General features: G+C 45.5%; 1 protein-coding gene across 1 annotated transcript; it reads right to left on the bottom strand.

The window, feature by feature from the left end:
* Positions 1-39,623: 39,623 nt before the first annotated feature.
* LOC138295315 (protein LEG1 homolog) lies at positions 39,624-113,407 on the bottom strand. The gene is made up of 6 exons (XM_069233534.1): positions 113,067-113,407; positions 106,222-106,308; positions 90,141-90,325; positions 73,320-73,438; positions 64,456-64,694; positions 39,624-39,951 (listed from the first exon to the last, which is right to left on the bottom strand). Exons 1-6 carry the CDS (start codon positions 113,374-113,376, stop codon positions 39,782-39,784), a joined length of 1,110 nt encoding a protein of 369 aa, XP_069089635.1. The 5' UTR covers positions 113,377-113,407; the 3' UTR covers positions 39,624-39,781.
* Between the last annotated feature and the right edge of the window lie 30,772 nt (positions 113,408-144,179).

Genomic DNA, 144,179 nt, shown 5'->3' with positions numbered 1-144,179 from the left:
TGGTCCCAGGGATTTAATTAGTAACCAGTGCAAATGTGGCAAACACCCACATGGTTATAACTTATTGAGTATTCACACTGTTTTCAGAAAATCTAAATGAAACTCATAAGAAATAAGTGCAATAACTGGAAACTTTCTGGAAGACACCAATGGAGGAGTCACTCTTGTATTTCATCAGATGTATGTGTTGTATATATCAGTTACAAAACTACATCTGATTGAGATTGAAAGAGCATAACTTGGCTCTGCCGGTATATAATACAGAGGTGACAAAAAAATGTAATCAATGGATATATAACATGTGTTTCAATATATTAATTTTAAAGTAGTGCATTGAAATTGTATGAATCAAGGTGCACTCACAAGTAGAAAAGTAGAAGAGTTATATATGTGTTACTGCAATGACATTTATTGACTGAAATGTAATACATGTATGCATTAATATTCAATGTATTGGGATTATGATATTATAGTTAAAAGTTCTATCACTACAGTTATTCATCATTTATTTCACTTATGAGGAGAATGGTATGTATAGCCGTGTATTTGACTGTGCATTGAAAAAATGATTAAAGTGACTTAAGTAAAGGCCTGGAATGTTTTCCTTTGCTTAACCTTCAACATAGAGTTTTGCTCGTATTGCATTTTTCTATATTTGCAGATGGGCTGGACAAGTCTACAGTTAATGAAAGGCACATTGTGTTTGGGAGATTGTAGGAGGCTGGCCTGGTTTGTAGTGGGTACCTTAGATACTTACACCTTATACCAGGTCCAGTTATCCCTTATTAGTGAATGTAGTGATGTTCTAGCAGCTTAGGCTGATAGAGGTAGCTATAGCAGAGCAGCATAGGCTGAACTAGGAGACATACAAAGCTCCTGCAATACCACTTAGAGTTACACAGTACGTATACACAAGTAAAGACAATACTCAGTGTTACCAAAAATAAAGGTAGTTTATTTGGGTGACACAGGCCAAAACTATCTTAGAGGCAATACTCCTTCTCGAGGTAAGTATTATACACAATATATACACCAGACACCAAAATAAGGAAAGTAATTAGTCACGGAATAGTGCATACAATAGGAAAATGCTATAGAATGCAATAGGAAAAAATAGGTCTAGGGGCAACACAAACCATATACTAAGAAAGTGGAATGTGAATCACAAATTGCCCCCTAGACAAGTGTAGTGGGTAGAGAATCGCTGTGAGTGTAAGAAACGCCGGAGAACAACTCAGCGAGTTTAGAATCGCAGGACGGAGTGCTGGGCACCTGGGCCACACTGTGCACAAAGGATTCCTGCAAATAGTGCACAGAGACCTCAGGAGGAAGAGATGACGCAGTGCACAGGGGTATTGTCGCAAACCGGGAAGACAAGCTCTTACCTCTGCCAAATTTGGACAGATGGACCTTAGGACAGTCTGTGTCAAAGGGGTCCACCGCCTGTGTTCCAAGGAGCATGCTTGTCAACGGGAGAGGAGTCCAAGAGAACCAGTCGCCGTCTTAGAAGGTGCCTGCTGGAGCAGGAAAGTGACTTTGTCACTTCACTTTAGAGTTCTTCGGTCCTACTGGTACAAGATGAAGACAAAGTGTCATCAGAGCATGCACACCGCGGAAACTGTTGCAGTAGCTGGTAGGAGCAGAAATTGCAGAGGAAAAGTATCCCTTCTGGATACTTTGTTGCTGTTACAGCAGTTCCTGGAGCAGACTGCAGTCGATCGGAGGTCAGAGGATGAAGCAGTGGTTGCAGAGGATTCCTGATGGAAACTTGCCAGCAGAATCTGCAGAGAAACCGGCAGGAGATACCCTAAATAGACCTGAGAGGGGGATTGGCTACCTTATCAGGTTTGCACCTATCAGGAAGGGTCTCTGAGTCACCTGCTGGCACTGTGTTGTATTTACGTGCGTACCCTCGCACACGGCCTCACGACTAGAACCCCGAAGGTGAAGGGGTTGCTAGGCGTTTGGACGGCGGCGCGAGGGAAACGCCGAGGAGAGGGATGACGGTGAGGACGGTTGGACGGAGCGACGGTATTTGGGGGCGCTTGGAGACTGTTGATTGGAGTTATTTTACTGTTGTAAAATAAAGAAGACTTGCGCTTACCGGCCTCCTTGATTACTTCATTTTGGCGACGAGGTGGTCCGGTTTCCAGGCACAGCGAGCCCACGCATCAGCTGTTTAACAGCTATTTTCAACTTTGCCCCCAACGCCTTATTCGTGTGCCAGCACGATCGTGGAGGATATACACGAAGACAGCAGGCTTATTTTGGATCTGGCTTACTCCACCCCGTGGGAGGAGTTTCTTCTTCCTGTGTTACGCCAACCAGATATAGAAATGGCCTTTTTGTGTCTTGATGTGGAGAGGTTACATAATTGAAGACGAACCTTTGATGAAGAAGGATTTGGGTCTGCAACGCCTCCATTGTACATTCAGAAACAAGTTTGCTAAAAAGTTAAAAAGGAAAGGAACACCTATACTCTCGGTATACGCATAATGGTCATTTAGAAGGTATTTGAGGAGTTATTTATTCATGATTCAACTAGCTAGGAAGCAATAAGGGGTGGTTGGATTATTTATTTATATTCAACATACAAAAACGTTTACAAGAAAAGGGGGTCACAATTTTTGTTCCTGTTTCTAGGAATATTTCTTTAGCAATTTATTTTTGGGTCCAACATGCAATCTGTTCTCCCTCCACCACCATTTCTAGAGAGCCCTAGCGAACCACATATAGGGGGTCATTCTGACCTCGGCGGTAAAATGCCCTTACCGCCGGTCATAAGACCGCCATAACACCGCCGCGGCCGCGGTCAACCGCCACGGTCATTCTGACCCACAACGGCCAAACCTCCAAAAATCCGTCCTCCACTGCAGCCCGCCACATCGGCGGGCAGCGTTAAACTGGAGATGACCAAACCTCCACCGTCACGCCAACAGAAATACGCCCATGCCATTACGACCCACGAATCCACACGGCGGTCATTCAAACGCGGTATTCCATTGGCGGTACACACCGCCGCGGTCAGAATACACACACATCACCAAAACACAGCCACATTGGACAATTTGAAATACACACATCTGATACACATACACACACCACTCCCACACAATCAACCAACTATAAAACACACACCCACATCACCCACAAACCCCTGCGACCCTAATTACTGAGAGAAGGAGAGAGAGACACAGCAGACAATCCATAGCAAGACACACTGAGGCACACTACACCATCACACACACCACATAGTAGCACAAAGCACCACTCACCAACACACTCCTCATCACATACACCACCCCACACCTCACCCACACCACCCCATGGCACCCCAAAGGCACCCACGCTTTTCGGACCAAGAACTCCGGGTCATGGTGGAGGAAATCCTAAGAGTGGAACCCCAGCTCTTCGGCTCGCAGGTGCAGCACACCAGTATAGCCAGGAAGGCGGAGCTATGGCAGCGGATCGTGGACAGGGTCAACGCGGTGGGACAGCATCCCAGGAATAGGGAGGACATCCGCAAAAGATGGAACGACCTACGGGGGAAGGTCCGATCGATGGTCTCCAGGCACAACATCGCGGTCCAGAAGACTGGCGGCGGACTCCCACCCACCCCTCCCGAATTTACATCGTGGGAACAAGAGGTCTTGACCATCCTGCATCCTCAGGGCCTCGCTGGAGTAGCCGGAGGAATGGACTCTGGTAAGTCCCATCTCAACTACTATATCCCCCCCACCCCACCAGCATGCCAACCCACACCCCCACCCTCACCCCCAACCCCCCAGCACACATCCTCCCTGACAATGTCTCACCAGCACAACCCACCCATCCCAACACCAACTCCTGCATGCCAACACAAATCATGGGCACCCATCACCTAAGCATGACCACTGCACTAACCCCTCCCCCCCACTAACTACCCTCACAACACCTCCCTCCAGGGAATGCCTGCACTGGGGGACAAGGGCACCCATAACACGCATGCTATTGCACACACAGAAACAATAACCAAACTCTCTTACCCCATGCAGGACCCGAACGACAACACACCAGCCAGGAGGGTCCAGAAGTGTCCATCCCACCACCGGAACAGGCCCACACTGAGGATAGCAGCTCTGTCGACAGTGAACCTGATGACCAGCCCGGACCATCGGGGACCTCTGGGCAGTCGGTTCCCCTCAGGCAGCCACAGGCCACACCAGACCCGACCCCCTCTGCCGACACCAGCACAGCTCCCACCCAGCGGGCCCATGCCTCTGTCTCTAGGACAGCTCAATCAGCGGTGTGTCTGCCACTACAGGGCACCCAGGCTAACCCAACACCCCAACAACAACAGGGACCTGGGGGCAGTGGTAGCGGGCACACCGTCCAGGGGACAGAGGCCGGGGGAAACCGGGCAGCTCGGAGGGCTGCTGTGCGACAGGGGGGGGAGGAGAGGCCCAGGGAACCCACTCTCCAAGAGGCCCTCACCACCATCATGGGGGCATACCACCACTCCCAAGAGACGATGGCGACGGTACTGGCCAGGTTCACGGAGATCCAGGCACAGCAGGAGGAACGCTACATGGGGTTCAGGGAGGAGCTGAGAATCATCGGGACCGCAATGGGGACCATCGTCCTGGCCCTCAACAGGATAGAAGAGGCGTTGCGGGACCATGTGGCACCACACAGGGCCCCTGTCACTAGCCCGGACCAGGAACAGCCTACCACCTCCGCCGGCGCTAGTGGACAGGAGGCCCCAACACCACGGCAGGCCACCAGAACCCCACCTCCTGCTGAAGAACAACCACCCCGTAAGAGGAGCCTGAGATACAAAAAAAAGACAGAGTAGGATGTCAAGACCCCCGCCAGCAGGACATACCCCCTGAACTCTTCCCACTGTTCCACATTGCCCCCCTGGCCAACCATGAACTGCCTCTGCTCCATCCTTCCACAGGCAAAAGGACAATGCACCTGTGAGACTGAGAACTGGACTCTGCCATGGACATTACTCCACCCCCCACCCATCACCCTTATAATCACATGTACCAATATCTAGCCCTGTAAATAAATCACATATTGCACACAAATCAGTTTGGAGTCATGCTGTATTATTAGCAAATGTATTACATATTACTGTTCAATATCTGTTCTGTCAATTAGTGATGACAACATACCAATGTCAATACGCTGTAGTTCATGGGCAAACCAAGCAGAAGTCAGGCACTGCGTCATACAGCACTGAGAAGGGAAGGGAAAATCAAAAATTACCCAAAAATTTCTGGTGGGATCTACAGAAAGTACAGATGCAGGAGGCTAGAAGCAATTGGGAAATGGCGTGGGTGATTCTTACCTGGCTGTTACTGGAAATACTGTTGTATCACTCTGTCCCTATTGTCTGTGTCGTCCTCTGAGTCTTCCTCCTCTTCACTCTCCACAGGCTCCACGGCTTCTACAACACCACCATCTGGACCATCCTCCTGCAGGAAAGGCACCTGGCGTCGCAAAGCCAGGTTGTGAAGCATACAGCACGCCACGATGATATGGCACACCTTCTTTGGTGAGTACATTAGGCATCCACCTGTCATATGCAGGCACCTAAACCTGGCCTTCAGGAGGCCAAAGGTTCGCTCAATCACCCTCCTAGTACGCCCATGGGCCTCATTGTAGCGTTCCTCTGCCCTTGTCCGCCGATTCCTTACTGGGGTCAGTAGCCACGGCAGGTTGGGGTAACCAGAGTCACCTATTAGCCACACACGTTGTCTCTGTAGCTGCTCCATCACATAGGGGATGCTGCTATTTCGCATCACATACGCGTCATGCACTGACCCTGGGAACTTGGCATTTACATGGGAGATGTACTAGTCAGCCAAACAGACCACCTGGACATTCATCGAATGATAATTTTTTCTGTTTCGGTACACCTGCTCATCGTCTTTTGGGGGTACCAAAGCCACATGGGTCCCATCAATGGCACCAATGATGTTGGGGATATGTCCAAGGGCATAGAAATTACCCTTCACTGTAGGCAAGTCACCCTCCTCGGGGAAAATTATGTAGCTCCGCATGAGTTTCATCAGGGCAGACAACACTCTGCTCAAAATCTTAGAAAACATAGGCTGAGACATTCCAGATGACATGGCCACTGTGGTCTGGAATGACCCACTGGCCAAAAAATGGAGGACTGACAAAACCTGCACCAGAGGGGGAATCCCTGTGGGTTGGCGGATGGGGGACATCAGGGCTGGCTCCAGCTGGGCACACAGTTCATGGATAGTGGCACGGTCAAGTCTGTATCGAAGTATTATATGGCGTTCTTCCATTGTCGACAGGTCCACCAGCGGTCGGTACACGCGAGAATTCCTCCTTCTCATCGCAAGTCCCAGCGGACGGTGCCTAGGAAGGACAACATGGAGCACAGAGTCAGCCAAACCACAGGTACGTACAGACAGCTTGCACAGTTAAAGAATGGCAATGGGTTGAAAGGCGTGTATTTGTGGCAATGCAAGGCCTAGGCCTGTGTGTCGCAGTCAAAATTAAGCCATGTAGGCCCTTGAAATGGCGGCTGCCTGACCTGTGAAGTGGGACAATGGGATGTGAGGTCAATGCGCTGGCGGGGCACACCGTGGCGGTAGGCGGTCGAAGACCGCGGCGCAAAGCCGCATTGGTTAACATTGAAGCCTATGGGTTTCAGGAGCCAATAACGAAGTGCGCCGGCGGTCGCGGTACGCACCGCCGCGGGCGTGACCGCCATTTTCTATCTGCTTAATCACTCGAGACCTGATCATCCACAGGAGAGGACCTATACTGCAAGTGCTGCTGTGACCTCGGTCTGGAAGATACAATGGCTGCTGCGACTGGGGAAAGGGCCCCTGCCTTCACGTCTGAAGAGTTGGACAAGCTCGTGGATGGGGTCCTCCCCCAGTATGCGCTACTCTACGGTCCTCCAGACCAACAAGTGAGTACACCGGGTGCACATGGAATGGGCTATGTCTGTGTGGATTGGGTTGGATGTAAGTTGGTGGGGTGGGGGGCGAATGAGGAGTGCAACGCCCGACAGATGAGAGCATGTGCCATATGGCAAAGGGGGTGGGGGGGGCCAATTACATCTAACATGCAGGTCATTGATGATTTCCTCCTTTCCACCCTGTACATGTCTAATAGGTCAGCGCCCATCAGAAGATCGAGATTTGGCGTGCCATCGCCAAGGAAGTCCGGACCTTGGGGGTCCACAACAGACGGGGCACCCACTGCCGCAAGAGGTGGGAGGACATCCGCCGCGGAACAAGGAAGACCGCAGAAACACTGCTGGGGATGGCCTCCCAACCTAGGAGGGGTGCCAGTCGCACCATGACCCCCCTGATGTCCCGGATCCTGGCGGTGGCCTACCCTGAATTGGATGGGCGCTTTAAGACATCACAGCAGACACAAGGGGGTGAGTATCAGCACATTCTCCTATCTTTCTGCGCAGTGGAGGCGTCTGGGTGGGGGAGGAGGGCTGTGGGTGACATTAGGCCAGGGCGCTTTCTGTAGTGTAGTCCTCTCCCTTAGTCATGGCCCTGTGCCCCCGGCCCCCACCTCTGTAGGGTGACAAGTACAGCCATTGAAGGTCCAGCATCTCCCATGTGCGCGTTTGACGTCTCTTGGACTGTTGTCTTAGTCAGTAGTACTGAGTAGTGTACCCCGAATGCGCGGCTTAGTGCATTAGGCACCTGTGTCTGTCCTCTCCGCCAACGGTGTTGACATTGCATGCACTCAACCTGGTCTTCTTTTTTCTCCCCCCACCCTTTCTCTTCATCTTCTTGTGCATGTGTGCATTAGCATCATCAGGCGGAGGAGATATGGCATCGGAGCACGAGGGAGCTGCAGGACACAAGGCCCCGGTGGGCCCAGGAACAGACACCGAGGGCACCAGTGATCCGGAGGGCGAGGGGAGCACCACGACGGGGACCGCTGGTGAGAGCAGCGAAAGTGACACGTCCTCGGATGGGAGCTCCCTAGGGGTGGCAGCAACATCTGTGCCCCCCGCCTCTACAGGTACAGCCGCCACCCAGCGCACCAGCCCCGCCCTCCCAGCAGCCCCTCAGTCTTCGCTCCGTGCCGGTTCGCCCAGGAAGGCGCGCGTCTCCTTCGCCCCAGGCACCTCAGCCCCTGCCCCTGTTGCCCCTGCTGCCCTCAGTGCGGAGCTCATTGACCTGGTAAGGACGCTCATTGTTGGGCAGACGACCCTTTTGAATGCCATCCAGGGTGTGCAAAGGGAGGTGCAACAGAGCAATGCGTACCTGGAGGGCATTCATTCGGGTCAGGCTGCCCATCAACGAGCGTTCACTGCTCTGGCCTCAGCACTGACGGCAGCCATTGTCCCTGTTTCCAGCCTCCCTCTTCTGACTGCCTCCAGCCTGTCTCTGTCTCCTGTTCCTCAGCCTATCCCATCCACACCATCAGACCAGCCTGCACACACCTCAACACCCAAGAGCAGCTCATCCAAACACAAGCACCACAGATCCCGCAAACACTCACCCGAGCAACACCCAGATGCAGACATGCCAACAGCCACTGCCACCCCTGTGTCCCCCTCCTCCTCGTCTCCCTCCTCCCTCCCTGTGACGTCTACACTCACACCTGCATGCACCCCAACATCAGCCAGTGCTTCCATCACCACCTCACCCTCCAGTACAGTCCACACTCGTGCAGTCACCACCCCCACTGCCATGTACACGTCCCCTGTGTCCTCTCCCACTGTGTCTGTCACCCCCTCTTCCAAGACACACAAACGCAGTCAGCCACCCACCCAACAGCCATCCACCTCACGACAGCCTACAGCACCAGCACCTTCACCCAATGACAGCACACCTGACTCTCCTACAACCACCTCCTCTACCTCCACTTCCATCTCCACTTCTCCTACCCTTTACCTTGGCCCTAAAAAACTTTTCCTGGCTAACCTTAACCTCTTTCCCCCCGATGACCTCCCCCATCCATCTTCAAAGAGTCCCAAGAGCACCGCAGCCACCACCAGCCCAGCTTCGGGTGTCACTGTTGTGCCTGGGTTCTGGAGCCCACCCTTTGCCAGCAGTGACACATCGATCAGCAGCAAGGACACGTCCAGCCCCCCCCCCCCGGCAAGAGGACCCGCAAAAACAAGGACCGCCGTGCGAGGACCGACAGGGCTGCACCCAAGGAGCAATGTGCGGCCACTTCACCACCCACACCATCTAGGGGAGGCAAGGGCCCGAGAGCCCCATCAAAGGAGCGGAAGGGCAGCAGGAGCGCGGAGAAGGTGGACCCCACATGCCACATCCCAGCTGGGAAGGAGGACACTAAGGAGGCCAGGAGTCCGTCCCCGAAGGGTCCAGAAACGTCACGGTCCAAGGGCGACTGAGCAGGGAGTCGAGGCCAGGTCTGGCTCCCTTGACCTGCTGGATGAGCACCGCTGAACAGGGCCCGCGGTGCAGAAGAGCACCGCTGAACAGGGCCCCGCCGTGGGGAAGAGCACCGCTGAACCGGGCCCCGCCGTGGAGAAGAGCACCGCTGAACAGGGCCCCGCCGTGGAGAAGAGCACCGCTGAACAGGGCCCGCGGTGCAGAAGAGCACCGCTGAACAGGGCCCGCCGTGGAGATAGGCACCGCTGAACCGGGCCCCGCCGTGGAGAAGAGCACCGCTGAACAGGGCCCCGCCGTGGAGAAGAGCACCGCTGAACAGGGCCCGCGGTGCAGAAGAGCACCGCTGAACAGGGCCCGCCGTGGAGATAGGCACTGCTGAACCGGGCCCCGCCGTGGAGAAGAGCACCGCTGAACAGGGCCCCGCCGTGGAGAAGAGCACCGCTGAACAGGGCCCGCGGTGCAGAAGAGCACCGCTGAACAGGGCCCGCCGTGGAGATAGGCACCGCTGAACAGGGCCCCGCCGTGGAGAAGAGCACCGCTGAACAGGGCCCGCGGTGCAGAAGAGCACCGCTGAACAGGGCCCCGCCGTGGAGAAGAGCACCGCTGAACAGGGCCCCGCCGTCTCAAGCACCGCTCCGCTGGGCCCTTCCTCTGAGGCACCGCTCCGCTGGGCCCTTCCTCTCAAGCACCGCTCCGCTGGGCCCTTCCTCTCAAGCACCGCTCCGCTGGGCCCTTCCTCTCAAGCACCGCTCCGCTGGGCACCGCCGTCTCAAGCACTGCTCCGCTGGGCCCTTCCTCTGAGGCACCGCTCCGCTGGGCCCTTCCTCTCAAGCACCGCTCCGCTGGGCACCGCCGTCTCAAGCACCGCTCCGCTGGGCACCGCCGTCTCAAGCACCGCTCCGCTGGGCCCTTCCTTTCAAGCACCGCTCCGCTGGGCCCTTCCTCTCAAGCACCGCTCCGCTGGGCCCTTCCTCTCAAGCACCGCTCCGCTGGGCACCGCCGTCTCAAGCACCGCTCCGCTGGGCCCTTCCTCTCAAGCACCGCACCGCTGGGCACCGCCGTCTCAAGCACCGCTCCGCTGGGCCCTTCCTCTCAAGCACCGCTCCGCTGGGCACCGCCGTCTCAAGCACCGCTCCGCTGGGCCCTTCCTCTCAAGCACCGCTCCGCTGGGCACCGCCGTCTCAAGCACCGCTCCGCTGGGCCCTTCCTCTGAGGCACCGCTCCGCTGGGCCCTTCCTCTCAAGCACCGCTCCGCTGGGCCCTTCCTCTCAAGCACCGCTCCGCTGGGCACCACCGTCTCAAGCACCGCTCCGCTGGGCCCTTCCTCTGAGGCACCGCTCCGCTGGGCCCTTCCTCTCAAGCACCGCTCCGCTGGGCCCTTCCTCTCAAGCACCGCTCCGCTGGGCACCGCCGTCTCAAGCACCGCTCCGCTGGGCCCTTCCTCTGAGGCACCGCTCCGCTGGGCCCTTCCTCTCAAGCACCGCTCCGCTGGGCACCGCCGTCTCAAGCACCGCTCCGCTGGGCCCTTCCTCTGAGGCACCGCTCCGCTGGGCCCTTCCTCTCAAGCACCGCTCCGCTGGGCACCGCCATCTCAAGCACCGCTCCGCTGGGCCCTTCCTCTCAAGCACCGCTCCGCTGGGCCCTTCCTCTCAAGCACCGCTCCGCTGGGCACCGCCGTCTCAAGCACCGTTTATGGTTCACTGTGCCCACCATGCCCCTCCTTGACCAGTGGAGACTGTCATCCACCTGATGGACTGTGGCTTTGCACTCCCCAGGATGGTCCAGTGGGCAGCCCACCCACTGTAGAGACATTGAGAGACTGTGGCTTTGCACTCCCCAGGATGGTCCAGTGGGCAGCCCACCCACTGTAGAGACATTGAGAGACTGTGGCTTTGCACTCCCCAGGATGGTCCAGTGGGCATGGTGGCTCCTCGTGGATCTGGCGTCGTGGACTCATGTGGCTGTGGTGCCCCCCCTTCCCTTCCCCCTGAGGTGCCTGTAGTTTTTACATCTGATGCCCCTGCAGTGTTCTCTCCAAAGGACTCAGGTCTCCTGTGTGGGCTTTGCCCTTGTTTCTCAAGACTTTGGCCCACGGACATGCTGAATTCGTAGGATGTGCAGGACTTGGTACTTCAGTTATACACTGATGTGTATGTCATTAGTTTTGTTGTGAATATCTTTCATGGTTGTACGCTAATTTTCTGGAGCTTTTTGGTACATAAATATTTATTCCAAATATGATTATGTCCTAGCATTTTTCAGGGGTGTTTGGGTGGTGTCACTGTGACTTGGTGCTCTGCATTGGTGAGTACATAGTTGGGGGGGGGGGGTCGCATATGTGTGTGCCCGTAACCTTTCGTCCTCCCCCTCCCGTGTGTCGTAGGTGCAGTACTCACCGTTGTCGTCTGCGCCGGACTTCGTACTCGTGGTAGATGAGAAGGTAGACGAGAGCAGGTAGGATGTTTAATTCGGGTTCCATGCTGTCCTCCTTCCTCCTGGAGTGCGTAGTGGTGAGCGTTTTCCCGTCCGTAGTCTGTTTCCGCCGTGTTTTTGTCGGCGGTGCTCCCGCCCCGGAAAAGGTGGCGTATTGGTGAGTTGTAATAGTGTGGGCGGTACATTGTCTGCCGCCTGTCTGTTGGCGGTGACCGCCGCGCTGTTTGTTTGTACCGCCGTGGCGGTCGGAGTGTTAAGGTGGCTGTCTGTGTTGGCGGTTCCTGCCAGGCTCAGAATCCCATTTTTTTTACCGCCAGACTGTTGGCGGGTTGGCCGCCGCTTTAACACCGACCGCCAGGGTTAGAATCACCCCCATAGTATGGAAGCAGTGGTACGATGCCTTCGAGACGTACTTAGGGGCGATAGGGGCATCACGGTACAGGCCTGAACGCAAAAAATGTCTTTTCCTGCATTCCATTGGTTTTGAAGGGAGGGCTATTTTTAAGTACCTACCGGACTTGCAATTGGCCGATGGTGAAATGGATGAGTACCAAATAGCTGAGAAGAAAATGAGCGTCAGGTTTGATGCTCCTCCTAGCTTGGTGGTGGCCAGGCACAAGTGTTTTAAGAGAGAACAACGTTCTGGCGAAGATGTTGACACTTACATTTCGGCGTTGCGTCTTCTGGCTGCGGAATGTCAGTTTGAAGCGCTGGGTGATCAACTCATCGGAGACCAATTTATTTGCCAAGGGACAGACAAGTCTATCAGACAGAAATTGTTATCATTGGACAATCCAACATTGACTGAAACCATAAAAATTGCAAAGAGCATCGAATCGGCGATCAAGTCGTCCAGAGAAATTGAACAGACAGCAGCTACCAGGATCAACGCCGTCACCAACAGAGAAGATAAAAAACCAGTAGTTAAAACAAGTGGACAGAAGAACATTAAGTTTGCTAATTCTAATGTTTTTTTCAAACAAATTTTTTTTTGCTTTAGATGTGGAAATATGCCTCATCAAAAAGGGTTTAAGGCTTGGAATATCCAATGCAGGAATTGTGGCAAGGTTGGGCATTTTGCTAAAGTGTGTCAAGGTGGCAAACGTGAATCTGTTGTGACAGTGATGGATGAGAATGAAGAAGCAGTTGAACACCTCATGGGAGAGGTTCAGGATATGGTTTTAGTTGTTGATAGTGGTGTGGTTAAGTCTGGGGATCCCGATAACTGTGTGGACCCGTATGTGTGTGTTAGAGTTGGAAACAAGTCCTTGCGTTTGCTGCTGGACTCAGGGGCTAGGATCACCATGATTACTCTCGACTTGTTCAACCAGAATTGGAAAGATCGAGCTCTGGAGCCACCAGACAGGGCTCCAGTGTCTTATGAAGGGAGGAAGATTGAGCTTCAAGGTTTTTTTGAGGATATACTTGAGTTTAGGGGGAGACGTATACATGGGAAAATGTATGTAGCGGCTAAAGGTTTGAACATCTTAGGTTGGTTCCATCAGGGTTTGTTTGGTATGGTGTTGCGACCAGGTACATTGGAACAGGTTGCAGTGATTAGAGAAACGGATGTGATTGAAGGTCTACTCAACGAGTTTCCCAAAGTTTTTTCAGGACAATTGAGAAAGCTGAAAGGTTTTAAACATAAGATAAAAGTAAAATTGCATGCTACCCCTGTCAAGCATAAGATTAGGTCGGTGCCTTTCAGTGTGAGAGAAGATCTGGAAAGAGAATTAGAAAGTTTACAGAACAAGGGGATCATAGAACCCATTGAATCCTCTTTGTGGCTTTCTCCACTGGTCGTAGCGAAGAAAAAGAATGGAGAGTTGAGGATTTGTGTGGACCTGAGAGCGTTAAACAGGGAGATATGGGTGGACTCTCATCCCTTACCTAATATAACGGAAATGTTGTCTACCATTAAAGGCGCGAAGGTGTTTACGAAGTTAGATTTGGCCAGTGCATATCATCAGGTGGAGCTGGATCCCGATTCCAGGTATTTGACAGCATTTGTATCGCCTTGTGGTGTTTTCCAGTTTTGCCGCATGCCTTTCGGGTTGGCTTCTGCAGCCTCAGTGTTTCAAAGGATCATGTGCACATTGTTGAAAGGTATTTCCAATGTAATGGTGTTTCAGGTCGATGTCTTAATTCACGCCCCTGATCTACAGACACATAACAAGACCCTCAGACAGGTGTTGCAGAAATTCAAGGATCATGGCATTGTTCTTAGAAGGGAAAAGTGCCAATTCATGAAATCCTCTGTGGAATATTTGAGTCATGTGATTAGTCAGGAGGGTGTTAGCCCGAAACCTGGTCTAATTGATGCTATTAAGGCAGTACCTCCGCCTACTGACAAAGCTGGGGTGAAAGCGTTTTTAGGCATGTGTGAGTTTTACTCCCGGTTCATACCGGAGTATGCTAGTCGGGTTAGAGTCTTGTCAAATCTATTGAAGGATAAGACCAGTTTTGAGTGGAGTGTTGAGTGTGAACGAGCGTTTGAAGATATCAAAGTCCACTTAACTCAAGCCAAAGTGTTAAAACCGTATGACCAAAGGTTTCAATGTTGCCTAATAGTTGATGCCAGCAATATTGGATTGGGGGCTGTGTTGACTCAAACTGTTGGGGGTGATGAAAACACCATTGGTTTCACGTCCAGAGTTTTAAGGGCGCCAGAGGTGCATTACTCCGTAATTGAAAAGGAGTTGCTGGCCTGTGTCTGGGCCATCGAAAAATTCAGAAGCTATGTGTGGGGGAGGCATTTTGAATTAAAGACGGATCACAAGCCTTTGGTTTCAATTTTAAAAGGAACTAATGATAAGACAGGCACACCTAGAATTGCTAGATTAGTAGCTAGGCTCATGCAATATGATTTTGAGGTCATGCATATTCCTGGCGGAAGGAATATAAGAGCAGACTATTTGTCGAGATATCCCAGGCTGTTGAGCTCAACGACGGATGAGATGGTGGACGATGAATGTTGTATGATTGCAACGGTTGAGGTTGACCAAGTCTGTGTTTGCTCTGAGACAGAGTGGAAGGAAAAGTTGGCTGGAGATAATGAGTTGTGTGCTGTAATGAGGTTCATTGCTGAAGGATGGCCTTATGAGAAAGACTTGACGTTGGCGAGCCAGCCATTCTGGAAAATTTCAGATGAACTTACAAATGAGGAGGGCATTCTCTTGAGAAATGATAAACTCATTCCTCCGGAGGAATTGAGGAGTTTATTAGTGAAGAAGGCGCATGAAGGTCATTTGGGCACCACTATGACCAAAAGACGAATACGTGACAACTTTTGGTGGCCACGTATGGACAGTGAAATTGAGCATTTGGTAAAAAATTGTGCGATATGTTCAAATTTTGACAAGAGTCTGAAAACTGCCACGCCCCCCCTTATGCCTATTCCGTGTCCTGGAGGTCCGTGGCGGAAGTTGGGGGTGGATATGGTGGGACCCTTTCACTTACTTAATTCCAGACTACGGTATGCATATGTAGTAGTGGATTATTTCTCGAAGTGGCCTTATGTCAAATTTGTACAGGAGCCTAATGCTAGATCTTTAGTCACCTTTTTAAGAGAAGTGTTTATGAATGAGGGATTTCCAGAAGAAATTATTTCGGACAATGGTGTTCAGTTCGTGTCTGATGAGTTTAAAGCATTTCTGAACCAAGGTTCAGTCAAACACCTGAGATGTTCCCTCTATCAACCTCAAACAAACGGTTTGGTGGAGAGATTCAATCGTGTGGTGGGGGACTGTATCAGGTGGGCTCTGAAGAATGGGTGTGATGTGTTGGCATCTGTACAAGCTATGCTTTGGTTTTATAGAACAACTCCTCATTCTACCACTGGGGTATCTCCTTTTGATGCTTTGAAAGGGAGAAAGGCCAATACCCAAATCAAACCTGGGTGGATGTCTAAGTTTTTTGAACAAATGCTAGTTGGAGAGCGTGCTGATGTTATCAAGGCCAATGTGGAAGACAAGCAGTTTACACAAAAGAGATATTTTGACAATAAGAAAGGGGCTAAAGAGTCATTGTTGGTGGAAGGTGATTGGGTAGTGATAAAACTGCCAACGTTTGTCAAGAAAGGTAAAGCAAAATTTTCCGAACCGGTGTGTGTTGAACGTGTTTTGGGCAATGCAGTGAGGGTCCAAGGCAACAAGTGGTGGAACAAATCCAAGGTGGTAAAACTGAAAAGAAACTGGGATCCTCAGGCTGTCACCAAGCGAGAGTCAATGTTAAGATCGGACATGAATAAGAGTGGAGATGAGGATCCTGTGTTACGCAGGAGTGTTAGAGTACGTAAGTTACCTTGGAAACTGTGTCATTGACGGAACGTGTTATAACTCTGCATACTGCATGATTTTTCTGCAAACTGAATCAATGTTAATGTTTTTTTTATGTCTTAGTTCTTTTGTTTTTGTTTTAGGGGGAGGTTTGTTAATATTGTAAAAAAAAAAAAGAAGAAAAACTCAATGTTGTATTTACGTGAGTACCCTCGCGCACGGCCTCACGACTAGAACCCCGAAGGTGAAGGGGTTGCTAGGCGTTTGGACGGCGGCGCGAGGGAAACGACGAGGAGAGGGACGACGGTGAGGACGGTTGGACGGAGCGGCGGTATTTGGGGGCGCTTGGAGACTGTTGGTTGGAGTTATTTTACTGTTGTAAAATAAAGAAGACTTCGCTTACCGGCCTCCTTGATTACTTCACACTGGCCTCTCAGAGGCCTCCAGAGTGCCCCCACACCTTGGAGAACAAGATGGGTGAAGTCTGGAACACACTGGAGGAGCTCTGGGCACCACCCCTAGGGGTGGTGATGGACAGAGGAGTGGTCTCTCCCCTTTCCTTTGTCCAGTTTCATGCCAGAGCAGGGACTGGGGGTTCCCTGAACGGGTGTAGACTGGCTTATGCAAGGAGGGCACCATCTGTGCCCTTCAAAGCATTTCCAGAGGCTGGGGGAGGCTACCCCTCCGAAGCCTGTAACACCTATTTCTAAAGGGAGAGGGTGTAACACCTCTTTTCCAAAGGAAATAATTTGTTCTGCCTTCCTGGGCTTGAGCTGCTCAAGGAACAGTGTGGAAGAAACCTGTCTGAGAGGTGGCAGCCCTGGGGCTGCCTGGAAAACCTCAGAAGGCTGGAATGGCAATAATGGGGTCCTCTAATGAGCCCCCAGAGTGCATGAAATCATACAAACAATGCTTGCAGAAGCGTTGCAGTATTATTCCAACATGTTTGATACCAAATATGCCTTTGTTCAGAGTTACCATTATGTAGCTGGACATAGGTAGTGACCTATGTCCAGTACACGCGTAAAATGGCGTCCCCGCACTCACGAAGTCTGGGAAAATGGTCCTGGAGGTCCTGGGAGCACCTCTGCTAGTGCAGGGGAGGCCTCACACTCAGGTACTCTGCACCCTGCCCTCAGGGCTGGAGGGCCTGCTATAGGGGTGACTTAAAAGTGACCTAGTGCAGTGTAAATGGCAGTTAAAGGTTGCATGCACATTTTCACGCAGGCTTTTTCAGTAAAACTTTAATTTGTAAATCACTGCACACAGACGTGCAAAGATTAAGTCCAGGAATAACATGGGCACATCCCGAAATGTATCACAAGAAATTGCTTTGTCTTTCTATTTTGAGCAATATGCTCATAGTAGCAAAAAATAAACAACATGATGTCATAGGGTATGTGGGACCAGGCCATACTTAAAGCTTCTGATTGGCTCGATCTTAACCTCTATCCACTATCTTTCATCAAAATATCAGCACAAATGGAAGAAATGTAAGCAATTAAAAAAAACACATGAGCATTACAACTTGGTTAAATGAGCTCTGGATGCGGAAGCCAGCTGCTAAATCAGTGCATTTTCCGAAACCACTAAAGAAATCTGATCTTTTTGTGAAGATTCTTTTTTTTTTTAAATACTGCTATTGTCAATGGTTTGCTTATGCAGAATCATTGTCTCCACGTTAGTGAACAATTGCCGAAAAATTACACCAAATGCGGCAAAGTATAATTGAGGCTGCCAGTAATTTTCGTCTGTTTTCTGATGTCTCCTTATTACTTTCAGTGACAAGAAACCTCAAGGTTTAAGTCTGAGCTTTAAAAACATTTAATATTATCGATCATAATATATCTTGGGACACTTAACATTTTCCCATTACAAAGTACTAAACTGACTGAATCCCTGCAAAGCTGAGTGTGCTGTAAAGGAACAGATGTTGCGACTGACAGAACTGTGTCAATTGATCTAGTATTATAGTCATATTCTAACATAACTAGTTAATGAAAGGACCTCCATACCAACACAGAGGTTGTATACTGGAGCTGTGTGACTGAAAGTGACAGGGGTGCGTGGCTTAACTGCCAAACATGGCAGACACTATTTAGAGGAGATCTGTGTCCATGCTCCATCTGATGACATGCTGCTGGAGTCGGGGCAGTTTATTGGACTGCTGCCCCAAGAAGACTCCACCTCTAAACCTGGGAGAACCTGGGGCTGCGATCACTGGCCAGGGGACCATATTTGTGACACTGGTGGGTTCAGCGGATGCTGCATGTCTTCCATGCTCCGGCAGACAATGTACAGGGAACCTTACCCAGCCGGTCCAGCCCCTCTTAGGCTGAGACTGAAGTTTTTCTTGGCCTAAAGCTACGGGAGTGCCAAAATGTGGTGCCTCATAATTCAGAGCAGCTAGGTATGCCAGTCGTGAACTTGGTGACCCTCTAGGAGAGACGACCGGGGCTTGCTGCCTGGGATTCACTGCAGGCAGTGATGGTGGGAACAACAGAGGGGCCCCACTGAGGCAGCAGACTATGAGGTTTGCTGAGCAGGTTCATGGCAGCCCCCATGGGGGCAACCTGAGCCCTTCTCCAACTCTGCCTAGTGTGCCCCCCCAAAAAAACACACACAACTATCGTCGGACATCAGAAATATAGGGGGTCAAGTTAGTCTGCATGGCCTGAGGGGTTGTGTCCTCTGTTGAGTGCCGCTTTGCCCATTGGACTGTGTTCTGAGACATAAGTGGTGGAGGGGACAGAAGTTCATTGCTACCACCATAACGAGGCTTGAGGGGTTCGACCTGGCCATGGAACTCTGGAATGGGCCTTGAGGAGCACAGAGCCAGGATCTGCACCTCCCTGCTGACCTGGAGTGAGAGCCCAAAACATTGTGGACTATAGACTGCCTGCCTTGACAGTTCCAGACCAGGAACTGTGCAGCAGGTGCCCCTGGCCTACATAGAGGTCAGGTCTAAGTACTGTTCCAGGTTGGGTTGCTTGTGCCCCAGCACAATTGTTGATGAGGCAGGCCGACTCAGGACCCCTTCATTGGTGCCATATTTATAACAGGAGTTACAAATCCATATGGATAAGTTAAAGGTTTCACACAAAGCCTCGTAAAAACACTGCTCCAAGACTGTACGCCACTCCCTCCACTCCAATCTACACTCACTGTAGGCCCCCTGGACTGAGCCAGCTGACCCCCAAGGTAAGCTGTACACAATGTTGGTAGCAATTGCAGACTCAAAGCAGACCACCATCCCTGTGAGTGCAGGGAATCGCTATGAGGTCCCAAAATGCGCCCCACCTCATTAATATTAATGAGGTGGGTCGTTGCGACCCCATAGTGATTCGTAGATGGTGTCTGAGACACCGTTCTGCCTCTGAATTTGTGATTTGGAAATTGCGAGTCACACCGACTAGCAATTTCTGAATCGCAAATTCGGAAATTGCTACATCTGGGCCATTGTCTCAATCCATATGTGTAGCACTGTGCACTTTGCATTAGTGTCACATCCACATGTTTTCATAGCACAGTCCACTTCCTTATTGCTAAAGGGCAATGTCACCCCAGGAGGGATGTGAGATGTTGGTACTGCCTCAATAATTGCATGTCGCCTTGATTAGAGTCAGCATCATCATGCTATGTGGCTCATGGTGTTTGACCTGTAACAAAACACATTGCACACCCAGTACGTATTGCTTGGAAGGGTGTGTGATTGAGTGTTATTGATGTGATTTTCGAAGATTTATCTTCCAAGTTGTACTGCCAGTTAAGGCCATGTCATTTTCACTATATGGTTTTAAATTGGTCCCTTGTGGCTCAGGAGTGGCATCTGTTGTTATTTGCATCTGTCATTTGTCCATAGGTGTGTATCCCATTGGGTCAGGATATCAAACATGACTACCAGTGTCATAACCTCAGTGTCTTCCTGGCCACGTGTCAATGTAGTGGTGTATGTGTGTGTGTCCTACAGGGTTGCTGTGCTGTGTGTATATAACTGGGTTTCTGTACTTACCAACAAGTAGGCCATTGCCATATCGTCCATTCTGGAAGTGCTAATTTATGGTGCAGTGCCGGAATATGAATGAATCATGTACTTTCCCAGGATACTTAGCCACAATGTTGGTGATCAATCCCGGGTGATCCACAATGGCCTGCACATTGATGGAGTGTGTGTGCTTCCTTTTGTGGTATAGATGCTCTGTGCAGCAGGTGGCACAATCCGTACATGTGTGCAGTCAATGGCACCAAGCATGTGCGGGAAGCCATTGATTTGATAGAACCCCTGTTTGGTCTCCTGCTGCTTCTGCTGTGTGTTGAGGAAGCTGATGTGGCAGGGTGTCAGGGAGATGATGGCATCAAGTACCTTGGGAAGGAAGGCAGAGAATGAGGGCTGTGAGATCCCGGCAACCAGGGCACCAGTAGTTTGAAAAGAGCCACTTGCCAACATGTGCAGGACAGCTAGCAGCTTGGTCTCTGGTGGAATGATGTGGGGTGTCTGCAACCTGGGTGCACCTCCATGTCTTCCTTTTTGAGCTCCGATGTTGCTTCTGTGAGTTTTCCTTAAGTACTGGTGTGTTTACCCCCATTTTAACGCCTGCCCTGACCCAGGCGTTAAATTAGCAGCAAATCAGGATTTGCATCATTTTTCAGCTCCACCTTCCAGCCGTGCGCCTTTTTTGCGCCGTTGGATAAATATGGCGCACTGGTGTTTAAGTAATTTTTAGATGGGAACGCCTACCTTGCATCTCAGTGACACAAGGCGGTTTCACGAATCCAGAAAATGACGCATACTGGGATATTTTGACGTTAGACGGGTCTAGCGTCAAAGTATAAATATGGCGTTAGCTTTGAGCAGAATTAGCGTAAAGAAAAATGACGCAAACCCGGCGCAAAGTGAGTATAAATACGGGCCAAAATTCATTAAAAGAATATAGATTGGGATGCTTTTAAAATCATATTTGTCTGGAGTTCTGGTGCAAATTATTATGATTAATGCAGTCAGTTAATTTAATCTTGCTGAGTGTGTATCCAAGTCATGGAATGGAGGCATGATTTTGGACAACAGTGCTCCACCTCTGATACAAATACATTTATGTAGCAAGGGTGTCATGGTGCCCACTGCAAGAATGTAAAATGGGACCTCATGACTCTTGTTCCAGTATTAGACAAGTGGAATGTTGAGCACTCCATTGAAGATAATGAAGTAACTACGGGCTTCTAATGGCTGGTAAAAGTCTGGAAATCGAACATTCCAATGTTTGTCTTTCACAGCTGTTGCTGCGAACAAAGGCCTCACGGTGCCTGTGGGGATTTCAATCCCCTCAGGATCTGTGAGGCCTTTGATTTACTAATTGGAACATTCCACCTTGATGGAGTGGAATGTTGTAAAGCTTTATAGCCTGCCATAGCTGGGATATACCCACCATTAATGGCCCGTTACCTTGTAACACTGTAGCTGGCCTTTAATGGCCGATATAGTACGGTACGTTGGGCCATAAAGCTTTATTTACCTCAAATCAAATCAGTGAGGTCTGTTAAAGTCAGAAATAGCTTTTTGTTCACAAACACATAAGTGCTGTCAACTGATCAAATATAGGAAAGTGAAATGCAAAGTCAGTACCTTGTTAGCATGAATGCCATTGGAGAACTAACCCTAAGTTTTCCTGTTACAGGAAAGATGAATAACCAGGATGTCTTTTGAAACGTAATCACTCTGATATATGAATCAATGTATAAAAATAAAAAAATAGCATAGATTTTCAATGACACCCACTGATTTACTTCAAAGACAATTGAACAAAGATACTTCATTAAACACTCACTGATCATTTGACATAAGGGAAAATAAACCTTTACCTTGTGATCTAAATGGGAACGACTAAGCACGTTTATAGTGAAGTTGAAAATATTTTTTCCTTATTTATTTTGCTTAATAATGGGGCACATATTTATTTTTTGCATACAGAATGAAGGCGGGAAATGAAAAGGAAGGACGCGTAATTAAAGGATGTGATTAAATGTTGATAATGCATGGTTAGCACACAAAGTTTGACACAAGGATATAAAAACCCAACATTAAAAACATATGTAACACATTAATAAAGAGTATAATTCTAGTGTGCCCCTGCTACTGCAGATCCTGCACATCTAAGTGTGATGGACATGATCAGAGGTGAGTTCCTTCTTTATTGTACCACATGCTGAGAGGGAACCCAGGCTGGTAGTTCAGATGGAATGTTTCTATTGGAGGAGAACAAAGTTTGGTTTGTATTTGGCTGGTTTGTCTCTGGGGTGGCACGTTGGGCAAAATAATTGGGTTGAATTGTGGCTTAGAGTAATTTCAAGTGGCTAAGATGTATTCATGTAATACCCCCATCAGACCTGTGAAGGGAAGTGGGACCCTGTCAAAAGATGATTGAAGGTGTTGGAATTCCCAGGGATCACCAGAAGATATTTAATAGTCTAGGCGACTTCAGGAGTGGATCTGAAGGAACAGCAGAGGTCCTCCAGCAGTCAGACTCTGACTCCTCCATTCTAGCTACAAAAACTTTTGGGAGCAAGAGGACTGCAGAAAATCACTCTGATTTATCCTCTTAGGGGCACAGTGATCCATCAAAGGCACTTTACCTGTGGGAAGCTTGAGCTCTTCCTGATAGTGCTGTGCGAAGTCAGAGTGGGTGTGGCAACACTGCACTGCTAAATGTGAGGAAGTACATTATCAAAATAAAATAAAACTTATACACAAAACAACATTCATAATACAAACAGTGGACAGATCAGCACCGTGGTCGATCACAGATATGAGAATGCAACGTTTGTGCCATAACACAGATCTACAAGAGTCCATGCCGTTTGGAACTTACCTGTCCTCTATAAACTACTGGGCACAATTTGCATGTGCACCGAGGAATGTCATGCATGTCTGCTGCCTTTGACATTGTCTCTGAGCACCCCAAAGCTTCTAACATGCTGTTGGCAATATTGAAGATACACCTGTCAATATTATTCAGGCAATCTGGTTGGTCATACCACTTTTTTAATGCAACTGAGACTCAGCATAAAATACCATGGACATACTTGACTTATTGAGTAGTGCACTATGCACCATGAGGCATGTGCAATCCAAGCCCAAGAGTAATTTTATCATGTCACACAAGATGGTGCCACGTAATTTATCATGCTATGTCATGCACCTTTGCTTGGACCTGAGTGGCTTTGTAAATCTGGAGTAATGTATTGCGGTGGAAATTACTGTGTTGCGTTGCTCTGCCCTGTGACGCAGTCCATGGGTGTTGTATGGGTGTTCCTATGCAATATCCATGGATTTGTACACATTCCCTTATTTACCAGAAGTGGTACACATGGGAATGAGCCAAAATGCTACGCCTTCCCAGATGCATCTATGCATCCCATAGAAATATTTTTATTTCCCCGTGTTTCTAACTGTGCTGGGAGGTGCCCTTTCTGATGCAAAAACAATCCTCCCTACAATGCAGTCACCCTTCCACCCTTGCAACAGTGTCTGAATTGGTGCTAGGCAGCCAAAATGGCACCACCCCAGGGACAAACGCATCCTGCTATTTCCCTGTCATGCAGTACAGCATGGCAAGGTGACTTGCTGCGCTGCATGAATTTGTCATAAATATGGCACCATAGGTTTAAAGAAAAACAGCAAAGCTGGCACTGAAATTACAAGGGACTTCTCACTCACTGAAGTAATCACCACTAATCCATTATCAAGGTTCACACAGATTCAGTCATAACAGCTTTATTTGAGTATTACAAACGTTGTAGATTGTAATAGAATGCTTATTTATTTCATGGTAAAATAATTTGAATGAGCACTTAACAGAAATCAACATAGACATTAAGCAGATGGTAGTGATCCATTGACAGCAATCGGATATTATTCGTCCTTCTCCAACTGTAAAGTAAACAATTTCCTCTTATGTATTAATGATGCAATCAATCGTCCCAGGATAAGGTTTCAACACTTCAAGTAATTCTGGGAGAGTATAAATTTTGCCTGCAAACATGCTTTCAAGAATTGCTTTGCATGTTTTGCGGCCTTCGGATGAAAACATGGCTTCTTTCCACAGCTTCAATAGAGCTCCTCCTGGAGGGCAAGGAATTGAGAAGAATACCATTACAATCTTAAGTAAACATATGTGCCTCCATACAGGATAAGTGTATTGAACATGATACACATTGAACCATTTTCAATTTACATATGTGTACTTTACACATCATTTTCAAAATCACAAGACATGGACTTGTGTGCAATATACATGTGCATAAAATATTAGTTAATCCAGAAATAAAACCAAGTACTGTTTTTTTTCTACTTTACATATGTGGTAGGTCCCAGGGATTTAATTAGTAACCAGTGCAAATGTGGCAAACACCCACATGGTTATAACTTATTGAGTATTCACACTGTTTTCAGAAAATCTAAATGAAACTCATAAGAAATAAGTGCAATAACTGGAAACTTTCTGGAAGACACCAATGGAGGAGTCACTCTTGTATTTCATCAGATGTATGTGTTGTATATATCAGTTACAAAACTACATCTGATTGAGATTGAAAGAGCATAACTTGGCTCTGCCGGTATATAATACAGAGGTGACAAAAAAATGTAATCAATGGATATATAACATGTGTTTCAATATATTAATTTTAACGTAGTGCATTGAAATTGTATGAATCAAGGTGCACTCACAAGTAGAAAAGTAGAAGAGTTATATATGTGTTACTGCAATGACATTTATTGACTGAAATGTAATACATGTATGCATTAATATTCAATGTATTGGGATTATGATATTATAGTTAAAAGTTCTATCACTACAGTTATTCATCATTTATTTCACTTATGAGGAGAATGGTATGTATAGCCGTGTATTTGACTGTGCATTGAAAAAATGATTAAAGTGACTAAAGTAAAGGCCTGGAATGTTTTCCTTTGCTTAACCTTCAACATAGAGTTTTGCTCGTATTGCATTTTTCTATATTTGCAGATGGGCTGGACAAGTCTACAGTTAATGAAAGGCACATTGTGTTTGGGAGATTGTAGGAGGCTGGCCTGGTTTGTAGTGGGTACCTTAGATACTTACACCTTATACCAGGTCCAGTTATCCCTTATTAGTGAATGTAGTGATGTTCTAGCAGCTTAGGCTGATAGAGGTAGCTATAGCAGAGCAGCATAGGCTGAACTAGGAGACATACAAAGCTCATGCAATACCACTTAGAGTTACACAGTACGTATACACAAGTAAAGACAATACTCAGTGTTACCAAAAATAAAGGTAGTTTATTTGGGTGACACAAGGCCAAAACTATCTTAGAGGCAATACTCCTTCTCGAGGTAAGTATTATACACAATATATACACCAGACACCAAAATAAGGAAAGTAATTAGTCACGGAATAGTGCATACAATAGGAAAATGCTATAGAATGCAATAGGAAAAAATAGGTCTAGGGGCAACACAAACCATATACTAAGAAAGTGGAATGTGAATCACAAATTGCCCCCTAGACAAGTGTAGTGGGTAGAGAATCGCTGGGAGTGTAAGAAACGCACAAAGGTAAGTAAAATACCCCACCCCACAGCCCACAAAAGTAGTAGTAAAGTACTGCAAGTTTCCTTAGGAAACACTACAAGTTGTGAATAGAGTTATTGGAAGAACCGAGCAAGACTGCAAACAACAGCTGGTGGATTCCTGGACCTGAATACCTGCAAAAGAAGGAGACCAAGTCCAGAAGTCAGAAGAAGTCCCAGGAAGGACAGGAGCCCCTGCCAACCCAGAAGAGGGAGCAAAAGAAGAGTCCCCGGATGGACGAAGATTGCAGAAATGCACCCAAGGAAGATGCAAGTTGGTTCCTGCATGATGCGAAAGGATGTCCCACGAAGAGATGCTGGATGCAGGCACATTTTGGAGTGGGATTCGTCAAACAAGCCTTGGTTCAAGCAAAGTCACGGTTTGTGTCAAGTTGGTGCTTCCCGGACCCAGGAGGGACCTAGGGGGCTCCAACTCAGACTGAGGAGGCAGAGGGGGTGCTCAACACTGGGGAGAGCCACAGAAGAACAGGCAGCCCACTCAGAAGTCCCAGGACGTGAAGACAAAAAAGGTGCAAATCGCGGTTGGTGAAGAACAACAAAGGAAGGTCCCAGGCCGCCGGAGAACAACTCAGCGAGTTTAGAATCGCAGGACGGAGTGCTGGGGACCTGGGCCACACTGTGCACAAAGGATTCCTGCAAATAGTGCACAGAGACCTCAGGAGGAAGAGATGACGCAGTGCACAGGGGTATTGTCGCAAACCGGGAAGACAAGCTCTTACCTCTGCCAAATTTGGACAGCTGGACCTTAGGACAGTCTGTGTCAAAGGGGTCCACCGCCTGTGTTCCAAGGAGCATGCTTGTCAACGGGAGAGGAGTCCAAGAGAACCAGTCGCCGTCTTAGAAGGTGCCTGCTGGAGCAGGAAAGTGACTTTGTCACTTCACTTTAGAGTTCTTCGGTCCTACTGGTACAAGATGAAGACAAAGGGGGTTATTCTAACTTTGGAGGAGTGTTAATCCGTCCCAAAAGTGACGGTAAAGTGACGGATATACCACCAGCCGTATTACGAGTTCCATAGGATATAATGGACTCGTAATACGGCTGGTGGTAAATCCGTCACTTTTCCGTCACTTTTGGGACGGATTAACACCTCCTCCAAAGTTAGAATAACCCCCATAGTGTCATCAGAGCATGCACACCGCGGAAACTGTTGCAGTAGCTGGTAGGAGCAGAAATTGCAGAGGAAAAGTATCCCTTCTGGATACTTTGTTGCTGTTACAGCAGTTCCTGGAGCAGACTGCAGTCGATCGGAGGTCAAAGGATGAAGCAGTGGTTGCAGAGGATTCCTGATGGAAACTTGCCAGCAGAATCTGAAGAGAAACCGGCAGGAGATACCCTAAATAGACCTGAGAGGGGGATTGGCTACCTTATCAGGTTTGCACCTATCAGGAAGGGTCTCTGAGTCACCTGCTGGCACTGTGTTGTATTTACGTGCGTACCCTCGCGCACAGCCTCGCGACTAGAACCCCGAAGGTGAAGGGGTTGCTAGGCGTTTGGACGGCGGCGCGAGGGAAACGCCGAGGAGAGGGACGACGGTGAGGACGGTTGGACGGAGCGGCGGTATTTGGGGGCGCTTGGAGACTGTTGATTGGAGTTATTTTACTGTTGTAAAATAAAGAAGACTTGCGCTTACCGGCCTCCTTGATTACTTCATTTTGGCGACGAGGTGGTCCGGTCTCCAGGCACAGCGAGCCCACGCATCAGCTGTTTAACAGCTATTTTCAACTTTGCCCCCAACGCCTTATTCGTGTGCCAGCACGATCGTGGAGGATATACACGAAGACAGCAGGCTTATTTTGGATCTGGGTTACTCCACCCCGTGGGAGGAGTTTCTTCTTCCTGTGTTACGCCAACCAGATATAGAAATGGCCTTTTTGTGTCTTGATGTGGAGAGGTTACATAATTGAAGACGAACCTTTGATGAAGAAGGATTTGGGTCTGCAACGCCTCCATTGTACATTCAGAAACAAGTTTGCTAAAAAGTTAAAAAGGAAAGGAACACCTATACTCTCGGTATACACATAATGGTCATTTAGAAGGTATTTGAGGAGTTATTTATCCATGATTCAACTAGCTAGGAAGCAATAAGGGCTGGTTGGATTATTTATTTATATTCAACATACAAAAACGTTTACAAGAAAAGGGGGTCACAATTTTTGTTCCTGTTTCTAGGAATATTTCTTTAGCAATTTATTTTTGGGTCCAACATGCAATCTGTTCTCCCTCTACCACCATTTCTAGAGAGCCCTGGCGAACCACATATAGTATGGAAGCAGTGGTACGATGCCTTCGAGACGTACTTAGGGGCGATAGGGGCATCACGGTACAGGCCTGAACGCAAAAAATGTTTTGAAGGGAGGGCTATTTTTAAGTACCTACCGGACTTGCAATTGGCCGATGGTGAAATGGATGAGTACCAAATAGCTGTGAAGAAAATGAGCGTCAGGTTTGATGCTCCTCCTAGCTTGGTGGTGGCCAGGCACAAGTTTTTTTAGAGAGAACAACGTTCTGGCGAAGATGTTGACACTTACATTTCGGCGTTGCGTCTTCTGGCTGCGGAATGTCAGTTTGAAGCGCTGGGTGATCAACTCATCAGAGACCAATTTATTTGCCAAGGGACAGACAAGTCTATCAGACAGAAATTGTTATCATTGGACAATCCAACATTGACTGAAACCATAAAAATTGCAAAGAGCATCGAATCGGCCATCAAGTCATCCAGAGAAATTGAACAGACAGCAGCTACCAGGGTCAACGCCGTCACCAACAGAGAAGATAAAAAACCAGTAGTTAAAACAAGTGGACAGAAGAACATTAAGTTTGCTAATTCTAATGTTTTTTTCAAACAAAAAAATGTTTGCTTTAGATGTGGAAATATGCCTCATCAAAAAGGGTTTAAGGCTTGTCCTGCTTGGAATATCCAATGCAGGAATTGTGGCAAGGTTGGGCATTTTGCTAAAGTGTGTCAAGGTGGCAAACGTGAATCTGTTGTGACAGTGATGGATGAGAATGAAGAAGCAGTTGAACACCTCATGGGAGAGGTTCAGGATATGGTTTTAGTTGTTGATAGTGGTGTGGTTAAGTCTGGGGATCCCGATAACTGTGTGGATCCGTATGTGTGTGTTAGAGTTGGAAACAAGTCCTTGCGTTTGCTGCTGGACTCAGGGGCTAGGATCACCATGATTACTCTCGACTTGTTCAACCAGAATTGGAAAGATCGCGCTCTGGAGCCACCAGACAGGGCTCCAGTGTCTTATGAAGGGAGGAAGATTGAGCTTCAAGGTTTTTTTGAGGATATACTTGAGTTTAGGGGGAGACGTATACATGGGAAAATTTATGTAGCGGCTAAAGGTTTGAACATCTTAGGTTGGTTCCATCAGTGTTTGTTTGGTATGGTGTTGCGACCAGGTACATTGGAACAGGTTGCAGTGATTAGAGAAACGGATGTGATTGAAGGTCTACTCAACAAGTTTCCCAAAGTTTTTTCAGGAGAATTGAGAAAGCTGAAAGGTTTTAAACATAAGATAAAAGTAAAATTGCATGCTACCCCTGTCAAGCATAAGATTAGGTCGGTGCCTTTCAGTGTGAGAGAAGATCTGGAAAGAGAATTAGAAAGTTTACAGAACAAGAGGATCATAGAACCCATTGAATCCTCTTTGTGGCTTTCTCCACTGGTCGTAGCGAAGAAAAAGAATGGAGAGTTGAGGATTTGTGTGGACCTGAGAGCGTTAAACAGGGAGATATGGGTGGACTCTCATCCCTTACCTAATATAATGGAAATGTTGTCTACCATTAAAGGCGCGAAGGTGTTTACGAAGTTAGATTTGGCCAGTGCATATCATCAGGTGGAGCTGGATCCCGATTCCAGGTATTTGACAGCATTTGTATCGCCTTGTGGTGTTTTCCAGTTTTGCCGCATGCCTTTCGGGTTGGCTTCTGCAGCCTCAGTGTTTCAAAGGATTATGTGCACATTGTTGAAAGGTATTTCCAATGTAATGGTGTTTCAGGACGATGTCTTAATTCACGCCCCTGATCTACAGACACATAACAAGACCCTCAGACAGGTGTTGCAGAAATTCAAGGATCATTGCATTGTTCTTAGAAGGGAAAAGTGCCAATTCATGAAATCCTCTGTGGAATATTTGGGTCATGTGATTAGTCAGGAGGGTGTTAGCCCGAAACCTGGTCTAATTGATGCTATTAAGGCAGCACCTCCGCCTACTGACAAAGGTGGGGTGAAAGCGTTTTTAGGCATGTGTGAGTTTTACTCCCGGTTCATACCGGAGTATGCTAGTCGGGTTAGAGTCTTGTCAAATCTATTGAAGGATAAGACCAGTTTTGAGTGGAGTGCTGAGTGTGAACGAGCGTTTGAAGATATCAAAGTCCACTTAACTCAAGCCAAAGTGTTAAAACCGTATGACCAAAGGTTTCAATGTTGCCTAACAGTTGATGCCAGCAATATTGGATTGGGGGCTGTGTTGACTCAAACTGTTGGGGGTGATGAAAACACCATTGGTTTCGCGTCCAGAGTTTTAAGGGCGCCAGAGGTGCATTACTCCGTAAATGAAAAGGAGTTGCTGGCCTGTGTCTGGGCCATTGAAAAATTCAGAAGCTATGTGTGGGGGAGGCATTTTGAATTAAAGACGGATCACAAGCCTTTGGTTTCAATTTTAAAAGGAACTAATGATAAGACAGGCACACCTAGAATTGCTAGATTACTAGCTAGGCTCATGCATTATGATTTTGAGGTCATGCATATTCCTGGCGGAAGGAATATAAGAGCAGACTATTTGTCGAGATTTCCCAGGCAGTTGAGCTCAACGACGGATGAGATGGTGGACGATGAATGTTGTATGATTGCAACGGTTGAGGTTGACCAAGTCTGTGTTTGCTCTGAGACAGAGTGGAAGGAAAAGTTGGCTGGAGATAATGAGTTGTGTGCTGTAATGAGGTTCATTGCTGAACGATGGCCTTATGAGAAAGACTTGACGTTGGCGAGCCAGCCATTCTGGAAAATTTCAGATGAACTTACAATTGAGGAGGGCATTCTCTTGAGAAATGATAAACTCATTCCTCCGGAGGAATTGAGGAGTTTAATAGTGAAGAAGGCGCATGAAGGTCATTTGGGCACCACTATGACCAAAAGACGAATATGTGACAACTTTTGGTGGCCACGTATGGACAGTGAAATTGAGCATTTGGTAAAAAATTGTGCGATATGTTCAAATTCTGACAAGAGTCTGAAAACTGCCACGCCCCCCTTATGCCTATTCCGTGTCCTGGAGGTCCGTGGCGGAAGTTGGGGGTGGAGATGGTGGGACCCTTTCACTTACTTAATTCCAGACTACGGTATGCATATGTAGTAGTGGATTATTTCTCGAAGTGGCCTTATGTCAAATTTGTACAGGAGCCTAATGCTAGATCTTTAGTCACCTTTTTAAGAGAAGTGTTTATGAATGAGGGCTTTCCAGAAGAAATTATTTCGGACAATGGTGTTCAGTTCGTGTCTGATGAGTTTAAAGCATTTCTGTAACCAAGGTTCAGTCAAACACCTGAGATGTTCCCTCTATCAACCTCAAACAAACGGTTTGGTGGAGAGATTCAATCGTGTGGTGGGGGACTGTATCAGGTGGGCTCTGAAGAATGGGTGTGATGTGTTGGCATCTGTACAAGCTATGCTTTGGTTTTATACAACAACTCCTCATTCTACCACTGGGGTATCTCCTTTTGAAGCTTTGAAAGGGAGAAAGCCCAAAACCCAAATCAAACCTGGGTGGATGTCTAAGTTTTTTGAACAAATGCTAGTTGGAGAGCGTGCTGATGTTATCAAGGCCAATGTGGAAGACAAGCAGTTTACACAAAAGAGATATTTTGACAATAAGAAAGGGGCTAAAGAGTCATTGTTGGTGGAAGGTGATTGGGTAGTGATAAAACTGCCAACGTTTGTCAAGAAAGGGAAAGCAAAATTTTCCGAACCGGTGTGTGTTGAACGTGTTTTGGGCAATGCAGTGAGGGTCCAAGGCAACAAGTGGTGGAACAAATCCAAGGTGGTAAAACTGAAAAGAAACTGGGATCCTCAGGCTGTCACTAAGCGAGAGTCAATGTTAAGAACGGACGTGAATAAGAGTGGAGATGAGGGTCCTGTGTTACGCAGGAGTGTTAGAGTACGTAAGTTACCTTGGAAACTGTGTCATTGACGGAACGTGTTATAACTCTGCATACTGCATGATTTTTCTGCAAACTGAATCAATGTTAATGTTTTTTTTTTGTCTTAGTTATTTTGTTTTTGTTTTAGGTGGAGGTTTGTTAATATTGTAAAAAAAAAAAAAGAAAAACTCAATGTTGTATTTACGTGCGTACCCTCGCGCACGGCCTCGCGACTAGAACCCCGAAGGTGAAGGGGTTGCTAGGCGTTTGGACGGCGGCGCGAGGGAAACGCCGAGGAGAGGGACGACGGTGAGGATGGTTGGACGGAGCGGCGGTATTTGGGGGCGCTTGGAGACTGTTGGTTGGAGTTATTTTACTGTTGTAAAATAAAGAAGACTTGCGCTTACCGGCCTCCTTGATTACTTCACACTGGCCTCTCAGAGGCCTCCAGAGTGCCCCTACACCTTGGAGAACAAGATGGCTGAAGTCTGGAACACACTGGAGAAGCTCTGGGCACCACCCCTAGGGGTGGTGATGGACAGAGGAGTGGTCTCTCCCCTTTCCTTTGTCCAGTTTCATGCCAGAGCAGGGACTGGGGGTTCCCTGAACGGGTGTAGACTGGCTTATGCAAGGAGGGCACCATCTGTGCCCTTCAAAGCATTTCCAGAGGCTGGGGGAGGCTACCCCTCCAAAGCCTGTAACACCTATTTCTAAAGGGAGAGGGTGTAACACCTCTTTTCCAAAGGAAATCATTTGTTCTGCCTTCCTGGGCTTGAGCTGCTCAAGGAACAGTGTGAGAGGTGGCAGCCCTGGGGCTGCCTGGAAAACCTCAGAAGGCTGGAATGGCAATAATGGGGTCCTCTAAGGAGCCCCCAGAGTGCATGAAATCATACAAACAATGCTTGCAGAAGCGTTGCAGTATTATTCCAACATGTTTGATACCAAATATGCCTTTGTTCAGAGTTACCATTATGTAGCTGGACATAGGTAGTGACCTATGTCCAGTACATGCGTAAAATGGCGTCCCCACACTCACGAAGTCTGGGAAAATGGTCCTGGAGGTCCTGGGAGCACCTCTGCTAGTGCAGGGGAGGCCTCACACTCAGGTACTCTGCACCCTGCCCTCAGGGCTGGAGGGCCTGCTATAGGGGTGACTTATAAGTGACCTAGTGCAGTGTAAATGGCAGTTAAAGGTTGCATGCACATTTTCACGCAGGCTTTTTCAGTAAAACTTTAATTCGTAAATCACTGCACACAGACGTGCAAAGATTAAGTCCAGGCATAACATGGGCACATCCCGAAATGTATCACAAGAAATTGCTTTGTCTTTCTATTTTGAGCAATATGCTCATAGTAGCAAAAAATAAACAACATGATGTCATAGGGTATGTGGGACCAGGCCATACTTAAAGCTTCTGATTGGCTCGATCTTAACCTCTATCCACTATCTTTCATCAAAATATCAGCACAAATGGAAGAAATGTAAGCAATTAAAAAAAACACATGAGCATTACAACTTGGTTAAATGAGCTCTGGATGCGGAAGCCAGCTGCTAAATCAGTGCATTTTCCGAAACCACTAAAGAAATCTGATCTTTTTGTGAAGATGCTTTTTTTTTTTAAATACTGCTATTGTCAATGGTTTGCTTATGCAGAATCATTGTCTCCACGTTAGTGAACAATTGCCGAAAAATTACACCAAATGCGGCAAAGTATAATTGAGGCTGCCAGTAATTTTCGTCTGTTTTCTGATGTCTCCTTATTACTTTCAGTGACAAGAAACCTCAAGGTTTAAGTCTGAGCTTTAAAAACATTTAATATTATCGATCATAATATATCTTGGGACACTTAACATTTTCCCATTACAAAGTACTAAACTGACTGAATCCCTGCAAAGCTGAGTGTGCTGTAAAGGAACAGATGTTGCGACTGACAGAACTGTGTCAATTGATCTAGTATTATAGTCATATTCTAACATAACTAGTTAATGAAAGGACCTCCATACCAACACAGAGGTTGTATACTGGAGCTGTGTGACTGGAAGTGACAGGGGTGCGTGGCTTAACTGCCAAACATGGCAGACACTATTTAGAGGAGATCTGTGTCCATGCTCCATCTGATGACATGCTGCTGGAGTCGGGGCAGTTTATTGGACTGCTGCCCCAAGAAGACTCCACCTCTAAACCTGGGAGAACCTGGGGCTGCGATCACTGGCCAGGGGACCATATTTGTGACACTGGTGGGTTCAGCGGATGCTGCATGTCTTCCATGCTCCGGCAGACAATGTACAGGGAACCTTACCCAGCCGGTCCAGCCCCTCTTAGGCTGAGACTGAAGTTTTTCTTGGCCTAAAGCTACGGGGGTGCCAAAATGTGGTGCCTCATAATTCAGAGCAGCTAGGTGTGCCAGTCGTGAACTTGGTGACCCTCTAGGAGAGACGACCGGGGCTTGCTGCCTGGGATTCACTGCAGGCAGTGATGGTGGGAACAACAGAGGGGCCCCACTGAGGCAGCAGACTATGAGGTTTGCTGAGCAGGTTCATGGCAGCCCCCAGGGGGGCAACCTGAGCCCTTCTCCAACTCTGCCTATTGTGCCCCCCCAAAAAAACACACACAACGATCGTCGGACATCAGAAATATAGGGGGTCAAGTTCGTCTGCGTGGCCTGAGGGGTTGTGTCCTCTGTTGAGTGCCGCTTTGCCCATTGGACTGTGTTCTGAGACATAAGTGGTGGAGGGGACAGAATTTCATTGCTACCACCATAACGAGGCTTGAGGGGTTCGACCTGGCCATGGAACTCTGGAATGGGCCTTGAGGAGCACAGAGCCAGGATCTGCACCTCCCTGCTGACCTGGAGTGAGAACCCAAAACATTGTGGACTATAGACTGCCTGCCTTGACAGTTCCAGACCAGGAACTGTGCAGCAGGTGCCCCTGGCCTACATAGAGGTCAGGTCTAAGTACTGTTCCAGGTTGGGTTGCTTGTGCCCCAGCACAATTGTTGATGAGGCAGGCCGACTCAGGACCCCTTCATTGGTGCCATATTTATAACAGGAGTTACAAATCCATATGGATAAGTTAAAGGTTTCACACAAAGCCTCGTAAAAACACTGCTCCAAGACTGTACGCCACTCCCTCCACTCCAATCTACACTCACTGTAGGCCCCCTGGACTGAGCCAGCTGACCCCCAAGGTAAGCTGTACACAATGTTGGTAGCAATTGCAGACTCAAAGCATACCACCATCCCTGTGAGTTCAGGGAATCGCTATGAGGTCCCAAAATGCGACCCACCTCATTAATATTAATGAGGTGGGTCGTTGCGACCCCATAGTGATTCGTAGATGGTGTCTGAGACACCGTTCTGCCTCTGAATTTGTGATTTGGAAATTGCGAGTCACACGGACTAGCAATTTCTGAATCGCAAATTCGGAAATTGCTACATCTGGGCCATTGTCTCAATCCATATGTGTAGCACTGTGCACTTTGCATTAGTGTCACATCCACATGTTTTCATAGCACAGTCCACTTCCTTATTGCTAAAGGGCAATGTCACCCCAGGAGGGATGTGAGATGTTGGTACTGCCTCAATAATTGCATGTCGCCTTGATTAGAGTCAGCATCATCATGCTATGTGGCTCATGGTGTTTGACCTGTAACAAAACACATTGCACACCCAGTACGTATTGCTTGGAAGGGTGTGTGATTGAGTGTTATTGATGTGATTTTCGAAGATTTATCTTCCAAGTTGTACGGCCAGTTAAGGCCATGTCATTTTCACTATATGGTTTTAAATTGGTCCCTTGTGGCTCTGGAGTGGCATCTGTTGTTATTTGCATCTGTCATTTGTCCATAGGTGTGTATCCCATTGGGTCAGGATATCAAACATGACTACCAGTGTCATAACCTCAGTGTCTTCCTGGCCACGTGTCAATGTAGTGGTGTATGTGTGTGTGTCCTACAGGGTTGCTGTGCTGTGTGTATATAACTGGGTTTCTGTACTTACCAACAAGTAGGCCATTGCCATATCGTCCATTCTGGAAGTGCTAATTTATGGTGCAGTGCCGGAATATGAATGAATCATGTACTTTCCCAGGATACTTAGCCACAATGTTGGTGATCAATCCCGGGTGATCCACAATGGCCTGCACATTGATGGAGTGTGTGTGCTTCCTTTTGTGGTATAGATGCTCTGTGCAGCAGGTGGCACAATCCGTACATGTGTGCAGTCAATGGCACCAAGCATGTGCGGGAAGCCATTGATTTGATAGAACCCCTGTTTGGTCTCCTGCTGCTTCTGCTGTGTGTTGAGGAAGCTGATGTGGCAGGGTGTCAGGGAGATGATGGCATCAAGTACCTTGGGAAGGAAGGCAGAGAATGAGGGCTGTGAGATCCCGGCAACCAGGTCACCAGTAGTTTGAAAAGAGCTACTTGCCAACATGTGCAGGACAGCTAGCAGCTTGGTCTCTGGTGGAATGATGTGGGGTGTCTGCAAGCTGGGTGCACCTCCATGTCTTCCTTTTTGAGCTCCGATGTTGCTTCTGTGAGTTTTCCTTAAGTACTGGTGTGTTTACCCCCATTTTAACGCCTGCCCTGACCCAGGCGTTAAATTAGCAGCAAATCAGGATTTGCATCATTTTTCAGCTCCACCTTCCAGCCGTGCGCCTTTTTTGCGCCGTTGGATAAATATGGCGCACTGGTGTTTAAGTAATTTTTAGATGGGAACGCCTACCTTGCATCTCAGTGACACAAGGCGGTTTCACGAATCCAGAAAATGACGCATACTGGGATATTTTGACGTTAGACGGGTCTAGCGTCAAAGTATAAATATGGCGTTAGCTTTGAGCAGAATTAGAGTAAAGAAAAATGACGCAAATCCGGCGCAAAGTGAGTATAAATACGGGCCAAAATTCATTAAAAGAATATAGATTGGGATGCTTTTAAAATCATATTTGTCTGGAGTTCTGGTGCAAATTATTATGATTAATGCAGTCAGTTAATGTAATCTTGGTGAGTGTGTATCCAAGTCATGGAATGGAGGCATGATTTTGGACAACAGTGCTCCACCTCTGATACAAATACATTTATGTAGCAAGGGTGTCATGGTGCCCACTGCAAGAATGTAAAATGGGACCTCATGACTCTTGTTCCAGTATTAGACAATTGGAATGTTGAGCACTCCATTGAAGATAATGAAGTAACTACGGGCTTCTAATGGCTGGTAAAAGTCTGGAGATCGAACATTCCAATGTTTGTCTTTCACAGCTGTTGCTGCGAACAAAGGCCTCACGGTGCCTGTGGGGATTTCAATCCCCTCAGGATCTGTGAGGCCTTTGATTTACTAATTGGAACATTCCACCTTGATGGAGTGGAATGTTGTAAAGCTTTATAGCCTGCCATAGCTGGGATATACCCACCATTAATGGCCCGTTACCTTGTAACACTGTAGCTGGCCTTTAATGGCCGATATAGTACGGTACATTGGGCCATAAAGCTTTATTTACCTCAAATCAAATCAGTGAGGTCTGTTAAAGTCAGCAATAGCATATTGTTCACAAACACATAAGTGCTGTCAACTGATCAAATATAGGAAAGTGAAATGCAAAGTCAGTACCTTGTTAGCATGAATGCCATTGGAGAACTAACCCTAAGTTTTCCTGTTACAGGAAAGATGAATAACCAGGATGTCTTTTGAAACGTAATCACTCTGATATATGAATCAATGTATAAAAATAAAAAAATAGCATAGATTTTCAATGACACCCACTGATTTACTTCAAAGACAATTGAACAAAGATACTTCATTAAACACTCACTGATCATTTGACATAAGGGAAAATAAACCTTTACCTTGTGATCTAAATGGGATCGACTAAGCACGTTTATAGTGAAGTTGAAAATATTTTTTCCTTATTTATTTTGCTTAATAATGGGGCACATATTTATTTTTTGCATACAGAATGAAGGCGGGAAATGAAAAGGAAGGACGCGTAATTAAAGGATGTGATTAAATGTTGATAATGCATGGTTAGCACACAAAGTTTGACACAAGGATATAAAAACCCAACATTAAAAACATATGTAACACATTAATAAAGAGTATAATTCTAGTGTGCCCCTGCTACTGCAGATCCTGCACATCTAAGTGTGATGGACATGATCAGAGGTGAGTTCCTTCTTTATTGTACCACATGCTGAGAGGGAACCCAGGCTGGTAGTTCAGATGGAATGTTTCTATTGGAGGAGAACAAAGTTTGGTTCGTATTTGGCTGGTTTGTCTCTGGGGTGGCACGTTGGGCAAAATAATTGGGTTGAATTGTGGCTTAGAGTAATTTCAAGTGGCTAAGATGTATTCATGTAATCCCCCCATCAGACCTGTGAAGGGAAGTGGGACCCTGTCAAAAGATGATTGAAGGTGTTGGAATTCCCAGGGATCACCAGAAGATATTTAATAGTCTGGGCGACTGAGGAGTGGATCTGAAGGAACAGCAAAGGTCCTCCAGCAGTCAGACTCTGACTCCTCCATTCTATCTACAAAAACCTTTGGGAGCAAGAGGACTGCAGAAAATCACTCTGATTTATCCTCTTAGGGGCACAGTGATCCATCAAAGGCACTTTACCTGTGGGAAGCTTGAGCTCTTCCTGATAGTGCTGTGCAAAGTCAGAGTGGGTGTGGCAACACTGCACTGCTAAATGTGAGGAAGTACATTATCAAAATAAAATAAAACTTATACACAAAACAACATTCATAATACAAACAGTGGACAGATCAGCACCGTGGTCGATCACAGATATGAGAATGCAACGTTTGTGCCATAACACAGATCTACAAGAGTCCATGCCGTTTGGAACTTACCTGTCCTCTATAAACTACTGGGCACAATTTGCATGTGCACCGAGGAATGTCATGCATGTCTGCTGCCTTTGACATTGTCTCTGAGCACCCCCAAGCTTCTAACATGCTGTTGGCAATATTGAAGATACACCTGTCAATATTATTCAGGCAATCTGGTTGGTCATACCACTTTTTTAATGCAACTGAGACTCAGCATAAAATACCATGGGCATACTTGACTTATTGAGTAGTGCACTATGCACCATGAGGCATGTGCAATCCAAGCCCAAGAGTAATTTTATCATGTCACACAAGGTGGTGCCACGTAATTTATCATGCTATGTCATGCACCTTTGCTTGGACCTGAGTGGCTTTGTAAATCTGGAGTAATGTATTGCGGTGGAAATTACTGTGTTGCGTTGCTCTGCCCTGTGACACAGTTCATGGGTGTTGTATGGGTGTTCCTATGCAATATCCATGGATTTGTACACATTCCCTTATTTACCAGAAGTGGTACACCTGGGAATGAGCCAAAATGCTACGCCTTCCCAGATGCATCTATGCATCCCATAGAAATATTTTTATTTCCCCTTGTTTCTAACTGTGCTGGGAGGTGCCCTTTCTGATGCAAAAACAATCCTCCCTACAATGCAGTCACCCTTCCACCCTTGCAACAGTGTCTGCATTGGTGCTAGGCAGCCAAAATGGCACCACCCCAGGGACAAACGCACAATCCTCCTATTTCCCTGTCACGCAGTACAGCATGGCAAGGTGACATGCTGCGCTGCATGAATTTGTCATAAATATGGCACCATAGGTTTAAAGAAAAACAGCAAAGCTGGCACTGAAATTACAAGGGACTTCTCACTCACTGAATTAATCACCACTAATCCATTAACAAGGTTCACACAGATTCAGTCATAACAGCTTTGTTTGAGTATTACAAACGTTGTAGATTGTAATAGAATGCTTATTTATTTCATGGTAAAATAATTTGAATGAGCACTTAACAGAAATCAGCATAGACATTAAGCAGATGGTAGTGATCCATTGACAGCAATCGGATATTATTCGTCCTTCTCTAACTGTAAAGTAAACAATTTTCTCTTATGTATTAATGATGCAATCAATCGTCCCAGGATAAGGTTTCAACACTTCAAGTAATTCTGGGAGAGTATAAATTTTGCCTGCAAACATGCTTTCAAGAATTGCTTTGCATGTTTTGCGGCCTTCGGATGAACACATGGCTTCTTTCCACAGCTTCAGTAGAGTTCCTCCTGGAGGGCAAGGAATTGAGAAGAACACCATTACAATCTTAAGTAAACATATGTGCCTCCATACAGGATAAGTGTATTGAACATGATACACATTGAACCATTTTCAATTTACACATGTGTACTTTACACATCATTTTCAAAATCACAAGACATGGACTTGTGTGCAATATACATGTGCATAAAATATTAGTTAATCCAGAAATAAAACCAAGTACTGTTTTTTTTCTACTTTACATATGTGGTAGGTCCCAGGGATTTAATTAGTAACCAGTACAAATGTGGCAAACACCCACATGGTTATAACTTATTGAGTATTCACACTGTTTTCAGAATATCTAAATGAAACTCATACGAAATAAGTGCAATAACTGGAAACTTTCTGGAAGACACCAATGGAGGAGTCACTCTTGTATTTCATCAGATGTATGTGTTGTATATATCAGTTACAAAACTACATCTGATTGAGATTGAAAGAGCATAACTTGGCTCTGCCGGTATATAATACAGAGGTGACAAAAAAATTTAATCAATGGATATATAACATGTGTTTCAATATATTAATTTTAACGTAGTGCATTGACATTGTATGAATCAAGGTGCACTCACAAGTAGAAAAGTAGAAGAGTTATATATGTGTTACTGCAATGACATTTATTGACTGAAATGTAATACATGTATGCATTAATATTCAATGTATTGGGATTATGATATTATAGTTAAAAGTTCTATCACTACAGTTATTCATCATTTATTTCACTTATGAGGAGAATGGTATGTATAGCCGTGTATTTGACTGTGCATTGAAAAAATGATTAAAGTGACTAAAGTAAAGGCCTGGAATGTTTTCCTTTGCTTAACCTTCAACATGGAGTTTTGCTCGTATTGCATTTTTCTATATTTGCAGATGGGCTGGACAAGTCTACAGTTAATGAAAGGCACATTGTGTTTGGGAGATTGTAGGAGGCTGGCCCGGTTTGTAGTGGGTACCTTAGGTACTTACACCTTATACCAGGTCCAGTTATCCCTTATTAGTGAATGTAGTGATGTTCTAGCAGCTTAGGCTGATAGAGGTAGCTATAGAAGAGCAGCATAGGCTGAACTAGGAGACATACAAAGCTCCTGCAGTACCACTTAGAGTTACACAGTACGTATACACAAGTAAAGACAATACTCAGTGTTACCAAAAATAAAGGTAGTTTATTTGGGTGACACAAGGCCGAAACTATGTTAGAGGCAATACTCCTTCTCGAGGTAAGTATTATACACAATATATACACCAGACACCAAAATAAGGAAAGTAATTAGTCACGGAATAGTGCATACAATAGGAAAATGCTATAGAATGCAATAGGAAAAAATAGGTCTAGGGGCAACACAAACCATATACTAAGAAAGTGGAATGTGAATCACAAATTGCCCCCTAGACAAGTGTAGTGGGTAGAGAATCGCTGGGAGTGTAAGAAACCCACAAAGGTAAGTAAAATACCCCACCCCACAGCCCACAAAAGTAGTAGTAAAGTACTGCAAGTTTCCTTAGGAAACACTACAAGTTGTGAATAGAGTTATTGGAAGAACCGAGCAAGACTGCAAACAACAGCTGGTGGATTCCTGGACCTGAAGACCTGCAAAAGAAGGAGACCAAGTCCAGAAGTCAGAAGAAGTCCCAGGAAGGAAAGGAGCCCCTGCCAACCCAGAAGAGGGAGCAAAAGAAGAGTCCCCGGATGGACGAAGATTGCAGAAATGCACCCAAGGAAGATGCAAGTGGGTTCCTGCATGATGCGAAAGGATGTCCCACGAAGAGATGCTGGATGCAGGCACGTTTTGGAGTGGGATTCGTCAAACAAGCCTTGGTTCAAGCAAAGTCACGGTTTGTGTCAAGTTGGTGCTTCCCGGACCCAGGAGGGACCTGGGGGCTCCAACTCAGACTGAGGAGGCAGAGGGGGTGCTCAACACTGGGGAGAGCCACAGAAGAACAGGCAGCCCACTCAGAAGTCCCAGGACGTGAGGACAAAAAAGGTGCAAATCGCGGTTGGTGAAGAACAACAAAGGAAGGTCCCAGGCCGCCGGAGAACAACTCAGCGAGTTTAGAATCGCAGGACGGAGTACTGGGGACCTGGGCCACACTGTGCACAAAGGATTCCTGCAAATAGTGCACAGAGACCTCAGGAGGAAGAGATGACGCAGTGCACAGGGGTATTGTCGCAAACCGGGAAGACAAGCTCTTACCTCTGCCAAATTTGGACAGCTGGACCTTAGGACAGTATGTGTCAAAGGGGTCCACCGCCTGTGTTCCAAGGAGCATGCTTGTCAACGGGAGAGGAGTCCAAGAGAACCAGTCGCCGTCTTAGAAGGTGCCTGCTGGAGCAGGGAAGTGACTTTGTCACTTCACTTTAGAGTTCTTCGGTCCTACTGGTACAAGATGAAGACAAAGTGTCATCAGAGCATGCACACCGCGGAAAGTAGCTGGTAGGAGCAGAAATTGCAGAGGAAAAGTATCCCTTCTGCATACTTTGTTGCTGTTACAGCAGTTCCTGGAGCAGACTGCAGTCGATCGGAGGTCAGAGGATGAAGCAGTGGTTGCAGAGGATTCCTGATGGAAACTTGCCAGCAGAATCTGAAGAGAAACCGGCAGGAGATACCCTAAATAGACCTGAGAGGGGGATTGGCTACCTTATCAGGTTTGCACCTATCAGGAAGGGTCTCTGAGTCACCTGCTGGCACTGGCCTCTCAGAGGCCTCCAGAGTGCCCCCACACCTTGGAGAACAAGATGGCTGAAGTCTGGAACACACTGGAGGAGCTCTGGGCACCACCCCTAGGGGTGGTGATGGACAGAGGAGTGGTCTCTCCCCTTTCCTTTGTCCAGTTTCATGCCAAAGCAGGGCCTGGGGGTTCCCTGAACGGGTGTAGACTGGCTTATGCAAGGAGGGCACCATCTGTGCCCTTCAAAGCATTTCCAGAGGCTGGGGGAGGCTACCCCTCCGAAGCCTGTAACACCTATTTCTAAAGGGACAGGGTGTAACACCTCTTTTCCAAAGGAAATCATTTGTTCTGCCTTCCTGGGCTTGAGCTGCTCAAGGAACAGTGTGGAAGAAACCTGTCTGAGAGGTGGCAGCCCTGGGGCTGCCTGGAAAACCTCAGAAGGCTGGAATGGCAATAATGGGGTCCTCTAAGGAGCCCCCAGAGTGCATGAAATCATACAAACAATGCTTGCAGAAGCGTTGCAGTATTATTCCAACATGTATGATACCAAATATGCCTTTGTTCAGAGTTACCATTATGTAGCTGGACATAGGTAGTGACCTATGTCCAGTACACGCGTAAAATGGCGTCCCCGCACTCACGAAGTCTGGGAAAATGGTCCTGGAGGTCCTGGGAGCACCTCTGCTAGTGCAGGGGAGGCCTCACACTCAGGTACTCTGCACCCTGCCCTCAGGGCTGGAGGGCCTGCTATAGGGGTGACTTATAAGTGACCTAGTGCAGTGTAAATGGCAGTTAAAGGTTGCATGCACATTTTCACGCAGGCTTTTTCAGTAAAACTTTAATTCGTAAATCACTGCACACAGACGTGCAAAGATTAAGTCCAGGCATAACATGGGCACATCCCGAAATGTATCACAAGAAATTGCTTTGTCTTTCTATTTTGAGCAATATGCTCATAGTAGCAAAAAATAAACAACATGATGTCATAGGGTATGTGGGACCAGGCCATACTTAAAGCTTCTGATTGGCTCGATCTTAACCTCTATCCACTATCTTTCATCAAAATATCAGCACAAATGGAAGAAATGTAAGCAATTAAAAAAAACACATGAGCATTACAACTTGGTTAAATGAGCTCTGGATGCGGAAGCCAGCTGCTAAATCAGTGCATTTTCCGAAACCACTAAAGAAATCTGATCTTTTTGTGAAGATGCTTTTTTTTTTTAAATACTGCTATTGTCAATGGTTTGCTTATGCAGAATCATTGTCTCCACGTTAGTGAACAATTGCCGAAAAATTACACCAAATGCGGCAAAGTATAATTGAGGCTGCCAGTAATTTTCGTCTGTTTTCTGATGTCTCCTTATTACTTTCAGTGACAAGAAACCTCAAGGTTTAAGTCTGAGCTTTAAAAACATTTAATATTATCGATCATAATATATCTTGGGACACTTAACATTTTCCCATTACAAAGTACTAAACTGACTGAATCCCTGCAAAGCTGAGTGTGCTGTAAAGGAACAGATGTTGCGACTGACAGAACTGTGTCAATTGATCTAGTATTATAGTCATATTCTAACATAACTAGTTAATGAAAGGACCTCCATACCAACACAGAGGTTGTATACTGGAGCTGTGTGACTGGAAGTGACAGGGGTGCGTGGCTTAACTACCAAACATGGCAGACACTATTTAGAGGAGATCTGTGTCCATGCTCCATCTGATGACATGCTGCTGGAGTCGGGGCAGTTTATTGGACTGCTGCCCCAAGAAGACTCCACCTCTAAACCTGGGAGAACCTGGGGCTGCGATCACTGGCCAGGGGACCATATTTGTGACACTGGTGGGTTCAGCGGATGCTGCATGTCTTCCATGCTCCGGCAGACAATGTACAGGGAACCTTACCCAGCCGGTCCAGCCCCTCTTAGGCTGAGACTGAAGTTTTTCTTGGCCTAAAGCTACGGGGGTGCCAAAATGTGGTGCCTCATAATTCAGAGCAGCTAGGTGTGCCAGTCGTGAACTTGGTGACCCTCTAGGAGAGACGACCGGGGCTTGCTGCCTGGGATTCACTGCAGGCAGTGATGGTGGGAACAACAGAGGGGCCCCACTGAGGCAGCAGACTATGAGGTTTGCTGAGCAGGTTCATGGCAGCCCCCAGGGGGGCAACCTGAGCCCTTCTCCAACTCTGCCTAGTGTGCCCCCCCAAAAAAACACACACAACGATCGTCGGACATCAGAAATATAGGGGGTCAAGTTCGTCTGCGTGGCCTGAGGGGTTGTGTCCGCTGTTGAGTGCCGCTTTGCCCATTGGACTGTGTTCTGAGACATAAGTGGTGGAGGGGACAGAAGTTCATTGCTACCACCATAACGAGGCTTGAGGGGTTCGACCTGTCCATGGAACTCTGGAATGGGCCCTGAGGAGCACAGAGCCAGGATCTGCACCTCCCTGCTGACCTGGAGTGAGAGCCCAAAACATTGTGGACTATAGACTGCCTGCCTTGACAGTTCCAGACCAGGAACTGTGCAGCAGGTGCCCCTGGCCTACATAGAGGTCAGGTCTAAGTACTGTTCCAGGTTGGGTTGCTTGTGGCCCCGCACAATTGTTGATGAGGCAGGCCGACTCAGGACCCCTTCATTGGTGCCATATTTATAACAGGAGTTACAAATCCATATGGATAAGTTAAAGGTTTCACACAAAGCCTCGTAAAAACACTGCTCCAAGACTGTACGCCACTCCCTCCACTCCAATCTACACTCACTGTAGGCCCCCTGGACTGAGCCAGCTGACCCCCAGGGTAAGATGTACACAATGTTGGGTGCAATTGCAGACTCATAGCAAAATTCTGGCTAAATTAGACTCTCTGACTTATGAGCTGGAAATTCTTAGAGTCATTCAGCACAAGCTATCAGAAAAAATAGCCACCAATACTGAAACTATTGAAGAACTCACTCCCTGCACTACAGAGCTTTCTAAGCAGTCAACCTTATTGCTGGAACATTTACAGACAGTTAAAACTAAGTTGGAGTATATGAAGGGATGTTCCCGTCACAACAATGGCCACATAGTGGGACTGCCAGAAGGAGCAGAGGGCAAAGATCTCACTGCATTCTTAAAAACTTGATGGATGCAATTGGTCGCTCCAAATGCTTTATTCCTCCGTTTTTTGATCAAACAAGCATGCCAAGTACCAGTAAGGCAGCCACCCACAGAAGCGCCGCCCAGACCCATGGTGAGAAGAATTCTGAACTACAGAGACTGCAATAACTTCCTCACAGTACCCCGAGAGAAAGGTGTTTCAATAACACAAAAGTGTTGCTGTTCCCAGAGTACGCACTGGTAGTCCAAAAGCAAAGAGCATCTTTTATTCAGGTAAGAAGAAACTTAGAGACCTTGGTCTTCAATATGTTCTGCTGTTTCCAGCAAAGCTGCACATATCAGAAGGCCGGCATTTCTTTACATAGTCCGAGCAGCTTGAGTTTTGATCTAAACCCTTGATCTCTGGGGGCCTCTCCTCCAGCATCCAAGATAGACTATATGTTGGAAAATGGGTTATTGGTAGGGCAGGTAGGTACCTACACCTAGCAACAAGCCACTAACCTCCACATAGGTACAGTTAGGTCTCAGTAAATTAATCCCAGCTCTACCCTTGGTAGCTTGGCATCGAGCGTCAAGGCTTAACTTAGGAGACAAAGTGTAAAGCATTCAAATATCACAAAACAGTAATTAAATAAAACACAGGAAACAGTTTAAAAATCCAAAACCAATTTATAAAAATAGCTTATATTTTTATCTTTAAAATGACAGAAAAACGATTAAAATCGGTTCAGGGGAACCGGAGATATGAATTTTTAAAGTATTATTATTTTCTAGCGCTTAGAAACAAAAAGCGCCAATCGGGTCATCTGGTTGCACCAGGACCGGGGCAAAGTCAAACTTTCAGGCCGACCGCGATGGAGCCCTGCTCGGCTACAAGTCGCGGGAGGCCTCGGTTAAAAAGTTACCTTCTGACTTAGTCTCTTTTTTGATGTTTTTCTTCCCCGGGACGAACCTGCCAGTTGAATCCGACCTCCTGGAGCCCTTGTCCGGATACGCGAAGTCGGTCTCCTCTGTGGTGATTTTTACCTTCGGACTTAGTCGTTTTTTCGAGATGAAAATCCTTCGACCGGGGTAAACCTGGATCTTGATCCGACGTCCATGGAGCCCTTCTCGGATACGATGGCTGGGAGGTCCCGGTCAACTTTTTACGTTCGGACTTAGTCTCTTTTTTGGATGTTTTTCTTTACCGGGACGAACCACGAAGTCAGGCCGGGTCGCGGTTGAGGCAAGCCGGCTAGAATTTCCGCGTCGGGTCGGTCACTTTATGGAGCTTTTTTTCAAAAATTCTCCAATCTTTTCCAAACTTCTGGGGCTTCACCCAGATGTTCTTTTAAGGTTCTTTTGGGGTCCACAGCTCACCCCAAGGGTCCAGAAGTTCTGTGATGGTCCTTGGGGGTGCGGACTTCAACTCCCAGAATGCACCTGGTGCAAACTCCTTTTTGGCCACTGGGCAGTGGTCAGCTGGTCGCTTCTTTCAGGAGTTGGTGCAGGGGACTCTGGTTAGCAATTTTTCACCTCTAGCAAACAGGGAGTCCCTCCTTGAACCAGTTGAAGCCAGGCAAAGTCCTTCTTGTGGTGAAGCCCAAGTGTGCAGCTGGTGCAGTCCTTCTGAGTGCAGGTTCCAGGTGCAGGCCAGGGGTCCAGCAGGGCAGTCCTTCTTCTCCTTAAGTTCCTTTCTTGTTGAAATCTGGTAGGGATCTGAGGTGTGGGTGCAGGTCTGCCAGTTTTATCCTTGCTCCTGGGTGAAAAGCAGGGGGGCCCTGGTTCTCCAATCAGGGACAGGGTCGTCCCCCTGTGATGACCACTTCCTGGGAAGTGTGGCAAAAATCCATCCCAGAAGGCAACAGTCTCTAAAAATCCAACATGGATGAATCTGATTTTTGGAGGTTACATCTGGCTGAGCCCACCCACTGGTGTGGCTAAAAATCATAAACACACCCCTCTCCTGCCCTCTCCTAATCTAATCAAGGGGGCACCTAGCTGTCTGGGGTTGCAGGATGTGGGGGTGTTGCTGGGTGCTGCAAATGTCCTTCTCTGCCTTTGAAGACCAGTTTGGCAGCCCTCCCCCTTCCTGCCTCACCATCTGCTGAGGGGAGATTCTCTCCCCCAAGCACATTCCTTTGTGTGAAGCCTGGCCACTTCACACCTCATCAAGGCAGCCTGGCAGAAGCTGCTGCAGGCTGGCCAATCAGAGCACAGCAGCAAAAACAATGCAGAGCTGAAATTGGCAACTTTTTAGGTAAAGTCTAAACTTTTTACCTGAACTAGTTATATTAAATCCAACAACTGGAAGTTGTAGGATTTATTACAACAATTAATTTGATACCAAATTCTTGGTATGCAACATTTAAGGAGACTTTAAAATTTAAAATAAAGTCTGCCCATTCTAGCCTATGAAGGCCATTTACTTCAATGAGGGAAAAACAAATTTGGCTGTTTTTACCTCACCAGGGCTTATAAATCTATTTTTATAAAGTCCCTGCTTATAGTTACATGGCACCCAGCCCTAGGGGCACATAGGGCACACCTTAGGGGTGACTTATATGTAAAAATAAGGTAGTTTAAGACTTTGGAAGTACCTTTAATTCCAAAGTCGAATTTGCATATAACTTTAATTTAAAAGCAGCCAGCAAGGCAGGCTTGCTTTTAAAATGACACTGGGCACCTCAGCAATGCACCTAGGTGTGCACCACCTATGCTGTGGTCCCTAAACCTACATGCCCTACCATATACTAGGGACTTATAGGTAGGTTAACTTAGCCACTTATAATTAGCCTAATTTGCATATCCATTTTACACAGAGCACAGGCCCTGGGACTGGTTAGCAGTACCCAGGGCACCTTTAAAGTCAGGAAAACACCAGCAAAAAGTGGAAAATGGGGGCAAAAAGTTATGGGGCCTCTGCAATCAGCCCTGTTTTCTCACACTATATCTCAACCACAGTTAACAATTTGCACCACGCTGTGCAGCGTCAATTTCCCTACTCTGGATCAAAGTCTTAAAGAGTCATAAAGAGCAATGGTGAATCCGTGGAAGCTGCAGCCTCCTTATTGGAACTTGCATCTACAACCTGCTTATTTTCATCTGACTCTAATGCATTGGGATGATTAAGTATATGGAAACATGAGCTCAATGTCTCTCACCCCCTTGTTTTTTCACAGCACAATCAATTGAGGACATAGTTGGACCTGTGGGCTGAGTACCGACTGCCTTTCACAAATGGCTACAACCACCACCATACAATACTCAGACTTTGAAAGGGAAATGAAAGGGCAGATTGCTGTAAAGTAAATGGTATCTAGGCGGCACAGTGCCTTTGATGACTAAGTCTAGTTCCTACAATGCTATCGACTCTTCAGGGGGGTGACAACTCCTTCTGTGCAGTTCCCACACTTCCCTATTTATTCCTGGGCATCTAATCTTAGGAGGATATATCATTGTTGTTATTTTTTCTATAATTATGTTTTCAAGGAGGGGTATTTTTTTGACTCTGTTTATTGGATGTAGAAGTTGGGTTCTGCCAGGCAGGGGCTGGATGCCCCTGCACAGTTGAATTGTGATGGATGTCTCTTCCAATTATACTTTGGGTTATGTCTCGCTCGAAGCTGCCCCTCAACCTTCAATGCTCTGCTCTCCACACTCCACTGCCCCTATGGTAGCAACTTCAGTGCACATAGCCTGCCGTACACTCCACATTTCACATACTACATGGAATGCCCTGGGATTGAACTCACCACAAAAACATTATAAATGTCACGGAGCGAGATACACTAGAACACCCACATTGCTTTTTTTTACAGGAAACCCACTTGATCAGGACTGAGGTCACTAAATTACAAACTAAATGGCGGGGTCAAGTATATGGCCCAGGCTTCTCTACCTGTGCTATGGGAGTAGCTGCAAGGATTTGTGCAGGCATCCTTTTTAAAATGAAGGTGGTCCAAACTAAGGGAGTGTAGGGAGGCCACATTGTGCTAATGAAAGGCACCTTATATGATGCTCTCTTGAATATAGGAACAATTTATGCTCCTCACACAGCCCAGCTAGCCTTTTTGTCCCATCTATCCCCCCCTGATAGTTGCTTCGAATGCAGATGTGTCGATCATAGGACTGGAACAAAGAAAAAGACAGGTCAACACCCCTCACCGCATTCTCTCATTAACCTTAATGCTTCTCATGTAAAACAATGGATTTTACAATGGATCTTAGGCGACACATGGAACTTTAAACACCCTGTCATTGTGAAACCACTTTTTAAACCCTTGGTCATAAACTGAACTCGAGGCTGGATAGACTCTGATGCTTCTCTACTGTTTGCACTCAGGTGACATATATTTAATAAAAACAGAGGGTGATGTTCGATCAACGCCCCTTTCTAATAACACTGTCCCAACAGGAGATTATCTCCATGCTGATGCACCCCAAGGAACACATGGTTTCCCTGCAAAATGTTATATTGTATTGGTTCAAAACCCTACAAGGACCCTTCTGATGTAGAATCATATCACACAATCCCCAAGTTGAATTTGTATTACAAAATATTAAACAAGCTTTTAGCCTATAGGCTTTTTTCAGTTCTGCCAAACATTATCAATGAGGACCAAGAGGGATTTATCCCAGGCCATAATATATTGAATAATCTCCATTAGCTCTGTGACTGAGGGTGAATCTATGCATTGGTCAGCATTTCATCCATCATCTGTTATTTTAGTTTTTTTGCCCTAAGTGGGAAGGGTATGCACAGACGTGGGTTCCACGCTCACTGTGCCACTGGATTCAATCTAGCTTGGGTGATACACCAGAACTGGTTCCAGGATGCTTGTTTCAGGTCCAGGGAGGATCTGGCATGGCAGTTTGGGCTGGACTGTTCCCATGGGGTGCAGGGTCAAATCTGGTTTGCATATGGCAGAGTCCAAACTGGATGGTGTGGTGGGCAAAACAATTATGGATTAAACCCAGATCTTTGGACTGGGGGTGAATATTTGCATTGTTCAGCATTCCGTCCATCATCTATTTTTTAACATTCTAAAAGTGCCATTTTCAGAATTACAATTTAAAATCAGATGTCACCTAGGGCTAGATGTATGAAAGCCTTTTACCGGTCACAAATGGTCCAACGTGTTACCGACTCACAAAATAGGTTTGCAAGTCGCTATTAGGAAGGGGCGTGCCAAGTGCGTCCCTTCCTCAAAGTGAGTTGCAGGGGGATGTAATATTGTTTTGCAACTGTGAATGTGGTCGCAAAACAATTGTAGTTACCACAAACTTCTCCTTTGTGAAAGGAAGAGAAAATATTTTTTCAGAGCAGGTACTGGTCCCACGGTCCACTGCCTACTCTGAAAAAATGAAAAGAACACTTTTCATTTTTTGTTTGAAATGCAGCCCATTTTGTTTTAAATAAAATGGGCTGCATTTAAAAAAAACTCTGCTTTATTTAGAAAGCAGCAACAGACAAGGTGGCCTGCTGTCCTCAGCTGGCCATGATCCGTGTGAGTGCAGCCATTCCCACTGGGGTTGCAAATCTTGACCTACCTCATGGATATTGATGAGGTAGGTCAATTGTGACCCCGTTGGGAATTGTAGACAGTGTTAAACACACTGTTATGCATCCCAGTTTGCAATTTCCTAATAGCGCATCGCTAAGATTCACTATTAGGAAAGCATAAAGCAAAAGCTACATACATCTGCCTCCATAAGTTTGGATTTTAAGTGGTGATTTCAGAGACACAAAACATTGTGATCCTATGTCTTACCCTTTGGAAGTTATACTTATAAAATGTAATAAGGTGTTATTAATGTTAATCTATGGGGGAGATAGGCCTTGCAGTAGTGAAAAATGAATTTAATAGTTGTTTACTACCTGAATATGTAAAACTAAACGCTACATGTTAAACGTTTTAAATACACTTCACCCTGTCCTTGGGGCTGCCCAGAGGCTAACTTAAGGGTTGCTTACATATATTAAAAAGGAAGGATTGGGTCTGGCAAGAGGGTTAATTTGCCAGGTTGAAATGGCAGTTTAAACTGCACCCACAGGTTCTTCAGTGGCAGACCTGAGATATGTTTGAAGGGCTAATAAACTGGGTGGCACAAACAGTGCTGCAGGCCCACTAGGTAGCATTTAATTTATAGGCCCTAGGCACATGTAGTTCACTTTACTAGGGACTTATAGGTAAATTATATACACCCATTGTGGATGAGCCAATACTAACATGCTTTAGGGCGAGAGCACATGAACTTCAGCACTGGTTAGCAGTGACTGAGTTCCCAGAGTCCTAAAGCCATCAGAATCAATGTGAGCAAAAAAAGGAGATCAGAAGACAAAAAGACAGGGGAAACCACACCAAGGATGCCAGGTCTAACATGCAGCCGTTCATAACAGACCGTGTATTGCAGGGAAATGAATAAAAATCTTTTACTCAGCCCCGAAGGCACACGTGAAAACAGGAAAATGTATCTCAGCCTCCTGGCCGATACATAGAGGTAAGAGGGAGGGCTGGCCCCTGTCACCCTTGCTCTTTGTTATAACACCCCGACTTAACCTCCACAGCCTACAGTGGAGTATTCAATTGCATGGCATCCATCATGCCATTTCTGTATATTCAGATGATGAGATTCTGTGTTTCAGAGATGCCTCCATTGACTTTACCTCTATAAATCGAACACTCAATGACTTAGCCACTATATCTGGCCTAAGGGTTAATTGGAAAAAAAACTTGTATTTTCCTCTTCTAACCAAGATTATGACTCTCAATGCTGGTTCTCCTAGACTGCAAACCAGTATGGATACTTTTAACTTTCTAGGTATTACCGTCTATCATTCTGCTGCTGATCAATGGTATGGAAACTTGGGTAGAGCATATGAAACCCTCAAGGTACAGTTTGCTTTCTGGTCAGCGTTCTCTCTGTTGGTCACAGGACATGTAGCAATAGTGAAAATGGTGATACTACCCTCAAACTGTTGTACTTTGTTAACTTACCTACCATAATCCCTCACTTCGTTTTCATAAATGACCTGCAAATACGTTCAGTTTAATTCATGTCAATTAGCAGATTGTGGGTTATTTCCATTAATTGTCTTTTAACAAGCTCAATTTGGTTGGACATTCAAATTGAATAGAAGAAAATCATGTACAGTTATTGGGGGGACATCAACACCAGGAGCCATTGGATAACTGTATGGCTTACAGTGTTACTTTGTGATGGCCTTTGGGCTAGCCTAAATTGCTATATTGTTTCTCTTTTTTCAATATGTATTATTATTGAATGCTCCCCCAAAACTTGTTACATTGATTGGAGATGTATTAAGGCATCAATAGATGCGTATTACACCTTAACAATATGGCCCCTGCTTTTGATCCAATCTGCACTGTTAACGTAGTGTTTAAGCATGGAATTTGGTTGTTATCTCCTCGACCCATAACCAAGGAGATTTCTGTCTCTGAAATGTATCAGCACTTTTACGTTTTGCTGTTAAAGTATTGTTACCACCTTGAAGGACCATGATGTGTTTGTTCCTCTACTCAAACAAGCCTTCAATTGTATATATACATACCAGCACATGATCATTTTAACCTATGGGGAGCCTTGAAGTGTGATGTAAACTTCAAATTGTCTTGAGCAAGCTCCCTGAGCTCGGAAACAGGACTTCACTTCACATGGCACTTTAGTTAAGTGCTGGAAGGTGTGAACATTGACAATTTTGCGTTAGGCTAACTTCTGATGAGTGACACTTGGAAGGTCTGTGTTTCATCAACAATACGAAATTCAGGCCCAGATTTATGAAGGGCATAATGCCAACTATCGCCACATTAGCGTAATTGTTTTGCGCTAATGTGGCGATAGTGTAGCAGTCCCTTCATATACTTAGCAGGGGGACCATCAAGTTTTACTAAACCACTGCTACTGACTTTGCATATGTGGCAGCACTTTTCTGACATTCAATTTTTTGGGAGTAAAGATTAGCTGCTGCCTGAATCCAGCATGAGCCAGATGTGAAACCTAACAGGGGCCTCCTGTCCTGCTAGCAGGAATGAGGGTGAGAGCCGAGCAGAGGATTTGGAGAGGTGAGTGCATTTCTTGGGGGGTGGGCAACATACTTTGTGCCCATGCTTTGGGTTAGGGCTGAGTGTCCTGCTGTGTGTGAGGTGAGTGGAAGATGTGTACCACGAGCAGGACTGTGTGCACAAGAGCAATTTTAATGGAGTTTAGAGGCAGCATGAATGTATTGAATTAGATCTCCAACAGCCTATTACAGGATGCAGGAAATGCTAAGACAGTGGATGAGAATGTTAGTGAATTGTCCAGTGACACAAGACAGTTTTTTAAAGTGTATCATTTGCAGCAGTAGTGGAAGCTTCCACAACTGTACTCCAGTAAACTGCAAAAGTTCAGACCATGCCTCTCTCCTTTTCACAACTGAAGCCCAATCTGTGGTCGGTAAGGTGCAGTTGGCACCCACTGCAGCAGCCTATGATTTAACTTTGGTTTGCTGCACTGGAGCCTGTCTACACAGTCCATATACTCTGCCCGCAATTGTGTTACTGTGAGCATGACACAGTGTTTGGACCACATAACAAACTGTAACATGGAAAAAGTACTGTATGCTAACCCAACAGCAAATTTTGTTACAAACAATCAAGACCCCAATCAGGGCTCCAAGCACAGACAGCGCATCACGCTCAGGGAGGTTAGGATTAAAGGGAGGGAACAAAGTGGTGATGTGGCGGCTGTTGGGCTGCCCACCTAGTGTTAACAAGTATGGCAGCTAGCATATTTTACTTTCTGTCTGCTTTCTAGCTGAAGAGAATTTCTAGAGTTCCTTAAACTGTGCAGTAGCTGTTAAAGCCTTTAAGTCTCTGTGAAAGTCGAGCATTGCCTTAATTATGGCAACAATATGCAGTAATGTTAGATTAGATGGCAAATGGATAGCTTCAATCAACCTCGCAGAACTTGATTCTATGTGAGGATCAGAGGCTCTGATTATGCTTTCTCTATCCTTACTACTCCAAAACAGTAGCCAATCAACAAACAGTAAACATATTAATAAACCACATTCTACATGAGGCTTTGAACCATGCCTCCATAATCGTCTACCAATAGCAGCAAGGCATAACATACCAAACAGTGAAACACCACATTGACTGCCTCTTTCTTTGCTGCTCCACAGTCAAGATAAGTGTTTCACTATTTTGCATAACTGCTTGTAATTGCTTTGGTAAATGTACATATGTGTATATATTTTATTTAAAGCTGTGTGCTTTATGCTACTACCAATCAACTGGTCTGTGCCCTTTCACATTTTTGTGGTCTTTTTATTGCTCCTTGTCTGTGTCATGGGTCTGCTCTCTGGTCCTCTTCCTTTTCTCCTTTTATCTCGGGCGCATGTTGTGCCTCCCTCCTACCCTCTTCCTTTAACCAGTACACGTTGGTCACACTCCTACCATCTAAGCGTCAGTCCCTGGAAGCATGTGCGTCCACATAGCTTTTCAGCTGTGTGCACATACTCTGTGACTTAGCGATGCGGAGAGCACTTTCCGTTCAACAACCTCGCTGATAATATCGCTGGTGCCACCCGGCCTGGGCTGCAACAACAAGGTGAAAACTGCAGGCAATTTTTTGTTATTGGGGCATATATTGATAAAAATGCTAATGATTGAAGTTTTTCTGCTGCATTTAAAGTGATCTCCTGATGGAGACATAGGTCCTCATTACGAGTCTGGCGGGTTACTGACCACCAGACTTGTGGTGGCAGTCCCACTGCCGATGGGCCGGCGGTGAAGACTGCCATATTATGAGTGTGGCGGGTTGGCCTCTGGCAACCCGCCACATCCCCACCTGTACCGCCAGGGCAGTTGGACAGCCAGGCTGGAGATTAGCATCTCCGACCCAGCGGTCCACTTAAGACCGCCAGCGGTATCACAAGTCAGCTTTCCACCAGGGTTTGCGTGGCAGTAGCACTGCCACGAAAACCCTGGCAGAAAAGTTACAGGTGACATGAAATTTCTTTACTGTCACTGGCAGATGACTCCCCCAACCCCCCTACAACCCAATAACTCCCCACCCTCTTTCATACCAGAAGCCTGCATCCCCTCTTTCAGTATAGCACCCACACCCCCACCCCCTTCCAGTACAGCACCCACACTTACATACACTCATTCACCCACACTTACATACATGCATTCACTCACACGCATCCATACACACATTCACTCACACGTATCCATACTCGCATTCACTCACAAGCATCCATGCACGCATTCACTCACACGCATCTATACTCGCATTCACACAAACATTCCAACATGCAATCACTTCAACAATGATACACGCTTTCAAACACCCATACACACATGCATACACACTTACATTCACACATGCAGACAACACCCACTCACACACGTACACACAACAACCCCCATTCTCCCACCCACCTCCCCTGTCAGACGATTGACTTACCTTGTCTAGCGAGGGGGTCATCTGGCAGGGAACAGGAACAGGCACTTCAACCTCGGGCAGCACCCCGCCATCAGGACACCGCCAGACCGTATTACAGGTCTTAATACGGCTGGTGGAGTCCTTTTGACATGGCGGGGACGGTGGTGGAACTGCCCCTGCACCTCCGACCTCCAGCACAACTACTGGAGGATTTCTGCATAAATTGTGGCGAAAATCCTTCAGTACTCGTAATATGCTGGCCAGTCTTCTGGCGCCTGTGGCTTTGGCGGTCTTAGGAAAAGACCGCCAAAGTTGTAATGAGGGCCAGAATTTTGGGAAACTCATTCTAACTAACCTCTTAGCCTCCCTCCAGCTAGCTCCCTTGATGCCCTTCACTTTGAGTCTGGGGCTGTAATAAATATATTAGGCTTCTGGGTAAGTTTTCCTCCCCTTTCTTTTTCATTCTCACTTGTCCTTTCTTCCCACATGGGACCTTTGATTTGGAAGTTTCTTTCTCTTGCTACCATGTCTAAATATGACCAGTAGGACCAAGGCCTTGAGGCTTTGTGGTCCTAATGAAGATGAAGATTATTATTACCATGGTAGTTTTGTTGAAGTTATTGATCACTCAGTTCAGCGTCTCTGGACAAAGCTCTTTCCTCTGCCCTTTAACCCATTACTAAAAAACTTGATAAACTGTCTGGCCTTTCCTCGGATCCTTCCCCTACCCCTCCTGCTGGCCCCTCCAATCCACCAGAAGTACCCAATGAACCTACTTGGCCAGTTCCATAACCGGCAGTAAATTATCACAAGAGGTTTCAGGGGAGCACACTTATAGCTGTAAGAAGAGCTCAAAATATCCTTCCACCTCAACACATACTGATACAGATACTGATTCCTCCTCCTTTTTTTCATCATTGCAAACATGGCACTCAGGGACATATTTATACTTTGCTCGTGCCATTTTAGTGTAAATAAGTTTGATGCTAAAACAGTGCTGAGCTAACTCCATATTTATATTTTGGCACTAGACCCCTCTAGCGGCAAAATGTTGGATTTAGCGTCATGTTGTGGATGCAGCAAACAACCTTACGCTAATTAGATGCAAGGTAGGCAGCCCCGTCCACAATATGATGCTATCCCCCTACTGCCTTATTTATACTCCGGCGCAGAAACGATATGCATGAAGTAGACAGACCCAAATAATGGCACTAAGCATGCTTAGCGCCATTATTTAACACACAGGTCAGACCAGGCATTAGGCTACCTGTGGACCCATTTCCATGGCCAAACACCATGGAATGGGCCCACAGATGCCCACCCCAAGCCCTGGCAGCACCCCCACCCACACCAGAGGAACACTATAGGATGGGGGACCCCATCCTGGGTAAGTTTAGGTAAGTATTATTATTATTTTTTAATGTGCCATTGGGAGGCCCTTACACAGTGCCCCCCTGCCTGGCACTGGGTCCTTTGGCCTTGTCCAGGGAACACCGGTCCCCTGTGCTGGCCATTGGGGTGGTGGGCATGACTAATTTTTGGGTGCTAGTGCATCAGAAAATGACGCTAGGCTGGTTAGCGGCATATTTATTGCTGCTAACCAGCCAAGCGTAATTTATGACCCACTGCCACCCCCCCTCGGCTAGCATCTTTGTTTTAGATGCTATCCTATCCTTAGCGCCGGCATGCGCCATTCCATAGAAAGGGCGCATGACTGCTGCTATGGGATGGCGCTAGCCGGTGTTAAGGAAATCAGTTTTTATACGAATTGGCCCACAATTAGTGGAATTGGCTACCGCTGAACCTGCTCCTTTAGCTGAAGGATAATTGTTTGGGGATATTTTTGTCAAGGCTCTTGCCAAGTATGTGAATATATTTCCTTTTTTGGACAAAGCACAATAAATAAAGAAAGCATTGAATCTCCTTTTTGGCAGAGCCAGTCGTGGCAGACGACGTACGAGGAGGACTGATCGCTTCAACCAGCAAGGCCCTCCATGAGGATTTGTTTACAATTATATTGGATTTTGGCAGGATCCAGCCCAAGCAGGCTTCTTCCCTTCAAGGTCCACAGGTTTCTGAGGGATTTTAAACAGAGGTGTAACCAAGCCTCTGCCTCTCAATCTACAAGTAATGGTTCTTCAGCTTTCAAATCTTAAGTTGGGGGGCAGACTTCATCATTTTGTACACAAGTGGGCACTGATTTCACCAGATTATTGAGTTCAGGCGAAGGTGCAATGTTACCACACAGAGCTCACTCAACACCCTGTCTAGTCCTCTCCCCACCTCCTCTCCTTTTTTCCCAACTAAACATGAACTTCATAGACTCAGAGATTAAAGAACTCTTGAGAAAACAAGCTACTACACTAACCTCCTCTCACCAAAAATGTTTTTGCAGCAATATATTCCTGGTACAGAAAAAAGGTGGAGGTCAAAGATTGGTTCTCAATTTCAGTGATTTCAATCCGTAGGATATCTATTGTCATTTCAAGATGGAGGGCATCCATGTTCTATGAGTCTTTCAGGATCAATATTGGATATTACGCCTAGATTTAAAAGAAACTTACCTGTCAGTTTCTATTTTCCCCCCTCACAGGCATTTTCTTGAGTTTCAGTAGAGAAATCAATGGTATGAATATCTATCTCTCCCGTTCGGGCTGGTGTCAGCTCCTTAGGCATTCACAAAGTTCATGAAACCAGTAGTAGAACATCTAAGAGAGATTGGAGTCTGCATAATCGTCTACTTAAACTCCATAATTCTGATGGCTCAAGACAAAGCTCAACCTTAGATGGATCTGTCCTATGCAGTGTCACTGCTTCAAAATTTGGGAATTGTAATCAATTCCAAGAAATCAAAGATGAGTCCGTCGCAACAGGTATAATTGTTTGGTTTTCAGATAGATTCTGTCAAATCTCAACTCCAACTTCCCCATGCAAAGGTGAAATCCATTCAGAGAGAATTAACATTGTTTCTGTTTAGTCGGATGTTGTCTTTGAGATCCCCATCACTGATTATGGGTATGTTAGCTTCTTCTATTCAGGCGATCTTCCCAGGTCCCCTGTATTACAGAGCTTTACAGAGGCTAAAAATCCATTATCTCCAGAAAGGTCTATCTTATGATACTCCGGCTCCTTTATCTATAGAGGCGCGAGAGGAGCTTCAATGGTGTCTCCTCCATATGGATGCTTGGAATGGCAAGACCATTATTGGGGCAGTCCCAGATGTCACCATAGAATCAGATGCCAGTCACTGGGCTGGGGGTGCAAGGTGTAAGGACTTTTCTACAGGAGGTCAATGGTCATCAGAAGAATTAGGGCTTCACATAAATTGTCTAGAGCTACTGGTGGGGTACTTCACCATAAAATCCCTTTCTCCCACGAAGAGCATCCTTCAATGGGCAATGCATCCTCAGTCAGATACATCAATTGCTTGGGGGGCACCATATCTCGGCTCTTATCAAACATAGAAAGGGAGTTTTGGCACTTCTGCCTCAGTCAGAAAATTACTGCAAAAGCAGAATATATTCAAGGCAAGAACAACAAGGTGGTGGATTGGAATCCCAGGTTTCTTGTGGATTACAGCAAATGGAAACTCCATCCATGCATCTTCTGGAAAATAATACTGTCTCTGGATCAATGTCATATAGATCTTTTTGCATCTCACCTGAACTCTTAGCTCGAAGATTTTGGCCACGGATACATTTCTAAAAGATTGGTCAGGTCATCTGAATTATGCGTTCCCTTCCTTTTACATGATTCCGAGGACTAATGCACAAGTCAGGTGGCAATTGGCATCGATAATTTTGATTACCTCGCTGTGGAATACACAAGCTTGGTTCACAGTTCTTCTGGAGATGTCAATTGCTCGCCCCATCCTTCTTCCAGTTTTTACCATCCCCTTTACCTTCAAAGGCTCCAAAGACCCAAACCCTTCCATTATAGGCTTACCATCTCTCACCAGCCAGTGTCACCAGTGGTTGACCAAGGCCAGGTCAGACAGGGCCCCTGGGCCAAACAGCCTTCCACGGCCCCTTTTAAACCAGGGCATTTCTTTTTTAGCCTAAAACCTCACCCCACTTTTAATCACTGCGTAGGTAGCTCGGTAATACTGGATTCCTGGTGTGTGGCCATCATTTAGCCCATCTTTAAGGGTGGTTTCAGATCTAACCCCAGCAGCTGCATACTGATAACTTTCCTGGATAAGGAAGCAGCATTCTTTGCTAGCTTACTTTTACAGGTCCTGCTACAATGGGTGGAGTCAAGGGGGGTCATCCTGAAGAACCAAACTGGGTTATCAAAAAATCTGGCACACTGATAAACCTGCTGGCTATATCCTTGCTTTCGGAAAAGTCAATAACATTGTAAATCTTGTTGCACTGTTGTTTAGTTTATTTCAGGGCTGCATTTGACTGTGTGTTAAGGAACTGTGGCATACCACCAAACCTCCTGGTGGCTATTATTGAATTGCAAACTAACACATGGACATGCATCACATTGGGTGATTGTTCCTGTGTTACCAGGAAAATTGCAACCTCATGGGGGGCAAAACAGGGGGGGGGGTTGGCTCCCCTGCATTTCAGCTTGTTCATCTCTGACTTGTCCAGCGCCCTTGACCCTATCAACAGTCACCCCTCCCAAGATAGGATGTGAACACATCAGCAATGTGCTTTATGTAACTGACTTAGCGTTGTTCAGTGACTCTTATCGCCAACTGTTTGGAGGTCCACCTAAGGAAAACCAAAACAGTAACACCGGAAAGGAAAATCAACAAGTGGGGTTGCTGGAACTTTAACAAGAATACAATGACAAATACCTGGGGGGGTCATCCTTTTATCGACATATGGAGGCAGTTATAATCAAAGCTTTGGCTCTTCAGTCATCATTCTCAAAAGTGGCAAATTTGTGAACAAACTGATCACTATGATATATAAGTTTGCACTCAGTCTGAGGAGATTATCCTCAGCTACCCAGATGTGGCTGAAATTCAACCTCTTCATCCAAGGGGGTTGCTGGGACCGGTGTGTTTTTAAACTTTTGCCACAAACTTCGGCTTGCCAGGAAAGGAAGCCTAGAGACCCTACTGTGGAATGAAATTCAACCCGGCAGTCCCAGACAACCTCATTTTCTGTACCTCAAGGCTGCCATAGTATTCTAAATGCTGAGGACCTCAACATGCCTTCAAACAATGCATTGAGAAGCGTGTATGCCTCCTCTCATGCCAGGCGGACATGGCTGTCCTAAAAAAGTGCAAGCATACATAGGCTGTCATCAGGTCCTACTAGCAACTGCAACTATTATCCAATTTTTTTTGCAGGTACTCAAAACACCAAAAAAGATTCATGGCCCCCAGGCTTACTGATTGGCTGTTCCTGAAAAATTCCTGCAATATCTCACCAGGTGCCTCCTCCATAAAGGCTCCCCTTCTGTCTGAAATAAAGAGGGGCATATTTATAATGCGCTAGCGCCACCTTGCGTCACATTAAGGTCATACGCTAATGTGGCCCAACGAGGCTGAAATTCCCATGTCGTATTTACAGAGTGGCGCAATGCATGCATTGTGCCACTCTGCAACCCTTTGCGCTACCTTATGCCTGCGCAGGGGAACCGTTCGGGGAGCCGGAAAAATGGCGTAAGGAAATCTATGAGATTTCCTTGCGCCTTTTTTTACGGCACTTTTAACCCCTGCTCAAGAGCAGGTATTAGAAGGGGGCTTCCATTCTTTAGAATGGAGCCCTATGTACTCTGCATGAGTAGCGCCAATATTTTGGCACTACTCCTGCGGAGTACATCAATAGCGTCATGAGAAATTACGCTATTGCCCCCTACCCTGCGCCATGTTTAAAATATGGAGCACACATGGCAGCTGTAGGGGGGTGCTAAGGGGCACAGGGAAAGTGGTTCTGCACTTTCCATAAATCTGCCCCTCAGTGACTAAGAAAGTGTCCCCGGTTACAGAGATATTTATATTTTCACCTCTTCACACCTGTGTTTGCTCATGAAATTCTGCTCCTTGGTTACAGTGATTTTTACCTTTTTATCTGTCTACCTCTGTGTTTGCTTATGACATCTTATCGCAACTTTGCTGATACTTTAATAAGTGTATTTTGCAATCAGGCATCGGAGCTACGGTGACAACAGTCTTCTCCCTGGTTGCAGACTCCTAGCCGGTGCTTGCCTTTGGCATGAGGGTTTAGCCGCTGTGCACACCCCCCCCATGGATGACATCTGTTGCTGCCTTCAAATGCACTTTGGTTGCATGATATAGCCACGGTTCAAGCCCTTTATAATGCACCTCTTCTGCCCTTCATACAGCGCTTTGCACTTCCTTTCAGCAACCGCAGGGCTTCCTAGCGCTGGTTGCGGTTTCGAACACTGGGCGGACTCGTGGCCGCTCTCTGCTTCTCTTGTTTACAGGTGAATCGGCGGCTGTTTTTCGATATCACATGTTGCACTTTGTTTTTTGTCTTTTTCACAGTTGCTGCCTGTTGTCATGTATTTACCAGCTCTAACGATGCTGATGGGTTAGGTGTGAGGATCAGGCTCCGTGTACCTTTTACTGGTTGACAGAAGCTGTTCTCTTTTATCACATGTTGCACGTTGTTCCCATTCGGCACTGGATCAATGGTGTGAAACATGGTTTTGCCAATTGCCGCAAGTTTGTGTGTTACTTAGGCCGGTCCCCCTACTCAGTTTGTGAGTCTATTGTATGTATTGGCAGCACCTTAATTGTAAACATGTTGTGATGTTTTATTTTATTCTTGACTCTGAATATTGTAAATGCTATTGTTAATTGTAATGGTTTTAATTAACCACACAATAAATATATTTTGATAGGTGTATGCTGTCTAGTACAGGATGTCCACTACAGTCATTCCCTTCTAGTACAATGTCCTGTATGTGGAGAAGTTCCGACTTTTGCCAAGCATCGGGTGTGCGCTACACACTACTCCACACATGCCATGCATCGGGTATGCTACACACTGCTCCACACATGCCATGAATCTGGTGTGCGCTACACACTGCTCCACACATACCATGCATCGGGTGTGCTCCACACTGCTCCACACATGCCATGCATCGGGTGTGCTACACACTGCTCCACACATGTATTGGGTGCACTACACTCTGCTCCACACATGCCATGCATCGGGTGTGTGCTCCACACTGCTCCACACATGCCATGCATCAGGTGCACTCCACACTGTTTCACACATGCCATGCATCGGGTGTGCTACACACTGCTCCACACATGCCATGCATCGGGTGTGCGTTCCACACTGCTCCACACATGCCATGCATCTGGTGTGCGCTACACACTGCTCCACACATACCATGCATCGGGTGTGCTCCACACTGCTCCACACATGCCATGCATCAGGTGTGCTACACACTGCTCCACACATGCCAGGCATCAGGTGCACTCCACACTGCTTCACACATGCCATGCATCGGGTGTGCTACACACTGCTCCACACATGCCATGCATCGGGTGTGTGCTCCACACTGCTCCACACATGCCATGCATGCCTTCTTTGGGAGGTGCAGATTTTCCCATGATTGCGTCTGCTTCCTAATCATAGCCAGTTGTGTGCAAGTTTGCCTCAGTGTTTTGTACCTGTTGAAGTATCCAGACACTAGTGTTTTTTGACCATTACTCATAAACAGCATTTAGATCAAAGATCCCTCAGTTTTCATGTCAAAAGTCCTAAGCTTCTTATCGCCATTCGTATTTACAGTACATCTTGGCATCCTGGAGTTGTGGGTGAGTATGAAAGTCAGTCGTGTGCAGTGCTGCGCTGCTCCACTTTCTAGTAAATATGCTGCTGTGTCTACATTTCCACCATCTGTGGTGGGTGGTCTATTTTCATTTGCATTCTGGAAACCCACGGCTGGGGTAACCTTATGAGCATTGCCAGAGTGGCATATGTTTTAATTGCAGACTGAGAATGCCCCTTGGTTTTGGGAGGTTTCAAACTTCTGATGCACACATGCCTTGGGACCTCCTCTTCCCATTCCTTGAGTTGAATTTGCAGCTTCAGATTTTGTGGCACTCCTAATGCAGAAACCTACCAGGATTCCTTCAGGAATTCCTCATGAGCATAAACTGAGGTATTTTCAGCCATGAATATAGGCTTCTGACCAAAACTAGCCCTACTAATAGCACCCTCCCAGGCATTTTCTATCAATAAGAGGTGAATCTACTGAAATAAATATTTAACCGTTTTATATATATTAAACGTTTTAAAATGTATACATGAAAACACATACATACCAGTAAACTCATTAAGGTCTCTCAACGTCTTTAACATTTGACAGGCTATGTTTTGTTTCAGTGTGAAATCAAGGACGAGTGGGCATATATCAGTAGGCCTCAAAATGCGGGGTGGTAACTTCTCCTGAAATTGTTTCATGTTCGGATAGTTAGTTCCAAAGCCAGTAGCACCAACAAAGTGCACCCCTCTTCCTAATCCATCCTCAAAGTCTGCTTCGGGTTCGGACAGGAACATTAATCTGAAATATAAAAACAAGCATAGAGGAGTCCGAGATGAAAAATGTCCCTTAATCTAAGAACACACCATACAATGCACACAGTGAAGCTTGACCACATCTGGTAGAACAGACACCAGTGATCTGGTCACCAGGTGCCTACAAATAAGGAAACGTAAATATAACAGCATTGTGCAAGGGAGAGTAAAATGTTAGTCATCTCCATGTACTAATGTTCTACTGCAACACATCATTTGAATCTTGCATTAGCAACATGAAAATAATGTTATTTCTGACCCTGCTCATCTTATGAGGTACGGTCATTAGTAGTACCTAAAAGTAGGTTGAGAAGACAATTTAGATAGGCTTATACTTGAAGTATGATAAAGAACAAAGATCTTTGATAATAGCGTTATAAAAGGCACCTAGAATATTGTGGGCCCGAAGCTGTGCTAATTGGTTGACATCTCCCTGAATGTGAACCATAGAATCTACCAGCAGAATTGTTAATAATTGTGATGTTAGAATCACTACTTGTAAACCTTGCTGTGAAAGGAGATTCCTCTGTGTTTCTGGTAGACACAATATTTCAGGAGGCTGAGAGTGCAATTCTTGATAATCAAGTGATGGACACGACTGCCTTTTTTGCACCCTTAAGCTCTCTCATGTTCACTGTTCACATGAACTTTGTTCCATTAAAAGAAATAAGAAGAAATCTGGACTTGCTTAACTGGACACCTCTAATACTAGTGATATGAAAAAAGAAAGAAAAAACTAAGAAAACCTGGTTTAGGAAGCAAAAAGGAAAGGTAATGATCAACAATGGCTCTACACAAGCTTATGTCACCAAGGGACTAAGCCAACTTCTGAAAGTTCATCAATAACCTGAAAACAGCCAAGATTCAAAAGCTAGAAATGGGGTAAAACATATTAACACACAATACTACTCACAGAAAGTCACTAATGATAATGCTTCAACAGCCAACGTAGAAACCTCAATCCCCTTTAGTTTGTCCAGCAGCGCACAAAGGTAAGAGACTATTACTTTATCTCAGCTCAAGCAAGCATCAAGGTGCTGTAACTCAGATGGTACCCCAGGCCTAAATGCAAATCCTGCCTCAGTAAATAAGTTAGATACTGACAGTTGAGAAAATAAAGTGTATCCTCTTTTCTACTGTTCTTCCCAACTGTCACATATAATGTTTTCCAAATTCATGAAAATGGTGACAGGGAAACCTCTTCCAATGACTCTAATAGCCCTTTTAGAAGCTTCAGCAAAAAATGATCCTGAATTGATTTAGAAGCTCTTGAAAAGTGGGCTATGGAGAAACAAATAATACCTGTTAGAAATGGGGTCTTTGGGTCTCAGTCAGGTTACCCCCTGCCCAAGCAAGGACCCTCACTCTAATCAGGGTAAGTCACACACAATCCAAATTATCCTGTGCCCACCCTCTGGTAGCTTGGCACTGAGCAGTCAGGCTTAACTTAGAAGGCAATGTGTAAGGTGTTTGTGCAATAACCCATACAATAACACAGTATAACACCACAAAAATATACCACACAAAATATATAATATTTATCTTGTTAAATGTGGGTCAAAACAATCAAGATTTCATAAGTACACGTTAAAATATCACTTTAGAGAATGATAAAAGGAGTCTTTAGTCTTTAAAAAGCAAAAAGTGTTTCTTGCAAGCACAAAGTACCTGGTTTGCATTCAAATTCTCTGCAAGGAATCGCAGAGTAGGCGATGCGTGGAAAACGGGGAGGTGTGCGTCAGTTTCTCTGGGTGCACACAGATGATGCGTTGATAATTTTCCACTCAGGGAAGGCTTTACGCTGATTTCCGGCACGCTGCCTTGGATCCTCTTTGGGTTGCAGGGTTTTCGGACACCCCGGGGATGATGTGAAGAAATCCTGGTCGTGCAGGATGAAGTCACAGCAGCTGCGTCGATCCGGTGGGCGATGCGAGGAAATTTCTGTTGCACGGCAGGTGCTGTGTCAATTCTTCTCACAGGAAGTCGGGCTGCGTCATTCCGGTTCAGCTTTGCGTCGATTCAGTGGCCCGTTCATTGAAGTTCCGGTCGCAATGCTGGCGCTGCCTCGATGTCTTCTCAGGGAGCCATGCTGGGTCATTCTGGTTCAGCGTGCAGTAATTTTCTCACCACAATGCAGGCTGTGCGTCATTTCTGGCAGGCTGTGCGTCAAATTTTTGCCGCACAAGGAGTTCTTTGCAGGAGGAAGTCTTTTTGGTCCTGAGACTTCAAGGAACAGGAGGCAAGCTCTATCCATGCACTTCTCAGCAGAGCCAGAGGGCAGCAAGGCAGCAGGGCAACAGCATGGCCGCAGTCCTTCGCAGAAAAGCAGTCAGGTGAGTCCTGTGGGCAGCCAGGGAGTTTCTCCTGGCAGGTTGCAGGGTCTGGTTCAGAATTTCTTCATCAATAGTATCTTGTCCAGAAGTGTCTGAGTTGGTAGGGTCAGAGGGCCCTTTTAAATACCCAAATGTGCCTTTGAAGTGGGGGATACTTCAAAGAGTGGCTTAGAAGTGCACAAGGTCCCCTTTCAGTTCCATCCTGTCTGCCTGGGTCCAGGTAGGGGGTTCGGCAGTCCATTGTGTGAGAGCAGGCCACTGTCCTTTGACATGTAAGTGTCAGGCCCTCCACCCTCCCAGCCCAGGAAAACTCATTCAGTAAGCAGATGTGTGCAGATGTGACTGAGCATCCTGTGTTTAGGGTTGTCTGAGTGAAATGCACAAGGGAGCTGTCAAGTAACCCAGAAGATGTGGATTGTAAGGCACAGAAGGATTTAAGTGCAGAGAAATGCTTACTTTCTAAAAGTGGCATTTCTAAAATAGTAATATTAAATCCAACTTCACCAGTCAGCAGGATTTTGCATTACCATTCTCACCATACTATATATGACTGTGTTACTCCTTTCAGATCAGAATCTACTACTCAAACAGTATGTGAGGGTAGCCCTAATGTTAGCCTATGAAAGGAGCAGGCCTCACAGTAGTGTAAAACTAATGTTCTACACTACCAGGAGATATAAACTACACAGGTATATCTCCTGCCTTCTACCTACATAGCACCCTGCCCAATGGGTTACCTAGGGCCTACCTTAGGGGTGACTTATATGTTGAAAAAGGGGAGTTTAAGGCTTGACAATTACTTTTAAATGCCAAGTTGAAGTGGCAGTGAACTGCATACACAGGCCTTGCAATGGCAGGCCTGAGGCATGGTTAAGGAGCTACTTATGTGGATGGCACACTCAGTGCTGCAGGCCCACTAGTAGTATTTAATCTACAGGCCCATGGCACATGTACTACACTTTACTGGGGACTTACAAGTAAATTAAATAAGCCAATTGGATATGAACCAATGTCACCATGTTTTAAGGGAGAGAGCGTATGCACATTAGCACTGGTTAGCAGTGGTAAAGTGTGCAGAGTCCTAAAACTAGCAAAAACAGTATGTAAAAAGTGGAGCCCCCTCAGTACGACTCCACAAGCAAGATGACTGGCCTTCAGACTACAGGGAGTGCAGAATTATTAGGCAAGTTGTATTTTTGAGGATTAATTTTATTATTGAACAACAACCATGTTCTCAATGAACCCAAAAAACTCATAAATATCAAAGCTGAATATTTTTGGAAGTAGTTTTTAGTTTGTTTTTAGTTTTAGCTATGTTAGGGGGATATCTGTGTGTGCAGGTGACTATTACTGTGCATAATTATTAGGCAACTTAACAAAAAACAAATATATACCCATTTCAATTATTTATTATTACCAGTGAAACCAATATAACATCTCAACATTCACAAATATACATTTCTGACATTCAAAAACAAAACAAAAACAAATCAGTGACCAATATAGCCACCTTTCTTTGCAAGGACACTCAAAAGCCTGCCATCCATGGATTCTGTCAGTGTTTTGATCTGTTCACCATCAACATTGCGTGCAGCAGCAACCACAGCCTCCCAGACACTGTTCAGAGAGGTGTACTGTTTTCCCTCCTTGTAAATCTCACATTTGATGATGGACCACAGGTTCTCAATGGGGTTCAGATCAGGTGAACAAGGAGGCCATGTCATTAGATTTCCTTCTTTTATACCCTTTCTTGCCAGCCACGCTGTGGAGTACTTGGACGCGTGTGATGGAGCATTGTCCTGCATGAAAATCATGTTTTTCTTGAAGGATGCAGACTTCTTCCTGTACCACTGCTTGAAGAAGGTGTCTTCCAGGAACTGGCAGTAGGACTGGGAGTTGAGCTTGACTCCATCCTCAACCCGAAAAGGCCCCACAAGCTCATCTTTGATGATACCAGCCCAAACCAGTACTCCACCTCCACCTTGCTGGCGTCTGCGTCGGACTGGAGCTCTCTGCCCTTTACCAATCCAGCCACGGGCCCATCCATCTGGCCCATCAAGACTCACTCTCATTTCAACAGTCCATAAAACCTTAGAAAAATCAGTCTTGAGATATTTCTTGGCCCAGTCTTGACGTTTCAGCTTGTGTGTCTTGTTCAGTGGTGGTCGTCTTTCAGCCTTTCTTACCTTGGCCATGTCTCTGAGTATTGCACACCTTGTGCTTTTGGGCACTCCAGTGATGTTGCAGCTCTGAAATATGGCCAAACTGGTGGCAAGTGGCATCGTGGCAGCTGCACGCTTGACTTTTCTCAGTTCATGGGCAGTTATTTTGCGCCTTGGTTTTTCCACACGCTTCTTGCGACCCTGTTGACTATTTTGAATGAAACGCTTGATTGTTCGATGATCACGCTTCAGAAGCTTTGCAATTTTAAGAGTGCTGCATCCCTCTGCAAGATATCTCTCTATTTTTGACTTTTCTGAGCCTGTCAAGTCCTTCTTTTGACCCATTTTGCCAAAGGAAAGGAAGTTGCCTAATAATTATGCACACCTGATATAGGGTGTTGATGTCATTAGACCACACCCCTTCTCATTACAGAGATGCACATCACCTAATATGCTTAATTGGTAGTAGGCTTTCGAGCCTATACAGCTTGGAGTAAGACAACATGCATGAAGAGGATGATGTGGTCAAAATACTCATTTGCCTAATAATTCTGCACTCCCTGTAGAGCCTCAGGGACAGAAGCCTCAAATAACCTTGAACCCAGCACCTGGATGCTGCCATCTGTGAGTCGTACCCTGCAAGTGGTACCTCCCCAGTTCAGGCCTGAAGGTGCTCTGCCAACCCATCTGTGGACCCTACAGAACCAACACATCTCCTCCATTGCACAGCACATTACTGAGAAGAACGAATGAATCTCCTCTACTTTTAGCGTTCACTCGCATCTCAAATCTCTTTTCATCTGCAGGCCTCGACCATGGTGAATGTCCTTACATCAACCTCAAAGGACCTCGGAACCCCTGCGTCGCCACAACAGCGTGACATGTCCTTGACACCAAACTTCACGCGACAAGACTTCATCAATGGAATCCTTGATGATGAAGCAGGACATCACATCATAGATGTGCAGCTCTTTGTGACTAACACATAGCCTTGTCTTTGCGACACATACTCAACAAGAAATCCCACAATGCTCTGCAACCAGTATTTAAGGTCCTCTATTTCAGTGGGTCTAACTGGGTTCCTGCAGCCAGCTCGTACTCCATCATGGTAGGCCCGAACTTGTGACTTTGTCCCGCTCTCGTGTTACCAGCTCCACAGTTGTGCTTTGTTCTTTTTGTCACTATTTTCAATGAAACTTTTAAAATTGCATATTTTCAGTTCAACTGATTGGACTTTTGTCATTTTGGTCTTGTTTTATTTATTAAAGAACATTCTGTTATTCTAAATTTGATATGGGATCCTTTTGGGGTGTCATTTCACTGTGCTACTTTTTGAAGTCTCCACAAATAATTTATACAGTGAATCTAAGTTGAACCTCACTTCTCTGTGCCAAGCTATCAGGGGGTTGAGCACAGGTTCATTTGAGGTCGGTGAGTTTCTGCTTTAGAAGAGTTCTACCCACATCAATTAGCAACCCAATTTGCTACACAAACTTACATGTCAAAACTGCCTAAAGTGTTAGAGGAAATGGGCCAATTGGAATACCATCATACAAATGTGATTTCAGCTGTTTCTAATTAAAAAGTAAAAAAGACATTGGGTTACACACCCACAAGAAGCATATCATTGCAGTCTTTACACATACAATTGGGAGTCTAGACTGCACCTCATATGCTGCTTCCCAGGACTTAAAAATGAGAGACAGAAGTTTTTAAACCTGTTTTTCTTTTTAAAGTGGGGCATTATGATATGCAAGGGCATCCTAAGTTACTGTTAAAATACTGATGATGCGTCAGAGTTATTATGTTTTGCAAAGTTTTTAAGCATTGGTTGTACAAGATTGTATGTTACTATTTCTTTTAAATGTTTCCTTCAAGTGGTACTGTTAGTAAAGGTTTTAATTGTCTGAAACATAAAATCTAAATAATACACTAATATTAGTTACTTCACAGTCATATTTGATGTTTTTACTGACAACACTTCCTATTTTCTCAAACAAGTAATCAATCAAGGTTGCCTAAAGTGCAGCAAATTACCTGTGAGTGTATCAAGATGGTGAAAAAGTAAAGTGAAGACAGGAGCAATACAGATGCAGCAGCATGGGGAGAGCTAGGCCTGGGACGTACTCAATGGGGTCATGCTTTTTCCTCCATTAAGTAGTTCAAGGAAGGAGGAAGGGGAGCTGGGTGGCAGGGCTAGACAGGAGGCAGGAAATAATGGGTGGCAAGCTGTAGCTGCAAGGGAAAAACATGGAGAAAGTAGTAAAAAGAGGGAAAATCAAGGAGAGGGTACACAAAAAAACAGGGAAAAAGCAAGGGGAAAACGGTGACAGTGAGCAAAGCAAGGAGAAAGCACACAAAAAATCAAGGGAAAATGCAGGGTGAATTAGGGAAAAGTAAGAAGAAGGCACAAAAAAATGGAGGAAAAGTGAAGATAAGGCGCACAAAAAACAGGGGGAAAAGCAAGATGAAGGCAGAGAGATCAAGGGAAAAACTATGGGAAGGCACTTTAAAAAAGGGGTAAAAGCAAGGGGCAGACAGGAGCAAGAACAATGCAGCAGCACGAAGAGAGTTAGGCCCTAAGAGAAGGGAGAAGGTGGGTAGGCAGCAGGTGGGAAATAACAGGTGGCATGCAGGGGGGCAGGTGAAACGAAAGGTGAAGGCACAAAACAAAGTGGGGGAAAAAGCAAGGAGAAGGCACTCAAATAATAAGGGAAAAGCAAGGAAAAGGCACACAAAAATGATAGAAAAGGTAAGGAGAAGGCAGTGAAAATGAAAAGCAATGAGAAGCCGCACACAAAGCAAGGAAAAAGCAAGGAGAAGGCACTCAAAATAGGGGGAAAAGCAAGGAAAAAGCAAGGAGAAGGGACTCAAAATACGGGGAAAAGCAAGGAAAAAGCAAAGAGAGGGCACTCAAAATAGGGGGAAAAGCAAGGAAAAAGCAGTGAGAACGAGGGAAAAACAAGTAGCAGGCACACAAAAAATGTTGGCAAGAGAAAGCAGTGAAAACAAGGGAAAAGCAAGAAGAAAGCACCCAAAAGACAGCAGAAAAAGCAAGACAAAAAAGTGGGAGAAATGGAAAAGCAAGGAGAATGCACAAAAAAACAGGGAAAAATCAAGGAAAAAAAGTGAAGACAAGGTAAAACGAAAGGAGAAGGCACAGAATAAAGTGGGGAGAAAACCAAGGAGAAGGCACTCAAAAAACAAGGGAAAAGCAAGGAGAAGGCACACAAAAATGATAGAAAAGGTAAAGAGAAGGCAATGAAAATGAAAAGCAATGAGAAGGCACAAACAAAACAAGGAAAAAGCAAGGAGAAGGCACTCACAACAGGGGGGAAAGCAAGAAAAAACAGTGAGAACTAGGGAAAAACAAGTAGCAGGCACACAAAAAATGATGGTAAGAGAAAACAGTGAAAACAAGGGTAAAACAAGAAGAAAGCACACAAAAGACAGAAGTAAAAGCAAGGCAAAACAGTGGGAACAAGGGAAAAACAAGGAGAAGGCACAGAATAAAGTGGGGGAAAACCATGGAGAAGGCACTCAAAAAACAAGGGGAAAGCAAGGAAAAGGCAAACAAAAATGATGGCAAGAGAAAGCAGTGAAAACAAAGGAAAGGCTAGAAGAACACACACAAAAGACAGCAGAAAAAGCAAGACAAAAACTGTAGGAACAATGGAAAACCAAGAAGAATGCACCAAAAAAACAGGGGAAAAGCAAGGAAAAAAACTGTGAAAACAAGGGGAGAGCAATGAGAATGCACACAATAAAAGAGGCAAAAGCAAGAAGAAAGCAGTGAGAACAAGGGAAAAGGAAGGAGAAGACAGGAGCAAGAGAGATGCAGCAGCATGGGGAGAGCAGGGCGCTTTAAGGGTTAGTGAGATGAAAGTCTATGCATTTGTGCACTTTTACACTTGTAAATTGTGAATAGCAGTAGTAGTAGTAGTAAAACTATACAAAAGTGTAAGAGTTAATTTACACATGTAGATTTACTCTTCTATAAGGTTACGTTTGTGACTACCGCCTTATTTGTTGTTTTGTCCCCCATGCTGTGTTTGTTAACAGGTTGTGTATGACATGAAGCATATAGGTGGGCCGTACAAATAAACTACATCTTACCTGTTCTTGAATATTGGAAGTGCAGTTTCAATAGACACCTCATGTGCTTCCCAAAAGCAGAGGTCCAATTGGTCAAGAGTCAATAGTACATCCATTTCTGGTGTGGTTTCCATTAATTTCTGAAACAAAACATATTCATATTGTTCTATTATATGTTGCATGCATTATAAACAATCTATTAACTTACATGTCTCCTATAGAGAACATATGAGCATTGCAATATCTTGGAATTTGAACGCAGGTACATATAATCATAGAGTGGTTTTATAAAGTGTAAGAAGCATTAGCTGTGCTGTGCACTGCTGTTGATTTAGAGGCCAATGGCATGTACAATGTGTGCTTTATGCATTCTTTCTAGGTTTTATCAATTGAAATTTATGATGTGTTATGATACAAAAAGTGTTTTGTGCTTTAAATATAATATTTCTGCGGTGAAGCATAACATTCAAGAAATAGGAATGGAGCTCTAATGCTGCCCAACAATTGCAAAGGCTGAGGAATTCTGGAGACAGACAACAACGTACAGAATTAGCTAGCTTAATTGCACACATGCAAAGTTTACATTTTATTCTTGAATGGATTATTAAAAGTTCTATTTTAGGTTTGTACCACATTTTACTGATTTATCATAGCACCAACAAACGTTTCATATGTTTGCAGCAAAAATTCCTAATGGAAGTAATGTTATGAATTCTCAAGCATGCAAGTTACATCAATCCATTCACCTCGCACCCTGTGCCCCACAGCTAAGCACTGTTCTTTAACAATGAATTTCATTCATCATAGTTCCATTCACTTCATTCCAGTGCATTCACTTTTACTTACTAAAAACAAGTTATAGCCAAGCATGATTGTTCAGACTTTCATTTTCTTAGACTATTAACTTGGGCTGGAGATGTTTTAACAACATAAAAACACTTTACACTCATACAACCAGCACATACCTGCCATGGCCATCTCATCCAGGTATCAGACTCATTCACAGGTGTAGCTTCAGAGGGGTGTTTGGGGTGTTACACCCCCCTAAATAATGTAATTTCCGGAAAACAGTTGGGAGCAGGTGTTTTCAGTTGGGTATGTTGAGATGGCCGTTAGATTCACAAGGAATTTTTACATAAACACAGACAAAAATGCACACACTCTATCTCCCTCTCTGCTTTGACAGTCTTAAAAAATGCTGGTTATTTTATAAAATATTGGGCCAGATTTACAGGGCCCTAGTGCCACCTTGCACCACATTAGCATCATTTGTTACGCTGTGCGCCTCATTATGCCTAAAAGTTTTCACTATGCCATTTTTGGCATCATTTTTAATTTCTGCACAGAGCAGGTCTTAAATGAATGCACCCACTGAACTCATTGGGCCTCCTTCAACTTTGCTGCATTAGCGTCAAAAGTTTTTATGCTAGTGCAGCAAAGTGCCACAGTAGAGTCAAATATTTTGATGGTATTGTCCTAACGTGCGCCATGGTGCACCGTATTGTAAAAAAAAGCAAGGAAAAAGCAATGAAAACAAGGGAAAAGCAAAAAGAAAGCACACAAAAACTGGGAGAAAAGCAAGGAGAAAGCAGGGGGAGCAAAGGAAAACAAGGAGAAGGCACTAAAAAAATGAGGGGAAAAGCAAGAAGACAGGAGCAAAAACGATGCAGCACATGGTGAGAGCTGGGCATGAGACCTGCTTTAATGAGGTCCCACTGTGGCCTCCATTAAGTAGATTCTGGGAGAAAGGAGAGGCCCTGGAAGGCCATGGTGTGGCTTAGTGGGAGGCAGGAAATGCCTAGTGGCATGCAGGTGCAGCAATGAGGGAAAAAGCAAGGAGAAAGCAGTGAAAATAAGGGACAACCAAGGAGAAGTCAATCAAAAGCTGGTGAAAATGCAAGGAGAAAGCATTGAAAACAAGGAAAAAGCATGGAGAAAGCACACAATGAGAAGAAAAGCAAGGAGAAAGAAGTGAAAATGAGGAACAAGCAAGGATAATGCACACAAAAATGGGAGAGAACAAGGAGAAGGCATGCAGAAAATGGGTAAAAAACAAAGGGAAGGCACACTAAAAATGGGAGAATCAGCAAGGAGAAAGCAGTGAAAACAAGGGAAAAGCAATGTGAAGGTGCACAAAAAGGGGGAAAAGCAAGAAGAAAGCAGTGAAAACAAGGGAAAAGCAAGGAGAAGTATAGCAACCACAGACGAATGTAGGAAAGTGTAATACCCTTTTTAATGAGAATGAACTACCACAGTCAGTTTAAGCCGAAGTATTCTAAAAGAACGCAGGATGTCAAAATGCAGCCCCCTTTGGCAGTGTACAACATTATACACCTTCTTTCTTTGCAAACAAAATAAATACTACATATACATATTTATACAAGATTACTATTTAACAATCTAACACGTATACATTTCTATATAGGAAACACACAAAACAATTATATAAAGAATAACAAAAAAAAGCTTAAAAGATAATAAATGTATACTTCTAAAGGTTTTAAGAAAAAAATATAGATTGACCTGACACATGACATTTCGTCTGAGAAATGACACTATCCAAACGTTTGTAGAGCATTTACTTTTCAACCACCTCTGCATGGTTCATTTGTTTTGCAGTCATCATTATTTATAACCTCCTCTTGACCATTCATCCTGGGTGCTACCTGATGCGGCACCCTATACACTCTTGATCAATTCTACCATCTTTCACTTTGACTCTGATATCATTACAAGACATGGAATCAACTATACAGGTGGGCCACATTTTGACAATCCTTTTGGAACTTTATATGTATGCTTAATTTCAACCCAATCACCCACTTGCACCCTGGGTCTTAGAAATGTAGTGCTTTCAACACTTTTACAAGCCTTCCTTTTCTCGCTTACTGTCTGATAATTCTTTGGATCTATTCTTGAAATCAATGTGTTCTTTAGAGGTTATCCATGAACCCCACGCTTTCCAAGCGGAACATATCTCAAACTCAGCTACACTCCCTCTCAACATCTCAAATGTAGATAATTTGGTGTGGTGCAATGTGCCTACAGCATACTTTGTATCACCTTCATAACATCCATCTTGTTGCAGCAAACTGTATATACTCCACCAACATGTGGTTAATTCATTCAACAAAACCATTGGTTGGGGATGATAGAGGGCTATCCTACAATGAACAATTTTAGACTGTCTTTCCATTGAAAAAAATGTAACTTGGTTATCAGATACTATTTCTTTCTGAAAACTTTCCCTGGCAAAATGTTTTGTAAAAAGTTCACAACACGGTCTGTGTTGGTATTTGTCATAAACTGTATCTCCCACCATGTACTGTGATAATCTGCCACCACCACAGCAAATTTGTACTTAGTATGCAAAACGTAGAATTACCCAATGAAATACACTGCTAGTTTTTCCAAGGTCCTTCAGGTAATTCCATGGACTAACAAAGCGGCCTGACTGTTTACTTACTTTGTCACTGGTGCAACAAATTACATATTTCTTGACCATTTCATATATCTATGCATCCATTGACAGCCACTAGACAATCCCACAAATTCTTCTTTTAGTCACGGTTTGACCTCAAGACCTACTTTAACTATGTTCACTCTCCGGTGGAATGGATTTTTCACCGTGCATAATATTGAATTTTTTATATTTCACCTAGCTATTTTTTTCATTGGGACACCCATGTACTACGCATTCAACTAAAATATTCAGGGGCATACTTATACTCTGTTTGCACCAAATTAGTGTCCTTCTTTTTTTACTCTAATTCGGTGCAAATCTAACTCCATATTTATACTTTGGTGCTAGACCCCTCTAGCGCCAAATTTATGGAGTTAAAGTCATTTTTTTAAAGTGGAGACCTATCTTGCCTTAATAAGATGCAAGGTAGGCGTTCCCGTGCAAAAAATGACTCTATAATAAATATGGAGTTAGTTTTGCACTCAATTAGAGTAAAAAAAATGACGCTAATTCAGTGCAAACAGAGTATAAATATGCCCCTTAGCGTCAAAAAATGATGCTGATCTGGTCAGATTGATTTATTTTGACTCAAACCTGCCTAACATCCTATTTTTTTAAGCTAGCCTACCCTTTGCACCAGCTTCCACCATTCCATAAATATGGTGCCCAGCTGGTGCTAAAAAATAGTGCAAGCCGGTGCAAAACTTTTTGGTGCAAAACTACCTATTCCTCTTCAGAGAACCTTCCTGCCAAATATACATCTACAGCCACTATTACGCACTCTTCATCATCATAAGGCATGGCTATGTTGTCTATTCCTAGGGGCAAAGGATATTTTTCCCACTAGGTATAAATTGTGTCTTGAAAAATGATATTGAAGTAATTTGGAGACCAATCTAGTGATTCTGGGAGTATGGCCCTTTACCATAATGCAATTGAGAATATAAATGAGGAATTTGGGATCTGTTAGCAACATAAATGACCTGCCTCAGAAAAAACTCTCAAATCTTTCAACCACCCAACAGCAGGCTAACAGCTCTTGTTCGATAACAGAATACTTTTTTCTCTCTAGGGCATAAAGTGTGAGAAGAAAAACCTATAGAGCATTCTTTGCCTTGACTCACTTGGGTAATCATAACACCCAACCTAGAAAGACTTGTATCTATAGGAACAAAGCATTATTTGTTTGGATCAAATGGCATTAGATTTTTCCTCAAAGAACGTTTTTCCTCAACTTGATCAAATTCTTTTTGACATTCCTTCATTTCACGAAACGTTGTCCCCCTCCATAATAGTGATCTTATACCTTCGGATTTGGCAGCAAACTTCTACATAAACGTTGAATAAAATTTGCAAACCTCTAAAAATGATGAGACATGGTCTCTGCTAGTGGGAGTGGGCCCTTTAAAAAAGCTTCTATCAAATCCGGGTGCTTGCCAACTCCATCCAGAAAAAGCAGATGCCCTAAATACTTAATGGAACTAACTTTTAGCACACACTTCAGTTTATTAGCCATTATGCCTGTGTCCTGTAACTTTTTCAACAAAATCTCAAGATTATGATTGTGTTCCCCTTTTGTCTTCCCTAACACTAAAAAATCATCCTGAAATACTACAGTACCTCCCATCCCTTCCAAAATATTCTCCATGACACGCTGAAACACGGCAGCCACTAAGGCCAATCCAAATGGCATCCTTCTAAATTGAGAAGTACCTACTGGGGAGACGAAAGCAGTAAGCACTCACTCAAGGGGTCTTGTATAGCATAACTCGTCACTTCAGGAGATCTCCAGGTGCTCAGGGGTTTGTCTGAGCCTCAGCCGATGGTGATGGAAGTCAAAGGGCCAAGTCTTGAGATGCTTTCTGAACTCCATCAGAAATGGAGAGGTGCACAGATAAAGGGGGAGGTCATTCTACGACTTGGTGACGAGGTCAGAGAAGGATCGTCAGCCGAAGCACTTGTAACAGATACTGGGGATGTGGGGCAGGGCGAGGGAGGATGTGCAGAATTCTCTGGTCGATATTGATATAGGCAGGTCTGGAGTTGTAGAGGGCTTTGTAGGCATGTCTGTGCAGATTCAAGAGGCATCTTTGCTGGACAGGGAACCGGTGAGGAGCCCTCAGGTGAGGAGCTGTTAGAAATGGGGCCTCTGGTTGGCAGTCAGTTGGTACTCCGTCCAAGCAGGGGCCCTCACTTTAGTCAGGGCAATGGAGATACACATTTAGATAACCCCTGCACACCCCCTTGGTAGCTTGGCACACAGTCAGACTTATCTCAGAAGTAATGTGTAAAGTACGTGTACCAACACACACAGTGATATAGTGAAAACACTACAAAATAGACACCACACTGGTTTAGAAAAATAGGTAATATTTATCTAAATCAAATAAGATCAAAGCAACAAAAATTTAACATACACAAGGCAAGATATAAATTTTCAAAAGTATAAGAGTCTTACTCCATTCAAAATAATGGAAATCTTGATTTTACATAAAGTACCGGTAGGAAAGTACCTTCTGTCTTGGCATGGTTACCCCCTTTTTCTGCCTGATGTCAATGTGCTTGACTGTGTTCAGTGGGATTCTGCTAACCAGGACCACAGTGATTATGCTCTCTCTCCCAAAACTTGGTATTTCACCCACAATTGGCATACTGGTGCCCCCTTATAAGTCCCTAGTATATGGTACTGAGGTACCAACGGCATTTAGATTCCAGGGGATCCCTATGGGCTGCAGAATATATTTTGCTACCCATAGAGAGCCCATGCAAAGGCTTCTGCAGGACTTCCATTGCAGCCTGCGTGAAAAGGTTCAAGCACCCTCTCACTGACATTTTCAATTCACCAGGTCACATATAAGACACCCCTATAGCAGGCCTTCTAGCTCAGAGGGCAGGGTGCAAAGTACCTGTGTGTGAGGGCACCCCTGCACTAGCAGAGGTGACCCCACAAACTTCAGGCCCATTTTCCCAGACTTCATGAGTGTGGGGACGCAATTTCACGAATGTACTGGACATAGGTCAATACCTATGTCCAGCTACATACTGGTAACTCCAAACATAGGCATGTTTGGTATCAAACATGTTGGAATCGTACCCCAAGGCTTTTGCAAGCATTGATTGAATGATTCCATGTACTCTGGGGGATCCTTAGAGGACCACCAGTATTGCCATTACAGCCTTCTGAGGGTTTCCAGGCAGCCCAAGCTGCTGCCACCTCCCAATCCGGTTTCTGCCCTCTGTTGCTTGAGAAGCATGAGCCAAGGAAGGCAGAACAAAGGGTTTCCTTTGTTAGAGGGGTGTTATACCCTCTACTTTTGGAAATATGTGTTACAGGCTTGCGAGGGGTAGCCTCCCCAAGCCAAAGGAAATGCTTTGAAGGGCACATTTGGTGCCCTCCTTAAATGAACCAGTCTACACCGGTTCAGGGACTTCCAGTCCCTGCTCTGGCACAAAACTGGACAAAGGAAAGGGGAGTGACCACTCCCCTGTCCATCACTACCCTATGGGTGGTGCTCAGAACTCCTCCAGAGGGTCCCTGGACTTTGCCATCTTGGCAGAGAACACTAGGAGCATCTGAGAGGCCAATGCCAGCAGATGACATCAGAGCCCTCACCTGGCTAGGTGACATTCCCCTTTTAGGGCTATTTAGGGTCTCTCCTTTGGGTGGTTCCTCAGATTTCGGATTACAAGACTCCAGCAGGAATCCTCAGCATCCTCCACTTTCTCACCGAAGAACCTGCATCTAGACTCTTCAGGAACCTACAAGCTGGCAACAAACTAGCAAGATTCCTTCCGCAACATTGTATCTCCGGCTCCTTCCAGCAACAGCAACATTTCCCTGGTCATGCATCCTCTGAGGACAGCCCATCTTCAGCCTGCATCAGAAGGGCAAAGGAATCTCCCTTGGGGTGAAGCAGTCACTCCCCTGCTTCTACAGGGACCAACTCCAACGACGACCGGCCGCGTGGATCCCTCCTTCTGCTGAGCTGTGTGGATCCTGCATCACAGGTGGTGGACTGAAGTGGTCCAGATAGTCCTCTCTTCCCACTGTCCACCTTTGGTGGAGGTGAGAGCTTGCCTCCCCATGCAAGACACTACCTCTGTACACCGTGTCCTTTGCAGCTTCCAAGGCTTGTTGGCGTCATTCCTTCTAAATCTTCATGCAATTTGAAGCTCTGGCCCTCAGCAATCTATTGTGTGACGCAGTGATTCCTAGTGGTTCTCCGGAGGCGTAGGAGCCTTTATTGTAGTGCTGTGTGGGCCTCTTTTGCAACTTTCTTGTCCCTGTGGGACTCCTGGGTGCACTGCTTGGTCTTCTATCAGCTCTCTGTGTCGCTGAGGGCCCCCTCTAACTCTGCCTCCTGTGTAGAGTCCACCTGGTCCCCGGCAGCTCCCTTTTCTGCTAATCGTGAGCTTTGAGTGTGCCAAGCCTTGTATACGGACACCGACGATGCAAACCCGACTGTAATCTTCCATCCAGAGTGGTAAATCACTTGCAACCTCTAGAAACCTGACTCCGTCTTCCTGGGTGCAGTGCTGACTTTTCTTCTTCACGAGTGGTTCACATTTGGCACCTTCATCTGGGTTAGCAGGGGCTCCTGCTCTTCTTGGATTCTTCTGTGCTTCTACGACTTGGTCCCCTTCTTCCATAGGTCGTCTTGTCCAGGAATCCACTGTTGGTGTCTTGCAGTCTCTTCTAGTTCTTGCATTATTCTTCTTTACTTCTCTTTGTGTGTTCTGAGAAGCATACTGTGATTTACTCCTGTTTTTCTGGGCACCAGGGTGGGCTCTGGCACTTACCTTTGGGTTTCCCTAGTACTCCCACCTCCCCTCTACACACTACACTTGCCTAGGTGGGAGACCAACTTTTTCTTTCCACTTTCTTAGTATATGGTTTGTGCTCCCCCAAGCCCATTTCTAACTATTGTGATTTTAACTAATTGCACTGTTTTCTAACAGTTTGTATGCCTATTTCTGCATACTAGTGTATAGAATTTGTGTATCACTTACCTCCTAAGGGAGTATAGTCTCTATGGTATTTTTGGTATTTGTGTCACCAAAATAAATTACCTTTATTTTTGTAACACTGAGTGATTTCTTCCATGTATCTGAGTACTGAGTGGTATTGCATGAGCTTTGCATGTCTCCTAGATAAACCTAGGATGCTCATCCACAGCTACCACTAGAGAGCCTGGCTTCTAGACACTGACTACACAACACTAATAAGGGATAACTGGACCTGGTATAAGGTGTAAATACCATAAGTACCCACCGCACACCAGGCCAGCCTCCTACAGTACCTGGTTAGCATAAAAAATAAAGTCACACACTCGAGCGTGCGCTGGAAAAGTCAGTGATGCGTTGATACCTTACTGACAAGTGAGGCTGTGCATCATTTCTTCTCCAATCAGGTTAGCAATGCATCATTTTTCTCCTCCGCAAGAGAGCGATGCGTCGATTTCAGGACAGGGCACCTCGGATCCATGAAGGTTCATGATGACTTTGATGCCCAGGGACAATGCGTGAGAAATCTGGATGCACAGTGTCAGAAAACCATGCTGTGTGGAGTTTGCGTCATTATCAGCAGCCGCAAGCGGGTGTTGCACCATTTCTCCAGCCGCAATGCATCAATCTCCCAGCAGTGATGCAGGTGGATCATCAATTTCAGCTGTGAAGCTGGTGGCATGCCGTTTATCAGCCGATTTGCAGATGATGCATCGAAAATGTCCCCGCACGGCATGGATTTCAGTCCTTGTTCTGCCAACTTCACCTTTCAAGGGCCCAGGGACTGTATTGGGCATCAATTGGCAGGGCAAGAGTCTCAGCAGAAAGTCCTGGTACTGGTAGGAGAAGTCTTTGATGGCCCAGAGACTTCAAAACAGGAGGCAATCTCAGTTCAAGCCCTTGGAGATTCTTCGCAAGCATGAATGCACAACAAAGTCCAATCTTTGTCCCCTTTCACAGGCAGTTGAAGCAACTGCAAGATATCCCAACAAAGCACAGTCACAGGCATGGGCAGCACTTCTCCTCAGCTCTTCAGATCATCTCCTTGGAAGAGGTTTCCCTTCGTTCCAGAAGTCTGGAGTTTTGGGTCCATTACTTATACCCCATTCTGCCTTTGACGTAGGCAAACCTCAAAGGAAAGTATCTTTTGTTCACAAAATTCTGCCTAGCCCAGGCCAGGGCCAGACACACACCAGGGCATTGGAGACTGCATTGTGTGAGGGCATGCACAGTCCATTCAGATATAAGTGACCAATTGTTAGAAATGGGGTCTTTGGTTGACAGTCAGTTTACCCCCTGTTCAAGCAGGGACCTTCACTCTAGTCTGGGTAAAAGAGAATCACCCTCAGCTAGCCCCTGCTTACCTCCTTGGTAGCTTGGCAGAGCAGTATGCTTAACTTCAGAGTGCTAGGTGCTACAAAATGACACAACACAGGTTTAGAAAAATAGAAAATATGAATCTAAACAAAACAAGACCAGAACGACAAAAATCCACAATACACAAGTCAAGTTATCAATTAAAAATCAAAAAGAGTCTTTAAGTAGTTGTAAACACCCACTAACACAGTTAGTGAGAAAATGTACCTTGGGAACATCAAAAATAACCCCGCACGGGAGAGTGTGTGTCAAAAAGGGCTTACAATGCGTCAATTCCACTCACAAGCGGGACCTTGCATCATTTCTCCTTTCGTCGGGTTGGGCTGTGTCGTTTCTTCTCTGCAGGAGACCGATTCGTCGATACGGTCAGCACTCTCCGGTCTGGGCTGGCCAGCGGTGTTTGCATCAGAAATCCAGCCACATGATGATCCGAAAGCCACGCAGCATGGGTTGTGATCTCCCAGCCTCCGTCAGCGATGCTGCGCGTCGTTTCTCCAGCTCCATTCATCGATTCTTCAGTCGCGTTTCCGGTGAGCGTCGATTTTCAGTCGCAGAGCCGGCAGCGCGTCGTTTCTTCAGCCACAGATCGGAGTTGCATCGATCTTTTCCCTGCACGGCGCTCTGTGCGTGGATTTCCCCCTCTTAGGCTGCCAGCTTCTCCTTTCAGGGTCCAAGGAACTGGATAAGCACCACAGGGCAGCGTAGGAGACTCTCCAGAGACTCCAAGTGATTCCAGAGAGAAGTCTTTGCTGTCCCTGAGACTTCAAACAACAGGAGGCAAACTCTAAATCAAGCACTTCGAGATTTCTTCTCAAGATAGAAGACAAATAAAGTACAGTCTTTGCCCTCTTACTCTGCCAGAAGCAGCAACTGCAGGATAGCTCCACAAAGCACAGTCACAGGCTGTGCAGCTATTCTTCCTCAGCTTTTCAGCTCTTCTCCAGGCAGAAGTTCCTCTTGGTTTCCAGATGTGTTCTAAAGTCTGTGGTTTTGGGTGCCCTTCTTATTCCCAATCTCTCCTTTGAAGTAGGCCTACTTCAAATTAAGTCTCTTTTGAATGTGAAATCCTGCCTTGCCCAGGCCAGGCCCCAAACACTCATCAGGGGGTTGGAGACTGCATTGTGTGAGGACAGGCACAGCCCTATCAGGTGTAAGTGACCACTCCTCCCCTCCCTCCTAGCACAGATGGCTCTGCAGACTACACCCCAGCTCCCTTTGTGCCACTGTCTATTGTGAGGTGCAATCAGCCCAACTGTCGAACTGACCCAGACAGGGAATCCACAAACAGGCAGAGTCACAGAAATGGTATAAGCAAGAACATGCTCACTTTCTTAAAGCAGCATTTTCAAACACACTATCTTAAAATCAACTTTACAAAAAAAAAAAATCTAAATTGTGAGCTCACACTCCACATTTCCATCTGCTCCAAAAGGGGATCTACACTTTTAATCAGATTTAAAGGTAGCCTCCATGTTAACCTATGAGATGGACAGGCCTTGCAACAGTGAAAAACAAATTTAGCAATGTTTCACTGTCAGGACATACAACAAACATCACTATGGGGGTTATTCCAACTTTGGAGGAAGTGGTATTCCATCCCAAAAGTGACGGTAAAGTGACGGATATACCACCAGCCGTATTACGAGTCCATTATATCCTATGGAACTCGTAATACGGCTGGTGGTAAATCCGTCACATTTGGGACGGATTACCACCTCCTCCAAAGTTGGAATAACCCCCTATATGTCCTACCTTAACCATACACTGCACCCTGCCTTTGGGGCTACCTAGGGCCTACCTTAGGGGTGTGTGACATGTAAGTAAAGGGAAGGATTAGACCTGACAAGTGGGTACACTTGCCAAGTCGAATTTACAGATAAACCTGCAAACACAAACACTGCAATGGCAGGTCTGAGACATGATTACAGAGCTACTTATGTGGGTGGCACAACCAGTGCTGCAGGCCCACTAGTAGCATTTGATTTACAGACCCTGGCACCTCTAGTGCACTTTACTAGGGTCTTACTAGTAAATCAAATATGCCAATCATGGATAAGCCAATTACATACACATTTTGTAAAGGAGCACTTGCACTTTAGCACTGGTTAGCAGTGGTATAGTGCCCAGAGTAACAAAAACAGCAAAATCAGAATCCAGCACACATCAACAACCTGGGGAACAGAGGCAAAAAGTTAAGGGAGACCACGCCTAGGATGAAAAGTCTAACACCACTCCTTACTCCACTCTAGCCCAGGTAGCTCACCTGGATATGCAGGTTACACATCCCCTTTGTGTCACTGTCTAGCGGAGACTCACAAACAGCCCAACTGTCAGTCTGACCCAGACAGGGAATCCACAAACAGGCAGAGTAAAAGAATGGTTTAAGCAAGAAAATGCCCACTTTCTAAAGGTGGCATTTTCAAACTAACAATCTAAAAACAAGCATTACTAAAAGATACAGCCCTATTTGTTTTGCCCATTGGATTACAGTTACCTAACAATCGGGAAGAGAAAGTATTTGTATTACTAGATTGTGGAGCCAGTGGAATATAACTTGATGAGATATGGGCTAGAGAAAAGGAAATCCCTTGTATCCCCATAGAAACACCAGAACAGGTCCACACGGTTGATGGTTACCATCTTGACTCAGGACCAGTTACTGACACCACGTCTTCCCTCTGTTTACAATTTGGGAAACATCATGAGAATATCAGCTTTGACTTAATCTATTCCCTCAATCATACGATGATATTGGGTATCCTCTGTCTGACACAACACAAGCCTTACACCAATTGGGAAACAAGAACCATCTCACTCTCATCCCAATTTTGCCAACAATATTGTTATCCTGAAGAAACCTATTGCTCCCCAAGGAGTTTGGTTTTACCTCATAAGGAGGTAGTTTGTTCCATTAACACCATGTAAGGGGTACCTAGCCAATATCAAGGTTATGCAGATGTGTTCCAGAGACCAGAGAAGCTTGCCCTGCCTCTGCATCGGGAATGTGATTGTGCTATTCCTTTGGAGCCCAGAGAAATGGTTCCTTTCAGAAGAATGTACTATTTATCAGAATCAGAAAAAGAAACACTTAAGGAATATCTAGAGGAAAATGTATAAAGTGGACTGATTACTCCCTCTTCTTCACCTGATGGGGCTCCTCCCTTTTTTGTACAGAAAAAAGACAAAAGATTTACATCCCTACATAGACTATCGTGGATTGAACAAGATTACTATTAAAGATAGGTATCCCTAACCTCTATTTAAAGATATCTTGGAAATACTCAGAGGAGCCCAAATGTTTACTAAATTGTATCTCAGGGAAATCTATCATCTCCTATGAATCAAATAGGGAGGTTAGTGGAAAACTGCCTCTCAAACTCCTCTGGGCCATTTTGAATACCAAGTAATGCGTTTTGGTTTGACTAGCGCTCCGTCTATTTTCCAGAGATTCATGGATTCTGTGTTTTCCGATCTCCTAAATTAAAGTGTGGTTATATAATTAGATGATATCCTAGTATATTCCCTCCATCCAGAGCAACAAACTATGAATGTTCTTCAAATACTAGAAAGACTCTGGCAAAACCATCTGTATTGTAAACCCAAAAAGAGTGAATTTGTAAAGCAGAGGAGAAATACCTTGGTTATCATATCCATCAAATTGGCATTGCCATGGATCCAGAAAAGGTGCAGGCTATCTTAGACTGGCCATCTCCTTCCTCCATCAAGGAAACCCAATGCTTCTTAGGTTTATCTATTTTTTATTGGCAATTCATCGTAGACTTTGCTCATCCTAAACAAGTCATATTACCCAGACTCTTAAAAAAGAAAGCTGGAAAAAGGGTTTTTGCTGGACGAAGACAGCGGAGACCGCCTTTCAGGACTTGAAATGTGCCTATACCCAAGCCCCAATTTTACGGCACCCCGATACCACAAATAAGTTTATAATAGTTACAGATGCATCATGCAGAGCAATAGGAACCGTTATTTTACAAAGAGGTGACAGTTTAAAAAACCCAGTCTTCTATTTATCACATGTGTTAACACATGCATAAGGTAATTACTCGGTGTTGGAACAAGAATTGTGGACACAATGAATCATGGATTGAGGAGGGAGGGGGTAGGTGCAGACGGCACACAAAGAGAACAGAGGGCAGTGAGTAAGGGTCAGGGGCAGCAACCTGACCACAAAATGCTGACCAGCATAGGCAGCACTACGAGCCACAGGAAGCAAATGGGAGGGGTCACAGTCAAGCACACAGATAATCTAGGGCTGAGGTGAAGAGGGCTAGAGCAGCAAGCTGACCACAGAGGGTATACTCTAAATTCAGGGGCAGCAAACTGACCATGAAGGGCAGGAGGGAGGGCACAGGCAGAGAACGGAGAACAGATGGGAAAGGTGCCCAACCAGAGAAAGCAAGCTGACACCAGAGGCAGGCTGGTAGAGGCAACAAATTAAACATACAGTCTAGGAGGGGGTGATAGGAAAATGCTGATTGATGATAGAGGGGAGGCAGGAGGAGGTCAGGGGTAGCAAGCTGACCACAGAGCTATCAACTGGCCAAACATGGGGGATGGGCATGGGACAGTCGTCCACTGCGAATAGCCAAAGACCATGTCAAGCTGAGGAATTGGATGAATATGATTAAAATAATCTCGAAATTTACTGGAAAAAAGGCTAAAGCACAGTTATAGTTAGGTATTGAAAGAGTCACACACTAATATGTATAACTATAAACAATAAAAAAAAATGGCAGTTATAGTTTAGTCGACTAACTATAACTTGTGCCCTGGCCACACACTGCTTATGACCTCATATATTACATCACTTATGAAAAGTTAAATGGCATCACTAATGACATATTTGATTATATCACCGATCACATCATTCAATGAATATGACACTTTACTAAATGCTTTCATATCGAAAGGTATTGAGAAAGGTACATCTAGACCCACTTTTCTATAACCACTGTAGTACTAAAGGGTGCAACCTCATGCAACATGCTGAACATGAAACATATCTGTGGTATCACCCACATTTATTAGATATTATTTTTTTTTCTGATATTCAGGCATGTAAGAAACAGAGACCCCCCATTTAAGAAGAGTGGCACTGCATTATATGCAGCCCCACTTTTCTGGTGCCCCTTGTCACCCCCCTAATGCCACCATGTGTACCATATTAAACATACGGCGCACCGTGGCTCAGGTTAGGGACAATAGTATCAACATTTCTGATGCTATTGTTGTACTTTGCTGAATTAGCACCAATCATTTTGGCACTAATCCTGTATGGTACATGAGGGTCCATTATAAATGATGGTGTGCCTCCTATTAATGCCTGCTCTATGCAGGTGTTAAAAAATGCAGCAAAAAATGACGAGATTCCACTGCACATTTTTGCATTTCCTTCTAATGGGGGGAACGCCTCTCTTGCATACATTATACTTGGCGCAGGCATAACGTGGTGTGGGGACTATAAAGTGTCTTTGCAACCTAAAGTGATTCACCCATACATTATACATTCTTCAAAAATAAACGTCTGGAATTAAACATCTGCACCTTATACATTTGCAGTTTAAATCGTAATTGTTGATAGTAATTGTTGAAAGAAACCATGTGTGAATAGTTTATAATTAGGATGACAAATTTTTTCAGATAGTTTGGCAACAGGACTTTGTTTTAAGCTGCAGTTTAAAATTGAATACCGATACCACAAAAAGCAGCTGAATGGAATTACACAAAATTTGGCAGAAGGCTAGATCTCGATCCAGAAAACATACTTTTTGCGATTTGGTGTAAATCCATTCAATATTTTTTTTTTTAAATAAAGATTCAAAATGTACATATATCTCATGCTGTGGAGAATGCATGGACACGACAGATCAAATTGGCTGCCACAACATCAACAAAGATGTTACAGCAAGCATTTTATAACTCCCTTTCAGGAAGGTTAAAAAAAACCATATGGGCGGCAGGGCAGGGATACCCTGAAACTCTTGGCCTGGTGCTGGGGCCAAGAGCGGTATTTTTTTTTTAACTGAACCACAGATCAAGAGTAAAATCTTAAAACAAGACTGCTGACCTTCTGATTTTTAAACTTATTCAGGGCAAGTCAGGGCCCTAGGGTATCACCTGATTGGAAGAGCAGTAGAAGGCCTTGCACGGGGCCCTCCTCCCACGCTGTTTTTGGCCCTGGGAACAAAATCCCTGGACGTCCATGGAATTTTTAGCTTGGAAGTTGGCATGGGCCCCACTTCTTGAGCTGATTTCAACCCAGAGATCACATTCAGGGCCTGCTGCATTTTCAGTTAGAGAGGAGGGCATTTACCCCCTTTCTCAGCTGATTTCACCCCAGAGACCCCATCTCCCGGGACATGGGACATATTTAGTGTGGCTGGGGGCCTGCAGCCTCCCTCTCTAAGCTGATTTCAGCCCTGAGACCCAATCGACCAGACCTTGGTGAATTTGTGGTTCAGAAGGAGGGAGTCAGGCCACCATCCCCGGCCATGATGTATCCTCAAGGACCCCATCCTCTGGGGCCCTCCTGAACACAGTGCCTTCTGTCCCTGAGACTCTAATCCTCAGGGCACTGCCAATCAGAGTCCTGTTCCTCCAGAGCAAAACTCTTGCCAGCCAGGTAATTCGGAATATTCTCATATTTTCTCAATATAATTGTATTTCTGTGCTATCAAACGCTATGTTAATTTCACACAATAATTGTTAGTAGCATGTTCCCTTCCAACTCCTAGATGCTAGACTCCAAACCCTGTTTTAATATGAAAACATGTCACTAATAAAAATTATGTGAAAATGGTATAATAGATTTAAAATATACAATTATCTATTTTTAACAGTGCCTGTTGTTGAGCACAGTTCATGATTTCGGCAATGTTTTGAATGCACTCCCTAGGCCTTCATAATTCTACTACTGAAAAAGACAAAAGGACAATTCTCCATATAATCCGTTACCAGATGCCAAAATCAGATTAGTTTACCTTAAAATATAATTTCCATTTGCCCATTGCACTCGGAAATGATGAACTGCAGCTTTCATAACTGTTACAAAAGTCATTAGGGAATGCATTTGGAGGCAATATTTCTGTCTCATCTGTCCAATTCTCAAAAAAGCCTGCCTCAGCAGCTACAAGGAAAGGCAGAGTTGTAAAATAATATGATATGCCTGTAAGAAAGAGAGAAATACACACAAAATGAGAAGTCATTTATACAAAACCAAAAAAAACAAAAAAACACTGAACATACCAAAAAGAATGCCACAACAGTACATGCTGTTTTATTATGTTTTATTATGGCAGCACTTGAACACTCTCTTTGATTAATTTATTGATGCCTAGGAATGTGAAGGTGCAACATTTTTTCATGATATGTTTTGACATTTCCTGGTAATTAAAAACAAAAACAACATAAGTGCAGGTGACCAAAACTATTATTAAGAGTCTGCATCCCCCTTTAACCCTGCACTGCCCAATTTCACCCTGGTAATTGTCACTTTTACCACTAACGTCACCCACTGACCACAAGGTAACACCCACAGGGGACTGCAGCAAGCATGTGAAGTGCACACACCAGCCTTCTTCAATAATGAGCATTGGGGGGAGGAGTTCTCTCAGTGGTTTCTTTTTAAAAATAGAGTGAAATTATATGCGTTACAGTGTGATTTTCATTTACATTTGCTAAAAAGGCTAAGTCTGTCAACTGACAATCTGAAAGGGCTTGAATGAAGTATTCCAGGACTTTCACGTTTCTGTTTGGTGGGGAACAATAACTGGAGTATGGAAGAGGTTCCGCTATTCAAATAAGCGATTAAACGTATACACTTATTATGTGGCAAATTAAATAAAAAGAGTGTAAAATCAATCTCTGAACAAATAAAATGATCAAAATCAGATAATAAACTCAAAGTAAACACTTGTCTGTGGTGATAGTGGTGGCGGGGGATTGAAACACCACAACCAGCTCCTTCTCAGCTCCCCAAGCGTGTGTGGGGCAATGCAGTTGGTCTCCTTGCCTCCTTTACATATTCCTTTCCAAACTCCATTTGCAAACTGGCATGTGTTCCGTAATCTGGTGGTTGGCACAATGACTGGATTATGTAGAAACTGAGAAAAAAGTTTAGTGAGGAGAGTCAATGTTGTGCATTGAAAAATCTTTCTGAACTTCAGTTAGGGTGTGTGTTAAAGGAGCCGTCTCTCCTTTTAAAGATCTGCAATGAGATGTATCCAGAGTACCACAGCATGCTCACCAAGATATCTTCCAAAATAGGAGAATTTTTATTTTTGCAGCAGTATTTTTTCCTTTAGGGCCTCCACCCCTTTGTCTGTAGAAAATCACATGGGGTCATAAATAGAAAGGTGCGTAATTAATATTGATTAGGAACATTGCTCGGGGACCATAGGCCACTGGATATTTTACGATGTGACTTATTACTACACAAGTTATCATTGTAAAATGATATGCAGGTCACACATGTTGGCGCACAATGTACCCCACTCCTTGTGACCTGCCTTTTCACACATCATGCGCAAGATCTCATGGACCCTAAAACTGCTAATAGTTCACAGCATTCGATTGATCTATCACTAACTATAAGAAAAGCAACATACTTTAGTTGATTCATTGCATGTACCAATCTTTTACTTCCTAATGTTATCCACTCTAAAGTCCCCTCCCCCCTAGAGAATGCCCAGTTTTCTGTTACTCCATTGCTAACAAAATAAATCTCAACATACATAACTGAAATCGTCCCGCAGTTTCTCCAGCCTCACAACCATGACTGCCATGGGATGAGAGGCATTGCTAACAGTGCTGAAGAGAGCCTGAAAGTGTTATTAAGAATGCATCATCCTCTGTCTCCAGAAGCCACCAAAACAGGGCAGGCAAAGAAATTGTCCCCTGTTCCACCTCTGTTAAGCATCTAAGGTGAATTAATCATCAGGAGGCCTGGCTGAGGTGTAGTGATGGCAGTACCAAGAACATCATCCTCAAAGCAATGCCTAGTCTGGCTGGGATTTGAAGTAATCCGTCCTGTTATCCAAATAAGGTTTTTACCAGGACTGATGTCAATGGAAAAAAAAGAGTCCCATTTCCTAAAAAATAAGTGCCCGTGGGGCATCTGGCAACCACCAACACCAAGTTACCACTGCAAAAATTGTCCACACACTTTTGTTAATGTTCTGTTTAAAGTGTGAGAAACCAAAGCTGCCAAAAAAAGTTTAACATAAAAAATCAACATAACCTACTTTATTGCGAGAATTTGATTGAAAACAAATGTTCCAGAATAAAAATTGTATTACATTTTATTAAAGTTTACAAAATGTTGTCATGGGTGGAAAGTGCCAATATTATAAAAGTAAAAAATACACAAGGTAAGTTTACATTCTACCCACTTTTGCTAGAATCTATTTCTAAGACTACACACATTGATGAGAGTAAAGCCATCCTACAGCAAATATTGTGAAAAAGGACTTCAACTTTCTCAAATGAAAATTGGGAGGCCCCAATTAAGATTACAAGTGAGAAGGGCTTAAATACCACGAGGATAGAAATAACACTTCTGGCTGGTGGTCATGCATTTAAAACAGGCTATTATAAGCTAATTCCTATGGAATGGAAATAAACATGCAGAACCAATCCCATGAACATTACTGTTCCTATTTACCACCTGCCTTGCGTAGGTAGGATATGACAGTGAGAACAGTGCAAGAGGTAGGGGAGAGAGGTGGGTGGTGTATCAAAGGACAAGGCAGGCTGTGGGCTGGCTGGTGGTGGTCATGCTCCTGCCATGCTTTAGGAGAGTTTCAGGCATGGCAAGGGCCAAGACTGGGTTTGACTTGAGGTTGAACTTCATATAAATTTGCCAACTCAATTTACCTGGCTGATAAAATTGAACCCAGTGTTTCAGCATCTGGTAAGTGCTGTACTCAATGTATTGAGTTATGAAAAAAACTCACCCTTTATTCTTCCCCTTACTTTTATATCTCTGAGTATTGATTAGTGTACTTTGTTGATCCGAACTTCAAAGCCCTACTGTCCACTTACTGCAATAATTTATCATTGTAGCCTCTTGCCCTCACCATTTCCCACTAGGGGATGACTTCAATGGTGGATCTGGGATGCACACTGGAGGCATGTAATATGCTGTTACAAGTGGTGAGCTTCACAAATACATCACTCTGGATGGTATTATCCTGAACAAAAAAACGCAAGTTACATAGGACATGCATACTAACTTGTAGATATGATGGTAAGTTCTTCACATAGGGCTGTAAACATCCATCAATATGCAATTCATATGCTCTGTAGAGAGTTAGCATTCCAGGAGGGAAGACCACAGTCTTGTAGACTTTCAGCAGTAGACTTTCAGCAGTATGTAAATACAAGGAAACCTTGGAGAATCCACTTATGGTATCTGTACTCCAAATCACTGAGCAAACATGATTCTTCTTGATGAAATACTTACATATTTAAAGATGGCGACCATAGCAGAGGAAATGGACATTGCACCTGTATATTGGTATGGTAATTAAGTGACAATACATTAACCGCTTCTGTGCCTTGGACGAGATGATCTCGTCCAAGGCTACAGTTCCCCTGTGCCTTGGACGAGATCATCTCGTCCATGGCACAGGGGAACTTCTAGCGCGCCCCCCGTGCACCCCCCTCCCCCCCCAAGTCGGGGATGGAAGGGGAAGACCTTCCCCTTCCACCCCCGACCCCCCCACCCCCCCCTGTGACATCAGCGCGCGCGCGCGTGCTGATGTGTCACAGGGGCCTCCCTCGCTTCCAGCGCGATTGAAAAAGAAAAAGAAAAAGCATTTCTCTTTCAATCGATGGGAGGCCCGGAGGGGCTTCAAAGGGAAGGAAAAGTATTTCCTTCCCTTTGAAGTCCCTCCGAGGGTTTCAAAAGCCGGATTGCTTGCAATCCGGCTTTTGAAACCCCACTAGACACCAGGGATTTTATTTTCTTTAATTGAAATTGACAAAAGGGAGCGACCCCTTGGGCAAGGGTCGCTCCCAGGGGGGGCATTTTTTTTAAAAGGCCTTTTCTGCCCCCCCTGGGGGCAGAAACCTCTAGGCACCAGGGACCATTTTTTTTTTTTTCATTTTTTTTTTTTTGGTGGGGAGCGACCCCTTAGGCAAGGGTCGCTCCCCTTGGGGGAAAATTATATTTTGGCCATTTCTGCCCCCCTTGGGGGCAGATTGGCCTATTTTGATGAGGCCTATTATTAGGCCGAACTGCCCCCGGGGGGGCAGAACCCTCTAGGCGCCAGGGCAATTTTTTTTTTTTGTTTTTTTTTTTGTTGTTTCTTTTTTTAGAGATGGGGAGCTACCCATCAGGCAAGGGTCGCTCCCCTGGGGGGGCAAATTGTATTTAGACCATTTCTGCCCCCCTGGGGGCAGATTGGCCAATTTTAGGTCAATCTGCCCCCAAGGGGGCAGAAACCCCTAGGCACCGGGGATTTGTTTTTTGGCGCCAATGTCACGCAGGGGGAGCGACCCCGTAGGCAAGGGTCGCTCCCGGGGGGTTGGAGGGGCAAATTTATTTTAGGCCATTTCTGCCCCCCCGGGGGACAGATCGGCCTATTATTAGGCCGAACTGCCCCCGGGGGGGGGGGGGGGCAGAAACCTCTAGATGACAGGGGAATTTTTTTTTTTTTCTTTTTTTTTTTCTTTTTTTTTTTAGAGATGGGGAGCGACCCATCAGGCAAAAGTCGCTCCCCTGGGGGACAAATTGTATTTAAGCCATTTCTGCCCCCCTTGGGGGCAGATTGGCTGAGTTTAGGTCAACCTGCCCCCAAGGGGGCAGAAACCACTAGGCACCGGGGATTTGTTTTTTGGTGCCAATGTCACGCAGGGGGAGCGACCCCGTAGGCAAGGGTCGCTCCCGGGGGGGGTGGAGGTTGGGGGGAGAGAAATTTATTTTAGGCCATTTCTGCCCCCCCTGGGGGCAGATCGGCCTATTATTAGGGCGATCTGCCCCCGGGGGGGTCAGAAACCTCTAGGCACCAGGGCAAATTTTGTTTTGTGTTTTTTTTTTTTTGTTTGTTTGTTTTTTTAGAGATGGGGAGTGACCCATCAGGCAAGGGTCGCTCCCCAGGAGGGCAAATTGTATTTAGACCATTTCTGCCCCCCTGGGGGCAGATTGGCAGAGTTTAGGTCAATCTGCCCCCAAGGGGGCAGAAACCACTAGGCACCGGCGATTTGTTTTTTGGTGCCAATGTCACGCAGGGGGAGCGACCCCGTAGGCAAGGGTCGCTCCCGGCGGGGGAGGGTGGGGGTTGGGGGGGCAAATTTATTTTAGGGCATTTCTGCCCCCCCCCTGGGGCCGGCTGAGCTACAGGCCAAACACCACAGGTAGGCACCTTGCAAAAAACACCTCTGTTTTTTGTGAAAAAATATGTTGTGTCCACGTTGTGTTTTGGGCCATTTCCTTTTGTGGGCGCTAGGCCTACCCACAGAAGTGACGTACCATTTTTATCGAGAGACTTAGGGGAACGCTGGGTGGAAGGAAATTTGTGGCTCCTCTCAGATTCCAGAACTTTCTGTCACCGAAATGAGAGGAAAAAGTGTTTTTTGGGCCAAATTTTGATGTTTGCAAAGGATTCTGGGTAACATAACCTGGTCAGAGCCCCGCAAGTCACCCCATCTTGGATTCCCCTGGGTTTCTAGTTTTCAAAAATGCACTGGTTTGCTAGGTTTCCTCAGGTGTCGGCTGAGCTACAGGCCAAAATCCACAGGTAGGCACTGCTTTTTATAAAAAAATGTGATGTGTCCACGTTGTGTTTTGGGCCCTTTCCTTTCGTGGGCGCTAGTCCTACCCACACAAGTGAGGTATCATTTTTATCGGGAGACTTGGGGGAACGCTGGGTGGAAGGAAATTTGTAGCTCCTCTCAGATTCCAGAACTTTCTGCCACAGAAATGTGAGGGACATGTGTTTTTTTAGCCAAATTTTGAGGTTTGCAAAGGATTCTGGGTAACAGAACCTGGTCCGAGCCCCACAAGTCACCCCTCCTTGGATTCCCCTAGGTCTCTAGTTTTCAGAAATGCACAGGTTTGGTAGGTTTTCTTAGGTGCCGGCTGAGCTAGAGGCCAAAATCTACATGTAGGCACTTCGCAAAAAACACCTCTGTTTTTTTCCAAAATTTAGGATGTGTCCACGTTGCGCTTTGGGGTGTTTCCTGTCGCCGGCGCTAGGCCTACCCACGCAAGTGAGGTATCATTTTTATCGGGAGACTTGGGGGAACGCTGGGTGGAAGGAAATTTGTAGCTCCTCTCAGATTCCAGAACTTTCTGCCACAGAAATGTGAGGGACATGTGTTTTTTTAGCCAAATTTTGAGGTTTGCAAAGGATTCTGGGTAACAGAACCTGGTCCGAGCCCCGCAAGTCACCCCTCCTTGGATTCCCCTAGGTCTCTAGTTTTCAGAAATGCACAGGTTCGGTAGGTTTCCCTAGGTGCCGGCTGAGCTAGAGGCCAAAATCTACAGGTAGGCACTTCGCAAAAAACACCTCTGTTTTTTTCCAAAATTTAGGATGTGTCCACGTTGCGCTTTGGGGTGTTTCCTGTCGCCGGCGCTAGGCCTACCCACGCAAGTGAGGTATCATTTTTATCGGGAGACTTGGGGGAACGCTGGGTGGAAGGAAATTTGTAGCTCCTCTCAGATTGCAGAACTTTCTGCCACAGAAATGTGAGGGACATGTGTTTTTTTAACCAAATTTTGAGGTTTGCAGAGGATTCTGGGTAACAGAACCTGGTCCGAGCCCCGCAAGTCACCCCTCCTTGGATTCCCCTAGGTCTCTAGTTTTCAGAAATGCACAGGTTTGGTAGGTTTCCCTAGGTGCCGGCTGAGCTAGAGGCCAAAATCTACAGGTAGGCACTTCGCAAAAAACACCTCTGTTTTTTTCCAAAATTTAGGATGTGTCCACGTTGCGCTTTGGGGTGTTTCCTGTCGCCGGCGCTAGGCCTACCCACGCAAGTGAGGTATCATTTTTATCGGGAGACTTGTGGGAACATAGATTAGCAAAACAAGTGCTATTGCCCCTTGTCTTTCTCTGCATTTTTTCCTTCCAAATATAGGAGAGTGTGTAAAAAAGACATCTATTTGAGAAATTCCCTATAATTCACATGCTTGTATGGTCACCCCGGAATTCAGAGATGTGCAAATAACCACTGCTCCTCAGCACCTTATCTTGTGCCCTTTTTGGAAATGCAAAGGTTTTCTTGATAGCAATTTTTTACTCTTTATATTTCAGCAAATGAATTGCTGTATACCCGGTATAGAATGAAAACGCACTGCAGGGTGCAGCTCATTTATTGGCTCTGGGTTCCTTGGGTTCTTGATGAACCTACAAGCCCTATATATCCCCGCAACCAGAGGAGTCCAGCAGACGTAACGGTATATTGCTTTCCATAATCTGACATTGCAGGGAAAAGTTACAGAGTAAAACGTAGAGAAGAATTGATGTTTTTTTCACCTCAATTTCAATATTTTTCTTTTTCAGCTGTTATTTTCTGTAGGAAACCCTTGTAGGATCTACACAAATGACCCCTTGCTGAATTCAGAATTTTGTCTACTTTTCAGAAATGGTTAGGTTTCTGGGATCCAGCATTGGTTTCATGCCCATTCCTGTCACTGACTGGAAGGAGGCTGAAAGCACAAAAAATTGCAAAAATGGGGTATGCCCCAGTAAAATGCCAAAATTGTGTTGAAAAATTGGGTTTTCTGATTCAAGTCTGCCTGTTCCTGAAAGCTAGGAAGCCGCTGAGTTTAGCACTACAAACCCTTTGTTGATGCCATTTTCAGGGGGAAATCCACAAGCCTTCTTCTGCAGCCACTTTTTCCATTTTTTTTTTAAAAAAACGAAACTTTCACTGTATTTTGGCCAATTTCTTGGCCTCCTTCAAGGGAACCCACAAAGTCTGGGTACCTCTAGAATCCCTAGGATGTTGGAAAAAAAGGACGCAAATATGGCTTGGTTAGCTTATGTGAACAAAAAGTTATGAGGGCCTAAGCGCGAACTGCCCCAAATAGGCAAAAAAAGGCCTGGCACAGGAGGGGGAAAAGGCCTAGCAGCGAAGGGGTTAATGTGAAAGGACAATGGCAAGTTGATGGGAAGTACTGATGACTGAGTACTGCATTGGACTCATACGATTGGATTGTATGCAATCAACGATGAAACAGTACCTTGTTTGGTGTCCATTTAAAGATGCATTTCAAGATGGCCACCAAAGTGGAGGAGATGTATGTAGTGCTTATATGTTGTTACTACATATACCAACTGACTTTCAAGGTAGATAGAGTGGATGTCATGCCTGTAAAATCAGCACATTTATATTTCTATATTTTATGATTATCTAAAAATATGAGGTACTGCAATTTGGGAAGAGACTGGTGATTTAATAGGAGCTACATGTTTCTTGGTTTGATAGGTCAGAAGCATAACATCATGATGGAGCGGTTCTATTGTAAGATGGCCACCAAGGTGGATAGGATGGCTGCCACACATGCACCGTGATACAGCAGGTGCAGCTGATTAGTGGAAGGCTTAAAAGAGGTTTGGATGCCACGTCTTTTTGCTATATATGGGCTGTCTTGTCTTTTTAGGCCACTGTTATGGTTCTAGTGGGACTATGATGATTTTAACAGTAGGATTGTAACAACTGCCAAGATTGAGTCTAATTTTTTGACAATCATGAAGAGAGAATATAGATACCATCACACTGAATGTTCTGAGACCGGTATAGGATTGAATGCTACATTGAACAGGTACATAATAGCTGGGTCAGAACATGACCATAGGGTCATGTATGAATGATGGAAGTTCTGTCAAAATGTTTACTGATCTGTATTTCAATGATTGTTGTGGCCTGAATGATTAACCCACTATGTGCCAGTAAGAATGGAGGAGCTTTTGCATTGTAAGTTTGACATTTGGGAGTATTAATATATATTATTTTGAAGCTATGAAAACATCTAATCACTCAATGAACATAGTTTTGGAAGGAGCATCGCAGCATTATGAAGGTGTGATAGAGTGATACTCAATTTTTTTACCACTATGGCCCTCAACCATACACATTATTGGATCTGTAGCAATATATGGTTACACAAGAAATAAAGTGATTTTATGTTACTATATAATGTTAAATGAATGAATTGTTATGACAATTGTATGTCATGTGTTATATATGTTGGTGACCTCAATGTTGATCCAGTAATGAATGTCCACATGGAATGTCAGAGTGAGTATATATGATAGATTATTATACACATACATAAGTATACAGTGTGAACATTTGGTCACTTTAATGACTATACAATAATGAATGCCCACACGGAACCTCAGTCTGTGTACATAGAATGGATCAGGTATATATAGGAATATGATAAGGATTGGTTTGATTGAAGCCACAGGTAGTATGATGGAATATTAGGAAGGATTTTAGAGATTTATCTGCCTGTAGTATTCAGTAGAATTGTTTGAGGTTTTAAAGCTGTAATATATGTTTTTAGGGGAGTGTTGAACGCAATTATATGTTATTATGTTTTATAGCCCTGAAGAAGTCCCTGAATGAGATGAAGCACTTTGGCAACAGGAAAGGGAAGAATTACTATGTTTTGAAGAATAAAGAAAAATAAAAAGCTTTGAAAAACAAATGGACTGAAGAGTTGTTGTATTATGTAGCTGGTTCTTATTTTGGCAATACTATTTAAAATGATTTAACTTGTGAATTGATTAGTGTTGCTGGGAACTTTTTGTAGTTGCAATCAAGAACGCATCAAAATTTATGGGTGTTGTGCATTAGTAAAAATAGATACATACATTTGTGTGCCATCACTATTGAATGTAGACAGGTAAATACTGACCGATGTTCTCATTTAGTCTACCAAGTCTCTTATGTTCTCTGTTCTACCAACAGGCATCAACTTTAATTCATTCTTACATTAATAAGTAATTGTCCCTGGATTTTCAATAAGTGTAGGATCATTGAGGGGATCAGTATATCTTTTATGAGTGAGAACAACAGTATTTTATAACGATGATCAAGTTACAAATAACCCTTGATAATTAACTCAGTAAATGCTGTTTCTGTCTTCCTCCAAAATGTATGTGAGAGAAGAATAGAAATGATAAGAAAAAATGCCCAGTAGACGTTCAGCTAAGATCAATCAAATATAGATTCACCTTCTTCCTATACCTTATTGTTGAGAAACTGGAAAAACCCAGGGAAAGCTAAGATCCCCCATATGCTTGACAAAGTGTGTCCTTTAGTCAAAGGTGATTTGGATCCTTCTGTTTCAAGAAATGTAAACACCAAGGGCATGATTTAGATATTGGCAGACGAGTTACTCTGTTTACAGTGGTGAGGTATATTGCATCCTCCGAAATCCAAATCCCATGGGATATAATGGGATTTAGATTTCGGCGGACGGGAAAACCACCACCCATGTGATGGAGTAACTTGTCTGCCAATATCTAAATGAGTCCCCATGTTGGCAATATTTCTGGAAGATCTTCTTACAGTAGACAAAATCTTAGTGGAAGACACAGTGGTTGAAAGAGTCGAATCATCCCTTATGAAAATATATGAGATTGAAATTTGTCTAAGTCCTCAATTTTAGTTTTTAGTCATCTGGGCACTTTTAGCATCACGACCAATGGTCCAGAACTGGTGTGACACCTTTGGGATGTTCAGGACTCACTTAGGCTGGGTCCAGGTGTGAGTTTATGATGGAGGGAGCCTATTCTGTCCCTTATGGCTCTGAACAGGAGGCCAGCAAACTTGCCCTTGGAGTCACTACTGTTACAGCTGAAGATGTAGAGCTCACCAGCAGGGCTGGCCTCCGAGGATTCAAGGCAGATTTAAAGGCAGCAAAGTAGTCCTTCCAGGTACAGCAGCAGTCTGGAAGAGTGCATAGAAGGTCGGTCAGAAGGTAATACTTTTATACCCTGGTGCTCTTCTTGTGGATAGTGGAAGAAGCTTCTGGAAAGGTTCTCTGAACTGCATAGCATTTCCTGGCTTCCGGGCCCTGGATCCAAGCTGTAGTGCAGGGCTGTTAGGCCCTTTGTGTCAAGATAGAGGACAGGCTATTCAGGTGTAAGTGGGGCTGTGCCCAGCTATGCCCCCCCCCCCCTTCCTTCCAGCAGATGGTCCACTGAGGCACATCTAATTACTCTATTATGTGACTATCTGAGAAGCATTCAAGAAGTCTGTCATCTAAACCCAGTCATGTGACCCAAGACAGGCTGCGGGCACAAACAGATCAGTTCAGGAAAATGACAACTTTCCAAAAGTAGTATTTTTAAAATAGAAATGATAAATCTGACTTTACCATTAAAAAGGACTTATCATTATAATTTCATAGGTACCAAACATGACATATCGTCCTGCTTCCAATTAGAAATTACAGCTTAATAAGCTTAATTAAGAATCACCAATGTTATTATATGTGAGGGGTAGGCCTCACAGTAGAGAAAACATAATTTAGGAGCTTTTCACTACTAAGATTTGTAAGACTTAGATGTACATGTTCAACCTTTTAGGTATACTGCACCCTACTCTATGGGTACCTGACCCTACCTAAAGAGTGACACATTTGTAATAAAAGGTGAGTCCAAGAATTGAAAAGGGTGTTTAAATTTCAAGGCTACAATGGCAACCTTGGGACATGTTTTTGAGTGCTACTTAAGTGGATGGCACAAATAGTGCTGCTGGTGCAGTAGTAGCATTTAAGTTACCAGCCCACAGTAATTGTCATATTACTTTACCAGGGACATATAGGTAAATTAAATATGCCAAATAGATATAATCCAATTTAACCAGGTTTTAGGAAGTGAGCATAAAGCACTTTAGCACTGGTTAGCAGTCATAAACTGCTCAGAGTCCTATGTCCAACAGAAACAAATACAGAAAAATAGAAGGGTAAAAGGTAAAACATTTGGTGGTGACCCTGCAAAGATGAACACAAATATGGACTCAAATTCTTGGATAACATCAAAAAGAAATAGAGCGTTTGATGACCAGGTATTCATGTAGTAGGTGGCCCCTTCCTCCATCCAGACCCTCCTGGGTCTTGTGTAACCCTCATGAAGTTTTTTGATGATCCTAACACTGTGTGCTGTGATTTTGTTGGGATTGTCCCAAAATGTAAGGTATCCTATATTTTTTTTAAGTTGTGGCAACATGATCCATGAACCTCCTAACGAATGTGTGCAAGACTGCAACATTGAGGAACATGTAGTATGACCTCTGACAGAGCTTACAATGGCCCAAACACTGGTTAGCCTATGACCCTTCTGTTCTAAATTGGATTGGGGAACATCCCCAAGTTGAATTCATCTTGTTATACATCTTTAATAGTTCTTAGGCCTTTTTATGCCCAGTATCTCCCCAACCTATCTAATTAGATATTCTTATTTAGCCAAAGCAAAGTAATGATTGAGAGGTAGATTCTCTTTTGAAATTTACAGTCTAGGATCTTTAAATCTTCAATTGTACCAGAAAGGATATTTAGTGAGAAAGAAAAAATAATGTTAGATATGGTGAGTAAATTGAGAACGTAGAACAGTTTTATTAAGTCTATTTCAATCTCCATCCATGACGGGGTCAGAGTTGTATGTGCAGAGGCCCACCAGTTAGCTTGTTTCAGTAAAAAGGCTGTTTCATAATTATAGAAATTTGTCAATTTTAGGCCTTTACTGGTTTTATTGAGCTTCAGCTATTTCAGTGCAATTCTGGCTGCCTTATATTTGCCAGAGATACTCTGGGATAAGTATATCAATTCATTTAGAAATTTGAGGTGAGGTTAAACATGCACATGATAAAGCTAATCTTGAGAATATCATCACGTTCACACATTCAACTCTGCCCCACCATATACTATTTTTAGAAGACCATGTTTTCAAGAGATTTTTAAATTTCATAGATAGACTTCTATGTGGATTCTAGTACATACAAACTTTTACGTAATTTCTACACCTAAGTATTTCAGATATTTTGACTACCATTTAAGTCTAGTTGAACCTTTAATTATTGGATCACAAACTATTTAGTGGGAAGATATCCATATTGTTATGGTTAAGAGTTCCCTGAAATGACTGTGTACCTTCTAATATTGTGCACTATTACTGGCATTGTTGGTCACCTTCTTCTGTACATACTGTTGGTGTGTGGCCATTGTGGGGTAAAATCATGTGATTGCCTAAGACAAGACGTTTAATTACTAGAGTTGGCTTATCAAGGGAATACATGTAGAGGAAGCAATGTGTGGGAGTATAACACAACGTCAATGATTCACGTAGTCATGGTATGTTCATATATGTGCTTCTGAGATATAAAGCAGTAAGTATGTATGTATGTATGCATGCATGTATTATGAGTGTATGTATGTATGTGCTATATCTACAGAGCAAGGGCACAGCCAAAGACAACAAAGCAGTTAAGAAGTGGATGACTAGATGAAAGAGAAAAAACACCCTCCCTAACTTAAAATAGCAACTATAGTGCCTGAGAGGCAGCTAAAAGCCAGAGGCCTACCAAGTTGACATTGCATTCCGTTGAGACCCTTCCATATTTTCATGAAGTCCATTAACATATATGTTTCGTTTATTTATCCACTCAGCCTTTTTCTAAGACAAGACTCTGTTTACGTGACTACTTCAGAAGACAGGTTTGATCAACTCACTCATGGTCGATAGCATAACTATCTCCTTCTGTCCAGCATTGTTGGTGGGTATTTTCTTCACAAGGGCAATCCATTACACAGACTACAGTTTGATTTCCTATTTGAAAAATCTTTCAGAATCTTTATAATTTTACAGTGTTCGGAAATGTTGAAACTGCATATTTAAAATGATTGACACTTATAACAGCTGATGCATAATGGAGATCACCAAGGCTTTGCCGGAGAATGGTGGGATAGAATTTGATTTCTGCAATTTGTAAATTAGCTGTTTTTATGCAGTTTATGGATATCTGAAAACTCTGGTCCGAATGCTGTGAGATAGATCAGATGGTGGTTGTTTGTCTTTCTAAGATAGATATTTTAAATACAATAGTACATAATACATCAGCTTCACTCCTGAAAAAATTACAGACCCATATTCAGAACGGTATTTTTGGGCTGCTGGAATTCACAAAGGGATTTATGATGGGGGTAACTATCTTTACTAGTGTGTATTTCTGTTCCATGAGTGCTGAGAATTCCACAGTAGCAAATCCCAGTCAAACGGTGGGAAGTGGGCATTCCCACATTGCTCCCTGCCCTCTTTCCACCCTGGAAATGGATATAGATCTACCCAGCCTAGTACACTAGTAAATTAGTAAATCCCCTCCCAGGATGGTAAAGGGAAGGGATTATCCCCAGGTTGAAGTTAGAAGACCCTTTTCCATGAGGTCAAATAAAGGCCCTCATTACGAATTTGATGGTCTTTTTACAAGACAGCCACAGCATTACGACTGCCTTCAGATTTCCACCCAAAATCGGGTGGAAATCCAACAGCAGTCATGCTCGCGGTTGGTGGGAAAGAGGCGGTTCCACTGCCAGCACCACCTCACCAAAGGACGCCGCACACCATATTGCAACCTGTAATACGATGTTGCTGTGTCCTGATGGTGGGGCACTGCTGGCGGTGGAAGCACCAGGACCCATCCCCTCCCAGACGAGGTAAGTGATCGTCCGACAGCCGAGGGGGGTGGGTGTCTGTCTGTGTGCATGTGAGTGTGTGAGTGTTGTGAATGTGGGGGAGGTGAGCGCATGTATGTTGGTGAATACTGATGGATGGGGTAAGTGTGTGTGTGTGGTGTGGAAGGGAGGGGTGAATGGGTCTATGTGGTGCAGAGCATGAATGGATGCATGTGGGGAGGGGTGTGTGAATGTGGGTATGCACTGGAGGGGTCATGAATGGATGCATGCAGGTGAGGGGGAACGTGAATGTGGGTATGCACTTGAGGGGGAGAGGGGATGAATATTTACGTGTCAGCAGTGTTTGTGTATGTCAGTGTGAATGGGTGTGTATGTCATGTTTGTGTGGGTAAGTGGAGGGGTGTAGAAGTGTATGAGTGCATGTATGTAGGTATGTGGAAGCAAGTGTATCCTGGCAACAGAAATACTTATTCCTGTTGCCAGGATGCAAGACCACCTGCTTTTTCTGCTCTCCTCCAGCCAGGCGGACAGCGGAAAAGCGGCGGGATGGGCGGAGAATCAGCAGTTTGGCTTTGGCCAGACCATCAAACTCATAAATTGGCAGTCATCACCGCTGACCAGGCACGGTCATAATGAGGGCCATAGTCTCAATAGAGAAAAAAAAATTCAGATTCATATGAAGAACTCTGTTTATGTGGATTAAGAGCCTTTGGGAAAAGTCACATGAGAATCCTAAAAGTCCACCTCTAGTACATTTTCCAAGTTTACTTCTGGGAACATTGGTGAACATAGACTCAAATGTAAAAATGCATTCAGCCGGAAATAGAAGTAGCAGTACTTTTACTCTTTTTATAAATAGGGTCTAATATGTATAGTTTTTGATAGATATCAAGCAAGTGAGAATAAACAGGGAACTTCTTTTGTTGGTGACATTTTCCAGATTTCCTGCCAAGTGAGACAAGAAGATAAACACTAGCGTCTTGCAGCTAATATACCAAATCAACAATGTCATTTATAATGTGATCTGAATTTGATGTTTATAAGTACTGTTTTGGATCTAAAGTACTAGTACACAATGTTTAGTAGTGACTGTTAATACACAACTCCTATTAATATTACTAAGGGTCTGATTTAAACATACACAATAATTCAATGATAGCACATCTCCCATGGAGAGAGAGAGATTTGTATAGATGCACCAAATGTGAAAAATGTGAAAGCAGTGTGGCAAAGGTGATGTAAAGGATGTTATAAATGTATCATGCCACTTCTGTTGCAACCATATCATAGGATGACACTCACAGTTAATGCAAATGTATCATCAGAAACATTACTGGGAGAGATCATAAAGAAACATGGTGCTGCAGTATTCACCACAATCTGTACCTTGTCTTATTTCCCAAAATACTTACAAGCACCCCAGCTATAAGGAGATATACAGTAACGGTCTCCAGATTTAAGGCCACAGGTTGTGATCTTTGAAGGATCAGCTAATCTGCCTGAAATACAAACCAGAAAACAAGTGTTGAAAGAAGAAAACAGATTTGTTGTTAAAAGAATTACAGTGCTGCACTACACTAGGAGTCATCATTTACTAAATGAACCCTTCCACAGTCAAGTATTTTACAGTCTAGCCTCCCAGATATACTGGAGGGCATTATAGATAGATTGCACTGAAGGAGGTGTAAATTTGTTCTGACATTTTCGTAAACATCTGGACATAGACCAAACACTACTAAAGGGTGATGCTGGACTGGTAAATCAGTACAAATGTCAGTGAAGACGGCAGCTGCGCAATTGCCCTATACAGAATTTGGAGATGTTGGCAATAATCTGCACATGAGCACAAACAATGGAAATGTGCTTCTGGTATGGAGCAGTATCAACAAGGAACTTAACTGGGAACCAAAATAAACTCTTTAAAGTTCACAATACCAGCCATAAACAGCAGCACTCAAGCCCATTGATCACCTGTTGGCTTGGTGAGGTCCTTCCCTCAAGAACGTAACTCAATTAATTTGTCAAAAAGATGGATTTTACAGAATAATAAAGCATGCATATTTGCCAAAAGTGATGTTATGTCACAGTGAGTTGTTTAAAGCCTAAGCAACTTGCACATTGTTACCAGATGCCCCTACAACCAGCTTGACTGACCTTAAGCCTAATGTCCATAGAGCCAGATACTATTGTGTGAACAAAATACTTTGACTAGGAGCAGTATGGCAGGGCTGCCATATGTGTCAATGAGAGTGTGGTCTTTAGGGATGTATAAAGATGTGTGAGTATGAATGGGATATATGTATACGAGGGACTGAGAGACTGTATGTACTTGTGACACAGGACATACCTTTAGCCATATGTGGTGCTGTTACATGTATATCATAAACGTACAACCATGTTGTTATAAATGAGAGCAATTTGAAGTGCAGAAAAATGTTCTGCAAAAATGTTCAGAATATGGGACATTTTTCTGCACTTTAAGTTTCTCATATTTACAATAATGGCTGTGTTTTACACTTATAAAGATGGTACTGTGTTGAAAAAATTGAACTGAAGAGTGTATTTTATGTGGATTTCAAAAAGTTCACATTTACATTTCCTTCTATTTCAAAGTGTCACATTTACAAACACCAGGCATTTGGGTCCCAATGGCTTGTAGGCATGGTGCCATATTTATTAAAGAAAAATACATTTGTTTAAATAGGAGAACGTTTAAGTATAGGAACATGCTTCATAAAACATTGAGACCTAAGTGGCTTAATTGAAAGCGGAAAAAGACATTAAGACTAAGGACCTGATTTAGAGTTTGGCAGATGGGTTTCTCCATGTCCATAAGATATAATAAAATTTGAATACAGCAGACGGGATATCCATCATGTTTGTTATGGAGTAACTCCATCCCTATCCACCAGAGTCTAAGTCAGGTCCTTAACATTTCACAAAAAAAGGTATTTTCACTTTAAATTTCTTCCTATTTTTTTAGTTATAAATATGTCACAGTGTCTACTGGCCAATGGGAGCAAAAGGTCTGCTTCTTGTAAATGCGACATTTTTAAATAGAAGACAATTAAAGTGAAGAGTTAATCATTAAAGTAACTTTTCATTTTACTTTTCTCCCTTTTAAGAGCATTCAGAAACATTGTTTTGCTTTTATGTTCCAATATTAAGTGAACAAGGAGCTTTATATGAGTTAAATACTTCAATCCTTTGGTTTTTCACCTCTGTGCCGTAGCCTGGTCTATGAATCTGAATGAGCACAGCTCATTATCAGGCTCTGCTATCTGCAACCTGATGATAATAATGTAAAGCAAATATAGCATTCCTTTACCATTAAATAAAAAATGTAACCATGTGCTGATTTAAAAATGAACATAAGGCTGTGAGTTACTCTGACATGTGGGGGAGATACTGGCAGCCCACAATTGACTGGTTGGAGACACCTGATATTGCCCAACACAAATATTCAATCCAAAATATTGACTACAACTATATTGACAAAATAAATTTAGTAGTGTTAATTCCATGTGTACATTTTTATAGGTACGTACTATGAAGATAGAGTGGTACATGATATTCTGGATTTATTTTTATGGTTTATATAAAAGCTAGTGGTTTTGACATACTACTGATAAAAGCCAATAGGTTTTAGAGGTGGTTTTAAAAAAAGTGGGACTTACAAGTTATGCTGGTATTCCTTTTTTGTAGCAAATATTGTATGTTACCAAGAAAATATAATAGAACGGATTTATCATTGTATTGCATTCCCCTTGTGTCATGTACAGTGTCCAAAGAAAAACTTAATAGTTAAGTTAGATTTACCTTGTGTGGTCCTGTGCTGCTTGGTAAATCTGGAGAAACACAAGGCAGCGTAAGTAGCTGCCTTGCATGACGCTGACCTGAGAAGGTGTTCCATGGGTGTGGGGGGTGTTCCTATGCTTCCTCCAATTAATTTTTACGCTCTACCAGATTTACCAAGACTGGTTAGCCCGGGAATGCGTCAAAATGCAAGACCTTCCCATGAGAGATGTAATAAGGAGAAATATCTTCATTTCTCTTTGCTGTTTCTTCTTTCTAAGAAATGTTTAAGATGTTTTTGATCTGATTTCTCCAATGGCCTCAAAGTTGGGTATAAGATGTGCAAGAAAGTGCAGAAATTCAAAATACAAATCTACATAGAGGAAGGAGTGATGAGAAATCAGGTGAGAATTTAACAGGTCAGGGACAATATCCTAATATTTTCACCAAACAGTAGATCACTATAGGCAAAATAAATCAGTTTAGTGTTTATGTAAAACTATAATAGACTTACTATGAAATAGCCTAGAGGCATTAAATGAAAATCAAGGTGTTGGAGTTTATGCTTGACCATGCTACATGTCCATATCAATATGACGTTAAACATTTCTTTTTGTTTTTCTTATTTTAAATCTGGATAAATAGAGATATTTGTTTTTTGAGTGATTCTGAATTCTGACAGTCATTAGTTCCAGGTCAACAGCTGCTTAACAGGTAGGGGAGTCATAAAAAAAGGAAGGGGCATATTTATGAAAAGTGGCACTGCACCTCATGTAGCGCTACTTTTCTTGAGCCCCTTAGTGACCCCCTAGCACCGCCATGTGTGTGCCGTATCTATTATACGGAGCACCATGGCGGTAGTTAGGAAAATAGCGTCAGAATTTTTTATGCTAGTTCGTGCTTTGCAGGATTAGCGTCAAAATTGTTGACGCTAATCCTGCAAAGCACCCAGAGGCCCAATGTAACCAATGGGGGCCTCCTTTTAATACCTGCTCCGAGCAGGCGTTAAAAGTGCAGAGAAAAATGACGGAAAGAAATGTCTTAGATTTCTTTGTGCCATTTTTGGGCTGCCCTAATGGGGGAACACCCCCTTCGCATATATTATGCCTGGTGCAGGCACAATGTAGCACAAAGGGTTACAAAGTGGCACAATGCATGCATTGCACTACTTTGCACATATTGTTCTGTGTTTTTGGCTATATATAACGCCACATAAGCGGCAAGAAAATGATGCCAGTGTGTCATTAGAATGGCACTAGGCCCTCCTCAGTCTGGGGTACACATGTTAATATCAGTGTCCTGATTTATCATTAATGGGTATTCATGTCATCGAAACCTGCCAAGTGTTCAAGTATCTGTGTAAATGTATTGGCTAAAGAAATGTGGAAATATATTTTTCACAAAACACAAATTAAATATACGTAAATGCAGCTAAACATATCAGAAGATAACTATGGATAAGTACAGACTGAAATGTAAAAAAAATACCATGAAACTCTGAGACCTAATTACACTCCATCAGCAGTGGCGGATGGTCTGAGAGAAACCTTCCCAAGTGTTTTGCTACCCAAAACTGATGTGTGAACGTAGATGTGAACAAACATCTGTCCAGTCTGCAATAAGTGTCATGGACCTGCGTGTTTCAGTTGCAGGTTCCTCCAGATGTATATGCAAGTGACAGTCTATGCAATTAAGATTTGTCATTGTTTCCTTTAAGGCAAAGAGCATGTTCGGATGCGTCCCAATTTTGGGAGGGTAACAATCAGTTAAACCTGAAACAAATGGGGTGAGAGCAGTACAGCCTTCCCTCAAATCACCCCCAATATCCCTACAGAGCTTTGCATCTTCATTAAATATACATGTGCCTCTATAGGAGGTACCTTGTGTGGGTTCGTTCCCTGATTTGGGTATGACATTTATGAGGATTGACTCACACATCATGCCTGTGAGTTCCCCTGAGGTATTGCAGAGGTGCACAAGCAAAGGAGTCAGTAGGGGACAGAAGCTTCTCCCTAATCATCCATTCACCACGTGAACACTTCCAGCGCTTCCCTTTGTCCCTTCCCACATAATCTAGTAAAGTCATTATTCAGCTTAAAGGAGGAACCAGATGGCCTATGCAATGGATGATGGGCACCACCTGCAACATGAGGTGTAACTGACCCATAATAATTACAAGACCTGCTTGAGATGCTGAAGTATCCAAAGCTCAAACATCTGCTCCCCAATCATCTACTTCCACCAAAGCACCACACTAATTTCAAACAGAGGAAAAGCTGTTTGCATTGGACTTTGTTTTTATGTTCAATTGATGACCTAATATCACTTGGTGATGGGTGATAACACGTGGATTTCTGCAGGTGCTCGGATAAATTATCTTAATGACACAATGACATCATTTGGAGTTCTTACCTTTAAAAAAGTGTGGTATTAGCATACATAACACGATTTAAGTTGGAGACTCCGGAGCAGTCTGCAAGCCTTCTTATGAATGACTAGTTTTAGATTCCTTGACATCCTCCTCAGCCTGGACATAGCTTTAGGGGTTGTAGGACGTTTGGAGGATCACACCCAAAGGAATATCCAGAAAAGAAAATACCTCCCACTTTGGAGCATGCAGAAAGAGACACTCAACATACAGGCATATATGCACATATAGAACGTGCTGAAAATACCCATGTTAACAGCCATACTGACACCCTTACATGCACACCCACACATGTTCAGGCACCAGCAGGCACGGACCAAAGCTTTTATTCCAAACTATGAAGCAGCAGGAAGAGTTGATGCCCAGCAGAGGAGTGCAGTCTGTGACGAGCATTAGACCAGCACTCGGCGATGCAGTTCAGGCGAGCATCGATTGTGGTAACTAGTGGCTTCACTGGCAGATATAACTCCGGGTAACATTTGGTGCTCGTAAGGATGAAGGATTCTGTGCATCAGGCGAGAACTGGGTGCAGTGCATGAGGTTAGCATTAGATATTGTGGGCCATATTCATCAAAGAGTTGTGCCGCTCTTGCACAACAGGATGCAAGAGTGACACGACAGGGCACATTTATCAAGCCAGGAAAGGCCACTTTGAGTGTCCTTGCCTGGCTTGAAAAATCTAGAGTAATGCAGAGCAGCACAAATTGCTGCATTGCATTACTCTGCTCTGGAAAGGCATTCCGTGGCTGGAGCGTGGTTGTTCCCAGGCATCCACCAAGGGATTTTGCTGCATTCCCAGATTTACCATCACTGGAAGACCTTGGAATGTGTCCTAGTTGGGGCGTATTGAGGAGAAATATCTTTAGTTCTCGTTTTTTCCTCTTTCTATGTGCGCTGCATTCTGCAGAAAGGGGCATAAGCCTCAGGGGACTGTTTTTGTGCAAGAAGCTGCCCCTTCCTGCACAATCCTGCTCACAACACAGGCACCCATGCTCCATGGTGTGAAGGTGCCTGCGATGGGGCTAGGCAGCACATTGTGCGCCTGCACGGGGAGGACAGGAGTGGGCCGTGCGATGTTAAGTGTGGCGCATTCCTGCCCTTTCCCCATCACATAGCGCATCAAGGTGACTCGCTGCGCTGCAGGGCGTGATATGTTGATAACGTGCCCCTGGGTATCTGGATAGAAGTACGTGATGCACAACCCAGGGGCAAGGGCTGTGTGCGTTACAGCTGCACTGCGTGATATGGATCGGGGGGACAGAATGGCACACACTCGCGTGCCCACCTCAGTGTGCAGTCTGTGGGCACATCGTAAACCCGAAGGTGTCCCTTTGTCGTGTCAGGCACGAGCAGCTCACTTTGTGTCAACTTTTTAATTTGAATTCTACCGCATGCAGTGTTTTCTCATAAATGGAAAGGAAAACATACATGATGAATTTATGAGCTACTAATGCTTGGCGCTTTACAAAAGAAGTGCATTTCTTGCAGGTAAATGTCCTATTTAAAAACGCAATGCAGCGCCATAAAAATCTAAGTTTTAATTTCATAAGATAACACGAGGCATCGAAACATACACGCACCCTGTAGAGCTGCAGGAGCCCAGCATGGCGCGTGCTGACTCCAGCCGGCCTGGACCTGGGATCCAGGACTTCCGGGTCCGTGCACAGAATGGGAAGGGGAGAACTGTGACCTCTGGATCCAGAGCACACTGAAGGCAGCGTGCACGAGCCACGCGCCGGCCGTGCACCTGCATGGATGGAGCACAAGGCACGTGCACTCGCCTTCATTTGTTTGAAAGGAGAGTGAAATCTAGAAATGACTTGAAAAGACTAGAATGACCTGCTGAGGATGTGGGCAGGTGGGGAGTGACTGAGGGTACATCCCTGAAATAAACTGGAAAATTCTTTCAAGTTCGGATCAATCAAGTTTGTTTCATACAAAGGAAACAATATTTATGTTATGCAAAAACAGGTAAAATTAATTTAACAAAACTCTGACTTTCTCCCAGGTATTTCCTATTTTCAAAATACTTACCTGTTTTATACACCCACTCGGACACTATGGGAAGACTCCATAACGTGTTGTCAGATTCTGTCAACCCCATACCGATGTAATACTTGTGAGTGGAACTTAGCAGAATCTTGAGCATTCCCATTCTGTCGCGATACTTCCACGGATCAATGACTGCGTGATTATTTTCCTGTCTGAAAGCGCCAAGGTCTCCGGGGATGTCGCCCCAAAGCGGCGGGAAACCATTCTCTATAGCAGGATCCGCGGTTTCTGCAGCTTTCGTGACAATCACGACACAGACGAGCAGCTTCTTCAGCGCACCTGAGAGAGCCATCCCGCTGCACACCTTGGCACCGGTGCCAGGGCCGCGGGGACGCCGGCTTTTATTCACTGCACTTTGGCGCAAACTCACAAACTTCAACGTGTTCAGTATTTACAGAGGTGGGCCTGCACATCATACTGTGCCAGGGGTGATGCAAGGGCCCCTGCGCGCGCTCTCCCGGATCTGACATCAGGCCTGCCAACATAGGCGATGCCACGTGTGATGTAAGGGCCCCTGCGCGCGCTCTCCCGGTGAAGAGCAGGTGTGACATGGTGGCACAAAGGATGGGCTGCAGACCCCTTAACAGAGTAGGATTTCATCTTGTGATTCGAGACCCTGTGCAGTCAGTCTCTATCACGGGGTGAGAAACGTCCCTAGGACCCTAGCCAAAGGGCTAGGACCCGTTTAATGAATGAGATTTGGGATGGATGGAAGTGCCAGTCTCTGCACTAAGCCCAACTCCTCCAAGGCCCCACACCTACTTGCACATAAGGTTGGACCGGCCTAAAGGACAATCAGGCTGTGCAGTTTCAGGAGCATATGTAGCTGTTGAGATGCAAATCCAACCACCTGCCTATAAACCTCCCTGTAGGAGGCTGGCCAGGTTTGTAGTGGGTACCAAAGGTGCTCACACCTTATACCAGGTCCAGTTATCCCTTATTAGTGAAATGTAGTCTGTGTCTAGCAGCCAGGCTGTCTAGAGGTAGCTGTAGCTGAGCAGCCAAGGCTGAAAAAGAAAGACATACAAAGCTCTTGCAATGCCACTGTAGTCACACAGTACTCACACACATGAAAGACAATACTCAGTGTTACAAAAATAAAAATACTTTATTTTAGTGACACAAGGCCCAAAATACTTTGGAGACTATATTCCCTTAGGAGGTAAGTAACTCATGCAATAGGTACACTAGTAACCAAAAACAGGTAAGTACACAGTAGGAAAACAGTGCAACTAGTGAAAATCACAATAGGTTGCAATGGGCCTACGGGGAAGAAAAACCATATACTAAAATAGTGGAATGCTAATATTGGTTTCCCACCTACGCAAGTATAGTGTGTACAGGGGCGCTGGGAGTGTAAGAAAACACCAAAAGTAAGTAAAATACCCCACCAGAGAGCCCAGGAAAGCAGGAGTAAAACACAGTAGATGAAGGTACAAAAGGAGAACCACCGGTGAGAAGACAAAGTCAGTATTGCACCAAAGAACATAGATGCATGTTCCTGGTTGGTGCAGAATATGTCCCACGCTGGATTGATGAATGCAGTTTGGTTTTCGTCACTGGATTCTGCCAACAAGCCTTGGTACACGCAAAGATCACGGTTAGTGGAAAATGGCGCTGCCTGGGACCAGGAGAGACCTGGTGGCCTCTACCCAGGAGGGGAAGACAGATGGGGCTCTCAGTAACTCAGAGAGTCCTCACAAGACTAGGCAGCACGCACAAGAGTCCCACAGCATGGGGCCAAAGAAGGTGCAAATGGAGGCCCACACAGCACGACACAAAGGATTCCCACGCTGCTGAAGAACCACTCAGAAAGCTGTGCATCACAGGTGGAGTGCTGGGGGCCTAAGCTGTGCTATGCATGAAGAACTTCTTGGAAGGTCGCACAAAGCCGTGGCAACTGCAAGTCACGCAGTGCACAGGGGTACTGTCTTGCCTGGGGAGGAAAGCTCTGACCTCTACCAACGTTCGAGAGCTGGACATTAGAACTGGCAAAGTCACTTTAGTCCACCACCCGTGTTGCTGGATCCATGCCTGTAATCTGGAGAGGGGACCCAAGCCACCGGTCGTCGCTGCAGAGAGGTGCCTGCTGAAGCAGGGAAGTGACTCCATCACTCCACAGGAGATTCCTTTGGTTCTTCTGGTGCAGGCTGAAGACAGGCAGTCCTCGGAGGATGCAAAACCTGGAAACTGTTGCACTTGCTGGCTGGAGCTGAAGTTACAATGTTGCAGAAGTCGTCTTTGCTTCTTTGTTGCAGTTTTGTAGATTTCCTGGAGTAGTCAGCGGCTGATCCGTCGGTAGAAATTGAAGTAAAGGATACAGAGGTTTCCTGCTGGGGCCTTGCAATCCGAATTTGAAGAAACACCCACAGGAGAGACCCTAAATAGCCTGGAGAGGGGGATTGGTCACCTACCCAGGTAAGCACCTATCAGGAGGGGTCTCTGACGTCACCTGCTGGCACTGGCCACTCAGATGCTTCCAGAGTGCCCCACCACCTTGGGATCCAGGATGGCAAAACCCAGGGACACTCTGGAGGAGCCCTAGGCTAGGTGATGGACAGGAGAGTGGTTGCTCGCCTTTCCTTTGTCCAGTTTCACACCAGAGAAGGGACTGGTGGTCCCTGAACCGGTGTAGACTGGATTATGCAAGGAGGGCACCATCTGTGCCTGAAAGCATTTCCAGAGGCTCTGGAAGGATACCCCTCCCATGCCTGTAACACCTATTTCCAAAGGGAGAAGGTATAACACACCTCTCCTAAAGGAAATGCATTGTTCTGCCTTGCTGGGATTGAGCTGCTCAAGCCCGAGGAGGGCAGAAGCCTGTTTGTGAGGTGGCACCAGCTGGGACTGCCTGAAAAACCTCAGAAGGCTGGTATGGCAGTACTGGGGGTCCACTGTGGAGCCCCAAGAGTTCATGGGATTGTGCAACCAATACTGGAATCAGTATTGGGGTACAATTCCCAGTTGTTCGACACCTTACTTGGCCATATTCAGAGTTACCATTGTGAAGCTGGACATTGATATTGACCTATGTCCAGTGCATGCTTAAAGTGGCTTCCCTGCACTCACGAAGTCCTGGAAAATGGGCCTGGATGAATTGGGGGCACATCTGCCAGTACAGGGATGCCCTCTCACACTGGTACTTTGCACCCAGCCTTAAGGGTTAGAAGACCTGACATATAGGTGACTTATAAGTGACCTGGTGCAGTGAAATAGGATGTGAAATAGTGCATGCACTATTTCACACAGGCTGCCCCATATGGGTGGCAAAAGAAATGCTGCAGCCCATAGGAGTCCAATGGAACCCCAATTCCCTGGGCAGCTAGGTACCATATACTAGGGGCTTATAAGGGGGGACCAGTATGCCAATTTGGAGTGAAATACTGAGTTACCAGTATGTAAGGACAAATTTGGAGCCAGAGAGAGCATGAGCAGTGGGGCCCTGGTTAACAGGACTCCAATGACACAGTCAAACATATCGATAGAAACAGTGAGACATACTGACAAGTAGGCAACAAACCGTAAGCACTGGGGTCCCGATTAGCAGGATCCCAGTGACCCATTCAAAACACACTGACAAACAGGCCAAAAATGGGGGAACCATGCTACAAAGAGTCTACTTGCTCACACTCCCTGAATGTGTTAATGAAAACTATGCTGTTGACCAGTTCAGGGAATATAACCTTGCTGTTCTTTTTTCCATTTAGCCAGTTTCAAAATGCTGGCATATTGTCTGATATGTAGGCAGAGGAGCAGGTAAAGTGTGAGTTGCCCAGAATCAAACAGATTGTTAAGGTAACAAACCTGAGACTGCAGCTCACTCCTTCTTGCTGCAAATGCTCTGCATTCACCACCACATTGAATTTTGATGACTAGACCATGAGTCAGGACACTTTCCTCCTCTGCAAGGGAATATCCAGTCCAATAGAAGATTTTAAATTGATTCTAAATACTCTTGAGTCTTACCAAAAACAAGATCAAAGGAATAAGTTAAAAATGTGACTATCCAATTTGGCAAAATCTCATTGTGAGAAAAGAACAGTGTACCTTGGTCCCTACATTTCCCATAGACCAAAAGTGGAGCAGATGTGATTCTGCCGGCAAGGCCAATGTGCTGCACTTCCCAAGAAAACATCATTGCATAGATGCCCTGACCAACGTTAGAATACAGTGTTTATTTCAAGCATATTTAGGTGAAATGGTGAAGCTGAGATTGAAAGTCAAGTATCATAGTTCCATGGCTAAAACATAACCACTGGACCTGGTCAGGTGGCAGCAGGTTACTGTTTCAAAGCTTAGGACTATTTCATCCCCTTTGGATAATAAACGTCTCCATTTTCTAAACTTGACTTTTAGAAGTTGCGATAGAAAGTCAATGCTTATTCCAAGTGGTGGTAAGGCATCCACAATGCAAATTCAGGATCGTTGGACCCTTTCTGGTGGGTCACCACAGATTTTTACATTTCTTTGCCTTCCTTTGATGAACCTCTTTTCGTTGGCTTTTAAGACTGTTTCCCTGCTAACCAGTGTTACCTTACTTGTTTCCTCTCCTTTAAAGAGGGAAAAGTTAGTTTAAATCCACATGGCATGTTTAATTTACCTATAAGTCCCTAGTAACTGGTACAACATGTACCCAGGGCCTGTAAATTAAATGTTACTATTGGGCAGCAGCACCTATTTTGCCACCCACTAAAGTAGCCTATTTAAAACATTTCTTAGGCCTGCCACTGCAACCAGTAGGGTGGTTTTAAGCTGCCATTTTGACCTGGTGCCAGACGTAAACCTTAATTTTTTTTATTAATCAATCAGGTATTTGTTGAGTGCAACCTCTCACCCTGGGGAGAACCCATGCACTGTTGTAGTTTGGACTCTTGCTCTAGGCAAGACTGCTGGTTTGAGGATGACAGTACTTTTGTTTGTAGGCGACTACGACTATCCTACAACAAGTCACAACTGTTGTCCCAACCTTACCGGCTCAATAGCAGCACCTCACCAGAAACACATAGTAAAAGGTGATTTGTGGCAGCCTTTACGCATAGACTTGAGAATAAGACATCTCAGGGAGTGTCATGGTTAAACGGAGATTACCCTTTTCTCACAGATACACTATGTCTCATTCAAACACAGGCAATGACAAAGATGCAGTAAAGTTTCAATAGTTTTTATTTAACACAACTGCAATTTGTGATATGTTGCATGGGCTGCAATGATTAGGATAATGAATAGTGCAAGAAACAGAATTGTGAAGACAAGAGTCATTATTACAAAGACCCCCACCATCATGCAATGCGTGTAAAAGACATAAGAGGTGTAATATGCCCTGATACCCTAATGCTATAGGCCTAACCTCCTACCTAAAGGAGAGCTGGGTCTGTTAAACCTAATCTGCCAATGCCATGTCCATGAGAGGAGCCCCCAACCCTCGTTACCTTGGAATGAGGTCTCTGTCTCAGACTCCGCAGGGACGCGAAGACTGGGTCAGCGTCAAGACGACGTGCAGCATCGATATCAGCGATTGTGGCGATGCCCTGTGGTCGGAATCCCTCTGATTATCTGTCTAAAGTGCGATGTATTTATACAGATCTACCAGGACCCCTGACGTAGGTGTGTTCCCAAACAATAGATAACAGACATGCTTGGGACGGCAATTATTATAAACAAATCCCTCGAAGGTATAGAGAGGGAAAATCTCTAAGTGTGAACACCTACTGTTTTTTTGTCTTTGTTGCTTGATCTTGACGCCTTAGCGTGGTGGCACTGATAATGCAAAGCATAATAAGCGGCCTAACTATCAACAAGGCAGCCATCTTAGATGAATTCAATAATTAAATGGGCTAAGACAGAGCAAACTAAGTAGGTTAAAAGTCACTAGGTGACGGGGCACAAGTCTGCAAGCCAAAGGCTAAGCTAACTCCTGTAATCCCATTAAAACAAACTACAGCGCTAAGGACGTTTGTTGTGTTGTGGTGGTAAATCCTCAAATAGCCAGGTCTTGAGTTTCCTCCTGAAATCGGTCTGGGTGTGCATGGTTCGCAGGTGGAGAGGAAAGTTGTTCCAGGCCTTGGCTGCTAAGTAGACGAAGGAGCATCCACTGCAGTGGCTACATTGGATATGTGGGATACAGTCAAGGGAGGTGGAAGGAAAGCCGGTGGTTGATGAGTTTGGGTCCAATGTTGTGGAGGGTTTTGTGCGTGAGAGTCAGGATCATGAATTTGCATCTTTTAGGAACAGGAAGCTAGTGGAGGCTTCTGTGGTAGGGGGTGATGCTGGTGCATCTGGGGAGGTCTGGGATGAGTCTTGCTGCAGCATTTTGGAGGCGGTTGAGGAGTTGGAATAGTGACTGCGGAGTAGAGGGCATTTCTGTAGTCCAGTCTGCTGGTGATGAGGGATGGGTTACTTTTTTCCTGGCGTAGGTGGGGATCCATCAGAAAATCTTACACAGCATGCGGAGGATGAGGAAACAGGAGGAGGCAACTGCATTTATCTGTCACTTTAATGTGAGTTGTCTCTCAATCATGATGCCTGGTCAGTTGGGGTTGGGGTTTGCCCGAGCACCGTGGCCCACCATGAGTCATCTAAGGGGGATGTGTTGTTTCAGGAAATGATCACTTCTGTCTTGTCCATGTTCGGTTTCAGGCAGTTGGATTGTATCCATTCGGCAACGTTGGTCATGGTATTGTTGAAATTGGCTCTGGGGGTGTTGTGGTCCTCGGAGAGAGAGAGCGGATGAGTAGTGTGTCATCGACATATGAGATTATGTTGAGTCTGTGGGCGTGGATGATGTCCGCTAGAGGCATCATGTATGTGGGGCTGAGTGAGGACCCATGGGGGATGCCACAGATGATGCTCTTGGGTTCTGAGTTGAAGGGTGGAAGGCTAATTCTCTGGGTGCGTCCGGTGAGAAAGGAGTGGAACCATTTGATGACGTTGTCTAGATTCTGATGTGGCGGAGTCTAGTGACTAGGGTGTGATGTGATGTGGAGTCAAACGCTGCTGAGAGATCAAGGAGGATCAGAGTTATCTTCTTTCCGCGATCGAGGATGATTCTAATGTTGTCAGCTGCAGGAATGAGGGCAGTCTCAGGGCTATGGTTTACACAGAACCCCATTTGGGTTGGTGTCCAGAAGTGTTTTTTTTTCTAGTTATTCAGAGAGCTGACGGCTGATGGCTCTTTCCAGTACTTTGGCAAGGAAGGTTAGCCGGGACATTGGGTGGCAGTTTTTGAGCTTGCTGGGTCGGCTGTCAGTTTTTTCAGAAGTGGTTTGACCTCAGCGTGTTTCTAGGCATCTGGATTAGTTGCTGTTGTGATAGAGGCATTGAAGATGAGGGTGAGGGTGCTGCTGTTCTCACTCTGAAGAAGTAACGAGGACATGGATCATTGAGTGAGCTGGAAAGGAAACAAGGATAACAAGACCATATCTACTAAGATATGGTGCGCTAGCTCTCTTCCCCTTCACTAGTGTGCTTTAGGTAGCCTTGTACCAAGCACTAAACCAAGTGGACATGCTTCCAATATAAGGGTTTCTGAATGATGTCTAACATAGTCCTGTAGTGGAAGGAAACCATTTGATTATGAAATACCATGGTTAGTCAAGTTGGTAAATTTGGAATAAAGAAAATGTTACACCCACGTCAAGGAAGTATAACCTTTTGGCACAAATCCCTAGCACCCATTTTTTGTAGATAACAGCATAACAACAAAATCCATTTGCGGTTGCATTGAAATGTCCATGAAGCAGCCATAGTACACTCCCTTGATGCAAGGCAGCTGTAAGTAGTGCATAGCACTACTTTAACTAGCTTTAGGGACACTTTCCTTGAGCAAACTTTCCAATTCAAAACTTTACACTGGTTTGTGTCAGTTTTGTGATGCAAACCCAGCACCTAGTCTTAGTAAATCTGGGTCCTTTAGACTCCAGAGCAGTCTGCAAGCCTTTTTATGTATGACTAGTTTTAGATTCCTTGACATCCTCTTCATTCTGGACATAGCTTTAGACGTTGATGGACGTTTGTAGGATCATACCCAAAGGAATATCCAGAAAAGAAAATACCTCCCACTTTGGTGCATGCAGAAAGAGACAAGCAACATAAAGGCATGTATGCACATATAGAACATCCTGATAATACCCATGTTAACTGTCATACTGACACCCTTACATGCATACCCACACATATTCAGGCACCATCAGGCACCGACAAAAACTTTTATGCCACTCTATGCAGAAGGAGGAAGAGTTGATGCACATCGGAGGAGTGCAGTCTGAAGTGTAAAAAATACTATTGATCAGCATTAGACTAGAACTCAGTGATGCAGTTCAGGCGAGCATAGATTGTAGTAAATAATGCCTGATAGAATTGCAAGACCCAACTTGAAGTGGATATATGGTTGTATGGAACACAGTAGGCATGTACAGGAGCTAACAATAGCACTATCTTTAGATATAACCATGGCCTTTGATACACTAGAATGGCCTCACATGTTTGAGGTACTACATCAACGGGGTTTCGGCCCTAATTTCAGAAGATGGACTGCTCTCTTATACAATAAACCGCTGATGAGAGTGAGGGTCAATGGGGGGCTTACCAGTTCATTCTAGCTTGGAAAGGGCACAAGGCTGAGCTGTCCCCTATTGTTGATGATATTCTTGGTGCCACTAAAGGCACTGGCAGCATAGTTAATTGAAGACCCCTTGATAACAGGGCTATGATGGGGGGCAACATGGGAGAAAAAAACACCTATTTTCAGGTAATATTCTGTTGTGCATGGCATAGCCGAAGCTGCCACTAGATAGGATACTGCATTTATTTGGAAACTTTTTGAAATATTCCAGCTACAAAATAAACTGTATTACTCTGGGGCTGGCAAGGTGGCTTTGCGTAGCTTGGTAAATATGAAATAAGCCCTTGCAGTGCCTTCCATTCCCTTACTTGACCCAATGACTTAATAAATCTGTCCCTTAGACAATAAAGATCTCATTCATTCATTCTTCCATTCATTTAATCAAACACTGTGGCAGAACAAGCCATATATATCACATCAAAAAAGGTAAACAATTACTCTCACACAAGCAAGACACATACAGCTAGAAAAGGACAATCACCAAGAAAATGAATTAGAAATGTACACATTATTTTGCAAATGCTTGTTATGGGAGGACCACAACAAACAAACATCATTTTAATTAAAATTCCTGAACACCACTACCCCACAGATGTAACATAGATATAAGCAATGCAAATACTTTAAATTCTAAAAGAGGCAAGTACTAGTTTCCAAGGACCAATTACTGCAACTTTTAAAAATATACTACTCAAGGTACCTGAGCCTATTACAGGTCAACTATAGGCAACCTGTAATTTAAAGTGTCTGACTTCACATACTACAAAAGCTCCAGTGAAACCCCATCCGCCCTACAATGATACAACAATATATGATTCCAAAACACCTAACCACTTCACATAATAAAGAGCCCACTTCTTATTCACCAACCACTATCATGACAATGAATAAGTGTATTTGCAACTGAAAGTACCCTCCTAATGCTACGTCAAAATGAAATATAGGTGATAGAAACAGACTTTAAAACGTGACCTCCACCCTTCACACAGATACATACCGTACATGTTAAATATATTAACACTAGAATGCACCACGTTTAGGCGCTGCTGCTTAACGGTAAGTGTAACCTACTATAAACTTTTAAACCACATCAGTTTAAAACTGAAAAGTACTCTTTAATACAAAGGGACTTCAAACAGGCATTCATACAAACAATACTTACGCTATACCCACACACACTCATACATGACTGCTATTGTCATTTCAACCAAAACATTTGCAAACATCTGCAACACTCAGCAGTATAGACAAAAAACAGCCACTTTGCATTACAGATTCAAAGGGTAATAGCTCTGGTTTATGTGCCTGTAACAGACATAGCTAACCACTAAAACATTCTTATAGAATCCCCAACTTAGCAAATAAATTTACAAAAAAAAGGACCAGATTTATGAAAAAGTGGAAAATGTGGTGCAGTGGAGTTACTTGTAAAGGACAAGAATACCCGTATTTAAGGAATACAACACATTCCTGTCCCTTCCTCCTGCACTGTCGCACAATGCCCTGCCTAGCACCAATGCAGATACCCTTGTACCATTGTGCAATGGTGTCTTCATTGCATGCAGGATTGTTTTTGTGCTTGAAGAGACACCTTCAAGCACAAAAATAATTTTGGGACATTTTTCCTCTTTCTAAGTGTGCTGCTGAATGCAACTTACATAGAAAGAGGACAAAACAAGAAGAAATAAATATATTTTTCCTCGTTGCACCTCCCCTGGGGAGGTACAAGGTTTTGAATCATCCCCAGGTTCACAGGCTCTTGTAAATCTGAGGATGTGTCAAAATCCATGGGTGTTGCATGGGAACACCCACTGCAACACCCATGGAACGCTTCCCAAATGCAGAATAAGGCAACGCAGCTATTTGCGCTTCCTTGCCTTACTCCATATCTATGAGGCCATTCAAAGCCATCAAAGTGGCTTTGCGTGGCCTCATAGATATAGTTGAATGGATTTTAATGCTGTTGCATCACTAGAAGTGATACAAAAGCAGTGCAAGTCTCTCAGAATTATGCCTCTAAATTCACTAATGGACTGCTTGAATACACTTGGGTTGGCAGACTGCACCACTCTGGACACAGAGAACAAGGCATATTCCAAGTATCACGGTGGAATGTCTACAACGTTACCATGCCTTGACAAACCAAAACCAACAATATAGTAGAAGGATGGCACAATGCCTTCCAAATAGGGGTTCCAGGAATTTGTGGAGTTTGATTTCACAGAACTGTGCTGAATTAAACTAAAATTAAATCAGATTCTGTTGAATTCCACAGGGGGGTAGAGTGGGCATTTATCACTATTTTCTTAGTGCAAAATGCACTTTTGCATCTAAAAATGGAAGTGGAGGTGCATTTTGCCTAGGAAAATAGCATGGCTAAAGACATCTTGGCACCCTTGTATACTCTGCAGAGACTAAGGCCCATATTCATACTTTTTTAGTGCCGCATTTGCGCCGCTTTTTGATGCAAAAACAGCGCACACCCACAAAATGCAATTGTATTGAAAGGGCACCAAGGTCTATGTCTATGCAGTGGTTTCTAATCGTATCACTTGTCTCACAGATTTTCTCTGGGGACTGCTTTTCACAATATCCCCTACAGTTACCAATCCCTTAGTACAAGTAACTGCTCAGCTCAGAGACCTGTTAAGTTCAAGTCATCCCGTAGGCTTAATTTATTTGTAACCCATTGCTTCCAAACACTGTTGAACTAATTTCTCCTTGCTTATTGATTCTTTAAGAGTTTGCCGCTGTTAATTGTTGCTCAGTTACAGCCATTCAAGTTGCTAAAAAAAAGAAACTCATTTGGGCACCAGGTGGCAGTGAAATCTTAACATTTCTTTTCTCTTCCTAAAGTGTGCACTTGTTTATGAACGGTAGAAAGTAATTACATCTGTCCTCAGTAAAATAACTTTATGTAGATCACTTTGTACCCAGTCACTCATTCATTCAATTCCTTGTTTGCAAACTAAATATTAAATGATAATCTTTTTAAAGAGAGTATATCCTTCCCAGGCAACCTCTCCTCCACACCTTTATGCTACTGATTATTATGGTGGAATGCAATGGTTTCTAAACCACTACAACATTTTGTAATTCCTTCAGAGGAGTGGTGGAATTTGAATTTATCTGTAATTCCCCATTACTGGAGTAACGCAGAATCACCAAAATTCCTCCTATTCTACCAGTGAAATTGAAACCTCCACCCAGGCCTACTTCCAAACCACACTAGGGAAAAAAACCACAACATTTTACACATTTTTAGAAACCTTCCAAAAAGAACAAAGCTACTAACAACTGGAACAGTCAGTAAACCAAGTCAAACCTAAAATAAAAAAATGAAACAAACCAGTAAAATGCTCAAAACACCACTATTCTAGCAAGACTTTGTAAATAACAGGGATTTAAATGATAGCTAAACCACTATTATAAATCACCTACTTACTAATATACAACTACAAAACACCAAAACCTCACACACCTAAAACATCAGCGAATTTACATAAATATTTGAACAATTATTGTAATAAAACAGACTATAAAATATATTAATAAAGTAGAAAATAAGATGATAAATACAAAAATAATTTACTTTAAAAAAAAACAGAGGACAACAAAAAGATGTAATATGAAAACACAAAGCAGATCATGAATTAAATCACACACATACAAAATAAAATAGATAGAACTTTTCATTTGTTATACATGCAAAATACCACATATTGGGGGTCATTACAACCCTGGCGGACGGTGTTAAAGCTGCGGTAATACCGCAAACAGGCCGGCGGACCAAAAACGGGAATTATGACCCTGGCGGAAACCTCCAACAAAGACAGCCACTTTAACACACCACCCGCCACGTCGGTACAGACAAGCAGCGCGGCGGTCACCGCCAACAGACAGGCGGAAGACAATGTACCGCCCATAGTATCACAACCCGCCAATCTGCCACTTTTTCCGGGGAGGATTCACCGTGGATAAAAACACAGCGGAAACAGCTTTTGCAATGGGAAAACGCTCACCTGAACACATCCCATGAGGAACGAGGACTCCATGGACCCGGAACTCCAAACACTCCCTACCCTTGTGTTTCTGCTCCTCTACGACCAACAGCTACGTAGGCACCGAAGACAACGGTGAGTACTGCACCTACGACACGGAGGAGGCAAAAGTTAGGGGGACACACACGAAACACCCCCACCCCCTCCCTCGCATATTACAACATACACACCAATGCATTCACAAAAATCACAGTAACAACCCACAATCCCCCCGGAAGAATGAAAAGACAAAGCGAAATTCGGTCAAACATTGTAATGTGCCAATATACATGTCATACAAAAATATACAGATATATATGAAAATCAGTCATAATTATATACAATACGAGAAGTAGTGCAGATATGTACATAAAAATGTCCGTGCACCAACAGTCCAAAAATGCATGGGTGAGGCCCACAAAGGATACCTGACCACAATCGGAGAGAACACTGCCGGGGCATCAGATAGAAAGACTACAGGCACCTCAGGGGGAAGGGAAGGGGTGGCACCTCAGCCGGAGGAGTGCAAAGCCAGATCCACTACGGGGCTCCATGCCCATTGATGTATCCTGGGGAGTGCAAAGCCACAGTCTCTCAAGTCTCTACAGTGGGTGGGTTGCCCACGGTGCCATCCTGGGGAGTGCAAAGCCACAGTCTCTCAAGTCTCTACAGTGGGTGGGTTGCCCACTGTGCCATCGTGGGGAGTGCAAAGCCACAGTCCCTCAAGTAGATGCAGGTCTCCACTGGTACTGGGGGGGACTGGTGCACAGACTGGATGAGTCTCCCCGTGAAAGTTCCTGTCACTGTCCCAGCTGCACATGGGATAAGGATGCCTGATGTGACGGTCCATTCATTCCTACCCGGTGCTTGCCCTGTTCAGCGGTGCTTTGACATGGCGGTCTTTGCCCTGTTCAGCAGTGCTTTGCCATGGCGGTCTTTGCCCTGTTCAGCAGTGTTTTGCCATGGCGGTCTTTGCCCTGTTCAGCGGTGTTTTGCCATGGCGGTCTTTGCCCTGTTCAGCTGTGTTTTGCCATGGCGGTCTTTGCCCTGTTCAGCGGTGTTTTGCCATGGCGGTTCAGGACTGTTCAGCGGTGCTTTGACATGGCGGTCTTTGCCCTGTTCAGCGGTGTTTTGCCATGGCGGTTCAGGACTATTCAGCGGTGTTTTGCCATGGCGGTCTTTGCCCTGTTCAGCGGTGTTTTGCCATGGCGGTTCAGGACTGTTCAGCGGTGTTTTGACATGGCGGTCTTTGCCCTGTTCAGCGGTGCTTTGACATGGTGGTCTTTGCCCTGTTCAGCGGTGCTTTGTCATGGCGGTCTTTGCCCTGTTCAGCGGTGTTTTGCCATGGCGGTCTTTGCCCTGTTCAGCGGTGTTTTGCCATGGCGGTCTTTGCCCTGTTCAGCGGTGCTTTGACATGGCAGTTCAGGACTGTTCAGCGGTGCTTTGACATGGCGGTTCAGGACTGTTCAGCGGTGCTGTGACATGGCGGTTCTGGTACGGACACTGGTGTGTGGCATAATGTTCTCTACACTGGGCATTGGTGTGTGGCATGACGTTCCATCATTGCCCAGCGGGGCTGTGGCAGCCGGGGCCCTCCAGGGCACTGACTCCGGCGGTGGCGGTGGTCTCCTGACCAGTGACAATACTTGTGCCCTCCTGGGCTGTGACTCTGGCGGTGGTCTCTGGACCAGTGACCATACTTGTGCCCTCCTGGGCTGTGACTCTGGCGGTGGTCTCTGGACCAGTGACGATACTTGGGCCCTCCTGGGCTGTGACTCCGTTGGTGGTCTCTGGACCAGTGACGATACTTGAACCCTCCTGGGCTGTGACTCTGGCGGTGGTCTCTGGACCAGTGACGATACTTGGGACCTCCTGGGCTGTGACTCCGGCCGTGGTCTCTGGACCAGTGACGATACTTGGGCCCTCCTGGGCTGTGACTCCGGCCGTGGTCTCTGGACCAGTAACGATACTTGGGCCCTCCTGGGCTGTGACTCTGGCGGTGGTCTCTGGACCAGTGACGATACTTGGGCCCTCCTGGGCTGTGACTCCGGCGGTGGTCTCCTGACCAGTGACGATACTTGGACCCTCCTGGGCAATGACTCTGGCGGTGGTCTCTCGACCAGTGACGACGGTGCTGGAGGTTGTGTCTCGATCGCCGGAAATGATGGCGCACTTCTCCGCCGTGACACTCACAACAGGCTGGGCAGACTTCCTCTGGCCCTTCCCCACCTTTGGTGGAGTCACAGCTGACTCTCCAATCCCCTTGGAACCCATGTGAGTTGTTTTCCCACCAGGAGGCTTCACACGGTCCCGTCGTCCACTCTCCAATTTTAGAGCCTTTACAGGGGGTGGGCTGCCAGTGCCTTGGCTCCGGGTCATACTGCCTGCCCAGGTGGCCGGTGCACTCCACAAACCTTGAACAGGCACCACTGGTATTGGAGGCTTTTTGGCTGAGGCGCTACGACGGGACTGATGAATTGGAGGGGGGAGGTGGGGGCAAAAAGGTCAACTTTACAGAGGGACAGTTTCTGACGAACACTGGGATGGGTAGTTGGAGGGGGCCTGGGAGTGGAGGAATAGGAGGTGGTTGTCGGAGGTGTCACTTTAGCTGTTTTGGGTGCAGGTGCAGGTACTGGAGGCTGCTGTGAGGTGGATGGATGTTGGGTGAGTGATTGCCGGCGTTTGTGTACTTTGGGAGGGGGCGTCACAGACACACTGGGATAGGACATAGGGGACGTGTAAATGGCAGTGGAGGTGGTGAGTGCCAGCGAGCGGCTTCTGGTGCTGGGTCTCCTTGTGCGATTCATGGTGCCTGAAGATGTGGTGCATGCAGGTGTGTGTGTAGACGAGACTGGGAGGGAGGAGGGAGAAGAGGAGGAGGGGGACACAGTGGAGGCAGTGGATGTTGCTGTCTCTATACGTGGGTGAGGCTTGCGTGAGTGCCTGTGGTGTGTGTGGTGCCTATGTTTGCTTGAGCTACTTGTGTGTGCTGACTTGTGTGCATGCTGGTCTTTAGGTGTGCTTGGGATGGGCTGGGGTACAGGAGATTGGGTCTGGGTGGAGGAAGTTGGAGGGAGGAGGCTAGACACAGGGACAATGGCTGCCATCAGTGCTGAGGCCAGAGATTGCAGGGTTCACTGAAGGACAGCCTGACCAGAATGAATGCCCTCCAGGAATGCATTACCGTGTTGCAACTCTCGTTCTACACCCTGGATGGCATTCACAAAGGTAGACTGCCCAACAGTGAGTGACCTGAGGAGGTCAATGGCCTCGTCACTGAGGGCAGCAGGGGTGACTGGGGCAGGGCCTGAGGTGCATGGGGCGAAGGTGATGCCCACCCTCCTGGGTGAGCAGGCACGGGGCGAACGCTGAGGGGCTGCTGGGAGGGCGGTGCTGGTAGGGGAGGTGGCGGCTGTACCTGTAGAGGTGGGGGGCACAGATGGTGCCGCCACCACAAGGGAGCCCCCATCGGCGAACGAGTCCGTGTCGCTTCTTGGTGATCCGATGGCCGACGTAAAGCTCCCCTCGCCCTCCGTCCCACTGGTGCATTCAGAGTCCGTGGTGTGGCCCTCCATGGCCATGTGGAATGCAGCTCCCTCGTGCTCCAGTGCCACTGTACCTCCGTCTGATGATGCTGATGTACAAAAGGACAGGGAGAGCAGAAAAAGGGGGGGAGACAGAAGAAAGAGAGTTTTAGTGCATGGCATACCGCTACCGTTGGCGGACAAGACAGACACAGCAGCCCCCTGCATTACGCCGTGCTCCTGCCCTCTGCACATTTCTGGGATGTGGCCTACATGGCAATGGTGGACATCTGTGCACATGGATGCCACAGGGACAACTGTACCTCGACTTGGCACTCTGCTGAGGTGGGGTAGAGTGCCACATGGCCTACATTACGGAGGGGCCTTGCCTACCGAACTCGCCCAAGACTAGGGACACCCACAGCCCACCTCCCCCACCCAGACACCTCCACTGCACGCAAAGTCCGCAGAATGAGAGTGTACTCACCCCCTTGTGTCTGCTATGATGCCCTCAAGTGCCCATCCAACTCCGGGTAGGCCACCGCCAGGATCCGGAACATCAGGGGGTTGATGGTGCAACAGGCACCCCTCCCACATTGGGAGGCCATCCCCAGCCAGAGCCTCCTCTGTCTTCTTGCTGCAGCAGCGAATGTCTTCACATCTCTTACGGCAGTGGGTGCCCCGTCTCTGGTGGGCCCCCAGGGTCCGGACCTCCTTGGCGATGGCACGCCAAATGTCCTTCTTCTGGTGGACGCTGATCTACATGACATGCACAAGGAAAGAGGAACAGTCATTACCAACTGCACCATCGTTGTGAGTGGCCCCCTCCCTACTCTGGCCAAGTGGCCCATTCATTCCCATGCATTAATGTTCTATGAACTCTGCCCCCTTCCCTCTTCCAACCAGCCCTCTCCATCCAGGCCTAGCCCATACAACGTGCTCCCTGCGTACTAACCTGTTGGCCTGGATTACCGTAGAGTAGCGTGTACTGGGGGAGGACCCTGTCTACCAGTTTCTCCAACTCCTGTGCAGTGAAGGCAGGGGCTCTTTCCCCAGACGCAGCAGCCATCGTCGCTTCCAGACCGAGGTCACAGCAGCACTTGCAGTGTAGGTCCTCTCCTGTCGAAGGTCAGGTATCTAGTGAGTGAACAGATAGAAAATGGCGGTGACGTCTGCAGCGGTAATGTCCGCGGCGGTGCGCATTATCACGGCCGGGGCACCTGTTCATTGGCTCCTGGGACCCATAGGGTCCAATGTAAAACAATGCATCATTGCACCGCGGTTTACGACCGCCTACCGCTACGGTGTGCAACGCCAGCGCAGTTACCCCACAATCCCATTGTCCCAGTTTAGAGGTCAGGCAGCCGCCATTTCTGGGGCCCACATGGCTTAATTTACCTCTGCGTCACACATAGCTAGGCCTACACTCAACACACATACAGGAAGGGTTTTGTGAGTGGTGTAGTCTTGTGTGTAACTGTGGGTACATACCTGGAGGAATAATGACTTTTTCTTCGTTGTTGTCCTTCGTAGGCACCGTCAGCTGGGACATGTGAGAAGATGGCGGAATCCTCCGGTGTACCGACCGCTGGTGGACCTGTTGACAATGGAAGAGAGACATTTCATTGTCACTGTAGGAGGCTGGACTGGCTTGTAGTGAGTACCAAGGGGTACTTGCACCTTGCACCAGGCCCAGTTATCCCTTATTAGTGTATAGGGTGTCTAGCAGCTTAGGCTGATAGATAATGGTAGCTTAGCAGAGCAGCTTAGGCTGAACTAGGAGACGTGTGAAGCTACTACAGTACCACTTAGTGTCATATGCACAATATCACAAGAAAACACAATACACAGTTATACTAAAAATAAAGGTACTTTATTTTTATGACAATATGCCAAAGTATCTTAGAGTGTACCCTCAGTGAGAGGATAGGAAATATACACAAGATATATATACACAATAGCAAAAATATGCAGTATAGTCTTAGAAAACAGTGCAAACAATGTATAGTTACAATAGGATGCAATGGGGAAACATAGGGATAGGGGCAACACAAACCATATACTCCAAAAGTGGAATGCGAACCACGAATGGACCCCAAACCTATGTGACCTTGTAGAGGGTCGCTGGGACTATTAGAAAATAGTGAGAGTTAGAAAAATAACCCTCCCCAAGACCCTGAAAAGTGAGTGCAAAGTGCACCAAAGTTCCCCTAAGGACAAAAGAGTCGTGTTAGAGGAATAATGCAGGAAAGACACAAACCAGCAATGCAACAACTGTGGATTTCCAATCTAGGGTACCTGTGGAACAAGGGGACCAAGTCCACAAGTCACAAGCAAGTCGGAGATGGGCAGATGCCCAGGAAATGCCAGCTGCGGGTGCAAAGAAGCTTCGACTGGACAGAAGAAGCTGAGGTTTCTGCAGGAACGAAAAGGGCTAGAGACTTCCCCTTTGGTGGACCGATCCCTCTCGCCGTGTAGAGTTGTGCAGAAGTGTTTTCCCGCCGGAAGGACGCCAACAAGCCTTGCTACACGCAAATCGTGCATTTGGCGTTTTTGGACGCTGCTGGGGCCCAGGAGGGACCAGGAGGTCGCAAATTGGACCTGCAGAGAGAGGGTACGTCGAGCAAAACAAAGAGCCCTCACTGAAGCAGGTAGCACCCGGAGAAGTGCCAGAAACAGGCACTACGAGGATGTGTGAAACGGTGCTTGCCGAAGTTGCACAAAGGAGTCCCACGTCGCCGGAGACCAACTTAGAAAGTCGTGCAATGCCGGTTAGAGTGCCGTGGACCCAGGCTTGGCTGTGCACGAAGGATTTCCGCCGGAAGTGCACAGGGGCCGGAGTAGTTTGCAAAGTCGCGGTTCCCAGCAATGCAGCCCAGCGAGGTGAGACAAGGACTTACCTCCACCAAACTTGGGCTGAAGAGTCACTGGACTGTTGGGGTCATTTGGACAGAGTCGCTGGATTCAAGGGACCTCGCTCGTTGTGCTGAGAGGAGACCCAAGGGACCGGTAATGCAGCTTTTTGGTGCCTGCGGTTGCAGGGGGAAGATTCCGTCGACCCACGGGAGATTTCTTCAGAGCTTCTGGTGCAGAGAGGAGGCAGGCTACCCCCACAGCATGCACAAGCAGGAAAACAGTCGAGAAGGCGGCAGGATCAGCGTTACAGAGTTGCAGTAGTCGTCTTTGCTACTATGTTGCAGGTTTGCAGGCTTCCAGCGCGGTCAGCGGTCGTTTCCTTATCAGAAGGTGAAGAGGGAGATGCAGAGGAACTCGGATGAGCTCTTGCATTCGTTATCTAAAGTTTCCCCAGAGACAGAGACCCTAAATAGCCAGAAAAGAGGGTTTGGCTACCTAGGAGAGAGGAAAGGCTACTAACACCTGAAGGAGCCTATCAGCAGGAGTCTCTGACGTCACCTGGTGGCACTGGCCACTCAGAGCAGTCCAGTGTGCCAGCAGCACCTCTGTTTCCAAGATGGCAGAGGTCTGGAGCACAATGGAGGAGCTCTGGACACCTCCCAGGGGAGGTGCAGGTCAGGGGAGTGGTCACTCCCCTTTCCTTTGTCCAGTTTCGCGCAAGAGCAGGGGCTAAGGGGTCCCTGAACCGGTGTAGACTGGCTTATGCAGAATTGGGCACATCTGTGCCCAACAAAGCATTTCCAGAGGCTGGGGGAGGCTACTCCTCCCCTGCCTTCACACCATTTTCCAAAGGGAGAGGGTGTCACACCCTCTCTCAGAGGAAGTTCTTTGTTCTGCCATCCTGGGCCAGGCCTGGCTGGACCCCAGGAGGGCAGCTGCCTGTCTGAGGGGTTGGCAGCAGCAGCAGCTGCAGAGAAACCCCAGGAAGGGCAGTCTGGCAGTACCAGGGTCTGTGCTACAGACCACTGGGATCATGGAATTGTACCAACAATGCCAGGATGGCATAGAGGGGGCAATTCCATGATCATAGACATGTTACATGGCCATATTCGGAGTTACCATGGTGAAGCTACATATAGGTAGTGACCTATATGTAGTGCACGAGTGTAATGGTGTCCCCGCACTCACAAAGTTCAGTGAATTGGCTCTGAACAATGTGGGGGCACCTTGGCTAGTGCCAGGGTGCCCTCACACTAAGTAACTTTGCACCTAACCTTTACCAGGTAAAGGTTAGACATATAGGTGACTTATAAGTTACTTAAGTGCAGTGTAAAATGGCTGTGAAATAACGTGGACGTTATTTCACTCAGGCTGCAGTGGCAGGCCTGTGTAAGAATTGTCAGAGCTCCCTATGCGTGGCAAAAGAAATGCTGCAGCCCATGGGGATCTCCTGGAACCCCAATACCCTGGGTACCTCAGTACCATATACTAGGGAATTATAAGGGTGTTCCAGTAAGCCAATGTAAATTGGTAAAAATGGTCACTAGCCTGTCAGTGACAATTTGGAAAGAAATGAGAGAGCATAACCACTGAGGTTCTGATTAGCAGAGCCTCAGTGAGACAGTTAGTCACTACACAGGTAACACATTCAGGCACACTTATGAGCACTGGGGCCCTGGGTTACCAGGGTCCCAGTGACACATACAACTAAAACAACATATATACAGTGAAAAATGGGGGTAACATGCCAGGCAAGATGGTACTTTCCTACACAACCCCCCCCCAAACGAAGGACAATAAGACTAGCCATTACCTGATGAGTCTTCATTGTCTAAGTGGAAATATCTGGAGAGTCCATCTGCATTGGAGTGGCTACTCCCAGGTCTATGTTCCACTGTATAGTCCATTCCCTGTAGGGATATGGACCACCTCAACAATTTAGGATTTTCACCTTTCATTTGTTTTAGCCAAAGTAGAGGTTTGTGGTCTGTCTGAACAATGAAGTGAGTGCCAAACAGGTATGGCCTCAACTTCTTCAGAGCCCAGACCACAGCAAAGGCCTCCCTCTCAATGGCAGACCAACGCTTTTCTCTAGGGGTCAACCTTCTACTAATAAAAGCAACAGGTTGATCCTGGCCCTCAGAATTAAGTTGTGATAGGACTGCCCCTACTCCTAATTCAGATGCATCAGTTTGGACATAGAATTTTTTAGAGTAACAAGGGCTTTTCAGGACAGGTGCAGAGCACATGGCCTGCTTCAGCTCCTCAAAAGCTTTCTGACAGCTTGCTGTCCATAATACCTTTTTAGACATTTTCTTGGATGTGAGGTCATTAAGAGGGGCTGCAATGGAGCCATAGTTCTTAATGAACCTCCTGTAATACCCAGTGAGGCCTAGGAAGGCTCTCACCTGAGTCTGAGTGGTAGGGGGAACCCAATCAATAATAGTTTGGATTTTCCCCTGAAGTGGTGCAATCTGTTCCCCACCAACAAGGTGTCCCAGATAAACCACCTTACCCTGCCCTATCTGGCACTTTGAAGCCTTGATAGTGAGGCCTGCCTTTTGCAGGGCCTCCAAAACTTTCCAAAGGTGGACCAGGTGATCATCCCAGCTGGAGCTAAAGACAGCTATCTCGTCCAAATATGCTGCACTGAAAGCTTCCAGCCCTTGCAGGACTGTGTTCACCAACCTCTGAAAAGTGGCAGGTGCATTTTTCAAACCAAAAGGCATTACAGTAAACTGGTAATGTCCTCCAATGGTAGAAAATGCAGTCTTAGGTTTTGCATCTTCTGACAATTTGATCTGCCAATACCCTGCAGTCAAATCAAAAGTGCTTAGATACTTGGCAGATGCCAGTGTATCTATGAGCTCATCTGCCCTGGGTATAGGGTGAGCATCAGTTTTGGTTACCAAGTTGAGACCTCTATAGTCTACACAAAACCTCATTTCCTTCTTCCCATCTTTAGAATTGGGTTTTGGTACCAGTACCTCAGGAGAAGCCCATGGACTGTCAGAGTGCTCAACCACTCCTAGTTCCAACATTTTCTGAACTTCTTGCTTTATGCAGTCCCTGACATGGTCAGGCTGCCTAAAGATCTTACTTTTGACAGGTAAACTGTCTCCAGTATCTATAGTGTGCTCACACCAAGAAGTGGTGCCTGGCACAATGGAGAAGAGTTCTGAAAATTGTCCTAGGAGATTTATGCAATTATCTTTCTGCTCAGCAGTAAGACAATCAGCCAAAACTACACCTTCCACAAGAGCATCTTGTTCTGTGGAAGAGAAGAGATCAGGTAGAGGATCACTGTCTTCTTCCTGTCCCTCATCTGTTGCCATGAGCAGGGTGAGATCAGCCCTGTCATAGTAGGGTTTCAGGCGGTTGACATGGAGCACCCTAAGGGGACTCCTGGCAGTGCCTAAGTCAACCAAGTAGGTGACTTCACCCTTCTTTTCAACAATTGTGTGGGGTCCACTCCATTTATCTTGGAGTGCTCTTGGGGCCACAGGCTCCAAGACCCACACTTTCTGCCCTGGTTGGTACTGAACCAAAACAGCCTTCTGATCATGCCATTGCTTCTGGAGCTCTTGGCTGGCCTGAAGGTTTTTACTGGCTTTTTTCATGTACTCAGCCATCCTTGATCTGAGGCCAAGTACATAATCCACAATATCCTGCTTAGGAGCTTTTAAAGGTTATTCCCAACCCTCCTTTACAAGTGTGAGTGGACCCCTAACAGGGTGTCCAAAAAGAAGTTCAAAGGGGCTGAAGCCCACTCCTTTCTGGGGTACCTCCCTGTAGGCAAAAAGGAGGCATGGTAGAAGGATATCCCATCTCCTGCGGAGTTTTTCAGGGAGTCCCATAATCATGCCTTTGAGAGTTTTATTAAATCTCTCCACCAGTCCATTTGTTTGTGGATGATAGGGTGTTGTGAACTTGTAAGTTACACCACACTCCTTCCACATGGCCTTTAAGTATGCAGACATGAAATTGCTTCCTCTGTCTGATACTACTTCCTTTGGGAAGCCCACCCTGGAAAATATTCCCAGGAGGGCCTTTGCCACTGCAGGAGCTGTAGTGGTCCTTAAAGGAATAGCTTCAGGATATCTTGTGGCATGGTCCACTACCACTAAGATAAACCTATTGCCTGAAGCAGTAGGAGGGTCAAGGGGGCCAACTATGTCAACCCCTACCCTTTCAAAGGGAACCCCAACCACAGGCAGTGGGATAAGGGGTGCCTTTGGAGTGCCACCTGTCTTGCCACTGGCTTGACAGGTTTCACAGGACTTACAAAATTTTTTTGTGTCCTCAGACATCCTAGGCCAATGAAACAATGGAACCAATCTGTCCCAAGTTTTCATTTGACCCAGGTGCCCAGCTAGGGGAATGTCATGTGCCAGTGTTAGGAGGAACTTTCTGTACTCCTGAGGAATCACTAATCTCCTGGCAGCTCCAGGTTTAGGATCCCTATGCTCAGTGTACAAGAGGTTGTCCTCCCAGTAAACTCTTTGAGAGTCACTGACATCCCCATTAGCTTGTTTGACAGCTTGCTGTCTGAGACCCTCTAATGTGGGACAGGTTTGCTGTGCCACACTCAGCTCCTCCCTGGCAGGCCCCCCTTCACCCAAAAGCTCAGCAGTGTCTGCTTCCAGCTCCTCTGGTGTAGGTTCTGCACAGGGAGGGAATTCTTCTTCCTCAGAAGTTGAATCCACTGTAGAGGGAGGGATAGTAGGAAGTGGTTTGCTTCTACTAGCCCTAGCTTTAGGGAGCACTTGGTCCATTGTTCCAGGATCCAAGCTTCCCTGTCCTTTTTGCTTTTTGGCCTGAGCCCTTGTCAAAGCAAAAATATGCCCTGGGATGCCCAGCATTGCTGCATGGGCCTCCAACTCCACATCTGACCAAGCTGATGTCTCCAAATCATTCCCTAATAGACAGTCTACAGGTAAATCTGAAGCTACCACAACTTTCTTTGGACCAGTTACCCCCCCCAGTTGAGATTTACAACAGCCATGGGGTGGCTTTGTGTTATGTTGTGAGCATCGGTTACTTGGTACTGGTGTCCAAGTATGTGTTGTTCAGGGTGCACCAGTTTCTCAATCACCATTGTGACACTGGCACCTGTGTCCCTGTAGGCCTGGACCTCAACACCATTTATTAGGGTTAGTTGCTTGTACTTCTCCAAGTTATGGGGGCAAGCAACCAAAGTGGCTAAATCAATAGCCCCTTCAGAGACTAAAGTAGCCTCTGTGGTCTCCCTAATCAGACCAACCCCAACTAAATTACCAAAAGTGAGCCCAGCTACTCCCTTGGATTGGCTATTAGTAGGTTTGCTCCCACCACCACTGCTATTAGTAGGGACACTAGGTGTAGCAGTAGGGGTTGTAGTGGTAGGAGCTGTGGTGCCTTTCTTTGGACAACTGGGATCTGTTGTCCAATGGCCTTTTATTTTACATAAATAGCACCATGGTTTCTTTTCCTTGTTCTGATTAAAGGAGGATTTGGACCCACCACCCCCACCAGAGTGTTTTTGTGGGCCTGATGAAGACTCATTTTTAGATTTGTCCCCACCCTTGTCAGAAGACTTACCATCCTTCTTTTTGTTGCCATCTTTGTCACCCCCTGTATGAACTTTTCTGTTCACTCTTGTTCTGACCCATTTGTCTGCCTTCTTTCCCAATTCTTGGGGAGAGGTCAGATCAGAGTCCACCAAGTACTGGTGCAACAAATCAGACACACAATTATTAAGAATATTCTCTCTCAGGATTAAGTTATACAGGCTGTCATAATCAGTAACTTTACTGCCATGTAACCACCCCTCCAAGGCCTTCACTGCCTGGTCAATGAAATCAACCCAGTCTTGTGAAGACTCCTTTTTGGTCTCTCTGAACTTTATCCTGTACTGTTCAGTGGTTAAGCCATAACCATCCAGGAGTGCATTCTTAAGAACTTGGAAATTATTAGCATCATTTTCTTTTACAGTAAGGAGCCTATCCCTACCTTTTCCAGTAAATGATAGCCATAGGATAGCAGCCCACTGCTTTTGAGGGACATCCTGTACAGCACAGGCCCTCTCAAGTGCAGCAAACCACTTGTTAATGTCATCCCCCTCCTTATAAGGGGGAACTATCTTGTGCAGATTCCTGGAATCATGCTCTTTTGCAGGATGACTATGGGGAATACTGCTGCTGCCACCATGGGTATCTAAACCCAACTTCTGTCTTTCCCTCTCTATTTCTAAAGACTGTCTATCCAAATCCAGCTGTTGCTTCTTGAGCTTCAGTCTGGTTTGTTCCACTCTCAATCTATTGAGCTCCCTTTCCAACAATCTGTCATCAGGGTGGGTGGGAGGGACATTTCTAGATACAGAGGTATGATGGGAATGAACAGAAGGAGACCTGTCCCTTACAGAGGGCACCCTAACAGCTTGGCTACCAGCATAATGTGAGAGCACACCATCAGTATGGTGTGATTCAACCTCTGTACCAACTATGCTAGACTGTCTAGTAATGGGCAGGCTGAGAAGTTTCTTTCCTGAACCTTTTCCTGGGGGAGTCCCTGGATCAGATTGAGAACCATTAGCTACTTTTTCTACAGATTGGGCACTTATGGCCTTATCCTGTACTCTAAGCATATTAATTAACAGTTCTAAGGAAGGATTCTTCCCTACACTCAAACCTCTCTCTATGCAGAGACTCCTTGCTCCTTTCCAGCTAAGGTGATCATATGCAAGTTTGGACAGTTCAACATTTTTTCCTGTGCCAGACATTTTTTTGAGAGAGTTAAAGTGATAGAAAAAGAGTAAAAAGTTTTCAGAACTTTTTGGAAAGACAGAAAAAACTTTTTTAAAACTTTTAAGAACTTTTTGAAAGTTTTAGAAGTACTTTTCAGCACTTAGAAAAGAGTGAAAAGAGGAAATGCAAAACGTTTTGGCTATGTGTATATACACTGACCTTGTTTTGTATATTTTTCTCTTATGAAAAGTACAATGACAAGAGTGGTAAGTAGTCTCAAGCACTTATCCCACCACTGCACAACCAATGTAGGAGGCTGGACTGGCTTGTAGTGAGTACCAAGGGGTACTTGCACCTTGCACCAGGCCCAGTTATCCCTTATTAGTGTATAGGGTGTCTAGCAGCTTAGGCTGATAGATAATGGTAGCTTAGCAGAGCAGCTTAGGCTGAACTAGGAGACGTGTGAAGCTACTACAGTACCACTTAGTGTCATATGCACAATCAATACACAGTTATACTAAAAATAAAGGTACTTTATTTTTATGACAATATGCCAAAGTATCTTAGAGTGTACCCTCAGTGAGAGGATAGGAAATATACACAAGATATATATACACAATAGCAAAAATATGCAGTATAGTCTTAGAAAACAGTGCAAACAATGTATAGTTACAATAAGATGCAATGGGGAAACATAGGGATAGGGGCAACACAAACCATATACTCCAAAAGTGGAATGCGAACCACGAATGGACCCCAAACCTATGTGACCTTGTAGAGGGTCGCTGGGACTATTAGAAAATAGTGAGAGTTAGAAAAATAACCCTCCCCAAGACCCTGAAAAGTGAGTGCAAAGTGCACCAAAGTTCCCCTAAGGACAAAAGAGTCGTGTTAGAGGAATAATGCAGGAAAGACACAAACCAGCAATGCAACAACTGTGGATTTCCAATCTAGGGTACCTGTGGAACAAGGGGACCAAGTCCACAAGTCACAAGCAAGTCGGAGATGGGCAGATGCCCAGGAAATGCCAGCTGCGGGTGCAAAGAAGCTTCGACTGGACAGAAGAAGCTGAGGTTTCTGCAGGAACGAAAAGGGCTAGAGACTTCCCCTTTGGTGGAAGGATCCCTCTCGCCGTGTAGAGTCGTGCAGAAGTGTTTTCCCGCCGGAAGGACGCCAACAAGCCTTGCTACACGCAAATCGTGCGTTTGGCGTTTTTGGACGCTGCTGGGGCCCAGGAGGGACCAGGAGGTCACAAATTAGACCTGCAGAGAGAGGGGACATCGAGCAAGACAAAGAGCCCTCACTGAAGCAGGTAGCACCCGGAGAAGTGCCAGAAACAGGCATTACGAGGATGCGTGAAACGGTGCTCGCCGAAGTTGCACAAAGGAGTCCCACGTCGCCGGAGACCAACTTAGAAAGTCGTGCAATGCAGGTTAGAGTGCCGTGGACCCAGGCTTGGCTGTGCACGAAGGATTTCCGCCGGAAGTGCACAGGGGCCGGAGTAGTTTGCAAAGTCGCGGTTCCCAGCAATGCAGCCCAGCGAGGTGAGGCAAGGACTTACCTCCACCAAACTTGGGCTGAAGAGTCACTGGACTGTGGGGGTCACTTGGACAGAGTCGCTGGATTCGAGGGACCTCGCTCGTCGTGCTGAGAGGAGACCCAAGGGACTGGTAATGCAGCTTTTTGGTGCCTGCGGTTGCAGGGGGAAGATTCCGTCGACCCACGGGAGATTTCTTCGGAGCTTCTGGTGCAGAGAGGAGGCAGGCTACCCCCACAGCATGCACAAGCAGGAAAACAGTCGAGAAGGCGGCAGGATCAGCGTTACAGAGTTGCAGTAGTCGTCTTTGCTACTATGTTGCAGGTTTGCAGGCTTCCAGCGCAGTCAGCGGTCGTTTCCTTATCAGAAGGTGAAGAGGGAGATGCAGAGGAACTCGGATGAGCTCTTGCATTCGTTATCTAAAGTTTCCCCAGAGACAGAGACCCTAAATAGCCAGAAAAGAGGGTTTGGCTACCTAGGAGAGAGGAAAGGCTACTAACACCTGAAGGAGCCTATCAGCAGGAGTCTCTGACGTCACCTGGTGGCACTGGCCACTCAGAGCAGTCCAGTGTGCCAGCAGCACCTCTGTTTCCAAGATGGCAGAGGTCTGGAGCACACTGGAGGAGCTCTGGACACCTCCCAGGGGAGGTGCAGGTCAGGGGAGTGGTCACTCCCCTTTCCTTTGTCCAGTTTCACCCCAGAGCAGGGGCTAAGGGGTCCCTGAACCGGTGTAGACTGGCTTATGCAGAATTGGGCACATCTGTGCCCAACAAAGCATTTCCAGAGGCTGGGGGAGGCTACTCCTCCCCTGCCTTCACACCATTTTCCAAAGGGAGAGGGTGTCACACCCTCTCTCAGAGGAAGTTCTTTGTTCTGCCATCCTGGGCCAGGCCTGGCTGGACCCCAGGAGGGCAGCTGCCTGTCTGAGGGGTTGGCAGCAGCAGCAGCTGCAGAGAAACCCCAGGAAGGGCAGTCTGGCAGTACCAGGGTCTGTGCTACAGACCACTGGGATCATGGAATTGTACCAACAATGCCAGGATGGCATAGAGGGGGCAATTCCATGATCATAGACATGTTACATGGCCATATTCGGAGTTACCATGGAGAAGCTACATATAGGTAGTGACCTATATGTAGTGCACGCGTGTAATGGTGTCCCCGCACTCACAAAGTTCAGTGAATTGGCTCTGAACAATGTGGGGGCACCTTGGCTAGTGCCAGGGTGCCCTCACACTAAGTAACTTTGCACCTAACCTTTACCAGGTAAAGGTTAGACATATAGGTGACTTATAAGTTACTTAAGTGCAGTGTAAAATGGCTGTGAAATAACGTGGACGTTATTTCACTCAGGCTGCAGTGGCAGGCCTGTGTAAGAATTGTCAGAGCTCCCTATGGGTGGCAAAAGAAATGCTGCAGCCCATAGGGATCTCCTGGAACCCCAATACCCTGGGTACCTCAGTACCATATACTAGGGAATTATAAGGGTGTTCCAGTAAGCCAATGTAAATTGGTAAAAATGGTCTCTAGCCTGTCAGTGACAATTTGGAAAGAAATGAGAGAGCATAACCACTGAGGTTATGATTAGCAGAGCCTCAGTGAGACAGTTAGTCACTACACAGGTAACACATTCAGGCACACTTATGAGCACTGGGGCCCTGGGTTACCAGGGTCCCAGTGACACATACAACTAAAACAACATATATACAGTGAAAAATGGGGGTAACATGCCAGGCAAGATGGTACTTTCCGACAGTCACCTACCGGTTTGACCGTGCCACAATCCAGGAACTATGTACCCAGTTGGAGCTAGACCTGATGTCACCAATCCAACTGGAATCCCCCCTGACGTGCACGTCCTATCAGTGCCCCATTTCCTTGCAAGTGGGTCTTTTCAGACAACAGTGGCCATGGCATCAGGGATGTCCCAACCTACGTTTTCCAACGTCTTGTCCAGAGTGTTGTCTGCCCTGCTGAAACACGTAAGGAGATACATCATTTTCCCTGAGGTGGCAGATTTGCCTACAGTGAAAGGTGACTTCTATGTCCTTGGACATATCCCCAACGTCATAGGTGCCATTGATGGGACCCATGTAGCTCTGGTCCCCCCCCCACAGGAGTGAACAGGTGTACAGGAACAGGAAGAGTTATCATTCAATGAATGTCCAGATGGTCTGTTTGGCAGACAAGTACATCTTGCAGGTAAATGCTATGTTCCCTGGCTCTGTGCATGACACCTACATCCTGCGCAATAGCAGCATCCCTGATATGATGGGTCAACTCCAGAGGCACCGTGTATGGCTATTAGGGGCCTTTGGTTACCCCAACCTTTCCTGGCTATTGACCCCAGTGAGGAATCCCAGGACCAGGGCAGAGGAAGGGTACAATGAAGCCCATGGGCGGACTAGAAGGGTGATCGAACGCACCTTCGGCCTTCTGAAGGCCAGGTTCAGGTGCCTCCATATGACAGGTGGATCCCTATTCTACTCACCGAAGAAGGTGTGCGAGCTCATCATCGCCTGCTCCATGCTCCATAATTTGGCTTTGCGACGCCAGGTGCCTTTTCTGCAGGAGGATGATCCAGATGACGGTGTTGTAGCAGCTGTGGAGTCTGTGGAGCCTGTGGACAGTGATGAGGAGGAAGCTGAGGAAGAAGACAACAACAACAGGGAGTCAGTCATACAGCATTATTTCCAGTGACACACAGGTGAGAATATTTTCATTTTTAACATTACATTAACTTTCACACGTCTACCTCTATCCTGTTTGTCGAATTCAATCGCTATTTGGTAACTGAGTTGTACCCTTCCATTACGGTTTCACAGGTGTGGTTACCAACGTGTCATCTGCTTGCATCCTTCAAGGACTTGTGATGTGTGACATAGGTATGTTAGTCTTACAATGGGATACCCATTATGACACTGTCATTGATAATACATATTTACTAAATCACAGACTGACTCCAGATTGTTTTGAGGTTCAAGGGTGTTTATTGAAGTGCTCAGAAATGTGAGGGGTTTGTAAAATGGTGAGTGGTGATGGCGGAGGAATGTCCATGGCAGAGTCCAGTCTATTAGACTCACAGGTGCACTGCCCATCTGGGCATAGGAAGTGGAGCTGGGGCAGTTCGAATATGGACAGGGTAACAATGTGGTACAGTGGGAGGACAAACAGGGTGGTCTCATTTCCTGGCGGGGGTCTTGCCATCTTGCTCTGTCCTGTTCCTGCATCTGAGGGACTGCTTGCATGGTGGTTGTCCGTCTGCAGGGGGCGGGGTGCTGGTGTGGTGGTCCTGTGGCGGGGCGTCCTGTCCACTAGCGCCGGCGGAGGTGTTGGGCAGTTCATCGTCCTGGCTAGTGTCAGGGGCCCCTTGGAGTGCCACGTTGTCCCTCATGGTATGCTGTATGTCCTTTAGCACCCCTACGATGGTGCCCAAGGAGGAGCTGATGGTCCTAAGCTCCTCCGTGAAGCCCAAATACTGTTCCTCCTGCAGGCGCAGGGTCTCCTGCAACTTGTCCAGGACCGTTGCCATCGTCTCCTGGGAGTGGTGGTATGCTCCCATGATGGAGGATAGGGCCTCGTGGAGAGTGGGTTCCCTTGGCCTGTCTGCCCCCTGTCGCACAGCAGCCCTCCCAGTTCCCCTGTGTTCCTGTGCCTCCGTCCCCTGGACCGTGTGCCCACTACCACTGCCCCCAGGTCCCTGTTGTTGTTGGGGTGGTGGGTTACCCTGGATTCCCTGTACTGGTGGACACACCGCTGATTGACCTGTCCTGGGTAGGGAGGTTTGGGCCCGCTG

Source organism: Pleurodeles waltl, chromosome 5 (genome assembly GCF_031143425.1).
Source record: "Pleurodeles waltl isolate 20211129_DDA chromosome 5, aPleWal1.hap1.20221129, whole genome shotgun sequence".
NCBI classification, from domain to species: domain Eukaryota; kingdom Metazoa; phylum Chordata; class Amphibia; order Caudata; family Salamandridae; genus Pleurodeles; species Pleurodeles waltl.
Note: the sequence above shows the minus strand (reverse complement) of the source record. Positions and strands in the feature narration are given on the sequence as shown.

What these genes read in the sequence shown, in the direction of transcription:
- LOC138295315 (XM_069233534.1), bottom strand. Translation starts at nt 113,376, where the DNA reads ATGGCTCTCTCAGGTGCGCTGAAGAAGCTGCTCGTCTGTGTCGTGATT. An exon ending in CGAGTGGGTGTATAAAACAG is followed by an intron (nt 106,309 to 113,066) that starts GTAAGTATTTTG and finishes TTTGTATTTCAG; the next exon opens with GCAGATTAGCTGATCCTTCA. An exon ending in CTTCCAATATTCAAGAACAG is followed by an intron (nt 64,695 to 73,319) that starts GTAAGATGTAGT and finishes TTTATATTTCAG; the next exon opens with ATTAATGTTCCTGTCCGAAC.